This window comes from Lacerta agilis, chromosome 10 (genome assembly GCF_009819535.1).
Source record: "Lacerta agilis isolate rLacAgi1 chromosome 10, rLacAgi1.pri, whole genome shotgun sequence".
In the NCBI taxonomy this organism is placed as follows: Eukaryota; Metazoa; Chordata; class Lepidosauria; order Squamata; family Lacertidae; genus Lacerta; species Lacerta agilis.
Genome location: NC_046321.1, coordinates 47184811 through 47328989, shown reverse-complemented (window position 1 = coordinate 47328989; position 144179 = coordinate 47184811). Strand labels below are relative to the sequence as shown.

Genomic DNA, 144179 nt, shown 5'->3' with positions numbered 1-144179 from the left:
TAAAGGGGATCTGTTTAAACCACAATCCATCACAGATTTTGGCCTGCGTAAATCAGTGCAAGCCTAGCCATGTTGAATTAGATCTACCATACAATCTTCTCAGGCATAAGCCCCATTAAGCTCAATGGGACTTAATCTCAGGTGCATCCATAAATGTCTCATTTATTTTAACCAGGATAAAACACAGAGATAGAGATATGGACTGCAATGCATGATGACTGGTGGAGGTTGGGCTTTATTCATCTTTTGCGCTTGGCTGCGATGTGCATATTTATGAATATGTAGCCCTTGTAAATCATACGAGAAATGTAATTATTTTTTAAAAAAATGTTTTGGTGGAGCCATTTCTGAAACGCCTTAGCAAAACCTATTCATTTGAGCCACATTGCGTATTGCATTAGGGCAGTTGGGGCGCATGACATTCATGTGCGCACGCACTGAGATTTTGTTGAATGTTGACATATGCTGAAAGCTTTGTCAGAATGCTCCAACCTGGTACACACAGTGGAAAAAAACTCACCTGTGCAATTACCACACATAAGAGAGGCAGTTCAGCTGAGCATTTACTTAAAAAAGAAGGAACAACCATTGTTACTTGCTTGTCTGTTTGGTACCTAATTCAGGCTGCAATCCTATAGCCACTTTCCTGCAAACAAGTCCCACCGAACTCAATGGGCTTTTTGTGAAGACAAGTACAGGATTGTGCTACTAAGTCTAACATCTTCCTCAGTCATTGTTAAGACTGGAACAGAACAAACTGTATGTTAAATGAAACACATAGTTTGGTGGTGTGCGTGTTTAGCCATTGTAGGTAGGTGGGCTGATAAATCGGGTCCTCAATTAAAAGAGGGCATGTGTTGCGGTGCGACCTGCAACCTGACCAAGTGTTGTGGGGGTAATTGGAAATCAACCCCTGATAGGTCGGTCCCGTGTTGCTAGGGTGAAATCTGGTCAATGGGGCATCGTAAAATGCAGCAACGCAGGACCTATTTAAGCCAAATGCGAGACTGCTGAGCTTCCTCTTTGGGGCCTAACGCATCGGAACACCCACCCACCACTCCCTATATTTAGGGCTTGCGTTGACCTTGCTATGCCATCGTGAGTCGTCTCTCGTTGGGACAGGGGCACAGTAGGAATTTTCCTCACTTGGCTGATTGGCTGGTGCCATTTGGGTTTTGCCTGCCGCGTAGCAACTAGTCACAACTTGTATGCTGCGGATAGGCTCTGGTTCAGGATATAGGCGTGGCACGTGATGTGGCCACACCTATGGAAATGCAGGATGTTCCGATACAGGAATCCAGGGACTCAATGGTTTGTCAGTTCCCTAAAGGGGTCCGGCCAGTGGCCAAGTCCTGGGGACATCAGAACGGCTTTTTGGTGAACCCTCCATCAGTTGTCCCTGTTGTTCATCCTTGTCTGTCCCACGAACATGGCTCTGGGACAGGGCAGCCAGCAAGGGTTCAGGGAGATAGTCGAACCAGAACCTATGCAACCACTCACTTGGTTGTAATCAATAAAGTTGTGGCCTAAATTCTGCCAAATATCTGAGTCATATGTGAATTTATTTTGGGGAAGGTTAAAGGTCTAAACACGCAACTATTGGGTCCATTGCACATGTGGAGACTTACCGGTAATCCTTCCACTCTTGAACTGCCATCCTGGTGAACACTCTCCCCAAAGCTGCAGTTTTCTTCCGGAGAATGTTGCCATTGACACCATCTAGCATGGCAAGGAGAATTGGTGCCAATGATCAGTTTCCAAGTGAATTAAGACTTGGGTAGCAGGAGCAGTTTTTATCAGGACCACGAAGCAGAGAGATCGACCTCTTTCTGCACACCTAGGGACAGGGGAGAAATTAGATGGAGTTTTTATTCAAAGACATACCTACCTAATTGAAGCAGTATGTGCATCGAAACGTAGCTATCCTTTGAAATGCACATCTCTGAATTTTGCCACGCAGTTCTCCAGCCAAGCGATGTGTGCAAAAAGACACATACTGGAACAATGAAGGATGAGGGTGATTCTACAGGTACATCATACATGATGACCTTATATATAAGGATGCATGTTGTTTCCTGTGTCAAGTGTTTTGGCATAGGGTTGGCAAGTGCTCTGTGCATTTTTGTAAATTGCTTAGTGGTATATTCAAGTGGTATATAAATGTTGTGAAATAAATAGTGTGTGTGTGCATGCATGCATGCACAAAGTGGCCCTTTGGGTTTTTTAATCAATCTTCTTATATTACAATATTAAACAAAAATATATTACAACACATTGTTTCGTATTTCTCATTATACATTACTTCTGTACACTTTTACATCTCAAAATATAAAAAGAAAAAATAGACAACAAGTACAAAAAATACAAAAAAAACAACAACCACCAAACTAAAAAGGACAAAAACTAAAACAAACAACAAATTTTCTTCAATTACATAAATAACCTAAACAGAATGGACTTCCTATCAAACCCAACCGTATATTCCAATCATACAAATGAATGTGCTTCAACTTATCATACTTTTTCTTTATATATCTCTAATACATTCTGATATCAACAAATACCCATATTCCAATTTATCATGATCTTTCTGCCTCCGAGGTCACTCAAAGTGGCCCTTTGATTGATTGATTGATTGATTGATTGATTGATTCTTCTTTTTAATTTAATTGGGGTAACAGAGAGTATCCTAACCTGGATCCGCAGAGTGACAACAATATGTTAAATAAATTTTGTTCAGCGCAGATGCTCCTTGGAGACTAGGAGCCAAACTTCACCCCTTCAAAAGCGGTAAGACATAAAGCTGTTCTAGATGATAAAAGATGCCAGTGACTGCCATTACTACTTGATCACATCTACTTTGCCAGATAGTGCAGCTCAGAACTCAAGGGCTCTTTATCCTGTCTGTCATCTAGAATAGTTCCTATAATTTCAAATCACTTCCAATAATTACAAATCACTTCCAATAATCTTTGATTCTGTGTTTCCATACTTACCATAAAGGGCCAACTATTTTAAGTGTATTTTCTTATTTATGTGACATTTTATGAAAATTGAAACATGGCCAAGCATTGTAAAATATTCTATTATTTTGTTTTATCTTGTCCCTGTTTCGTGAAAAGTGGTTTCTTAGTGTGCTGCAATCAACCAGAAGCTTATATCACTGAAATAAATCAGAGTTGGTGTGAAATTTACCATAGCATGCCAGTACAGTATATCGGTGAAAAGGCTACAGTTACGTAGCACAACAATTGGCCTCTGCTTCAATGAGAGAGGTAGCACTCAATATACTGCAAAAATGTCATCTTATGAATACAGTTAGCCCATATTAGTGCCGAGTAAAGTTCTGTTAGTGCCCCCTATTCATCAAAATGTTGCAGAGGGTGCTAAATGTTAGGCTCTTATCAATATATGTGGTGGACACGTGGGAAAGTGGCTCAGTTCCGGGAGGAAGTATTTATCCAAATAAAAGCAACTACTGGACAAAATGTATCTCGATGTCAAGAGCTGGTGCTCCTCAATCTTTTCGTGGGAGATAATATTAACTTTCAGCTCAAACTTCTAGTATGGTTCTCTGCTACTAGCAACCAAGGTCAAACTAATGAGAGACTAGAAGAACTTAGCAGAGGCGGAATTAGGGAAGCACAACCGGTTTGGTCGCACTGGGCGTGGAGACAACTATTATTTGAACGGAGAGTAAGAGGCCGGTGGTGCCAAATGTTGGCATTGCATGGTGTAATGAGCACTGTGAGGTTTTGCAGGAGCCAGGCCCTGAGAACTGTGAGGGCTTGCAAGAGTCAGGCAGCCCTGGCTGTGCTGAGCTTAAATGAATCAGATGCAAGCATGGTCAGGTGACAAGATGCACTGTGGCTGTGAGCAAGCCCCGGAGGACTACAAAAGGCTTGCATTTCGCCCTTGGTCTTTGCCACAGCAATGAGGTCTTCTGCTGAGCTGCAGCCTGTTCCTGTGATCCTTCATCGTGACCTCGCCCAGCTGGACTTTTCAACTGCCTTGACTCTGGTACGGTTTCTGGATCTCCTCTCGTCTCTGACCCTGGTTGGACTTGTTGCTGCTTCCCAACTGTGAACCTGCCAGTTGGACTGCCTCTTCTACCCCCCCTTCCCCTGTTGGATCTTGCATCGGCAACTCGGACTGCCTCTGCTCCCAGGGCCACTGCCTGTACCCTGGTCCCAGCGTTCCTGCCCAGGTCCCTTGCCAATCACGCCATGGATCGTGACACATGGCAAGCCGCTGAAATGTGAGACGCCGAAGTCTGCTGCTGAATTTAGTGGGTGTGTCTTTGACAAATTGGGCTCCACAAAATGTGGCAAAGAGCACCAGTGGGGGAAATTAAATCATGAAACAAAACTGCCACTGGGTTTAAAGCACAAAGATTCTTTTTGTAACTGATTGGCAGAGTTTTATTACGTATCTGGCTCAAAGTGAAAATAGAGGGCTCCCCTCACATTAGAAGTCCGTTTGCAAATCTCAGCAAGGCCAGCAATTGATGCGAGGGTAGGGACAGGGGCAAGGCCTGTGGTACAGCCCCACTCGTCTTTATGTTCATGGCTGCCCTCCAGGTGAGAGATGGCTGGAAGTAAAAACCAACAGGGCTGGTTATGAGGCTGCAAGCACCAAACATCTAATCCTGGCTGCACCGGCTCACTATTGATTTATTCTGTCATTACTTTGTTTGTTTATGCAATTTACATGCTGCCCTATAACAGAATTTCCTCGGGTAGCTTAGAAGATAAACAGGAGGGGGGAATCACCGTAACACACACACAAAAATGCAGCAAATACAAGCAACCATGAAAAGAATATTCCTTTTAAATCAGAGAGCAAGAGAATACCTTGAAGGGTAGTTTACTTTAGCCACAGCACACATACATCACATTTAGGGGTATGCTGGTATATAGGTCGACTGACTATATAAAGATGTAACCTGCCAGGGAATGTTAAGCAGGAAATCAAGTTGGTGGTGGCAAAACCTCCTTTCACACAGCCATGACGCTTCAGCCAGATCCACACCGCACATTGAGAGCACATTCAACACACATTTAAAGCACATTACTCTCCCCAAAGAATCCTGGAAACTAGTTTAAGGGTTCTGGGAATTGTAGTTCTGTGAGGGAGAAACTATTGTTCTTGGGATTCTTGCGTGGGGGGAGTCTTGTATTTTAAATGTATGATGTGGAACAGACCTTGAGTTGAGGCCACTCTCACCTTCCTGGTTTTGATATAGCAACTTAAAGGTACTTCTCCTTTTCTTGACCACTCACTTATCCCCACATTATGACATATTTTATTTATTTATCTATCTATCTATCTATTTATTTATTTATTTATTTATTTATTTATTTTACACTTAGATCCTCTACATTCCAAGAATACCCAAGAAGTGTGGAGAAATCTACTACACTATTTTTGGTTCCAGAGATGGAGTGGCAGCCTTTGTTGATGTTGGGATGCCAGGCACCATTTTGAATCCAGGTGGTGGACCAGAACATGGCTTTGGATTGACTTCACCTGATTTTTGGTTTGATGTTTCTAAAAAAAAATTCCCACGTAGTGCCAAGCACTCCCCAGTAACAAGCTACAAAGCATAAAACCAAAAATAAAACAGCATGAAAGCAAGAAAGCCAGTAAGAGCTAAAACCGTAGCGGCAAAGTGGACTAATTTGGGAAGGCTTAGGAAAAAAGAAAAGAAAACGTGGTAATGTTGGGACTTACTTCACTGGGACTGGATCTACATCGATCTGTAAAAACGTTATTAAATATAACATTATGTAACTCTCAATGCAGTTTCGCATTGGAAACTGTTCCAATGAAAATTTGGTCCCTCCTGTGCTCTTCCATTACAGACCAATCTAAACTTGTCATTTATGCAGTAGTTCCTTGGTTCTCGAACGGCTTAGTTGTTGAACAAATCAGCTCCCGAACGCTGCTAAGTGAGTGTTCCGGTTTGAGAATGTTTTTCGGAAGCCAAACGTCCGATGTGTCTTCCACGTCTTCCGCTTGAGTGCAGGAAGCTCCTGCAGCCAATCGGAAGTTGCGCCTTGGTTTTCAAATGGTTTCAGGAATCGAACGGACTCCCGGACTCTCGCTGCTCTACAGTGCCCTCTTGTGTCACATTTTAATAATGCATTTTTAACATTACAGTGGTACCTTGCTTCTTGAATTTAATCCATTCCGGGAGTCCATTCAATTCCTGAAACCATTTGAAAACCAAGGCGCAACTTCCGATTGGCTGCAGGAGCTTCCTGCACTCAAGCGGAAGACGTGGAAGACACATTGGACGTTTGGCTTCCGAAAAACATTCTCAAACAGGAACACTCACTTAGCAGCGTTCGGGAGCCGATTTGTTCAACAACTAAGCCGTTCGAGAACCAAGGAACTACAGCATAAATGACAAGTTTAGATTGGTCTGTAATGGAAGAGCACAGGAGGGACCAAATTTTCATTGGAACTTATTACTCATCTAAAACCACTCAATGTTTAGAAGCCCACTGGTGACAGTGCATCGTATGCATTAGACACAACTTTTAGTTTCTTAGGCCCGGAGCTCTCAGAACTTGACTCAACCTGAGAAGAATCTATGCCTTGAGGTAGGGCCACACAGACACAGACACAGACACAGACACAGACACACACACAGACACACACACACAGAGAGAGACTTTTCCTCTTGTGGGAGAAGAAAAGAGATGCAACCTGACAAAAAGGCAAGTGATCTTGGACTGTTATCTATTCAGTGCCTACTATTGAAATGTATTAGGTCCAAGGGAAATAAAACTCTGGATTTTAAAACATTTCTTACACCCAGTCCTTGGGCAGTTTATTAAAATTCACTTTTATTCTCTTCAGATGTAAAGGCCCCCATCACACTCTGTCACTGAATAATCCTGAAACCCAAATTACTTCTGAGAAATGATGGTGTCATTTCTAAAGCTTTATATATGACCCCTTCCAGAGGATGTTTATTATAGCATCAAGCAAAATCTTATATTCTGGCATCACAAGATAAGAAAATAAAAACCGATGAGCAAATAACCCTTCGAGTTGTTCATTATTTCTTTGTGACTAGATAAAAAAAAATGTACCCCTTAGCAGAACAGAAAATCTGGTATTCACATAAATCAAAGCTGGCCATATCAAAGCACTCTTAACTCATCCGCAAATGGCCAGATATTATTAACTGAAAGTCTGCAATGTATATGCTGAAATCCTGCTTTGTATTTGTTGAATTCCAGCAATTCAGTGTGCTTTCTCTAGAGTTGTGCCTCAGGAATCCTCTGCCTATTCCATTTATATTATGGCAGCAACTTTAAGCTTGCAAAAAGGCACTCCATGTTTTCCAGTGGTGAATAAATAGAGTTTTTATGGATGTTCAAGAAGGCACTAAGCTACTTTCAAGCAGGTAGTTTATTTCCATGCTAACCTTATCTAAAGGGATGAACAGACTTCAATCCTACAGGATTTGCATTATTTTCTATTACTACCTCGAGATCCACTAACTGGAATCACATACAGTACAAAAAAGAGTGCTCCTGGAACATGGAGCACCAAAATTGAGCTCAGTCTTTTTCACTCAAAAAAATCCACTCCTTATTCACTCACCAAGATTTCTGCAGTTCAACACCCAAATATTAAAGTGGGGGGCAGCCCTATTGTTGTTTCTGTTTGAGTTTTCTCTTAAGTCATGGAATTCACTGGGTCTTCCACAGTCAATACTGTTCCAATACTGGAAAGAAGAAGAATTGTTCTAGCTGTTATAATTAAGAACTACCTTAAAGTTAGGGACACGGGTGTGCTGTGGTCTAAACCACTGAGCCTAGGGCTTGCCAATCGGAAGGTCAGAGGTTTGAATCCCTGTGGAGGGGTGAGCTCCCGTTGCTCGGTCCCAGCTCCTGCCAACCTAGCAGTTCGAAAGCATGTCAAAGTACAAGTAGATAAATAGGTACCGCTCCGGCGGGAAGGTAAACGGTGTTTCAATGTGCTGCTCTGGTTTCGCCTTGCTGGCCACATGATCCAGAAAAACTGTCTGTGGACAAACGTCGGCTCCCTCGGCCAGTAAAGTGAGATGAGCACCACAACCCCAGAGTTGATGCGACTGGACTTAACTGTCAGGGCTCCTTTACCTTTACCTTTACCATAAAGTTAGCTGGAAACTGCAGAGTTTGAGAGAAAAAGGTTGAAAATGCCCCAACTTCGTTGACAGGGTTATGACATCACAGTTTATCTTCTGTAGCTACTATTGATCAGTTTGAAGATTTAAGGGGCATCTTCTTGAAAATCATGAGAGCAACATTCATGACTTCTGTTTATCTGTTGAGTATTACCGTAAGTTAATGTAAATATGGGACTGAAACGGACATCTGAGAGGTAGGAAAAATCCCCATTGGGGTCAGAAAGTCTTGCTAATCGTTCAAAGACCCACCATATATACTGAACTACCTTCAGCCTGCCCTGAACGAGGGGACCAAATGTGATGATAGAATCATGTGCCAAGAAATGTCCCACTTTCTCCCCTAAGTGTAGCACTGACCCCCTCTGATTTCACATCTTGTTTATTCATCTCATTCATTTCCATACTGTAGGGTGTGCTGCATGCAATGTATGTGATTTGTTTGTTTCCCTGTTAGAATGTGTGCCAACAACAACAATTTATTATTTATATGCTTCTCATCTGACCAGGTTGCTACAGCCCCCCTGGATGGCTCCTGACAAAATATTCAAAGCACAGTTGCAAAATCTTCCCTGAACAGAGCTGCCTTCAGATGTCTTCTAAAAGTCAAATACTGGTAGTTGTTTATCTGTTTGACACCTGGTGGGAGGGTGTTGCACAGGGTGGGTGCTGCTACCGAGAAGGCCCTCTGCCTGGTTCCCTGTAGCTCCACATCTCACAGTGAGGGGAGCCACCAGAAGGCCCTCGGAGTTGGACCTCAGTGTAATGGAATGCAAAGTATTGATCTTCTTATCACAATATTTGACAACAATTCTCTCCCTTGGCAAAGGCAACTACAAGGCAGCTGAGAAGCATCACTGACATGTTGCAGAAATCTACCAGACAATGGTTTTCTTGGGTTCATCCCATCTAGCAGGAAGAAAAATAATATATCAAATTTACACCTTTTAAGTCTATTCCAACAGCAAAGCAATGTTTTAAGTGCCACCAACCTTAGTGTGTGCTAAAACTGAAAAACAAATAATCCCATTTGATTGGGCGCTGGGTTCCCGCCATGACAGCTCTCTCCTCAGCATAAAAGTGGCTAGTTTTTACCATGTTGCTGTCTGGTCTGGGAAAGCTCTGTCTTTTCCTAAACGCTTCAGATTTACATGTTAGTGAAACTTATTTTAGGATGTGTATCAAGCTTATTGGTTGGTTAGACAACACTTGTCATTTTATTTCATTTTTTTAATACATCACAGCATTTCAGCCATTCACTTTGACTCTTTAGTAAACATTTAAAATTAGAACATTAAATACATACATACATACATACATACATACAAGACCTGCGCAATGCCACTTAATTACTAGGAAGAAAGCTGAAGGTGCTAACCTGTCTTCTTCTTCTTCTTCTTCTTCTTCTTCTTCTTCTTCTTCTTCTTCTTCTTCTTCTTCTTCTTCTTCCTTGTTGAATTTTTATATACTGCCCTATACCCAGAGGTCTCAGAGTGGTTCACAGAATAAAATCAAAATATAAAACCACAAAATACAGAATCAAAATAAAAACAGCAACCCAATAACCCCCCCCCCCCAAAAAAAAAAAATCCCCACATTTTGAAAGGGCATAGGATGTACTGCGAGTTTGAATTTCCACATGTTTAGATTAAGGTATCAATACATGGGTGGTTGTGGCAATACTCATGTATACCATTTTGTTCCACTTAGAACAGTTTTACTTGTTTTATCATTGTAATCATTTTATCTGTTTTTGTAGTGGTTTGTTATATTGTTTGAAGCCACCCTGGGAACTCACTGTGAAGGGAGGGGAGGAGACAGTAAACATAAGCAAACAACGAAATAAAACCACACAGATTGCTCAGCAGTCCTTACCTTGCAAGGAAGGCAAGAGCCAGTTTGTTGCAAACCCTGTGATTCAAAACCCTATGTTATCAAGAAATTGGGGTAATCCCCAGGGCAAGCCCTATTATATGTTCCTTTCAGCCTGTTCCTATCTTGTACAGCCTGGCTGCCGGAAATACAGAAATACTATGGTACCTTGGTTCTCAAACTTAATCCGTTCTGGAAGTCTGTTCCAAAACCAAAACATTCCAAAACCAAAGTGCGCTTTCCCATTGAAATGCAAATGCAAAATGGATTAATCTACTCCAGACTTTTAAAAACAACCCCTAAAACAGCAATTTAACATGAATTTTACTAGTATTGTAAACAATTTTACTAGTATTGTAAAGACAGTATTGTAGGTGATAAAAAATAAATTATTATTATTTTCTTACCTGCACTGATGATAGTCATTATTTGGACGGGGGGCTTTTATCCATTTCCACAGTCACACAATAAATCAGTCGGTAGCTGAACTGGGTTCCACACAGTCACAAAAACAAATTAACTGAAAAAAACCTCAAAAACAAAAACGCAAAGTGAATAGCAAAAAACAAAAGCACCAAACTTAATCCGTTCCAGAAGTCCGTTTGACTTCCAAAATGTTCAAAAACCAAAGCACAGCTTCCGATTGGCTGCAGGAGCTTCCTGCACTCAAGAAGATGTTGCACCAGACATTCAGCTTCCAAAAAACATTGGCAAACCGGAACACTTACTTCCAGGTTTTTGGTGTTTGGGAACCAAGGCGCTTGAGTACCAAGGCGCTTGAGAACCAAGGTACCACTTTAAATCTAAGATGATGTCACATAGTTAAAAAGATTCTATGTGGATGTTCTGGATTCTTCTTTTTCTTTTGGTAGGTGTGCAGAGCCTGTTTCTATGTCAGCCTAGTAAATCCTATTTTTAGCGACACTAGGGATAGGAGTCAGCAGCAGAATGGCGGCAAGAGCTTCACTGTTCCTCTGATTGCTCGCAGGTGGGATGCTGAGATGTGCCAATCAAACCCCGTGTGCATAATAAATTGGGAGACACAGTGTGTGACATGAGAGGAGTATTGAATCCTGTCACTAAGCCCTGCTGATTCGGGGGTGGGGGCAGGGGCTGAGAAATAATGGTATGCCCACATACTGAGAGTGTGGGTGAGTGAGGGAGAAATTGCTACTTTTTTGCATTAAACCCTTCCTGTTTCATTTCACAGGATTTATATACCACTTAATCATCTAAAACCACCAAGCAATTTACTTAAAATATACATTCCAATTACCAATAAAAAATACAGCATTGAAAACAAAACGTAAATAAAACCAAGAGTTTTAATAAAATATTCATTATAGAATAAAATTACATATTTAAGTACCTGTCGAGTTTCTGGGTAGGCTAGCTTCAACAGGTGCTAAAAACAATGAAGCTATTATATTTATTTAACATGGCTGTATTCTTACCTCCAAAGATCCTAGATTTTCAGGGGTGGGAATGACTACAAGCAGCTTCCAGCAGGCCTGGAACCAACAAATGACACTCTCGGGGAGCTGCTGGGGGGCCCAGCAGGGCTCACTGCTGAAATCTGCCTTATGTCTCCCTTTGACTCTCCCCCAACACTTCCGTTAGCCCTGGGTAGCTGGCATACCTTTCAAGTGCTTAGGAAAAAACAAGACATCCATTTTTTCCCCTCTCGAGAACTTGGTGGCCATTTTGGGTGCTGCACTCTCACCCTGAAGAAAGAATAGAATAGAATAGAATAGAATAGAATAGAATAGAATAGAATAGAAATCCAGCCAGATGGGTGGAGTATAAATAATAATAATAATAATAATAATTATTATTATTATTATTATTATTATTATTATTATCACTGTACCACACGTTTACAGTGAGATTAAACGAGTCCCCCTCTCCCCCACAATCTCTCAGTCCTTGCTACACTCTATGTGCTGTCGTACAACCACAACCCCAAACATCAGCTGCAATGTTGCTGTCTTCCATTCAGCAGCCTCACGGCCCACTGGTAGAAGCTGTTCTTTAAACTGTTGGTGTGGCTTATCATGCTTCTATATCTCCGGAGATTAAAAAGGTGCTGGCCAGGGTGTGAGTCATTCCTGAGAATGTTCCTCGCTCTTCTGAGGCAACGGTCTCCTGCGATGACGTCTAGCGGACTCAGGGGACAGCCCATGATGTCTTGTGCTGTCTTCACCACCAAAAGAAAGCACTTTTTTCCAAGGCTGTGATCTCGTGCATTGCCCCACAACCCCCAAAATGCTTTGTGGGTCACGAATGAGGCACGGGTCACGTGAATTGCCTAGGAGTGTGTCTCAGAAGAAGCGCATCCTGGTTTTGCATCAGAAAAAGTTGGATGAGCTGGGTCTGGTAAGCCAGTGTTTTTCAACCTTTTTTGGGCAAAGGCACACTTGTTTCAGGAAAAAAATCACGAGGCACACCACCATTAGAAAATGTTTAAAAAATTAACTCTGTGCCTATATTGACTATATATAAAGTAATTCTCTTGAATTTTTCAATTTTTCCCACGGCACACCAGGCAACATCTCGTGGCACACTAGTGTGCCGCGGAACAGTGGTTGAAAAACACTGTGGTAAGCACCCTTTAAATTTCCCACAGCGCTTCCAATGTAGCATTGCTCCTGGTGGTTGCAGCTGATTGGAACTGTAATCCAAAATATCTGCTAGCCACCAGGTTGGAGATTACAAAGGCTACCTTAAGGAGCATCTCCAACCCCATTGTTCAGCCCGGACACTGAGGTCCAGCTCCGAGGGCCTTCCGGTGGTTCTCTCCCTGTGAGAAGTGAAGCTACAGGGAACCAGGCAGAAGGCCTTCTCGGTGGTGGCACCCACCCTGTGGAACGCCCTCCCATCAGATGTCAAGGAAATAAACAACTATCTGACTTTTAGAAGACATCTGAAGGCAGCCCTGTTTAGAGAAGTTTTTAATGTTTGATGTTTCATCGCATTATTATTATTATTAACGTACTGCACTCTAGTGCCAACCCAGAGATGGACCCTGGGACCATCATGAAATGAAAACCAAAGCACAGTTTTAAAGGCCAAACAACTTTCTTTGTTTTGCTTTTGTGGAGATTTTCTAATGGATCCCTCCTGTGTCCCTGGAAGGTGCACCACAGTGAGCCTACCTAGTGGCTGTGAAAGAAGGCATCCTCTGCTGCCTCCATTGCATCCTCATAGTGTCATCCAGTAGAGCTTTTCCAGCCTGTTGCAAAGGAGGTAGCAAAACTGATGGCAGCTTGCTGGGACTCGTTTGCAAAGCCTTTTCAGGATAGGATTGCTTGCATCCACCTGGATCTTGACTCCACTGCTACAGCAGACGAATCTCGAATCCAGGTAGGACTGAAGCACTGTTAGTGGGTGGTTCCCTAGACCACATGGATTGGAGGTTGCCTGCTCTTGATGGGGTTACACTCCTTCTGAAGGAGCTGGTACATAGCTTGGGGGTACTTCTGGTTCCTTTGCTGTTGCTTGAGGTCTCAGTGGTGCAGAGTGCCTTCCATCAGCTCTGGTTGGTGGCCCCTCCTGGAAAAGGTTATTTAAATTCTGCCATCTATGGTCTGGTAACCTCTAGGTTAGATTACTGCAATTAGTCCCATGTAGGGATGCCTCTGAAGACTGTTTGGAAACTTCAGCTGGTGCAGAATTTGGTGGCCAGGGTCCTCACCAGGGCAAGATTGTTTCAGAACATCAACCAATCCTAGCCTGACTGTACTGGCCTCCAATTAGTTTGAGGCCAGAACTGTAATACATCAGGGACCACCTATCCTCATATGAACCAACCCAGACCCTGTGATCATCATCTGAGGCCCTTCTTCATGTGCCTCCTCCTAGAGAGGTCCAGAGGGTGACAACATGAGAACAGGCTTTTTCTGCTGTAGTTCTCCATTTGTAGAATGCTCTCCCCAGGTCGGCTCACCTGGCGCCTTCATTACACATCTTTAGGTGCCAGGCAAAAACATTTCTCTATGACCAGGTCTTTGACTAGCTATAGTATACTAATGTTATGATAGCCAACCACTGGAGTTAGCTAGGGCTACAGTATTTTAAGAAGTTGAAGAAGCTTTTTGGCAAAGTTGTTGAGTTTTGTCGTTGGGCTATTTCCCCCCCGTAAATTCGCAGGGGGGGGGGAATCAACTATTCCGATATGGGCTGCCATATGCCTGGGTTTTCATGGACATTTTAACTGGCTCCTGAAAACTCTGCCCGGACACCATTTTTGACAGATGAATCCCGGCTTTGTGGACTTCCTGTTCACTTAATGGTTACCCAAACTATCTGGAGTGACGAATGACTTCTAATTTGCTATGCTGAAAGGTGTTTTCCCCAATAACAACCGCAAAGGTACCCTGTAAAGTTGGACAGCGGAAAAGGTAAAATATCTCACTTTTGGAAGTGGGTATTTTAAAATAGCATACCTGACCTGTTCTTTTGTGAATGAAAAGATCAGCTTGTCCTCAGAGAGGCCAAAAGGTCTCAGAATCAATGTTTACACAATTCCTTTTCAGCCAGCCTCACTCCAAGCCGTAATCAGGCCGGAGAGAGATGCATTTTGGTTCTTGGAAGAAGGACTTTTACATAATAGTAGCTTGTAGAATGGAACTACTTTTAAAGGGCTCAGAGGAATGGGCTGAGGGAGAGAAGATAGACTTACAAAAGTGATCATTTGAAGACTGCAGTTTAATTTTTTTCCAGCAAGCCTTGCTTGGCATTGTCAAGACCAGCTCCTTTACTTAATAATGTGTGGACTTGTCAACAAGATACTCTACTTTCTAGGCAAAAAAGGAGAGGCATGACTAGAGCATGGGTTCTGTGGCTCGGTCAGACCTGACTAGGGATAACACTGGTGTTTTGCTTTTATTTACTACACTTTTAGACTGTTTTCTACTCCAAAAAAAAAGCCACCCTTTCTCCTTTTTGGCAGTAATGCAGTTTACAACACATAACCATATGTGTTGTAACACCTAACATTTCCAGTTCTGTCCAACATACCATACATTAAAAGGGAAAAAACCAAACAAATCAGAAATGTGATGAGCTGTGTATGCCTAAGAATTCCTCATGTAACTTGAGCAAATTGACCTGATCAGTCTCCTGCTGGCTTAAATCAGCAAATAAAATGGAGATGTGAATTGATAAGATTCCATCTTAGTACTCAGAGAGAAAAAGAGTGCAACTGAAAAATAAAATTACTTGGAATTTATAATGCTGGAATTGTTTAGGTGGAAAGATAGCGATGGGTCCAAGGTCACTTATCCAATAATGCACGCAGTATACAATCCCATGAAGAAAGGTGAATACAACCCCAATTTAAATTTGCAGATCACAGGGAGCCACTTCTGTGAATGCAGCTGCTGGAAGAAGCACAGCTAGGATGCTAAAACATGTTTGCTGGCTTCTCGGATGTGCAGTAAAGTTCAAACTAACCTTTGTCTATAGGACATGTTACCCATGTCCTCAGCTCACAGAATGCTTTGACCTGCCTCATCAGAGAGAAGTTCCAGAAATGGTTTTTATGTTGTGTGAAGGCTCAAATATAATGCAGAACTTAACAGTTATGGGGAAAATATCAAAATAGAATAAACTGCCAAGTGAATGCAGCCTCTGAGTAGTGACACTGAAATAAATGGACATCAATAACTTGATTTCCAGCATGGCTTACCAAAATCAGTAGTAAGACGGTCTTTAGCCATAGGCTTAGAATTTTTAAAATGTGGTTTTACCACACAGAGCTGATAATGATGGTGGTCATCCAGAAAAGCATTAGAGCTCTTCCTAACCCTGTGGAAATAATGAACAATGTGCAGTCACACCCTTAACTATACAGTGGTACCTTGGGTTACAAACAGCCTAGCCAACGAACTTTTTGGATTACAAACACTTCAAAACCAGAAATGGTTGTTCCGGTTTGCATTATTATTATTATTATTATTATTATTATTATTATTATTATTACTAACATACTCCGTTTGGGGATGGACTTCCATTTTGTTGGCACAGCCTTCCCTTTCTTAGTGCTGGCCGCAGCAGCATCACCCAGAAGTGGAAAAGGGGGTCCTTGATGCTGCAGTTGTGTGTGTGGCAGAGTAAACCCATATTGCTCAAGTGGTAATAAGCGCTGGGCTTTGTGAAAACACGTCTGGTTTCTGGGGACTTCTCTGTGTGCGGGGAAGACAGAGAGACGCTCTTATTGTTGTGCTTCCCCTGCAGAGAGAGAGACAGCCGTCTTTGCGCTTGTGTACCTGCGGGTGGTGCTGTGGTCTAAACCACAGAGCCTAGGGCTTGCCGATCAGAAGGTTGGTGGTTCAAATCCCCGCGACGGGGTGAGCTCCCGTTGCTCGGTCCCTGCTCCTGCCCACCTAGCAGTTTGAAAGCACATCAAAGTGCAAGTAAATAGGTACCACTCTGGCGGAAAGGTAAACGGCATTTCCGTGCGCTGCTCTGGTTCGCCAGAAGTGGCTTTGTCATGCTGGCCACATGACCCGGAAGCTGTACGCCGGCTCCATCGGCCAATGAAGCGAGATGAGCGCCGCAACCCCAGAGTCGTCCACGACTGGACCTAATGGTCAGGGGTCCCTTTACATTTACCTTTACCTGCGGCAACTGAGCAAATGGCAGCGGGGCTAGTTGCCCAGCACCTCTTCAATGGGTTGTTGGCGGCGCAATTCATATTGGCCGGCTGGAAAGGCATCTCGTCACCTGCTCCCATTTGCCTTCAGTTCTCTGCAACTCTGCCAAACTCCAGCCCCACGGACGGAGAGCCATGAGGTATTCCCGAGTCCAGCCTGCTCTTCCCCATTCTCTCCCAACCTTGCCTCATCACTCTCTTCTCCTTTGCTCAGGAGGCAGGGGGCGGCCCGGGGGGCTGCTGGAGCTCTGCATGCTCTCCCCTGTGGGCCCTCTGCATTTCTGTTACCAAGCAATTTGAAGCTATGTTCTGTAAGTAGTTTAAATGGCTATATGAAAAAGATGTATGTAAAGATTCCTTTTCTCAGTATGCACAAATCTAGCATTGGCTAATTTTTATCCTACCAACAATACAATCTTATACATGTCTACACAGAAGTAAGTCACTCAGCATTCAATGGGACTTACTCTCAGGAAAGGTTGTGTAGAATTGCAGCCTAAATCCACATTTCTGTAGGGATCAATAGAGTCATGCTAGCTATATCTTATAAGCTGTCAGAGAAGAGTTTTGTTTCCTCTAGCTGGGATCTTCGGAAATAGTGTTTGGAAATACAATTGTGGGCTACACCTTTCGAGGTGATTCAGGGTATCTCTACAGATTCCTGGCAAGGCTTTGCAGTTTATTGAACACATCTAAAGGTAGGAACCACTTAGTGAATTTATAATTGCATTTGGCAGGTCACGCTGGAAAACAAACTTTTACCACACATGCAGAAAAGCTTCGTGCTCCGCCATGATGGATCAGACCTGGAAGAAAATACTTCAAAGCTGTCAATAGCTGCTTGTAAAGTGTAGAGTTTGAAACAGGAAAAACATGTCCCTCTCTTCCCCCCCCCCCAGCCGCGTCCGAATGCACAAGGCTTCGTTCGAAAGCTTTGCCTGGTTTACCCATCTGGCTGATGTGAGAAATGAAATATTGATTTCTCCGACAGCCTGCAATCAGGAGAGCGGAGAAGCCTCCATGCAGGCAAGGAAACAACACAGACTGCTCTACCTGCCCTGACAACCTGAAAATTTTGTTTAATAATACACATGTCAGCAGGAAATGCATCTTAATTTGCAGGAGATGCATATATAGAAACTCAGCTGAAATAAAACACCTGTGTTTGCCATACCCTGTGATTGTAACTGTCCTGTATGTGCAGTACATATTTTCTCCCTGTGTGCATAGTTACCTGTGCATAAGGAATTTATAAATATTTGGGACTTCCCTTGAGAACGGTTTAGAGATTGCAGCAAGTGAAAAATACAGCTGCCACTGCCCCGAAGGTCCTGATGGCTCATGTGATTCAACCTTGAAAAACCTGCCCTGATTGTATATTTCCTACTAAGCCCACTGAAAGATGATGGTTTTGATGTACAAAGTCCTAAATGCTTAGGGGCCATTTACCTGTCCCCATACTGCCCTGCTCTTGCTTGGCAAATGCCTGGGGAGGCACCTTGATTATGGAACACCTTGCCCTCTAGCTTTATCTGGTGCCAGTGTTGTCTAGTTTTTGGCACCAGCTAAGATTTCCCATCTTCGTTTAGTGTTCTTTCAGTGGTTTGCTCGGTATTCTTGGATATGCTGGCCCATCATGTGATCGCAACAAATGGAATGTAGTTGCATTAAAGGTAAAGGGTAAAGGGACCCCTGACCATTAGGTCCAGTCGCAGACGACTCTGGGGTTGTGGCGCTCATCTCGCTTTATTGTACTGTATTAAGAGAAAACATTATGAAAATGATATACAGATGGTATCTAACACCTGTTAAGTTAGCAAAGATATATCCTGCAACAAGCAATGTGTGTTGGAAGTGTAAATCTGTGGAAGGCACCTTCCACCATATGTGGTGGACATGCCCAAAGGTAAAGGCCTTCTGGGAGAAGATTTATAATGAACTCAAGAAGGTAATGAAAATTACCTTTACTAAGAAACCAGAGGCCTTTCTTTTGAGTATGGTTAATGCTGAGATACCCAGTCAGGATAGAACGTTTTTTATGTATGCCACAACAGCTGCTAGAATTCTGCTTGCAAGAAACTGGAAAGGCGAAGAGATCCCGACAGTGGAAGAATGGCAGATAAAATTAATGGAGTTCATGGAACTCGCCGAACTGACCGCGAGAATCCGGGACCAGAGAGAGGAGAAGGTGTCGCAGGAATGGAAGAATTTTAAAGATTATCTAAATAAATGTGTAAAATTGAATATTTAAGCAGAACTTGATAGAAAAATGGCTTTAGCAAACTGATGTTATATAAAAATGAGTTTAAGCAATACTGTTATGAAAGATTGAAATTTGTATGAATTTTAGGATGTGTAGATTAGATATTGAAATTTATTTGATTAAATATCTTAAGGACTTTAAGAATTATAGATAATGCCTAAGGTGAAAAGATACAAAGTTACCAAAGTATATTTGCGAGGAATGCAGTCGGGTTGGCGGGGGAGGTCAAGGATAGAAGAAGATTGAAACTAGATTATAAGGATAGATTTATATCTTTGTTTATTTTAGGTAGGTATATGTATTTCTTTTGTCAATGTGATTTTTGTTTGATATGTGTACTATGTTTTGCTATGTGTATTGTGTTTGTTTGTTTGTACCTTATAATGAAAATAATAAAAAATTTCATTAAAAAAAAAATTATTGGCCGAGGGAGCCGGCGTACAGCTTCCGGGTCATGTGGCCAGCATGAACCAGAGCAGCACACATAAACACCTTTTACCTTCCCACTGGAGCAGTACCTATTCATCTACTTGCACTTCGACATGCTTTCGAACTGCTAGGTTGGCAGGAGCAGGGACCGAGCTCACCCTGTCGTGGGGATTCGAACCACCGACCTTGGCAAGTCCTAAGCTTTGTGGTTTAGACCACAGTGCCACCCGTGTCCCTGTAGTTGCATTAGGTATTGTTTTAAACTTCTGACTGTTTTAATTAGCTGTTGTACTGTTGTAACCAACCCTGCAATTTTTGACAATGGGTGAGATAAAAAGATTAACAAATATATTATGGAATAAGCTTTCTTGACTTAGAGTTATTATTATTATTATTATTATTATATCTCAGAGTGGTTCACAACATAAAATTACACTATTATAAACACAAAATACATAATAAAAATAAGGGCAAAGCAAACCAATAATTTCCCCCTCCCACGACAAATTTAAAGGGCATCGGATGCCAATAAGCCAAAGGCGTATAATGAAGGCAGCAGGTGAACCTCCCTGGGGAGAGCATTCCACAAACGGGGAGCCACTGCAGAGAAGGCCCGTTCTTGTGTTGCCACCCTCTGGACTCTCATTTGGTATGTCAGACAACACCAATTATCTTGATTCATACTGAAGCCTACCATCCCTTGCAGTTCAGCAGTTTCCTGCCCATTTGAAGTTACTTTGTTCAAGACTGAGTAACTTAAGAACAGCAACAGTGTCATGGAAGGTTGAAATGTTCTCTTACTGGTTTCTGAATGTCCCCCGCTGATGTCCAATCTGTGTCCCATTTTTGTTTATGTTTTTTTACTTTAAAGAGATGCAAACTGGACACCAGAAATCTGAAAATAACATAGCTCCAAGTGACAAACAAAGACTATCAGAGCAGCCACTGCCGCAAAAACTAGCAGCAATAAAACACCAAGAAATCAGGATTGATAAACGGCACATGGAAACAAAATGCTTCTTAAATGGCACGTGAAGGATAAGAGCATTGATGTCAAATGGGACTCTATGGCAAGGGCATTTCATTTACGTGGGGAGCCACATAAATAGCCTTGTATCCAAGGTCTACTTCTCTGACCTCTGAAGCTGGGCTTCTGATGCAGGTGGCCATAGTGAACAGAGCTGCCTTCAGATGGCTTGGAGGTTGCATGATGAAAGCAAGGTCAAGCACTCTAATATGTTTGGTGTTATCCAGAGAAGGGTTCAGCTAGTGTGCCAAATGCTATCAGTGAAAGGCACCTTGAATTTTTCTGACGTTATGCTTATTCTGCACTTCCATTGAAGAGTGCAGCCCCTAGATCATTACATCTGGGGGTGTTTCAGGGGTGTGTGTTTATACTCAAAATTTTCTACAGGAGTAAATAACAACAACCAACAACAACAACTTGCAGCTATTTCATCTGTTCTTCTTTCCATCCCTTCTGCTCATGCACTTATTGTAGTTTCTTTACTAATTGGAGATGTTGAGATCGGAAAATGTGACCATTTTCCAGTGGCTAATTTCATGCTTCCAAATCCCCATAGATCTCAGCAGGAGAGTGTGTAGTCTCTCGCAAACAAGAAACCACATGCTAGGATTACAGTGGCACAAATTCATATCCTGCAAGGGCTGTATTTAACAACAACAAAAACCATCCATTGTTCTTTGTTGCCATTATATTTTTTGGGAGGATTTTATCTCTCCAGATATGAGATAGGCAACTGCATAATTGCATCTCTCTCACTCTGTAATCTGATTTATATTAGATCAATGGGGACGGCCCCCACTCAGCACATCTTAGCATGAAATAATTCATTTGTAAAAAATGTTTTGCATGCTGTGCCCTTCACCCAACACTCAGAACTGTATCAAAAAGACTCCATTGTTAATGCAACTGGGAGTTCATTGTGGAAAGTATTCTATAATTGCTAAATAAAACCATGACCGTAGAATAAATGTGTGGCCCTCAGAGCTCCAGGGTCTTGGCTCAGTGATAACAGCAGAAGTCTTGCTTGCTGAAAAGTCCCGAGTTCAAATCCTGCCATCTCCAAGATGAAGGAATTAGAAAATCAGGACTAGGAAAGGCCTTTGATTGAGACCTTAGGGATATGCGGCCAGGTAGAATAAGCAATGTTGATCTACATGGTAAAAATAACAAAATGACCTACACATCCCCTATTTCAGAAGTATGAAGCCTCCTGTGGTCCTTCAGATGTTGCTGGACTCCAGCTCCTGTCAGCCCAGCCTGCATGGAGAATTGTGAGAGTTGTAGTCCCAAAAATATTTGGAAAACCTCAGGTCTCCACCCCTGCCATATATAGCAAAAGCATGTGCTCAACCCAAGCACACGTTAACCTTTATTTCAGTGGCCCAGAACAATGGGACCTCTCATTTTTGGACGTCTCTTTCTGAAAGAAGCTCCTCAGCCCTTATAGAAAATGTCAACAAAACTGAAGAATCCCATCACAGGGGCTTCTCAGAGATTGTGACAATGAAATGTCTTTTCGTTGTGCTTGAAGCCATGGCAAATGGAGTCAGCTGATACACTGAACTGCCATTCATCAAATGGAGAGCAATTAAGATTACAGAACTATATAACATACATGTAAATGGATGAACTTATTGCTTCCCTCAAATATACTTTGATTCAAGGATCACTATGGTTTCAATGAATACTTTCCAAATATCATTAAATTTGCCCATACATAATCATCTTCTGAAAGCAATCCATTCATGGTTGCAAGAGTTGTCAAGTCATCTATCCATTGATCAAAAGTGGCCATGTTTTTGTCCTTCCAATATATCAATATCAATATTTTTGCAGATGTAAGGGCATGGAGAATCCATTTACGTTGACTGTCTGAAATCCTAAACATGTCTACTCTAGAATTAGTCCTAATGAGTTCAATGGGGGCAATTCTCAGGTGAGGTTTGTATTGTAGCCTGTGATTATATTCATTTTTTGAATGAATCACACTGTAGCACAATTCTATTATTTTATTTTTTGTTATTGGCCTACTGTTTTATACTGTTATGGGACTATATCCCAGCTTCACTGTTGCAGATCAGTTTATTTTGACCTTGAATGACTCCAGATAGATAAGTTGAAAGACTCATGGAATTTTTATGATATTCATGATTTCACATAGTCAGTCTGATGCATGAGAAGACATCAAAAGAGTTATGGCTTAAAGTAGGAACAAATGGTAAAAAGATACCAGCGAGGTGGAAATGTTTCAGAACATGGTAATTGTACATCGCTACTGTTAACGGACAGAGTATAATATGATAGATTGTTCTGCTACACAATAATTAAAATTTTATGTTGCTGAAATTAATCTTTAAAGTTGTCTAGAAGAATATGGTGAATGCTGTCTGCAGAAGTATGAAGGTTTTATACTTGTGTTTTATAGAGTAAGAAAAATTCTAATAATGGGGAAATGTACTAATTAACAGTAATTTTACATTGGGCTTCTAGAGTTTTGGCATGTATATGCTTAAAAACAATAATGACATTTTTACAACCAGGGTTTTTGAAGTCACTTTTTTTCACTTCCCCATTTTAACGTCTCATTACATATATGCATCCCATTCCTTCACAGATTTACATGTCCAAGTCCATTGATTTCAGTGACAGCCTAACTCAGCACAGGATGAAGCAATCAAGCCAGATGAACAGACACTTGATTCTTAGCATGGCACATTCACTGTAGAAGTAGCAGCAGGAGGGTGTTCCCCAGTCCCTGAGGAATGAGGTAGCTTTGATTTGTCAGTAACCAGATCCATGAGAGTGAGATCTGAGAATAAATCTTCACATATGACTGGTGCACAATCAGAGCACATTGTTCATGGCTTTCTTTTCAGCTGGAACTCACCGGAACTCAGTTCCATCCCCTTTCAGGTGGAAGCCATTGCCATTCTAAGACAGGTATAGGCAAACTCGGCCCTCCATATGTTTTGGGACTACAACTCCCAACATCCCTGACCACTGGTCCTGTTAGTTAGGGATGATGGGAGTTATAGTCCCAAAACATCTGGAGGGCTGAGTTTGCCTATGCCTGTTCTAAGAGAACAAAGGAGGCATTCATGGTGAGTTCCAGCACTCATTTTTCTAGAAAAATTGCACTGATTGTGGTACACTTAAAGTCACATGTGAAGGGAATTTTATGCCTTAGCTCAGCCTCTTACCAGACCAGTGAAAGCTTTGATACAGCGGAGGAATGGGCATGATCCTTCACACACATAACATTGTCTGATGTGAGATGAAGCCCTAATAGTGTGGATGCTTCTTTCTGCACTCTTCTCCCTTGAGCAAGCCACAGGTTTCATACTTCATTGAGTTCATTTTCCATAATGCCAGGGCCATAGTTATTTCCCCGTAGTACTGGCAAGGAACCATTTTGCCCTTGCATTCATCAATTTGCCAGCACGTTGACACGTCTAGCATTGTTCTCTTCTGTGACATCTTATCACATTATCATCTCATGTTCTGTAGGCTTCCACATGATGCAGCTGTGCATCTGAGTGACGGTATGGATTTCCGTCCACACAGTCAATGCTCAGCCATGTTCTGTTGAATATTTAAGAACCTTGAGCATGGATAGACTGAATGGTATTTCTGCAGTGCAGTCTCATTTGCCAGTTATATTCTCATCTTGAGGCCCAGAGATCTATGCAAGCTGTGGATTTCTTGACTAAGATTTTGCCCTTCTTCTTTTAGCACAATTCTACTCCTATTTAGGTGATCTAGGTGTTAGATATGCTCCTGGTCTTTCCTGGTGTTGGTCCCATTGGGATCTATATCATTCAACAGCTTTTCTTTCCCTGGACCAGAATATCGTCTTTTCTTTTGCCTCCCATTACTACCTAAACACATCCTGTAATAAAATCACAGCAGCATCCCTAAACAGTATTTTCTTTCATCACATTAGGCGGTTGTGTTTCCCACACACAACTGTCATTGCAGACAACTGTCATTGCATCTGAAGGGCAAAACACGATTCCCTGATAGTTATTAGAAAACAGGAAAATGCTACATTAAAACAGCCCCTTTCCAAGGAGCCTGCATTACTGCTTGAAAAAACACTGATTGCTGCTTGACAGAATCTGTGGATAAAACAGCAAATCCCTTGAGTATCTATTATTTATAGACATTGTCTTTGAAAGTGTGTGTGTGTGTGTTTATTTCCATGTATCTGTATATCAATAGATATAATCTGAAAAACTCCATAGGTTTCATGGTTTTCAGCAGAATGTTACATTATTTTCCACAAAACATTTAAGATCTTTCTTTTTTTGCTGTTAACTGCTAGTCTGACATTTTCCAACCATATATTAACACAAACACATGCAAACATGCTGTCCAGCAGCTATTCACCCTCAAGGAATTACCTGCAGACATATGGTAGTGATTTTATTTAAAAGTGTTTTATAAAAATAAATGTCCATAGAAGTTGGCATTTTCCAAAGCCTATGACTTTATAGAAAGCTAATGTATACAAACTGGCAGGTTTTCAGTAAAAAAAACAAAAAGAGGAAAGGGAGAAAGCATCAAAACAAACGTCGAGTACGGATGCTAAAATGGCCCATATATATAAATAAAATATGCCCTAGCTGCCCCCCCCCCGCCCTAACAGCAGTCCCTCTGTTTTTGAGGATCTGGGCAAACTTTCCCAGACTGCCAGGCACAAAGTTTTTGCATGAGGTTTGAAAGAAGGGAGCATGTTTCTTTGTATGTGCGAAGCTACTGCACGTGAGCAGAACGAAGCATTGTGGGTGCAGAGCTGTCAAACACACACACACACACACACACACACACACACACACACACACCTCACTGGATTAGGGCATATGGATAACCTTTAGTTCTTGCATGCAACCAAATGGGGCAAATGTCCCAGAAAGCCTGTAAACACAACTTGGAGGTCAATATAACCCTGGGACTAATTTGTGCAAGCTGTAAAATGAGATCACATATGCTTATCTGCTTGCTTTGAAGCCTTAGTTTTGGTTCCGTTAGTTGCTGTGTGTAACTATTTTCCATTTTATCTGTATAATAAAGCACTAGAACTGATCACACTGATCTTTCTTTGGAATTCCTGCAACTGGGTCCTTTGCGGGCATCAGTCAATCCTTCACTCTGCTCTGTACTTGGACCCATGGGACAGAACAGTTCTGGATCACACATTTTCTCCCCCCCCCCAAAAAAAATGCACTATAGTATACTATCCCTCTGTGTACTACAGGGTTGCCAATACACTGGTCAAATTAAATGTATCTTCAGAGTGTGACACTTTTATAATGCAAGTGGTGAATGTGCATATATGTTAATTGAAGGCCTCTTTCACAGTAGGTCATTCAATTTTGGCAAGATGCTATAGACTAAACTAAACCCAAAGCACAGAAGATACTGCTCACATATGTTTTATTGAATTCTAGCAGATTCAGTAACACTGCTGACCTAACACGAGTTTGTGAAAGCAGTTCCACTTTTCTCTGAATCTATTAAACAGAGCAACACATTAGAGAAAGGAATGTGAATCAGAGCTTGCATCTGTGAAAATGATTTGCCCTTTAAAAAGCAGGTTTCAAAAATTTATATTTGGGGCCTGAAGATTCTTACCAAGCATATCTTGGTACAAGACATATCTGATGATCACCCCTGCATCCCAGTAACTGTCAAAGAATCCATTGTTGTGAAGTTCTAGCTACATTCAGAAGAACAGACCTTTAACAGCTGCTTCACTTTGTACCAATAACTGTGCAATCCTGTGCATGTCTACACAGAAGCAAGTGTACACTGGGGAGTGTATAAAGGATTTTAGAGGACTGGCATAAAGCTACAATCCTATCCATACCTCCTTGGAATAAGTTCAAGCAAATCCAGCCATACTTACCTTTGAGTAAGCATGCATAGGATTCTGCTGGTTTCCTCCACAGAGTTTGATTTGTCTATCAAACACAGCTGCTATCGAACCTCCACTGCAAAAGCCCCATTAAAACCAGTTAAAGTAATGGCTGCAGAGGTAAGACTTGGCAGTACGCACTATGTCAAATAAAACTTGCCAAATGGGAAAATTTACTTTCAACAATGTTAGCAAAAGAAGAGAAGCAATGAAAGAATGCATTCTGTAGCCCGCAACAATGACAGATACTCAACAGTATAAGGTAAGAGAAATATTTATTTAAATTTTGCACAAGAACGAGCTTATACTGAACAAACTTAATCAAGAACTAAGTGCAGTCGAACGAGGAAATATAGATGACTTCTCCCATCAGACAATATTAAGTAGTCATGCCTGTGCATCATCAATATTATTATTATTTACAATAACTTGAATCAGTTTCTCAGAGCTGTACATATGTTGTTGCAACATTCAGTGTTTCCAAAAGATATCTTCCTTTTAAAAAAAAGATTTCTGGAAAATTCTGTAGTGAGCAATAAAAAATAATGATGATGTAGATTCAAATTTCATTAGGCTACAAAATAAATAAATCTGTGGCCATGGATGAGGTGTATTTTCAAAACTCCAGAAAGCTTTTTACATTCTTGAGGATTCTGACACCTTTATATGCACAACATGTCAATTTTCCTCTAGTCCAGTAGCTTACATAATGATGTCAAACACAGACTGGACCAGAAGTTGAACCTCACACCCAAACACAGGTTTATACATCTGAAGTCATTACTAGTCTTGCACGTTTCACCCAGAATGAGGAAAGTGATAGCTCATTCAATTCATAGCATTTCTGCACTTTAATGGGGGGGGGGGGGAAGGAACTGGTCTTGCTCCAGTTTTGGCTTTATACAATTTTTGGTCTATAAGTCTTTTGCAAAGGAAACAATTCTATAGCCAGAAACTGCCTGCCTGTGATACATGGTCATTAGCTTCACAGTTCCTGAAGGCAATGTGGGTCCACCGAACAACAAACATGCCCATTCTAGAGAAGACAAAGAAAAACAAGAGAAAGTGATTTACATTCATGCAAACAACTTTGTTTAAATAGAGTATAAGCATTTACACGTGACTGCTGGGAGACGTGCTAAAATACCAGCATTATTTGCTACCCAATAATTCTGCATTAAATTCTTTCTGATGTTCCGGTGAAAATTAACTTAGTGGCTTTTTTTTTTTTTACTTCTGAATGTCAACATAAAGAGAGCGATTTGAGTTCCCACCAGGCAATCATCCAATGTTATTTGTATGGCAGAGACAGATTCTATTGCTGGGCCATGCTGTCAGCAACCACACATTTGCACAGTGCAGAGTGAGGCAAATGCTGCTGTCATGAATGGTCAGCAGTTTCCAAGGAGGAAACTGCCACACGAGCCAGCACTGTTCACTAATGTCAAGAAAGGTCTGCATGAAAAAAATAATACTCAACTTTTCTTCTAGCTTCTTCTAGCTCCCTTCCTTTTCATCTGCTTTACTAGCCAGAAGCAGTGCTTTTTTTTTCAGGATATACTCAAGGGTATTCAGAATTGGCACCTCTTTTTCGTTGTTGTTAGAAAGTGTGGCACTTACTGTAACAACTTTCATGGTGAGTACCGGCACTTATTTTTCTAGAAGAAGAAAAAGGCACTGGCCAGAAGTAACTTATCCAAAAGCTCTTAACAAGCCTAACTTAAAGCTGTGTTTCCATTAAATTGAATTGTTAGGCGAATGAAACTGGAGAAATAACTTTCGCAAGTTCCCACAATTCACTTTAGCTATAAAGTACTGATGCACACGAGATGGATAACCATGTCCAGCAGCTAATTAAATTGAGGTATTAAGATTGTAAATTAGCTTAAATCCATTTGCTTTGGTTTAAATTGGACTGTATGTTCCCAGCAAGCAGCACTAAATAAGCTTTCCCCCATGAAGCTCAGTTTAAATGGCTTGTGCATGGGGCCTGATTTCTCTGGATTATAAAGCCTAGACCCGCAATGCCTCCACCTTGCTGCACCTGAGCAGATATGGGTGAAGGCAGCATCTGGAGGACCCATCTATTGTATGCAACCTTGAGTTTCATGATGGAAGAAAGGCAGAACATTAAGGCACTAAACAGATAAATTTGCAAACATGGATTTGTGGTGCCTTTGGACCCCAAAACTCAAAGATAACTTATGTTTCTTCATCCGACACACATTTCCTGTGAACAGAGGGAAAGATGTGATTGAATAAACTTAAACTATTCAAGGAAGGGAGCATAAAATTATTTCTCCTTCCCTTTCCCAGTCTGGTTCTCTTACAGTACAGAAGGTTTAAAGTAGGTGATCGTTCAGAAAAACAATACCAAAACAAAAACAAACACTTTGAAAGGACTAAATGCAATTACAGGTCAATTCTAACTACCGGATATATGTACTTGCTTTCAGTAGAAGTTTGGTGGGAACTACATGTTTATCTTCATATTGGGATGCAAGTGAAGAGAGAAACAAATTGTCTCTCTGTAATATTTTGGCACATTTACCTGTATACAGTGGCGGACCTACACCTTTGTGGCCCTGAAGCTTGAACGGTTATGGGGGCCTTTTCGCAACCAGCAACAAGGTCTGGCTAATCACTGTTACCCAATGGGGTTGTTCCACGACAGTTTACCATACCTTTACATCATCTGTGCTACTGACTCTCAGACTTTGGGATTGTTGAAATATATATACAACAAAGAAGTAATCCATTTGAGTCTTGTGACTCAAATTGAGTCTACTAGACCCAAAAGTTTTAAGCAGTGTGAACTTAAGTCACTTCTGGAGCCTCTCCAGGATTAAACGTAAAGGTAAAAGTACCCCTGACCATTATGTCCAGTCGTGAACAACTCTGGGGTTGCACGCTCATCTCGCTCTATAGGCCGAGGGAGCTAGCGTTTGTCTGCAGACAGCTTCCGGGTCATGTGGCTAGTATGACTAAGCAGCTTCTGGTGAACCAGAGGAGCGCACGGAAACACCATTTACCTTCCCGCCGGAGTGGCACCTATTTATCTACTTGTACTTTGATGTGCTTTCGAACTGCTAGGTGGGCAGGAGCTGGGACCAAACAACAGGAGCTCACCGCGTCGCGGGGATTTGAACCGCTGACCTTCTGATTGGCAAGCCCAAGAGGCTCAGTGGTTTAGACCACAGCGCCACCTGCTTCCCGTCTCCAGGATTAGGGGTCCTGAAATTTAAGCTTCACCATTTTCACAGCAGTTCCACCCCTGCCTGTATAGTGACATTTTTAAGTTATGCATTTCTCTGCTTTCTTATCATTGGCTGCTGCAGGTGACTGTGTGGAAAGACAGACTCCATAATGCCAGAACACTGAGCTGTGCTTAGACATTACAGGAGGAAAGGTGTTGACATGAGGATGCCACTTCTGGTGGCAGTCCTATGTTAAGACCATAACATAGTTACTGCCTTTATAAACAAGTTTGCTTAGAATTGCATTTGGGCAATTGGTTATTTTATTTTCTTGACTTGCTGTATGACGGGGTCCTAGAAAACCATGACAGCAATCCTGCTGCTCACTTTTTCCACTTGCGGTTTCAAAATGGTTTTGTGCTTAAAGCTGCTTCAGACGATGCCCAGCTTTTCTGAATTCTTAAATGATTTTATGTAAACCTATTTTGTTGTAGCTCGACTACAGAGGCTTATCCTAAAGCTCTGACCTTCTGTGAGATGCACTCTATGAATGTACAGGGCATTAATGTTTCATTTTTTTTACTGTATACACAGTATACTGTACTATTAAGTCTAATTTGAATGACCTTTTTGGATTGTTTTAAAATTCAGGTGCCAAAATGCTTATACCATATGTTAGGCAAGAAATAAAGCACAGATTCTGTTTCAAGGATAAAGTGGTATATTATGATTTTCAATGCATCAACATAAAAGAAAACCAGCTGCTCTTTCATTTCACATATTCTTCCCCAGCCATTCCCCTGTGTATGTGGTTACAAGGAAAATTAAAATCTGGATGTATGCTGATAAATCCATAGGGTAAACAAACAAACAAAAATTAGTCCACCCCTAAATTTATTTGGGAACGGGTATGGGGTGGGTGGTCCCTGGGTCACAACATGGGGGCCACAGATGAGCACCCCCCTACGGTGGATCAGGGAGTTGTGCACAGTCCTAAAATTACAGCTGAGTTTTCTTTTCATCCACTAGGCTGCAATCCTATACACAGTTACCTGGAAATTAGCTCCATTGAAGCCAGTAGGAGTTACTTCAAAATAAGTATGTAAAGTATTACATTGTTAGGTTCTGATCCTGTACCCCATTACTTGGGGCCAACCCCACTGAATGCACGTGAGCTACTTTCAAGCAAAGCTGTGCAGGCATGGATCATAGGGATGACATAATAAGACTGTGGTTGGTGGGAAGAGGAAGTGGTAAATGTTCAATTTAGCTAATTCTGCTCAGTTTATTGGTATGAGTTAAGAACATAGGAAGACACTGCTGGATGAGGCAAAAACCCATCTACTCTAGCATGCTGTTTTCATAGTGGACAACCAGATGCATATGGGAAACCTGCAAGCAGGACTTGACTGCAACCTTTTCCTCACTTGTGATTCCAAGCAAATGGTATTCCGAGGCATCCTCCCTCCAACTGCGAAGATGCAACATAGCCATGAGGGCTAGTAGCCTTATCATTCATAATCTTCTTTTTTAAGCTATCCAAGGTGGTAAACACCACAACCTCCTGTGGGAGCATCTTCCATAGTTGAACTATATGCTGTGCAATTTTGTCTAGCCTACATCTTCCCATATTCAGCTGCATTGAAAGTCCCGGAGTTTTAGTGTTATGAGAGATGGAGAAAAAAACTTTTCTCTATCCACTTTGTCTGCACCGTGAAGAACCTTATACACCTTTGCTCACCTTTTCTCTAAACTGAAGAGCCCTAAAGGTGGGGTGGGGTGTAGCAGGTAGAGTACTTGTATGGGTTCAGTGAGAAAAGTAGGGAATGCACTTTGCAACACTTGTATAAATGAGAACACTTTATTCCAGTCCCTTTTCCTTAACTATTTTTAGAGGCTGCAAGAGTCATGTCAGCATGGCACTGTGCGCCCTTCTTCTTCAGATAAGTGTTTCTTGTTGACCCTGAGGAATACTAAAGACCCAAATTATCATGTCGATTCTGTTCCGTTCACTTTATAAAAACAAGGAAGCAATGGCTGTATTTCCATTATTGCCATGCCAGAACATGAAAAAATGTTTGATCACAGCAAAGCTTCAAGAATGTCTTGGGTAATGTTCTTTTCTTGAAAGAAAATACTTTTTGGGGGGGGAGGGGAGGTGTAGAAGGTTATGGCCTATATGGGAAATCATTTGATAGTTTAAATATCTTCAAAATGCCTCTCAAAACTGTTAACAGCGAGGTCAGCAATCACAGCTGAGCCAATATATTTCCATAAAAAGTATACCATATGTAGATGTATAGAGGGCTAGATAGCTTCAAGGTCAGACAGTGCATGGACTTTGAGAATTTTGCCTTGCTAGTACATCTAAACCATTATCCAGATTCTTGAATGCTCCTGTCCCCCTGGCAGAAAAGAATGATGTCAACAACACTGAATGATTTATGTTGCAAGTGTGGAAAGAGACATCCCAGCGACTAGATGAGATGCATCAATATTTATAAACCGTAAGGCCAACTGGAAAAGACCCTTCTACAGCTCGATTTAGCTCTTCAGTACCTTGCACTGGCAGAGGGTGCATTCTGTGCCATGCTTGATCCAAGAGGACCCGGTGAAGCGAACCACATTAGTTTCATCCAGACAAGTCTTGGTGATATCGTTCCTAATGGTATCTGCTTGGCAGGGGTCAGTGACGCAGTGAGGGCAACATTCATTCTCAGGGAGGGTGCTGAATTCACACTCCATATCTGGACAAGGCAAGGGCCAACAGTCCACTTCACCCTGCTGTTGTTGTTGTTTTTAAAAAAAATGGACAAAGGAGCATTAATTCTATGTTGTTATATCATCATCATTCATATTATGTTAAGACACTATTATACCATCATAAAAGGGGGCAGGGAAGCTTGCTCAGGCTGAGGGCCTGTTGAGTGCTGCCGGGGGTGCATTTTCCCACTAACCTGCCAGAACCCTCATTGAATGCAATGGGACTTCTAACAAAAAATGGCAAAGGTTTGTGGTGTGGATTTGTTTGCAGTTACTAAAGGCAAGCAATGGAAACTGAATGATTAAGGATCTAGCTCCGAGAAAACTGAGCATGCTAAAGTCACATGGATTTAAACAGAGTTAAGTAGTGAATTGTACATGTAGTTCCACGGATCTCAAAAGGTGTCAAGCGTGTTTTGAATTGCACCCTGTGCTGGGGAAAAACTTATTTCTGTGATAAGGGCTCACTTTCAATAAATATTTGCAGTGTACTCCTTGGGTTTCAATTATTTCAGGTTGCTCTTTCAACCGTGACTGGTAATGAGACATTATTTCTATTCCCTAGATAATTTTTTTTACAGTCAAATATGAACAATAGATTTTCATGTTGTGATTAGATGTATCTTCAAGTTACAAAAAAAGGAGATCCCAACTAAACATGGGGGGGGGGAGAGACTTTCTGACAGTAAGAGCTGTTTGATAGTGGAATGGTCTCCCTCAAAAGGTTATGGTCCCTCCTTCATTGGAGTTTCTTAAGCAGAGGTTGGGTGGCCAACTGTCATGAATGCTTTGGTTGAGATTCCTGCATTGCAGGGGGTTGGACTAGAAGACCCTTGGGGTCCCTTCCAACTCTAGAATTCTATGATTCTATCTATGGTCTGAAATGTTCAGTCTTTGATCAATTGAGCAATAGAAAAAAATTAATTTCCTTTTTAAAAAACATGCATAATAAATGAACAATTAAGGCAGATGTAACTCATGATTGCAAATGGTTTTGATTTAATTGTCTATTGTAGGAGGAGGACTTACCAAACAGCGGCATTGTTGACAATTTTGAACCCAGGTGTCTCCACTGTTGTATAAGATCTCACCGCTTTGATGTAGACACTGACTGCTGAGCCTTGGGTCACATTCAGGGCAGCAGAATAAGTCAACTGTGGGGTTCTCACAGTCACATACCATTCGCCGACACATTACGTATCCACTCTACCGTTGCAAGACAGAGCAGCATGCAGGAAAAATTAGAATCAGCTTGTATAACTATGGTGAGGGAATGAATAACTAACAGTTTGCAAAGCTACAGAACTAGTTTAAGAATTGGAGACTCAGGGAACTCAAAAGGAGGAAATGGTTCTTCGCGTAATTCCATAGTTAAATTATGGAAAGCACTTCAACGAAATCTGGTTTAAAACAGGATCAGACTAATTCACTGAAGTTAAGGCTAAGTTCTACCTCCATGCCTCAGAGCAACAGTCACAAGTGAGACTTTTGTGTAAGTCTGCAGGGCTCTTAAATTCTCATAGCTAATTTAAAATGAAGGAAAGGATTAAAAAATTGTAACATTGTGCGCAATTGACAATATAATGTTCCAAATAAGGGTGGGCTATTTTCTTTGAATATAGTGGTTTGGATCCAGCTGTGGCTTTGCTCTAGCAACAAGGGCTACTGTTGGTGCAAATTGTGGCACGTGAGTTTTGCCGACAGCTCCTCCCACCTTGCCATCTGTTGGAAACAGGAAATTTGGGCTAAATTGATTATTTTTCTGCCTCACTAAATCGGCAGCAGTGACTTAAGCATACCGCCTTCTTCCCTCGGGGGGGGGGGGACAAACTATTCTATCTTTAGTATCCTGCTTTGCTTTTTCACCTTCTCCCACCCCTCAAAGAACCCCCTGCTAATTCTGATCAGACTTACCTGGCAGGAGCAGACAGAGCACCTATCGTTCTCCAAAACCCAAATCTGCCCATTGTGTTTAATTTTGCCTTCATGGATACAGTCACCTGTGCAGTTCTTCCCATGGGGACACCGACAGTCATAGCCACCATCCAAGTTAAAGCAAATTGTGTCATTGGCACAACTGTGCCTTCCTGTTGCACATTCATCAATGTCTGCAAAGAAACAGCCATGGACTGATTTTAAACTAAAGACACTAACAAAAACTGGCCTGGCTACAGTTGATAGAAATTATCCTCGGCCATTAAGCCTCAAATCCCAAGTAATATGCATTCAAGTCTAAATTCTTCGTATTACAATTTACACACCATTAATTACATGAGTGGAAGTTCAAGTGAAATAACTGTGCAGAGCCTTACTTACTGTATATTAAGCAAGGAAATTCTTATATGAACTTCCAGATATTAGCTTTAAGTACTGGGGTAGTATTCTTATTCAATCTATTGCACCCTTGGATTCCAACTGTTGAGGTACAAATTCATGGGTGCCTTGAAGTTGACTGGGCCAGGCAAAAGGCTACTTGATTGCTAGCTCAATATGTGGGGCCGCTGGGACCCATATGGGAAGAAGAATTGTTGAGAGTTCTTGGAGGCAGCCCTAACCTACATTGCAGTATTGAGGATCCATGTGGCACTGGAAAAAGCAGAACTGCCAAATACTCAGATAAGCCTTAAGTTTGCATGTGGCTTGTAGACCCAGACTGAGCTCTCTCTGCTTTGCTGGTGCAGTCTACAGTTGCATCACAACATTCACCAGGGCTGGAGAACCTTTGGCCCTTCAGATGTTGTTAGGCTACATTTCCAATCAGCCCCAGGCTGCATGGCCAACAGTCAGCGACCATCTGGAGGGCCAAAGGTTCCCCAATCCTGATATAAACCTTGCTCAAGCTGGGTGAGTAAGGCATGTGAGAAGAGAATGGGTGCTGCTTTTCATCATGCAACAACCCAATATGGATGCCAGCTTTGCCAGCATTGGCTCCAGGTTGGCGTGCAACTTGGAACCATCCTCAGATGCCCTTCAGGTACAAGGGTTACGCTTTTATGGGCTATGGACTATTTAAGCAAGAACAACATGGACTTCAAGGACATTGTTAGATGTGATCAGCACAAGTTCTTCCTTGTTATATTTTACATTTACTTCATCTACCTTTTCCATCAACTCCTGCCTTGTTGAGTCTCAACTTTGGGGACAAGCTAGTGTCTGTTCTATTACTGGAAGCCTGAGGACAACTCAGACTCTCTATTACAGCATCAGGTCTTTTAATTAACAGCTGTAAAAAGTGGCATTTGCAGGGTGGCAGAGCAATAAAGGGAGAACTTTGTTTGCTGATTAAACTGTATATCAAGTTTATTTAGGTAGCTTTTGTTTTAGGTTTGTTTTTTTTTAAAAAAAGCAAGCAAGCCAAGATCTCACAACTAAACATATTAAGCCAAAACATACAAAACAGATTTTAAAGGTGATATAACAAATATGGACTATGGGTAATAAATATGCTGAATCCTTTAGAGCTAAAATCAGATCCCAGGCCTCAGAAGGCTAAGCTGGCTGGGGGCGTCCGCCCGAGGCCTGCCAGATTTATGCTGTCATGCCAAGAATACCCCGTGCCTCCCAGCCGACTGGGGACCTAATGGATGGAATGGCACTGTGCAAAATGCATGCACTTGCAAGGCTCTGATAGCAAAATCCAGACCTGTGTCACTGCCACTGGCACATCTCATAGACAAGACTCACACACCAGGCCTCATATATGCTCTGCACAGGCCTGGCTAAACTAGTAGCAGGATATCCATGTATTTACAAATTAATGTGCCTATATATTCTCTCACACATGTTGTCATTTGCTCTCTAGAGGTGGTCTGACTTGTATCCAATTAAGTTTCATTCAAAGTAAACCCATTGAAATCGACTGTCCTAAGTTACTCATGTTCATTAATGTCAGTGGGTCTACTCTGAGTAAAGCTAACTGCCTACATCCTGAAATCAGCAAGATCTTGGGATATCTCTGTGGTTGCATTCATTGCTTGCAATTTTGTCTAAAAGAGAAGAGTTGTAAGCAACCTTAAAATTTCCTTAAACTAGCATTCAGGAACATAGCTGTCAACTTTTCCCTTTTTTAAAAAGCGAAATTCCCTTATTCTGAATAGGATTCCTCGCAAGAAAAGGGAAAAGTTGACAGCTATGTTCAGGAAAGCCTTTGGGTTGCAGGCATGGAGTGTGTGCTACATTTCCTAAACGTTATGTTTTAATATGTATTAGTATTGTTTTAAATTCTAGTTGTTTAACTTTAATATTTTGAAAGCTGCTGCGCAATACTTGGTTTTTGTTTTTGTTTCGGTATTGTGCAGGCAGGCAGGGTTGCCATGTGCCTAAGGCATTCTGGAAATAAATATTATGAAAATCGGCAACAACCAAAAAATGCAAGGAAATAGACATGAAGCCTGCACAAATGAAATACACATCTGCATTATTTAGCAGCATCAAACTCTCAGCCGTTATCTGCAAAAGTGTTGCACCACAAATCATCCACCCCTGCAAGAATCTTGCTCTACGCTTTGATTTTGGACTGGCAGCAAACCACCATAAAGAGTGAGTTATGTGGTTGACATTTTGTTTACAGCTGTAACAGGAACACCAAGCACCATAAAATAGTGAGAATGGAGGGACCAAACAGAGTGTCAATTATCGCTGCACACAGCAAAAGGAAGGGAGAGAGTGGGAGTCAGAGCTTGGAGTTATCGTTAATTCCAGGCACCAGGTGGTATGTCACTATTATCACTCCCATGTCATTTTAAAATGATACATTATAGAAATGCATTGCAGCTTCTACCTCACGGAATTGTGCTGTGTTTCATTATGTACTGCCATTGCTATGTAGAACATTTAGCCTTATTTTCTCCTCTGTATTAACAGACTGTATGTGTATAATACGTGCCAACCAATTTGTTTCTCTGTGTTATTTTTATATAATATGGGGGCAATATTTTGCACCCCAGTCCTAGCTTCCCAATCTTTGCTTGAAAGTAAAGCTAGTTGCTTTCAGGTTTTGCCCCATTGCTATCCCATGATGCAAACAATCCAACGTCTTGAATCTGGATATGTGTGATAGCCCTGCTTATCCCTTCCGCCTGTTAATTAACCTTCACCAGAAAAAGATACATAACAGACACTGCTTCATTCTGACTTTGAAGGAAAAAAGAATATCTGAGAAGAGGGGGAAAAAATCCACTGGTAGACCTTCAAAGATTAATCTTCCTTCTGTATGATTATGTACAGAATCTGGACCGTCAATGATACAAAAAAAAAAGTGAAGAGAATTTTTGAAATTTAGGTTTAGACAAAATGAACCCCCCCCCTCTTGCAACAATTTGGTTTTAACAGACCATAACTGAACATGCTGTGTTGTCTTCCTTCAAATGCATTTCAACCCAAAACTTACCTGTATAAATAAATACGACTGGATGTTTTGTTTTAGAAGAGCTGCAGCTTAAAATAACTGCATGCCCACTAACCTGCTGTTCCATGTAATGCCATTTGCCACAGCATCCAACAATCCCTGTGTTTCTAAGCTTGAAATACTGTTGCTCAAATTGCTTTTTGCTAAATGCAGTAGTTTCTACAAACTGTAAAAGCAGCATAATATTACCCCACGGGTGGCAGTAGTTTCACTGTGCGATAAGAGGTTTCCTTAAAATGTACATTTATTATTTACAGCAAAAGAGGAAGCACATAAAACTAGATGGTTTTTACTCAGAAACCAGTAAAATTTAGGAGTGATTATATGGCTAGCATTGCATCTGCAATCTACTTCTCGCTTTCTGTCTCAGACTGAGAAGTCAGCAGTGGAAGAGGTGAACCATACCTTTAGCATTATGATTAAACAGAGATCACAAGTTAATGCCTTCCTTGCCTATTTAGAGGTAGGCTACAATTCTTCAGATCCACCCTATATGCACATAGACAGAAGAAGGAACAGCACACCTTCCAATGGAGGCATTACATTTTAATAGGGCCCATGGGCACAAAATAGCCAGCACAGTTTACTTCAGGCATAGGCAAACTTGGCCCTCCAGATGTTTTGGGACTACAACTCCCATCATCCATGACCACTGGTTCTGTTAGCTAGGGATGATGGGAGTTGTAGTCCCAAAGCATCTGGAGGGCCAAGTTTGCCTATGCCTGGCTTACTTCATCGGTTCCCAGATTTTTTTTTATCAGGGATTCTTACTACATAATCTGAGCCTGGTCACGCATTTCATGCCTTCAGACTGTATTTGAACATACAGTCCTGCATACTGTATCTATCTGGAGACAGCAGCAGAGATGGGGGCAGGTCACTGGGAGCCACCATCTTTCTTTCCCCAGTTGTGGCCTGGAATGGGACTACATCATAATATGTCGTTCCCAATGAGGCACTGTAATAGAACGTGGCAGCTCGCTGAGTGTCATTTGCAGCTCCAGCACTGGTGGAAAAAATCAGTTGCTTCTAAAAGGGGGAAAACAATACAACAAGACCTCTGCCAATTAGTCTAATAAGCCTGCGCCCGCCATTCTGCACCATTTTTAGAATTCCTCCTATCTCCCACAACTGAAGAAATTGTTGAATTTCTGCCCAGTTTCATAGTTTCTGAATGACTGATAGGGACATGCTAGCATTTGTGGTTCAGTACTACCTTAGATAGAACTAAGAGCTGCATTCAACATTCTCTTGAGGTAGTGGGCAGTGAGTTTTAAAGCTGCACAATCTATTGAGCAACCAAAGTTACCAGCGACATGCTTTTTTTTTTGCATTCTCTTGCACAACAACACCCCACTGCCGCATCTAGGAGAAGGAAAACTCTAGGAAAAGGAAACCTCCACTGCCTTGCTGCCATACTCATCCGTGAGAAAGGCTTGGGGAGTAAACCTCGAGGAAAAACCCATACCCGCTGCCTTGTGAAACATCTTTAGGAGAAGAAAAGGCTAAAGAGTAAACCCTACACAAATCTGGAGTACAGTCCATAAGACGGTTGAATGGTGCCTTGTACGCCTCTTTCCTTCCATGAATTTCCTTCCATGGATTTAGCTTTTTAGCCAAGCTATTGTGTGCAGTGCCTTTTTTGACACCTTTCACTGAATATGTACCACTGAGTGCTGGGACCTTCCTGTTTCTTTGAGTTGTGAAGGAGAAGCAAATCAAGAATGATCTATGAGAAAAGGAATCTCATTTTTACTTGGTTATGGATCAGGCTGCTCTTCTGGTCTGGGAAGTGATATAGGGTGGTATTCAACTAAGTTATAACCAGATTAGAACCTTTGATGTTTACAGACCTAACTTTGTCATGATAATTAATTCCAGTGGGTCTGCTCTGAGTAATTCACATTGCTGGAAAAATCCTCAGTCACAGAAATCCTGAGTTTTCTGGAAGAAATCTATCTATCTATCTATGTACCAATTGATTAATTGCAGATTAATATTATTTTTTAAAATAATTCCCTTTGTCTGTTTAAGTCATCAAAGAATTTAAGTTCCTTGGGTACCTTGAAGCTTACATTTGAAGATGGCCCAGGCACAATGAATTCAGTCTGGGGCCTGGTTTGCACAACATGCAAGGCCATGCAAAAGTGTGAGCTCTTAAGAGAGGGTTTTGCAGCCACTTTAGTCCTTTTTGCTGCTACACCACACTGAGCGAAGCCAAAGTCTGGCATAGAGTGCCGTGCAAACCAGGCTAAAGTCAGCCACACCAAGCATGACTCAAACACAAATGCATAGCAAAAGCACATAAATTATGCTACCCCTTTACTGACCTTCACATGACTCTCCACTTGGTGAAAACATGCCATTATCATGGTAGCCATCCCTGCACTCACAGTGGTACCATCCAGGGAGGTTAATACAGGTGGCACGGCTGTCGCACTGAACAAAGCCATCTGAACATTCATCAATGTCTGTTCATCAAACAGAAAAGGAAAAACAGCAACAAGACTGTAACATAAACTAGCATAAGCTGCTGTTTGTGGACACACAAAAGAAACTGATGAATTCATGATCAGGATATATGAATATTTCTAAGCAGAAGTGTTTAAACTCCATATTCTAGTCTGCAATAAATCTAATAGGAACTGGAACTTTGCAAGCCTTCTTGGGGGAAAATGTGAAATGAAAAATAAATGAGAACCATAAACAAAACAACATTAAATTATACTCTGTATTGTTTAAACATTTCCAATTCAGTCAATGAAGACAAATGATAAACAGACTGCTTTGTGTTTCAACTGACCATGGCAAGTGGGGAAAATATGATTCCAGCAATAGTTATATTTCTAGCCATTATCTCCTGCCGGCAATCCTTACACCAGGCTGCCTCATGTAAACCAGGATTATCTATTTCTGTAGAATGTCAAGACATTAAATCCTAACTCCCATTATCTAGGAGCTAATGCTTCTGGGAATGACTGCAAAGACTGCTTATAGAAGAGAGAGAATAGTCCTAAACACATTTTTGAATATGAATCGCACCATTTGATTCTTAATAATTAGAATGCTTTTCGAGCTGTAACAAACTATTTTCCTGGACATACATATTGTTTTCCCAGAGAATGTGAAAAGGTAGAACTTTCAAGCAACACAAGCTATTGTACCAAATCTCTGCTGATGCTGTTTAGTACTTCTTTGAGAAGTGGAACCCAAAAAAAGAGAGAGAAGTAAAGCAAATCTATGTCTAGAGTTTGCTAAAGTAATAAAGACTAAGTAGTGAACAGTTCTCTACAAATTAGTTCCAGAAACAGGAAGGACAGCAGCTAGTGTATTAAAAACCAACCAAACTAACAAAAACCCACATAGGAACAATTGATCCAGCTCTCTCAAAAAACCATAGTATTTCATTATACCTTGGGGAAAATGCTTAATTTGAAATCTATCTTGTTTAGCAATATTGATATTCCCAGTTACGACAAACCAAGACCATGGTTGGACACCCCCCCCAATGTACATAATGCATAAATTGGGTAATTAATGAAGTAAATCACATACTACAATGTTGTGTATTCAGGTTACCATGTTCTCTGTGATATGATTTAAAATATATTCCCAGAGTTCATTTCCTTTTGTCAGTTACACAGATTAGACCATTAAGCCTCCTTCTGGCTACCCCTTTATAGTATTAAGCAGCAAATCCAAACCCAAAGCTTTTACTTACAGCTTCTCACACTCTCCCTCTCAAATGTTTTTGCAGCTACAGAAGAAAATCTACACCAGACCTTCCAGTTCTGTAACAAATCCCAAGGTGCCAATAAAACAAACTATTTGCAAATTTAAGCCCAACTTCCCTTCTGCCTCTGCCTTTGCATACTCTTGGAAAGAAGTTGTAAGTGAGATATTGAGTGGGGGGGGGGAGATGAGATGAAGATATCAATGAGAATTGTGTTGATTTGGAGGGAATGAACATTTTTCTGTTGGCAGGAAGAATGCATTTGGATGTGCTATATAACACACAAGGAAAAATGAAAGCCTATCATCAGAAACCTCACTGTGCTCCTTGGAAATGTTTGCTCTGATGCTTTCATGCCATCTACCACATATTGGCCATGTTGGACATCATAGTAGAACATGACTTATTGTGATGGGAATGAGCCTAGTTTCAGCCTGGCCTTGCATGCTTCCTCCTGCTCATCTGATACCTTGGATGCTACCAATGCCTGCTAGTACATATTGGCCTAATCTGAATGCCTTGAGAACCCATGGATTATCATGATGGGAACTAGCATAGCTTCCCCTAGTTTTGCAAACTCCTGACATGGCCGCAAAGAAGAGTCTGGAAGTTTCGGCTACAATTTTTGATCAACCCCAGTTTGCCCTGTCAACACCACTGTCAGGGAACTCTCCCAAGCTTAGTGCAGGGTGGTGCAAGGGCTTTCGGGGTGCTACAGAGAGCCTCAGCAACACCTGAGAAGCAGTACTTCCTCTTCCAGCGGGAGCAGCAGCGATGCCTCAAGTGGGGAAGGGGAAGAGGTTCAGGGAACTGGCAGCCAAGGCTCTGGGGATTTTAGAGAGACCTCACACCCCGCTGGTGGAGAGGGAGGAACGCCACTTCTGTCCCCCCAATTGCGCAGAGGGGTGCCACATAGGGAAAGAAGGAGGGGATTTCGTATCCCTAGACTCTTATGCTGGGGGGGGGGGACTGGAAAGGGGCACTCCTGTATTCTGCTGATGGATGAGACAGACGTGATTTGTTAGCTCTGCACTGTAAATAGTTTTGCACAATAAAACCATTAAAAAGAAGCTACGGAGTTCGGCTGGTCACTCATAAGCAATTAACTGAGGACCTTACAACCACCTAACACACTGGTTAATTTTAACAATGACTTGTTTGAAACAAAACTTCAAGCCATAATTTAGAAAAGGACTAGGTTAAAACAAACCATAGTTAAAATTAACTAGTTTGGATGTAACACAAAGCTGTGATTAATCAAAATTGAAAGCAAAAAAACTTCTAATTTCTTTCCTACAACTAAATTGGAAAAGTGTAGCAAAACTGCTGGTGAGTCCATGGCATAGCTGTCAACCCTCCCTGCTGTTTCCCAATGCTATAATAAGGGAATTTCCCGCAAAAAAGGGGAAAGGTTGACAGCTATGGGAGAGGCTAGGTTCACATCGCAATAAACCATAGTTTATCATGATATCTGAACTAAGCCATTGAATTAAAGGCTACAGTGGCTGTCATATAGAATTCTTCATAGTTTAGGAATAGTGAAAATCTCCAAGCCAAAACCATAAAAATGTTGAATGAAGTCTTTGTTGCAAAGGGAAGTATGGAGAGAGTTTGCATTTAGAATTATAGCAACTACTTAGCAACATGCATTCAAAAAACTGAAAGACAGATTTCTCTCTTGCTAAGAGATTGGATTCATTTACTGAGAACAACAGGAAAGAAAACACACAAGTTAGGTCAAAGGTGTATTAATGAATTAAACAAATTTTGTACTCTCTTCAGAACATCACTGTTACACTGTAAACTTCCTAATTATGTCAGACTTCCTAATTATGTCATAGTCAGAGGCATTATGCATTTTTATGAGCACTCTTACTGATTATTCAAAAGTGGGGGGGATCTTGATTGACATGTCAGTATTAGTAAACTGACAGCCAAAATAACTTTGTGTATTTGTTTTCCAAAAAAACTGACAAACCAATATCACAAGAAATATTACTTCGGATGAAATGCTTTTACATATGCCAATAAAGAAAGAAATACTCTCCTCTCATTTCCTTATGTCAGGATGCAAAGTTGTTGAATGGAGCTGTGTATGACTGTCTGCCATTAATATGCTGATGGAAGAATTCTGCTGGTCTCTAGGAAATGACAGATTGTCTGCTAACAACCAATTCCACTGAAAATGCCTGCAGTCAGTCAGTGCTGAATAGTATTCTATTACTCTCTAAACTAGAGGTCTAAAGCTGCTGCTGCAGCCCATCCCTTTAGGCAAGGGGTGGACAACCTATGTTTCTGCCAAGGTCTGCATCCTCAGGGATAATCTGAAGGTGGAGACCAACCAAACATGCCAACAGTCGCTGGAGGGAAAACCAATGATGGGTGGAGCCAGAGCTTTTCCCCCCAGTTGGAACCCTGTGGCAGTTTTTTAGCAGGTGTTGCAAAGGTTTTATCTGTTCAATTTCTACTCCACCCTTCATCACACAGGGATTCCAGGGCAGGTTACACACTAAAAACCATAGCATACAATGCATATGTAAGGTAACAAACAAAACGAAAAATTCTCAGCTCTCAGCTCCAATGCTGTTACGTTTAAAATCCAGGAAACATTGCCAGGGGACACGGATCTGGAGGTTTTGACACAGCTTTATTTTGCCTTCTTCTCAACTCCAGATGTAGCAGTGGATTAGCTAAACATGCTGAATAAAAAAATAATCATGCAAAGTGGGTAATGTAGATACCCCTTTTCCTAATGCATACAAACATTTGTGTGATTTGTTTATTCATTTTATTTTACCACCTTTCCTCCAAGGGACTCAAGGTAGATCAGGCTAAAAATGATTGGCGTGGGGTCATCCAGTGACCTTCATAGCTGACTCTCCAGACCTAGATGAACTGTCTAATCCAGACAAAATAAAAAAATTCCTTCCAGTAGCACCTTAGAGACCAACTAAGTTTGTTATTGGTATGAGCTTTCGTGTGCATGCACACTTCTTCAGATAAATATCAATAACAAACTTAGTTGGTCTCTAAGGTGCTACTGGAAGGAATTTTTTTTTATTTTTGTTTCGACTACGGCAGACCAACACCTGTCTAATCCAGGTTTTCTCAACCTTGGGTTCCCAGATGTTGCTGGACTACAACTCCCATCATCCCCGAATACTGGTCCTGCTAGCTAGGAATGATGGGACTTGTACTCTAACAACACCTGGGGGTCCAAGATTGAGAAAGGCTGGCTAACCACTATATCATACTGGCTCTCTTTTCTGATGGTAATATCACTGTACCCCAAAAAACAGAAGACTCACGAGTTTTGAGTAGCACACCAGTAATTTGACAATGGTACAATAGTACACTATGCTTAGTATTAATCTGAGCCATTACTCTTTGAGTGGAATATTCTTCCTTTCCTTTTCCAGTGGATTTATATTGTGACGTGACTTGATGGTTAATTAGGGGCTCACTGAAAAGTTTTGCTTATCTGGCAGCTCTGAGCTCTGACAAGCAGTGACATTCCTAATGAAGGCCAATTTAACACTGAACTGGTTAAACATTGGAAAGCTGACTCCAACATAGGAATATATGCCTCTGTGATCTGGGGGGGGGGGGGAAACCCAGTGAAGAACAATGTGACACAATGAGGTATTGTGCAAAGTATGTGCTTTCTTCACAGGAAGATAGTGACTTTTTAAAATGAGTCAAAACTGGCAAATCTTTCTGCTGCTGGGAAGCCAATTTATAGCAAGAGGCATGGAAAATCTGTCTAGCTCATTACCTGACTATCCTATGGAGCCTCTACTAGTTGGCACTGTATAAGATTATTACTCAATAATTGTGATTAAATGGATCCCATGCCTATTTAATAGCCATGGCAGCTTAAGGCAGGCATGTTTTCAGACACTTGCAATTGTACGTAATTAAATGTGAAGCTGGCCTTCCCAACTCAACTTGTGCCGGATTCTTTTTAGAGGTCCAAAGCAAAGGAGTTCCAATGGGTTTCTTCTCACCAAATGTGTGCTCTCACTTTTTATCTCAAGTTCATTCCCAATTAATCATCAGGAGCCATTTTCTTCACTTTTTACACAATAGCTTCTGGCCAGCAACAAAAATGTCTCCCACTGGGTCTCTTGATTAGCTCCGGGGCAAAACTTCACAGGGCAGTTACTAGGCAACTACTGAGATGTCCTGCTGCGTTCCCGTCAGTTTTATTGGGGCAAGGATGGACTCCAACTCCCATCATCCCTGACGATTGCACATATTGCCTGGGACTGATTAGAACTGGAGTCCAACAACATTTGAAGCTCCAAAAGCTCCTATTGTAACTTGACATAAAGTTACATCCATCTGTTGGATCATGTAATAGTTGAATAATAATAATAATAATAATAATAATAATAATGGCCTTGTGTTGTTAGTTATCAGACTAATAATGTTTCTCTTCATCAAGGGAAAAAATTCCACAAGCCAGCCAAATACTTCCCCTTCTTTTTAATCATTCTACCAGTGGGTTTTATTATGCTGAAGTTTAAATAAGATTTTCATAATACATTTCCATAGCAATCTTGATTTCACACACCTCTGTCCTATCACTTTCTATGCTTTCCTTTATAAGCTGTTAGATTCCATTGTTTATTTTTGTTTTCCTTGAATGAAAGCATGCTTCAATAAAGAAGCAAAACACAAGGCACTCTCAATGAAATTGCATTTCCATGTATCTGAAAATTACGGACAATTGCAAATGGGCAACTGCATTTATCGGTCTGAAAACTGAAAACCGTTCCTTTTTTTACTCATCCCAAACACAGATGGAGAGATGGTGAGTAGCATTTGCTGTGGAAAGTTTGACCTTTATTTACTTAGAAGAATGTGGTGCCAGGGTTAACCTTTTGAAACAATAATTTAACATAGCTCTCTGGACTCCCAAACTTGAGTTTTGATCAGCTGTAAATTGCAGAAGACCTTTATCCCCAAGACAGTACATGGCAATGGCAATAGATTTTGATGTAAAGGCTCCCTAAGGCTACAAGAAGCAGCTTTATTGCAGTAGCCCTTTAGAAGACTTGCAGTTCCAAAGGCCACTGCTGTTTAAGTACATCAATAAGTAAGGGGGGTGAGGTGGAGAGAAGAAAAATATTCTGATGCTGCTATTGCAAGCATCCCTACTGGCAGGTAAACAAAGAGGATGTGGTTGGTCCTTTTAGGGATGCAGAGCTGGTGAGTGGGTGTGCTTCATTTCCCAAGCACCTTCCATTGGCTCAGGAAATTAGCACATTTGATGACGATGATGATGATGATAAATCAGATCATTTCTGGATCAGTCTTGGGGGCATCTGGGACAGTTACCAGGAGTACAATCCTAGGAGTGCAACCCTAATTCATTTTATTCAAAAGTAAGACCTTCTAAAATCAACGGGTGTTACTTCCTAGCAAGTGTGCATAAGACTGTGGTCATTGTTCTCAGTTGGGAAGCAAAGCTGTATTCTTATCCTAAAGAATCAGGAAGACCCAATTCTAACAGCTAGAGTTTGTTGAAAATGAATCGGCTTAGGGGTCTTCAGGGAGACATGAGATATTTATACTAGTGTCTAGTATAACATTTACTACTACAATTATCAGGGGGCATGCATTTGATTCTGATGAATCCCAAAACTTGAAAATAAAAAAGGCAGTTTCAGAGAGATATGAGGCTCTCCTGCGATCAAGTGGGTATCCTTTGAGGTGTCCCAAACTGAATCAGGCTGCTACTGAAGCTTTTGGACTGCTTTGGAGGTCCCAGAGAAACAGGCTCAGACTGTGTTTTTCAAATAGTTACATTTTCCAATTTAAGGACAAGGGCAATTGTAGGAGGAAGATGAGAGGTGAAGTTTTTTGACTGTCAACTCTAGCTTCTAAACAGAGAATAGCTTTTCCAGGACTCTCCTTTTTACTGTAAATCACAGTGGTCTGGGAAGGGATGCAGAAGGAATGAATTTGCTCATTGTCAATTGGACAGAAAACAAGCCCAGGAAGAACCACGAACTGTTTTCTTATTCCTTATACCCACATGAATGCTTCTGAAATTTCCCTGGCTTCTTTATCAAGAGCACCTCTTTGATGTTTGTTGTTTTCTTGAAAATTGCCCACAAAACAACAGTAAATCACAAGGAGATAAGAATGGCTGGCTGGATCAGGCTAATGGACCAACAAGTCCAGCCTCCCATAGTGAGCAACCAGATGCCTGGTTCACAAGAAAACAAGCACAACTTCCCTCTCTTTCTCCACTTGTGGTTCTCAGCAACTGGCATTCAGATACCTGCTTTCTCCAACAGTGGAGGCAGAACATATTTGTCATTGCCAATCCTCTTCAACAACTCAAAATGGTAAAGGCTGCACTTTACCCCTGCACCTACCCTCCCAAAATGTAGCAGTATTCACCCCCTCAGGAGGGGCTATCAAACCTTCAATTTTCATGCAATTCTGCCAGAAAAAAAAAAGTTATATGGACTCTGCTCTCTCTTCTAAATGAGACTAAATGAGAAAAGTGACCAGCAAAAATGCCCCTAGAAATATTTGTCTGAAATTTGGCAGGCTTTATAGCCACTCTACAGGGGCTACTAAGCACACAAATTCCATCAAATGTCACCAAAAGTTAACGGCATTAAAACTGCTTTATTATTTCCCCATGACAGTGAATGTGGAGACACGAAGTTTCACAGGTCCTCATTCAAACCTGAGGTGAAGCAGATGTCGTCAGAAGCAAATCAGGCTTACTTCCAAGCAGCTGAATTGGGAGTCCAAGTAAAATTTCATGGTTAGTGCATACCCCTAATAATCAGATGTGCTTTACCAAAGGGTCTGATCAAGAAAGGAGGGAAGAGAAAAAAAAACAGGAAATAGTATGAAGAAATAGAATGCCCTGATCCAGTTCAGAAATGCAGGTGACATCCCTGAGATTTTTTTCCCCAGACAAACAAATTCCACACTGAATTTCAGAAAAAAACGTAAGTCATTCAGGTTTGATGCTATGATAGGAGAAGGAGGGAAATGAATTACTTATTCACAGGCATGCATAATGTTTTGCCACAGATGTGAAAAGTAAACTTTTTGGCCCTAATGATCCTAAATTTGATTGTTAAATCCTAAAAGGATTGTTAAATCCTTTCGAAATCAATAAAACAAATGACTTATAACCAACAGGTTCCATGCATTGCAATGTTACTAACTTTAGTTGAACCAGGGACTTCTTTTGTGAGCTGACCCTTTCAGCTACAAATCTATATGTTGACCATCAATATCTACTTCAGATCAGTAGGGTTGCAAGAAGTATCTCAAAGCTGCTTTTGGTATACCTATCTTGAGCATTTCCGTATCTACTAGCAAGACCAAACCTACCTGAAAAAATCCATCAATATTTTCTTGGCTCTCTTTGTTAAACTTTTGGGAATGGCTATAAAAGGTTTTATTTTAATGCTGCAAAGCCTACCAGTGTTTTATATTCAACAAGTACAGTTTTAGCATACTCAAGCACACCACAGCCCTCAGTCACATATTTTATTTGAGATTGTGCATGGATCTTTGACCCCATTTGGGAGCCATAACATCCTGGAAGTATTTTGATATATGGCAGCTATTTCCATGTTTAAACAAGCTATCAGTCTTTTGGTTTCCTACACTGCCATAGCACAACAACACACGGCATAAGCATCCTGCAGAGGAACAGAAATAGATAAAGCAAGCAAGGTTCCATTTTACCAGCTGATGTGGTCTGGCTCAACAGTAAACGGTGCCCAAACTATCACATTTTGTATCAAGGTAATTCACTATTTAAAAAGCCAAAACACAGTAAATAGGATAAAACTAGGTCTTTACTTGGTGCCAGATTGGCAACATCTTAGACAACAAGCATTTCTATGGAGGACATTCTATACCTAGAATATGTTGTAACTAATAAATGCTCAGTAATTACTCATGGGGGGGGGGGGGACTGGCCCGGTGTATGACAAATTTGCCTATTTTTCCTCTGAAGACTAGCGGATATTCTGCTCCTGTAATGCTGAAAGCGAGAACCCAGCAAAAATGTTACATGAATTATCTTAAAGTATTAATCTCTCACAAAGAGGAAATTGGTTACAGCGAATCCATTTCCGAACTGTTTCAACAGGTTGAATTAATGCTGCTCTTCAATGCAATATTTCTGCTGTCGTGTTGTGTGAAAGAGCAAACTTATTCCTACGACATATCAGGGCTTTTTGTATCCTTGTAAGAGCATGGCTGTGGTATTTTGTTTTGTTTTTTAAAGTACCCTGTCCATGGAAAACTAATTTAGTTCCATTAATGAGAAGGAAGCAAAATGTGATTGAGAATGTAGTATGGAATTATAGTTCATTAATTCTTCAAGTATGTAATTTCCCACACTCCTGATCCCCCATTGATTTTTCTGCACACCCCTATAAGTCCTGCTAAATGCCAGCGAAAGGAAATTCAGCCGTGTTGTTATTTCATGTGCGGCAGTGGCAGTGCTCCAAAATTAGATAGAAACATTATGAAAGGTGTGGGTTTTTTCAGTGAATGCTTTACCACGTGGCCTTGTTAACATCTCTTTGTTGTCAGAAATTGATCAATCACAGACCCTACCAACAACCGAGGCTACAATAGTTTCTCATTAGGCAGCCAATAGCATCAAAACATATGACACTTATAAAAATTGAAGATGATAATTCATAGCACCTAATTAGGCATGATGAATTGAGTGCATGCTTGAATTCATTTAAAAGGGGGAACATATTTTTGTCTACTAGGATATGTGCCTTTGGCTATGTCACTGCCCATTAAAGAGATAGGTTAGTTGAAAATACTGTATTACTATATTTAGATACTGACTCAGACAGAATCTTTAGGTACATCTGCTTTCTGTGCCTCTCTCTTAATTCATGCTCTAAAATTAAACTGGTTTTCCTATGACCTTCATAGTTTTGAAATATATGAAAAATAGAAAACTGATTATGATGATGATGATGCATCTAACTCCCTGATAGTATCAGAAAGAGTATTTATTTTCAACTGCACACTTTAAAAAGGCTAAACAGAATGTCATCAGGATTCTTTCCTATTTCCATCCCTTTTGTTCCTTAGGCTTCAATCCAGGGGCAACTTGCTAGGGAGTGAGTCCAAGCTTACCTCCAAGATAGATAGATAGATAGACAGACAGATGTACCCCACCCATCTAACTGTGTTGCCCCGGCCACCATGGGCAGCTTCCAACAAATATAAAAGCACAGCAAGACTTCAAACATTAAAAAGTTCCTTATACACGGCTGCCTTCAGATGTATTCTAAAAGCCATACAGTTGTTTATCTCCTTGACATCTGATGGGTGGGCATTCCACAGGGTGGGTGCCACTATTGAGAAGGCTCTCTGCCTGGTTCCCTATAATCTCACTTCTCATAGTGAGGGAAATGCCAAAAGGCCCTTGAAACTGGATCACTGTGTCTGGGCTAAACCATGCCGGTGGAGATGCTCCTTCAGGTATACATAGCCAAGGCTGTCATTACAATATATTTACTCTTTAACTTAAATCCTTTTAAAACAACTTTCCATCAATCAATTTCTGCACGTATATTAAATTAACATTTCCAAAACCACAAAAACCTCAAGATAACCCTTGGTCATTATGGTGTTATACAGAGGTGGGACCTGTCGCACATGGCTTACCATGGCTTAGGATGAAAAGTAAAAACTGGATATATGTAGTCCAAGCTCCTAGCCTTGTCATGATGTTGCACATGCCTAGTGCTTGAGTTCATGGATGTATAGGCACCAGCCTTGCAAGGCCAATGAAATGCACCTTCCCATCTGCCCAATGGAAGGCAGGTGTATGGAACGGCTTTCTGTCCGTTATGCATGTGATCTGCAACAGTTGCAATCCTTCAAAGAAATACGCATTCACAAACTTTCTTCTCTTTTCTGGACCAAGATTTAAGCCTGATAACAGTTGCATTCATCAGGTTGCTCTTTTTATATGGGTAATGTATTGTTCCTTTACTCTGGATTCACGTGTCCATGGAAAAGTACACATTTTGTGAATCTATTTAAAACAATGTTTTAGTGATAATACAGGCTTGGGCTGAACGTAGACCATATGTATATTGTACTAAATATGAATATTGTTGCCACCTCTAAATTGAATACAGGGAAAGGGATAATAAAGGGGGGGATGGCTGTTGTCATTATTCACTTTATTTCCTATAATAATATAATGGACCATAATTCATAAAGGAAGGAGCTTGGAGTGAGTAATGAAGGTCATTTTTTATTCTCTTCATATGTGGAAAGAAATTATATTCATAATGTATTGCTGAATCTTCATATTCATGTTTTATTTATGCCACACTATAAATTTAAGAACTAAGGATTTGATCCAGTCCACCCAAGCATAGCACCTCTGCAATGAAAGACTGCCATAAGAAATAATAGAGTTCTGTTCTCCCTCTCTCCCTAGCCTTGTGTAGGGTCACACACATTTGTGACAGAGAATGGGAGGTCTTCCTCTATGTCTTCCCCCAAACCCACCTCCTCACATGTCTTGACAGAGGAAAGGGGACCGACTCAACATGATAAGATAGTGATGACAGTTTTTCCGGGCCACTCCTCTATACATTAGCATTGTATCCTGAAGCGAACAGAATCAAACCTTTTCATTTCAAAGATCTCTTAGTAAAACAAAAGCAAGATAAATATTCAGGAAACCCCCCAAATTATTTTGTTATTTATGCAGTGCACAATCAGTGTTCAGGGTGCTTTACAGAATAATAATAATAATAATAATAATAATAATAATAATAATAATAATAAGGCAGGCTCCTACTACCCCTTGGAGCTTGCAATCTGCAATTCAACACAATGGATTTATTTATTTATTGCATTTGTGAATTGCTCTTCCTTCCAAGGGAGTCCAGAAAATATGTATAATAAAAAGAATAAGAAGAATAAGAAAAAATCCAAAATAAAACCAGATATAGTTATAAGAACCATATATAAGCAGGCAATACAGCAGGGGGGGTGTAAAGAGAGGAAGAAATGCAAGGGGTGGGAATATAGGACCTTGAAGTATCAGGTGCAATCCTATGCACACTTACCTGAGAATATGTCTCGTTTAACCCAGTGGGTAGATGCACATAAGACTGCACTGAATTATTCTATGTTCATTACAATTCCACATACTGAAGTTTAGTTAAGAGGATGGAGGAAAGCTCTGAAGGATGAAGAGCTTGTGGTGACACTGTGAGTAGAGAGGACACCAGCGTAGTGATTAAAGAAGGGGCTGCATGTCATCTTAGTAATAAGAAGGAAGGTGAACCTTTTTGGGTAGCAGAGTTGTGAATGGAGATGTAATAGTGATAAAGAAATAATGAAAGGCTAGTAAGGGAGAAGGTTGCAGTGGCCAAGTCAGGAGAAAACCCAAGCTGCAACACGCATTCATTTTCTTTGTAGAGGCTGCTGCTCTACAAAGCTTCCATTTTGGTCACACAAGTTGGTCCTTTGTGGTACTATACCCAGAGACCCGCAAATCAACTTGCTAGCTCACCAGGGCCAGTCCCCTTGGCTGTCTAGTAAGTAGGATTCTTTTTGGCAGAGTCTTGAGAAGGTAATCTCTTCAATGAGCAGCAGTGGAGACTCTTGCTGTTTCTTGCCTTCTACATCCCCTAACGCAAATGAGCGAAGAAATAATAGCTAGCTACCAAACCAAGACAATATTTGTGAACTTCTATTGACACATGTTTAGGAACATGTTCACATTATTGTTGTCAAAGAAGTCTTTAATTTTTCCAAGGAGATATGAAGGCAATTATCAAAAGACACAATTGTTATTCCTCTTTCATGTAGAAGTGCAGGGGATCCCTTGACTAAAATATAATATAAAAGCAGCAAATAAAGGAAACAGAACCTTAGTCTGAGCAGAGACTAAGCAATTTTCTTCTCCCTTTCAGACTCCTCAAAGTGCTTTCCGAGCTGCATGATTAACTTGACAGGAAAATTCTATTTTGTATAACATTTAAGTTGCTAGGGGAAAAATGAACCACAATGCATTTCTTTATGGCAGAAAAGGAACTAGGGAAACTGACCCCAGTCTGACTTATTAAATCCTGGCACACTTCTTACTTAGTGAAAAGTACAAACTTTAATGGTGACCTATTTTATCTTTACATCTGTAGAAACAGACATTCATCCTGAATACTAATTAAAGCAGGGCAAAAGATTGATTTATGGAAATAGGGCTAGGAGGCACACAGAATGTAAAAGATCCTTCAGTTATGTTCTCTCTTTCTTTAGATTGTATCTACTATATACTTCAGAAAGTCGTTTGCTCAATATGTCATAACCAAACTTTGCATAATGGTTCCTGACATCACAGAGCTGGTTTTTGTCTAAGACTGGATACAGTTGGAGTCCATTTTGAATCTAGATGGTGGGCTGAACCTTTCAAAACTGCTCTGACTTTTGGGTTTCTTAGAATTCCTGAGCAGTGCCAGGTACAAGGCTGATGTTGAGTGCTGATCAGCAACCTATCAGGAACCACAGATTTCACTTCCTCTTTAGTGAGTGAATCTATTCATTGCCTTACAAGAGATGAAGCATGAAGAGGCAAGTTCTTGTCCTTGTGCTACCTGGCTACCCATTCAATGGGATGGGCAAAGGAAGAAACGAAAAGAAACCAGAGAAGGGAAAATGAAGCTTCACTTCTCTCCTGAGAGTTGAGGAAAAATGTGGACAAACTTTCTTGATTAGAATTTGGTAAGGTCACCTGGAGTCATATATAATTGCTCATACCAAATCCAGTTAGCTATCTTACAAATCAACTGGGTATGGGTTTATTGTGACTACTGTTATCTGAACACGGCAGTAAATCTGAAGTGCTAAATACTCCAGCAGCTTTAGCAGTATCAGCACACTTAACAAGCTTTGTGGCAGCTTTGACAATAAATTATATTCTGAGTACTAGTAAAACTATTTCTCTAAGAAACCATGAGTACAGGAATTAAAAGGATTTTATGCAAGCCTCCCCTAGGAACAGTCATAATCTAAATCTTTCTATTATCATGGCCAGTGCACCTGAACAAATTAATTTAAAGTTGCAGTGAAGAGCAGCAGTCACACATGCAAAATGTTTAGCTTCCACAGAATGTGACACATAACTTTAGAGAGATCTAATCTATAGCAATTACCTGGGCAAGCCTCTAACCTGAGTTGAATTTAAATCTTCCAAACTTCAGCTATGCAAATGAAGTTACAAAACAGAAAAATGATGTATTATTGGTCATGAAGCTCACTGGGTGACCATAGCCCTTGGACCAGTCACTGCCTCTCAATCTAACCTACCTCACAAGATTGTTGTGGGGGATTAAATGAGAAGGGAGAGAACCATATATGCCACCTTAAGATCCTTAGAAGCCTTACCACCAGCTGAGTGACACCACTGGATACCACCCAAAGCAAAACAAACAAATATGCATTATTTGCCCCCAAGTAAAGTTAGAAAATAGCCCCATCCATTTGCAGAGAAAGATGTATTCTTTCTCAATGAAACTGTTACTACAATTGAGGTTTCTACCTAAGAACAACAGGATTATTTTTCACTTCTCAGGTGGACCATTGCTATTTAGAGCTTGACAACACCACACAGAGACCTGACAGCTGATTGAAAATCTTTTTGATAGAACTATGGCTTGGTTATCCTGTATCTCTTTATAGCACCTTCCTTCCAAATGTTTTGTACAAATGCTGTTTAGCTTATGAGTGAACAGGTAAGATTGTTCACAAGGAAGATTGGACTACACTGAAGTTTGAATACATTCCTTGGCATCAGAATGGCAACCAAAGTAAGATCATATGAACCTTGGAGAGGCAGTTCTGACAGAAATCAAGGCAATTTTCAGATTTTAGCCAAAATGCTAAAGTTCTATTTTCATTTTTCAATCAGAGATGGAATGCAAATCTCTCTCTCTCTCTCTCTCTCTCTCTCTCTCTCTCTCTCACACACACACACACACACACACACAGCTTTCTGCTCATGGATCAGTAGTAGTTCTTCAATTTATGTAACTTGCAGCATGCATGAGTGAAAGTAGACATAGACAAACAGGGTTATAGAAATAAAAACTACACAGTTGGAAAGCTTTTTGCATAAATTTCAAAACCCAGACTTTCCCTCTTGTTGCCCCAGTACACTGTAAGCCACACAAGTAGTTTGATTTGATCATAGCCATAAGATAGAAATAATTTCTAATGAACTCAGCAGGGCTTACTGCTATAATATAATGTACTTATCATTCTCTGCATTGCTAATATTGTCATTACCTAGCTTTAGATAACATTTCAATATATCTATGCAGCAGAAAAATGCTTATTTGCTTTAACCTGAGATAAACATAAATTCAAGATCTGTACAACTCCAATTCTAGGTTGTAGCAACAATTGAAAACAATCACAGTTAAAACTAAAATAATGCCCACATACATGCAGTAACAATTCTTCCATACATGCAAGGCTGCTGCAGAATCTATGTACCAAAAATAGTGATGCAAAAAATATATTCCAGGACTACATTTGATGCAGAAGAATTTACTGAAAAGAAACATGGAGCAAATGATCTAGTTATCCTTCCACAGCTGCACTTAATTTTAGATACATGTTAGCAAATAGTATTTTTTTTTTTTTTTGTATGACTATGTAAGAATGTAGGACTGGCTTTGCAAGTCAACGAGAGGATTTCTCACCAGTTTCACAGCTTGGGCCTGTGAATCCTTGTGGACAGGCACAGACATTGGAAGCGATACAGGCTCCACCATTTCTACAACCGTCTTTGCAGAAAGCTGAAACCATTAAAAAAAGGAAAATGAAAGGATCCCACAATACTACTGTAAAAACCAAAATATTAAGGAAACAATCTTATACCCACTTACCTGAGAGTAGACATGAACTGCAAATACCAAAAAATGAAAGCACTGTAAATATCTTAAATTATCACACTGTGAGCGTTTTAAATTAATGTGGTAGCCTTTAATTGTATTGAGTCCAAGGGCAAAGGTACTTTCCTACATACTTATCAAACCTTTATTAGGCATTTACATATAAAATTGCAAGATCAAGAATCACGTACAAAAACTTTAAAATATATATACACAAAGAAACAACATTTAAACTCATAGGCTGATGTATGGTGTGTGTTAGTAAAATCTAAAATTTCCTCCTGTTAAAGTGCTCCTTGAAGCACTGCTGCCAAAAATTCAGCTACCCCCGCAGTCACCCCTTGGTCGATGTCAGAGAGACAGAATCCAACACTTCCACCCTGCTGCGGTTCCAAACCGTCCAAACGGGGGGATAACACACGTTCACGCAGCGTACTGTGCAGTGGACAATAAAAGAGAATATGCTCCACAGTGTCCGGGACATTCAGGGGACATCTGCAGTATCTCTTGTTTCTGGGAACATTCTGATATCTACCCCTGACAAATGCCGAGGGAAAGATATTCAGTCGGGCCAACATAAATGCCCTACGTTGGGCTGGTATTATTAGTTTAGTAACGTAGTTGACCCTATCGAGGATATTTAAATCATAGAATATAGGAGAGCAAATTTTGTTTACTGCTGCCGCAATATTTTGTCTCTCAACATCCTTTAGTCTAATTAAGACATTATGATAGATATGTTGGATAGATACTTCCTACATGCCTGACTAGGAAGGATTTTGAGCCTCCCTTGCTCATGTATTAGACACTGCAGCCTTCCAGCCCATCATGTTTTGATCCATGATCTTAAAAAGTGAGGAAGTGTCTAATGTGATGCTTGTCACATTGCCAGTGATAAATCTGATGGGCTTAATTGCATCAGCCTGAGGTCTTCTTTGAACTTTGCAGGAGTGCTATGATAGGCCCTTTTCCATGGATGCACAGCCTTCATTCAATGGTGCTTTGACATTTTAAGGCTCAAAAACATATTTGTGGAGGGGGGGGGGTCATTTGCTGCGATCCTCTCAAGAAAATTGACATCCTGCTAGAAGGGAGGGAGCCAGGCCCATACAAATGGCTCTGTCTATGTTTGGTGGGTTTTAAAATGTTGCATGAATGCTTATTCAGCTAATGACTGTCACTCCCTTGGCAGGAAGCAAAGGCCTTCAATTACAGACTATGGAAGTTTTAAAAACTCAGTCGATAACAAAGTTTGCTTGCCTCTGTGACATCCCTGAAGATGGAGGCTGGGCAACATGACTGATTTTGTCGGTGTGCTGATGGATAAAACTCTTTCTTCTATTCACACAGGAGGGGTCTAGAAATAACTAATAGCATTTAAGATTAAAGAGTTGCAAGATATTAAACTTATGTAAAGATGGCCCAATGTCTATTCACTCCCCACCCAGAAGTTCAAAGTACAAGGAGGGACTTCTGGAACGAAACTAAGGATTTATTTAATTTCACCCTATGAGGGTTTATTATTTAACAATGATGCAGGGAAGTTTTTAATCTGTGACTTTGTATTGTATTTTAATATTTGTTGGAAGCCGCCCAGAGTGGCCAGGGAGACCCAGCCAGATGAGCGGGGTATAAATAAATAAATTATTATTATTATTATTATTATTATTATTCACGAAACCTAGTTTAAGATACACACCCTTTGCAGATAATTGTTAAACAGAACCCTTTTCCAAACCAAATTTCAGGTAGACTTTTTCCCATTTAGAATGGCTATCTGTGTTCCTATCCAGCAACACTCACTCATCCAACTTCCCCTTGAGGAATTCAAACTGTGTTGCCTTGACTAGCTAACCCCACTCAAATAGCCCAAACCCCCAACTGCCCACAATGGCAGCTAGCGCCCACCTATCTTAACAAATAGTCCTCACTGAAAGTCAATTCCCTATCTGGCAATTAAACTGTAAGCTTCCAACTTTAACTCCCTGCTCCCTGACTCCTGATTGGTTGTTAGTCTCCACCAGCTCTCGCTGGTTGCTGGATCAACAGGAGGCTGACCCAGAGCCTGTCCATCACAACCTCTCCAACATTCTGGGCAAAAGAAAACCAATGAATGACAGCTGGGATAGCTCAGATGGTAGAACACGAGTCTCTTAATCTCAGGGTTGTGGGTTCAAGCCCCAAGTTGGACTACAATTCCCATCATCCCTGACCACTGGTCCTGCTAGCTAGGGATCATGGGAGTTGTAGGCCAAAAACGTCTGGAGGGCCGAGGTTGAGGAAGCCTGGGCTAGATGATCCTCATGGTCCCTTCCAACTCTACAAATTCTATGATTATATGAAATACAAACACTTATATGAAACACAAAGCAGATATTGACACAACATACTGGCAGTGCGTTTATCACTGAATGTTTTACATCAATGCATATTCCAGGGAGTTGTAATTGCTCACAATTCTCCACTGCGTTTGGTGGTAAACATGAAATCACTGCTTTGTCTGGTGTGAAGCAGCACATTATTTATAAGAAGAGTATATGCTAAAATAAATTGACTGGGTTTCTATTGGTTCTGCTTAAAGTTGTTGGGCCTGAATTATTCATCTTCCAGGTACAAAGGCAGCTTTAGCATTTGTCAATGAAAAGGTAAAATCCAGCAAGACAATAAACAATTTGGTTTTTGTTCCGATACCTTACCTTTGCATACAGTGCCATTTCCAGTAAAACCGGGCTTGCAAACACAGTTGTGTCCTCCCACAGTATTGAAGCAGAGTGCATTTTCATCACAGCTGTGTTGGTTTGTGAGACATTCATCGTGTTCTAGAAGGTGAAACAATGCTATTTAGAACAGCAACGACGACTATATTTCTGATGCTAAGAAGCTGAAAGTTGTAGGAGTGGTTCATGCTTATTTACTCAAAAATCTTTGTAAGAAATAAAACTGATATTTTGTTTCAAAGTTTGGGTGTTGCAACAGTGGGAATCCCAACACGTTTTTTGGAACTGACTGCTTTTAATGAAAGGGATGGCGCTGTGCTGTTTTAATTTTAATTACTGGTATGGTTTTAATAGATTTTATGTATGTATATAGTTTTATTTCTATCGACGTTTAATTATTTTAAATGTTGCTTTTTTTCCAAATTGTTTTTAGCAGTCTTTATTTTTATCTGTAAGCTGCCTTGAATCCAGTCAGGGGGGGAAGCAATGTATAACAATAACAATAACAATAACTTGGTATAACTCTCTTATGATCATTCAAAACAGAGTACACAGTCCAAAACCATTAAATCAGTGGGAGTTTTGCCATCATCGTCTCCACAAATCAATGTAATAAAAAATAACAGAAGTACTCCACAATCTTAATAATTACAATTCTAAAATGGCAGAAATAAATGTTTTGCTCTTTTGTGAGAAGATCAATATAATTTAAAGTTTCATAGAGCTACTGATGCATAGAATTAAACCAGCATTTTGTTTTATTTTTATTAAGAGTTTCACCATGCCTTTTCTTCAAACATGTCACCCATTTTACTCTCACAACAACCCTGTGAGGTTGATTAGGCCCAGAAACAGTGGGAGGCCCAAAATCATCCAATTTGCACCAGAGCCTCCCTAGGTCCGAATTTGACCCTCTAAGTGTCACAGAACAATTGCTCAACAAACATTTATCAGAATCTTGTCCATCAAAAATGTCCAGAGTCCTATGCTCACTCTGCTTATTGCTACCGTGCTTCCTTATTTCTGTCCCATTTAACAACAGAGATTGAAGTCAAGAACTCCTGAATTTAACACTAATTCTTCTGAAACCTTCCCCGGGTCCCTTGAACTATATAGTCAATCATTTTCTAAGCTTATGGGAATAAAGCAGTAATTTTGTGGAGCTAGTGCTTTAAGCAAGGCTAACCAGTTTAGGACTGCACACCCATTTGAACTTCAGGTTACTGCCTAGGTGCTAGCTAGACACCTTTTCTTTTTAGAAATATAATTTCAGATACCTGAGATACATCACATCAGCCTCTTTTGATGCTTTGGATTGGTAGTTTTCAAACTGTGTTTCAGGGAACCCTGGAGTTCCTCTGAAGCTTATCAGAGGTACTTGAAAGAAAAGATCAGTTATACCAGACAAACTTCATTAAAAGACAGCTTGCCTACTGCTATTGGTCTTTTCCTGCAGTGTGCTGCCACAGGGTGTGGAATGTATAGTAGGATATACACTGCAGGGCAAAATCGAAGTCCAATAAAGCCTCTGGCAACCACCTTTTGGACCTGGAAATGTGCCCCCAAACTGTCTACAATGTGCAAGGATTATATGACAAATGTACCAGAGGCTCTTTGGCTGTTGTATAACGTATGCAAATATCTCATCAATTTGCAGTATGGAAGTAGCACCTCTTTTGGGGTTGTGGTTCACTACTTTGTAGCACTGAGTGGCTTAGCTGAGATAATTCCCCCAACACATAACTTGAAATTATGTATGGGTTGGTTTTTTGCAAACCATGGTTTTGAGGCAATCCTAGTTATATAGTTTTGGCTGATTTTGATATCACAGGAAACTATGGTTATAACCAACAAGAAAATGAAGCTAGAAATCTTCCATGGGAGGAGGCAGGGAAGGGAGAGAATATATCAACACACAGTAAATTCTCAATGGTCCAAACAATAGTATGCAAAATTAGAAAAGGTTGTCTGAAGTGGGTCATTGTGCAACTGCTTCATTTTCATCTGCTTCAGATCATAATGATCTGGTCAGAACATTTGGTCTTGCAAGCCTTTATTTAGCCTTCAGCAAACTATATTAAAGAACTGCTGTTTTTGATTCCTGAAGTACACAGTTTAATTACTTTCACCTCAGCACAAATAACTGTATTATTATTCATAAAATTACCTAGCTACCTCAATAATCTTGTTTCACTATATGACTTTGTGACCTCCAGCAGCCATGAACTCCACAGGCTGCCTCTGTGCAGGAAAAAGAAGTGTTTACATAGGATCAAGCTATTAGGAAAGAAAGAGGAGTCACAACTTTGTGACAATGAGGGCTATGGACATTGGCTGTGCTACAGAATTTAACAGATAGGCTTGGCTACTTTTTATCATCATCATCTTAAGGTTATTGAAATCTAGCTGGGTTCTCTTTTCATGTAATATATCCCATTCGGTGGACTAGTTGGGTCTGGTGAAATTCTGTTACCTTTGTTTAGATGTGCAAAGACATAGAGGAGCACAGAATTGCAGGTGGTCTTTAATATACCATATATACTTGAGTATAAGCCTAGTTTTTCAGCACATTTTTTGTGCTGAAAAAGCTGCCCTCGGCTTATACTCGAGTGAGGCGGGTGGTGGGGGTGGCGAGAAAGAAGCCCTTTCTCTCCGCTCGTGCCGCCACCCGCTCTCCCCAGTCAACCATTCCTTAAGAAGTGTACAAGAACGGCGGTTCTTTACTCTTCCCAGGCAGCTTGTTCCATTCCTGAACTGCTCGCATAAATGCAAACTTGGCAAAGGAAGAAGAGGAAGGAGCAGCCCAAAGGGTTGCTTTCGGGCTGCTCGTTCCTTCTTCTCCTCCACAGCAGCAAAGGTGAACCGGCTTATACTCGAGTCAATAAGCTTTCCCAGGTTTTTGTAGGAAAATTAGGTGCCTCGGTTTATATTCGGGTCGGCTTATACTCGGGTATATACGGTATTTATTACAAGGCAAAGGCCTTAAGCTATAAATGGCAGCTTTAAAATTCAATCATATTTTAAGCTCAGCTGATTCAATTCTCAGCTGTTCTCTTCCACCCCCAGGTGCCTGGGGAGCTGTAATCCTGCAGCATTACTGGACCATGGCAGCTCAGGAAAAGCCAAATCTATAAGCCTCTGCCCACATTGATCATAATCTTAAAAGAACCCCCTTTGCCCAAATTTAGAGGTAATTCAAAGAGGCACCTTTGCCCATACGAACTTCCCTAACCTATAAGGTTGTCATCCCAGGCTCTGTTATCTTGTGTCCCTTTACATCAGACTTGTTTGGTGAGTACCAGACACAGGGCCTTTTTTATGGATGCACTTCAATTATGGAATTTCCTGCCTGGGAAAAGAAAACATTGTAAGTAAAGAAGTAAATTTGGAAATGAGGCAAGGAGTGCAGGTGGTTCACTGGGGTGTCCAAGGTAAAAGGGAAAGGCTATTAATTTTGTTAAAGGCATTTTCATTCCTGTCGCTCTGCATTGAAATATTGTCCTCCATATCCACTACAAATCTCAGAAGAGGGGGATGTGAATGAAAATGAGATGTGGTGGATTAAACACCAATGACTCTCCTCCCCTGCCTTTCACTGTCCTTGTTTTTGTCTTTATGGCTTGCTTAGGAGAGCAAATAGTGTGAGATTTAAAGTGACTTCCATTCAGCAATGGGCTGCCATGCCCCAGCAATCATTCACTGGCTTAAAGAACAACCTGAGAAACCTTGGTGGTTGTCTGGGACCAACAGGATGCATTCACAGGGGACAGGAGGGATCTTACCAATAAAAGAGAAGATTACAAAAGTAGTTGGCATATGCTTACTTGGAAGTAAGTCTCATTGAGTTAATTTAAGTTACAGGTAGGTAGCCGTGTTGGTCTGCCATAGTCAAAACAAAATATAAAAAATTCCTTCCAGTAGCACCTTAGAGACCAACTAAGTTTGTTCTTGGTATGAGCTTTCAAGCTCATACCAAGAACAAACTCAGTTGGTCTCTAAGGTGCTACTGGAAGGAATTTTTTAATTTTATTTTGTTTTGAGTTAATTTAGACTTGCTTCCTAGTGGACTTGCAATTCTAAACGTATTTATCCAGGAGGAAGGCTGAAATCTTATGCACACTTGTTTGGGAGTAACAGCCATTGAATATTGCAGGGGGCTTCCTTCTAAGACAGCATTCACAGGGTTATGCTGGAGTAGCCAAAGCCTATCCATGTTCTTCTTGGTAAGCATGCATAGGACTGTGTCCTGAAGCAATCAAAACTACTCACTTCCAGCTTTTACATTCTCCTTGCTGCCATGCATCTAACTGCCAAATGTGCATTAAGTAAAACAGGTGAAGCTTTTTTAGATAAGCAGACAGAGCTGGCCCTACCATTAGGCAAAGTGATTCCCTGCCTTGGGTGCCTAAATAACTTGGCCAGCTTTCAGTACTATGTGCCTGGACAATTTACCAGGGCTATGGGTCGGAAATGCAAGTGTCTGCCTGCACCTATCTATGTACCTTGCCCACATCCTTGAACTAACTGAAATTCTTCCAACATAACTGGACAAAACATTACTTCCTTGTTATTGATTTGGGATAAACACAGGGGTTGGAAACCCATGCACACATCTAGCTTGACCTTTAGTTAAATGCATAGAAATAGAACTTGTGCCTAAATTGTTTCCTATGAACTACAACTTTCAAGAAGATCAAGTATGGTTTATTTCCTCCTAAGAAATAATACGTTTTTTGGCATAAAAAGGGTTAGCCATTCACAGTTTTTAAAATGGAATTTTCCTCAAAATATACACAACCATCGAAGCAACCACTCTAACAGCTAAATAATGCAACAGAGAGGGGAAAGAGAGAAGACACTCTTTTTTTAAAATGCTGCAGTGCTCTGGGAAGGGAGCCCATCCATTTTTTACTATACTGCTGTAATGGAATTCTCAAGAGGAAGATGCTTTCTTAAAGGTTTCAGGTTGAATAGACAGTCAGATGCAATAGCTTTATTGCCACAAAAATAGCCAACATTGTTTTCCAGACCAAAATTATTGGGTGCACAGTGCTTTTACTAGTGTATTAGTACAATATATCATGTTCCTAACAGAGTCACACTTAAGGTATTGCTAATTCAGGGATGGATGGGGACAACGAGCAAAGGGCTGATTTAAATTTCTGCCACATATAGGGTTATTTCGATGCTTACATAAAGAAATAATTGGTTTTATGGTCATATGGATTCCTGAAGGCATTGTCTAAATTTAAAGCAAAGATCACATTTAAATTAAAGCTGCTTAAAACGTAATGCTTGTTGACAGCCTGTTTGGACCACATAATAATATGGAGCACATAATAAGTCTGCAGAGTTAATGAAGTGGTTGTGTTTCCATTAAATGTCTAATACAAACTGCACTCTGCATTTGCTTTACGGCATGTACTTTGAATGATGCACCTAATGTGCTTTCCACATCGCTTCTGAGAAAGCTGTTCAGATGACCAAGGACATTACAGTGGTACCTCGGGTTAAGAACTTAATTCGTTCCGGAGGTCCGTTCTTAACCTGAAACTGTTCTTAACCTGAAGCACCACTTTAGTTAATGGGGCCTCCCGCTGCCGCTGCGCTGCCAGAGCACAATTTCTGTTCTTATCCTGAAGCAAAGTTCGTAACCTGAAGTGTTATTTCTGGGTTAGCGGAGTCTGTAACCTGAAGCGTATGTAACCTGAGGTACCACTGTATTTCAAAACAAAGATTGTATATATTGGTAAGATCTGATCCTGAAATTTACTGGATCAAGAGCTTAGCATAGATATCCAATCTTGCACCCTCTGAACATATTTCGTCAACAAATGGCAGGCCAAATGGGGAGGCCAGGCAGGCCAAATTTGTCCTGTGAGACAGAGGTTACTCACCACTGCTTTAGGTAAACCCTTTTCCTGTTTCAACCCTATATTCAGTTGCCTCTAAAGCACATTTATTTTCTTTCTTTTTTCAGAACTAATCAGGAAATCTCAGTAAAGAGGCTCTTTGCTATTGCCTCTCTAAGGAACACAAGACTGTATCTCAATTTCAAAAGCATATTTTGGTGAATTCAAAAGGAACCCAGGGGCAATCAGTTGTGGAAACAGGAGTTCACCTTGGGGTCAGATAACCAGCCACTATTTTTGACAGGTGGAAAGGTTACCTTTACAAGCTAACTCCCTGTTGTTCAGCATCTATAAGCCTTGCCTGTGACTGTGAGCTTAAGAACCACTCTACTGAATCAAAACAAAGGTCCATTATAGTCTAACATCCTGTTCTCACAGTGGATAACCAGGTGCCAATGGGAGGCTTGCAAGCTAGACCTGAGTGCAGCAGCACAGCACTTTCACCATTTGTGATTCCCAGTAATTGCTCTTCAGAGGCATACTGCCTCCAACAGTGGAGATACAATCTAGTCAGCAGGGCCAGAAGGCATTCATACTCCTATACACTGTAAATTGGCCTAATCTTCTTTTAAGGAATGGGTAGGCAAACTAAGGCCCGGGAGCCGGATCAGGCCCAATCGCCTTCTAAATCCAGCCTGCAGACAGTCTGGGAATCAGCATGTTTTTACTTGAGTAGAATGTGTTCTTTTATTTAAAATGCATCTCTGGGTTATTTGTGGGGAACAGGAATTCGTTCAATTTTTTTCCCCAAAATATAATCCGGCCCCCGACAAGGTCTGAAGGACAGTGGACCGGCCCCCTGCTGAAAAAGTTTGCTGACCCCTGTTTAAAGCCATCCAAGTTAGCAGCTGTTGTTGTTGCTGCGGTTGTTATTATTACAGTTTATTGCCTGCCCTTACTCTAAGGTCCCAGGGCAGGTTACAACAATTAAAACACAGCGTTAGTATTAAAAACAGTTTAAAACAATTAAATTTTCAAAAAACAAATAAGTGCACTACAGCTTGTGGGGCTACATTCCATAGTTTATATTAACACCCACATGAAATAAAATAGAAAATTCTTTCCAGTAGCACCTTAGAGACTAACTGAGTTTGTACTTGGTATGAGCTTTCGTGTGCATGCACACTTCTTCAGTGTGCATGCACACGAAAGTAGCATGCTTTCCAGTAGCATGCTTTCCAGTAGCACTCTAAGGTGCTACTGGAAAGAATTTTCTATTTTGTTTCGACTATGGCAGACCAGCACGGCTACCCACCTGTAACCCACATGAAATGTTTTATTTTTATTTATTAAATTTGTATGCAGCCTTATACCTGCAAGTCTTTGGGAGGTTACAACATAGAATCATAATATAAAAACACAAAATACATAATAAAAACAAAAAACAACCCAATAACCCCCACTCTCCCCAACACAGGGCATTGGATGTCAATCAGTCAAAGGCCTGGCTAAAGAGGAACATTTCTGCCTGGTGCCTAAATGTGTATAATGAAGGCGCCAGGTGAACCTCCCTGGGGAGAACCTTCCACAAATGGGGAGGTATTGTTACAATAAAGACTTTGAACCCAAAGTAATGCAACATTCTGGCATCTTTATAAAATGAATCTAATTTTATTCAAAAAGGAAGGCGGAAATGTGAGAATATTCAATTTTCACATTTATCTATCGGTAATTCCTTATTCTCAGAATTATTCAGTCCAATAACTGTATCAATTACATCGTTAATAGAGGAACAAGCTGCAGATTACAACAGTGGCAACCTTTGGCAAGTACTCCTTTGAAAGTCAAGGAGTGGTATCATTCCTTTTCAGTTTTCCATAAACATATGTGCAGATCAATATTTTGCTTGAGAAGAACTGCTTTAAGGAACTCATACTCATCTGTAACCAAGGCCTAAATACACAAAATGATATATTTGCTCTTCTTCATTGATTATTTTTAAATTCCATTTTTCTTCCAAGGGAGCAGACAGAATGCTGTTCATGGCATAGGTGACAAATCAGAAAAAAATCACACCTAAAACCAACCACTGGCCATTCAAGCGAGAAGTAAGAATAAAACCAGAATTAATTTGATTTTGCAGACATTTTGCCGTGCACTTTCTGTTACCTTCATAGATGTTTTAAAAGAGCATAAATCAAAAATGTCAGCAGCATTAAGTGTGTTTTTCATTTTAGGTTTGCATTGCTTTGGAGAATCGGCATTTTAGGAATTAAGTTTTTTACAAGTTGATTAAGTGTCCATTACATTGACTTTGGCAAAGCAATACTGGCTTTGGTGGCCATTGAATTACACTTTTATAACAACACTTCAAAGAAATAAATCTGCAAGACATTTGCAATAATTTGCAGGTCTAGATTTGCATATACCTGTATGTTCATTAAGAGCAAGCAAGCTATTTCCACAAATTATTTCTAAATCAGGTTTACTGACTATCTCAGATAAATTTCAGTGTGGGTTAGAAACCAAACTAAATTGCATTCATCACAGCTGAACTTTTGGGGATGTTAAAATGTGGTGTTCATGTTGTTTTTATGCTGTTTCCCAGAGTTATAGTTCCCACTTTTATACAAAAGATCAACAGGTAAGATCTTTACCCCATCAAGGGCAACAACAAAAGATTTTTTTTTTCATTTACAATGCAATTCAAGCTGTAATCTTGAAACATTTATTTAGAATGTTGTCTGGGATCCTAACTTTCCTGCTTGGAACAGAAAATGCTTCACGTTCAAAGGTGAAGAACAAATATAAAACGTATCAGAAACACCAGACTGATACCCAGAGAGAACTTGCTGCAAGACAGACCCCAAAAAGAAAATAACAGAACACAACTAGTAATCACATACAGCTCCCAAGTTAAAACAGTACAACGCATCATCAGAGATCTACAGCCTCTCCTAGACAATGACAGTTCTCTTTCTCAAGCTCTGGGAGGAAGACCTTTCATCGCCTACAGACAGCCACCCAATCTTAAACAACTCCTCACCCACAATAATACCACAACCAGACTTAACATGGACACTGGTACCACAGCCTGCAATAAACCCAGATGCCAACTTTGCTGCCACATACACCCGGACAACACCATTTACTGGCCTCAACAACATCAAACATACCATCTCAGGACCATTTAATTGCTCATCTTCTAACATTGTGTATGCCATCAAATGCCAACAGTGCCCTTCAGCTCTCTATATTGGACAAACAGGCAAACCCTACACCAAAGGATAAATGGACATAAATCTGATATCAGGAATCATAAGACAGAGAAACCAGTAGGAGAACACTTCAATCTCCCAGGACATTCTATACAAGATCTCAAAGTACCGGTAGCTGTCTTACTACAAAGGAATTTCAGAAATAGACTGGAAAGAGAAGTGGCTGAATTGCAACTAATTACCAAACTTAAAACCATGGAGAGACCTGGTCTGAACAAAGACATTGGATTCTTATCTAATTATACATGACAAAGCTATCTTTAGCCATCTCACCCCTTGCTTTTTCCTGTAAGACCAATTGTAGTCGTTAACAGTCGTCAACAGGTTGTCCACACCTATCAGCTGATCACCCATTCCCACCACCCTTCTGGGTAATACCCCTCCCCTCACTATATTTAAGGGTCTGGTGACTTCTGTTTCAGTGTATCTGAAGAAGTGTGCATGGACACGAAAGCTCATACCAAGAACAAACTTAGTTGGTCTCTAAGGTGCTACTGGAAGGGGGAAAAAATTATATCAGAAACTAAAGCAGCTATTGTAGCAACAGTAAAAATACAAAAAGCAGTAGATATAAAATCAATTAAAATCCTGGAAGTTTTTTTAAAAAAAATAAATGTCTAGAACGTGGCTATCCAGGCAACCCAGTCAGGTGGCAGCATATAAATAGTAGTAGTAGTAGTAGTAGTAGTAATGATGATGATGATGATGATGATAAAGAAAGCCTTAAGAGTGGCAGGGATATTTAGAGAAGGACCTCTGGTGGAAAAATTATGTATGAATACAGAATAGAGTGGGGAAAGGCAGAGGATGGGGATATGGATAATGTACGTAAGCAAACAAGTTCTTTGCTACTGTTGGTTTATTGATGAGTCATCAACTGGGTTGACCCCCAAGCCTGACCTACTATAGGTACTAAAGTAACCAAGGAATAGAAGCATCTAAAGTAAGGTTAAGAAAACCTGATCCTTAAGGATGAAAAGGCTTTGCCTTGTTTATGTGATGTATGCAGCAGCATCTATTTTTGTATTCATTGTCTGGGAAAACTTTTATGAATAAAATATCAGGTAATCTTTGTATAATTCCTTCCAGAACTAAGAGCTTCCCAGTCATCATAATCTCTTGGTTTCACTAAGAAAAGTAATGAAAAGAACCCCTGCTTCATATGTAACAGCTACCAAAAAAAAGTTTCAGTGTAGCTTTGAAGCATTCCACACAAGTGATGTAACAATGTGTCATAATCGTCTGAAGAATGTCCATAACAGAGCTGCCTAGAAGTCACAGGCCCTTGAACTTTTAATGGTCTGATGTGTGTACTAAAGGGTCAGAAACTAGAGCACTGTGCCCCAAAATACACTTTTTGGGGAGCCACAACATCATTGTGAAATTGTGATATAGGTTCATGGCGCCTAAAGTGGCCGTTATGCTCTCAAATTAAAAAATTGGACATCCTGGTTTTATTGGGACAATCGAGGTGTATGAGGACACTGGATACTGGGAAACGAGTGTTGAAATCCTCACTCTGTCACAAAATTCCATGGCTGACCTTGGACCAGTCATAATTTCTTGGCCTAATCCACTTCAGAGGTTTGTTGTGAGGATGAAATGGGGTGGGGGGTGGGGAGCAAGGTATTCCCACACCAGCTGCTTCACTGCTGCAACAAATCAAGTGCACCATATAATTGTATTTGTAAATCCCTCTGGCATTGGATTTCAGTCAAAAAGTCAGTCAACTGTCAAAATAGAGAAATTTGACATTTTGATAAAGCCCGTCTTATTTTGCCCCCCTAAAACACTTAGGGTGAACTGTCAGTTCAAGTGTTGTTTTGTCAATAGCTATGATAATGAAGAGTCCAAAATCAACAGTATTATGTCTGGCCTAACAACTGAGAACACACATGGATTTTACTTAAATTGTTCCTCTATCATTGCCACAGTTAACATGGCAATTTAATGCTTTTCCATGTTGCATTCCTTTGCATTTACTGTCGTATTTTGAGTTATTTCTTATTCTAGTTTTAATAAATAAATAAATCCCAAATTAATTTTCCTGAAATTAATTCTTCTCAGTCCAGGTATTATCTTTTATTTAATATGACATTTCAACAAAATCACCGGCCGAAACAATAAGCAATGTTTTATTAATAAACATACACATTTATTAAGCGATGAATAGCATGAATAAAAATACATATCTAAGAGGAAAGTCGTTTTTCCAAGGAATCAATCCAATTAATTTGAGATCTACCTATCTATACAATGTCAGATGCTCTTAGCATTTATCTTCATTACTAAGCTGTGTGAGATTTTCTAAAAACCCTGAAGATCAAAGGGGGGAAAGCATGTTGCAGCTGGTAGGTTCATTGCTCAGTAGACTGAAACAGAGCAAATGACACAATTACCTGCTGTAATTACTGTTACTGACAATATATTTTCCCCTGGTGATCACTTTATGGGACTTTGCTTCTTATCTTGTCAGTGCAATCCTAACCTCAACGTGCTTGTAATATTGTTATGCGGATACTGATTTCCTGAAATCCCATTAATTAAAGACCAATACTGATGAAAGCTGTGTAAATTCACTGCTTTTTAAACAAACAAATTCCTATCATTTTAACATCAATTTGCTAGCTAATTAGCTATCATCTGTTTTAATCTGACATGTCATTGGGGTTATGAACACAAACAATACAAAGACTTTGCATGTGAATGAATGGTAAAGACAAAAAAAAGCTGAACAAATGTTTATGTATAAGAAAAAATTCTGTTTAAATATGATCTCATCATTGAGGTCAAACTATTGTTTATTGTCTCATCATGCTTTCTTAGCTTAGCGCTACTGAATTCAGACAAAATTCTATATATTTATACCAGGAATGGAGAATCTCTGGCCTTCAGATATTGTTGGACTACAAGTCCCATCATTCCTGACTATTGGCCATGCTGGCTAAGGCTGATGTGAGTTAGAAACTAACAGAACCTGGAATGTTCAAAGTACTTTATATGGAATCCACACATGCACAAAAAAATATTCAAAACAAATTTATCCTCAGAGAGCCAGTGTGTTGTGGGGGTTACAGTTTTTAACTAGGGCTTGAGAGGCCAGGGTTCAAATCCACCCCCCCAGCAATGAAGTTTGCTGGATGACTTTTGGCCAGTCACATACCTTCCAACATCCCTCTGATCAATTGAGACACTCATAGTTTTTTGGTCCTGAGCTCTCATGGAGCCAACTGATTTGTGCCAGAGCATAAGACCAAAAACAAGTGTCTTTTGGTCCAGTGCTCTGGTGCAAACCAGCCGACTCGTGCCAGAGCACTGGACCAAAAAAAACCCCAGGACATTGCAGGATGTCCCACTCAAAGTGGGATGGTTGAGGGGTATGCAGTTACTGATTTTCTCAGGCTTGCATATGTAAGGATAAAAGGATGGGTGTGCAAACCCTGTACTCCACCTTGAGCTCCCTGGAAGAAAGGCAGGATGTAAGGTATAGTAAGTAAATAAATGGCCACTGATTTTATCTGCCTACAGCTCCACTGGGTTTCTCCTGCCTTCACAGCCCTAGACAGCAGCCCCAGAGCAATATCTATTCCAATTTTGTGCTATCCCTCAACTCAGTCCAGATGGACCTCCATTATACCTTCCTATTTTCTGATGATAGTGTCAGATTTTACGTTTTATGTGTTACAATACATTTCTACCCAAAAGGGTATCTGGGGGGATCTATGGAGCATCCTACAGCTTAAGTAGATCAAAGTGACTTATTTTTGTTGCATAAATGTCCAAAAGCCCATCTGTTGTGATAGCTAGGAAGTACAAACTTCAGCAGCTCCACTAGTGTGGATATGTAGTCCCAGTCTTGCCACTATCCTGCCTTACATGTAAACAGTAAAGGTAAAGGTAAAGGGACCCCTGACCTATTTATCTACTTGCATTTTGACGTGCTTTTGAACTGCTAGGTTGGCAAGAGCTGGGACCGAGCAACGGGAGCTCACACCATCGCGAGGATTCGAACCGCCGACCTTCTGATCGACAAGTCCTAGGCTCTGTGGTTTAACCCACAGCACCACCCGCGTCCTCATGTAAACAGTAGGGACACCCAAATGGGCTGATGATGATCAACAGGAATGTGATCATTGAATTATAATGCTTGAGGTGACACACACATCCCATTTTTAAATGAACATGAAACCATAATGAAATTAGTAAAGGGGTTTATAGCAGCAGAATGTGAAGCAGCATTTGAAGTGGCAGATAAGCACATTTGCCAGAAACTCAGAATAAATTACCAGACAACTAGTGATCTTTGTTGGCATTTAAAATAGACATTAAGAGATGTCAAAGATAATGAGGCCATATTGTTTAAACGCTGCATTGTTTAACATTAACTGTATGCGCAAACACACTCAATACGGGTTTGAAGAGCCACTTTGCAATTTTATTCTAAAGGACAAAAAAAACCCACTTCTAACAAATGAAAGCAGGCTGTGTATCAATATCTTAACCAAAGAACTGAAGAACTTTTTATACTTATGTGATGTGTGTATGCAGCCCCACAACCTCCCATATAAAACAAACTGATTCTAAGAATGCAGGTGGCTGCTGAGTGAAAGTACTCATTCGAAAACATGGCTGACACCAACCACAAGTACAGCAGTTTGTGCCAAAGGCTCTTTTTCCACACACACACACACACACACACACACACACACGTAAATTGTGAGAATTACCATTTTTAAAGAATCCATTCAACAGTTACTAATCTAAACAGTGTCTCAGTCCTGTATTTTAAAAGTGTATCATTGCACTGGCCAAAATGGATTATTCTTGCCCTTTCCATTCCTGTTCTCCACAATTTATGCAAGTGCCTACATGGAAAATCTGCTTTTTAAAAAAATTGCCTGCTTTGCTCAAAGCTCTACTCTCCCACTTATTATTATTATTATTATTATTAATCTCACTGAGGGACAGCTGGTTTCTACAGCTCTCACCTCCCCTATTGTGTGCAGATTTATAGGGTGTTCCTTCATTTGGCAAGTACCAGAGAGAAGCCCTTAGAGACCTAAACTTGCATTAAAGCTGGCTGTGGCATTGAACAAGACGGCATCTGGGTTCCAGAACAGCTTGATTAATAGGTATGGGGGCAAAGAGAGCAGGTGTGTTAACAAGACAAAGAAAGAAACAGGTCCCATTATAATTGGATGCTATAAACAGCTGCTCCCAGCTGCATTTGGGCTTGGGAAGAAAAAAAATGAAATTAGGAAAAACTGGTTATAAAAAAAAAAGGTTTGGGTTTCATTAAAAAAATGGAAGTATGAAAAACCATCTTCTCTGCTTCCCATTAATAATGCTACTAGATTTAACAAAGATTGCATGTTCAGGATTTCACAAGTATAGCATGCTGACTTTTGCAGCTTTTCTGGAAACCTTGTAGCATAGCAACAAGCTTGGGACCAAACTACCCTGTTTCTCCTAAAATAAGACATAGCCATAAAATAAGCCATAGCAGGATTTCTATGCATTTGCGAAATATAAGCCGTTCCCCAAAAATAAGCCATACCCCGAAAATAAGCCATAGTGACTTATTATTTCCCATTAAAACAGCCTGGAGAGGCGTGGCTATGCAGCGTACCGCTGTGACACAGTTAAAATAAGACATTCCCTGAAAATAAGCCATACTGTGTTTTGTTGAGCGAAAAAAAATATAAGACGGTGTCTTATTTTAGGAGAAACACGGTACAAGGCCACCTCTGCCACTGTTCCTGTTCTCAACTATGAAGAACTGTGCATCTGGTTTGACATCATTCACTTTAATATGTTGATGAGGAAGAAGTATATTTATATAACATTTTTGCAAATGCCACTTTGATGCATTCTACAAAACGTAAGGTCAAAGGCATTCACTACAGTGGTACCTCAGGTTACATACACTTCCGGTTACAGACGCTTCAGGTTACAGACTCTGTTAACCCAGAAATAGTACCTCAGGTTAAGAACTTTGCTTCAGGATGAGAACAGAAATCGTGCGGAGGTGGTGCGGCAGCAGCGGGAGGCCCCATTAGCTAAAGTGGTACCTCAGGTTAAGAACAGTTTCAGGTTAAGAACGGACCTCCAGAACAAAATAAGTTCTTAACCCGGGGTACCACTGTGCTCTCAAATGGAACTGCTCTTCCTTTTCAGTAATCATTGTAAACACGGATCGTGGTTGTATTTGTAAATGCTCTCAGTCGTCATTAAGCAAATTGCAGCATAATAGCTGCTTAAAAACTTCTCTTATAATTTAATCTCTTCACAGCCATAACAGTTTTATTGTTGTGCTACCAAGATTTATAGTTTATATGAAAATAACTTGCAGTTCGTAACCAAATTTATATTTCATTTTGAGTTAAGGAACTTCTAATGAGTTCCAACAAACTAACATTTCAAGTGTTGTATTATTTTCATCTCAAGTCACTTATTCAATTCAGCTTATAATTGCTTCTAGGCAGCTTAAAGGAAACAAGTATAGGGTTCAATTTATTGATGGTTTGTGAAACCAGTAAATGAGTTATATATATTATTAGCTATCCACAGATCAAGCAGCATATGATTGTGATATCACTGAAACATATAGCTATGCAACTAAAAGCAAGTATGCAAATAATTTACTAATTGATCTCAGGATCTGTACAACTGTAGTCTATATGGAACACCACTGTGCCCCTCAGGACAGACTTATAAAGGACTCAGAATGGTGGTATGTAATGATGACATCATCACACATGCATGATATACAATCTGGTATAATCCAGATAAAGCTATAGTATGTGCATATACTAGGGCTGTGCACTGGATTTGTTACATCCCATACTAAATCAGGGAGGGTGGGATCCAGGCTGAAGCCTGGAGTTATCTGGAAACAGCCCTGGATCACCCCCCATCTGGTTGCCTGGAGAAACATGAGGCTGTCAAAAGGTGGGCTATCAGTGAGAAAAAGGAGAGGAAGACAGATTCCGTGTATTCTCTCACTGGGAAAGCAGACCCAAAGCAGGATTGAATCATCTGCTCGCCAGTTAGTGAGTGGAGTACTCAATCATGCTGGTTGCAGGAATCTGCATTGCCAGCATGTTTCCACAGAGAATGTGCTGGGGAGGCAGCGCACAGCAGGATTGACCCCTCCTACTTCCAGTGTGGTCAGGGGAAGAGGAATGAGATGCAGTGTTTCCTTCTCTCTCCCCCCCCCCCAATTAAAAACCTAATTAAACATTTGCCCTGCCACCAAGTTGATTTGGGGCTAGATTCACGATAGCTGTCGCTTAGGAAACTTTTTAAATGTACTAACTTTCTTGCTTCCTTTACAGTGCAGTCCTAACCCCCACTGGGTGGGTTTAGGATAAACTGGAACAGACCCTCCACTAAGCTGCGCTCTGTAGAGGACTGTACTGCACCCAACAAGGAAGGAAGCTACCACCAGCCTACCTAGGCTCCCTTGCACCCTTCACAAGGAGCTGCATTGGCATCCTCTGTCCCTTGCTCCCTTGTCAGAGGAGCCTACATGTATTGCCCAGCCACCCAGAGCAGTGGAGGAATGAGCTTGAGAAGCACACAAACAGGCAGATGGGTTCATAGCCACTCCGAGCCAGAGTTAAGAGGCACAATTTTTTTCACTCACCTGGGCAGGGGCCAACCTAGCCAACCCCTAGGTACACCCCTGGCTACCGGTTGTTCTCCTCAAAACAGGGTGTCTTGGGGCAAAGCAGGCACTGGTGACTTTGAATCTATTGGATCTAAAGCAGTTTGGGCTTTTCAGCTGTGCCAGCCTGGGGGTGTTGCAGCAAAACAAGAACACGAAAGAGTTCCCACCTTCTGATGTGGCCAGGCCAAACAGCAGGATTTGTGATGTGGCGGCCATGACACCGCCGCTTCCCATTCAGGAAATAAAAGTGCTGTTATCCATAAGCAAAGTAGCGTTTTCAAAACATTGGAAATATGGAGACTTTTCACTGACTAACTTCTGTCTCTTACCTGTACATGAGTAATCATCAATCCTGATGTAACCTGTTTTGCAGATGCACATGAATGATCCTGGTGTGTTTACACACATGGTATTTTCCCGACAGTAATGCCTTCCTTCAGCACATTCATCAGCATCTGTGGACAGAGAAACGAGGCCAATTGAGCAAGCACTGCTGGGGTTTCCTTTTGTTTACACAGGCTAGAAAGCAGCTTGCACACTGGAGCATTTGCCTGTGCCTTTTACAGTACATTACTCATAGGATCAGTTTGCAACAACCCAAATCACCAGTTGTGATGCATTGATTCATAGATGAATCTATGAATAAAGCAGCCGGCTTTACCTTTCGCAAAAGCTTCAAAAAATTGTTTTATAATTACGAATATATGAGAGGAAAACATATCTAAACGCCTTCAGCTATGACTGACAGTAATAACAATGACATTTAATACAACTATTTTTATATTTATTGCTGTTTTAGTGTCATTTACATATAGGTATCTATGCACACACATTAGATTGGTAGACTTTAAAAAGTTTAATTGGCAGATTCATCAAGCAAAGCATCAGTTGATTAATCTGGAAGAAACAGAAATGAAAATTAAGCACATATTTACATGTTGAAACTATTGTATAATTTCAAATACCGGTAGAAGATAAAAACTAAAGCATCAAAGATGGTCTTCTAACACTACTTCATACTTCATAATGAAGAGTATTCATTAAGGCAAGAGCCATTAAATCTCATGTGGTTGCCCCCCTCCCTTAATACATACTCACTGTGGACTTTTGTTGTGTTCTACTCTTACAAGGGTTTCCTGTCTCAGGTTCTTATGCCAGGGGTTGGAACCTTATTCTGCCTAAGTGGCACATTCCGTGATGGGCAATCTTCTAGGGGTCACATGGTCTCCCAGGACCAGAAGAGGTATGAAGAGGGTGGAGCAGAGACAGATGCATCAACAGAATCTCAGATTGCCTTGGGAGAACCCAGAGGAGGAGGAGGCATAGGCAACTGTGGAAAGGCAGGGACCTTCAGTCCTCACAACTGCCTCAATGGGGCAAGACCTACCAGGAAGGGTTGCTGTGCTCACTAGGCCTGACCTCTTGAGCTGTTTGCTTCTTTGAATAAAGAGTTGTGACGCCATGTGAGTTATTACTGAGCTGCTCCTGTCACCTGCCCCTGACATCTACACATACACACACACCCCTCCATACTCCATCTCGGCAAGCAAGATACATTATCACAGTTCAAGGGCACATACTGGCTAGATAAAAGCATTCAAAGAAGATATGTAGCAGGACCAGGGAAAGTACAAAGCAGAAGAAGAAAACCTACTTTCTGAGTGATTTCATCCATTCACATGATATCAAGCATCCTTTCTGTTCTAGTGGCTGCAACACACAGGGCACTAATGGTTATTGTTCCCTGGGACAGTCTCTGATCACTTGAAGATACCTCAATATAAACGTAAACTGATACATATCTTGCTACTTCTTTCCTCATATCTTCAGCAGCTGACCTTTCCAAAATGCCAAGCTTTGAAGAAATACATGCTCAGTGAGACAGCCATGGTTATTTTGAACTGTGTCTATGTCCCAGGAGGCTGCTCACGTCTCAACTAGGTGTAGCATAGGAACACAGGGCTGGGATTTTGGAAACTGAACTCTGCTGTAGTGAATTGTGCACCAGCTTTCAGACTGTGCAGGCATCTACTAGAACCCTTGGCATCACCAACCATATCATGATGCAGGAATCTTTAAATCAATCGGGAATCACAAACTAATATTGAGTGTGAGCTCCTTAGAACTAACTGCCTTTTGTGAAGTAGTACAATTCCCCACCCAGCCTTTAAAATAAAATAAAATCCAGCCATCTATTTATTTCAGCTAGTAAATAAAACTTGACCTAATTTTGGAAGATATGGGTAGAAATTTACCACCGATTGAATGTCCTCATTAAATTTTAAAGGATAACTCTGCACAGCAGTCAAGTGAAAATGATGTTTATTCTGCCAGAAATATGTACTCAGAATCACCATAAACCTTTAAAAAGATGTCAGTAAAACAACCACACTGCCTCCCATTATAAAGGACAAATTTGTCAAGGCATACTGTACTACATAGAACAAATGGGGTTTGTGGAAATTATAGTTTAGCCATGCGCTGGCATGCCACGCCCTTCTATCAAGATAGAATAATTAATATACAGTGTTGGCATGCCACACTAATTAACCAAGATACCACACTTAATTAACCAAGCTACAGAGCCTTCAATTGGCACACCATATGGCTCTGTGGGCATTGTGGGCACCAAGTTGGGAAACACATGTTTAGGCAGAGCAGGAGAACAAAGGAATAGCTGGAAAAGTACTGGGGGATCATGAGGTGTTCAGTGGGAGGGGTGAGTAAGTGAGAGGAGAGCATGTACACAATGACGATGTCATGTGGGTGTAACCATAGGAGCAACTTCCATATTTGGTATTAGAAGGCACACCATACCTTATTTGGTACTTTGGAGTTCTCTCTGTATGTTAATGTTTAACCTAGCTGTGAGTTTTCAATAAAAGGAGCCCCCGAGAATGCCTCGTGGTGGCCTTCCCTTCACATCATCCTGTTCTTTTTTTTTAATTTAACTTTATTATAATTATTAAAATACAAATATATACAGATAAATACAGATGGAGAACAATAATGAAGAACAATAGCAACAACCAAACCCAAACGAGAAAAAAAACATATTCCATAACTTATGTAACTTATAAAAATTTGTAAAAGTTTTCCATTTAATGAAGAGGAAAGGGAAACAGGGTGGATTAAGAGAAAGAAAAGGGGGAAGAAATGTAGAAAAATATAAGAAAGGAAAAGGAAAGAAAGAGAGAGAGAGAAAAGAAAGACGTGAAGAGGGAGGGGGGAAGGAAAAAAAGGAGAGGGAAAGAGGAAAAAGAAAGCATACTTATTCTTCTAAATGTACTTCCACTGCTTATACAACGATTCATTTTCTAATTTCTACATCATTCCATCTGTCATTTTTAAACTATAAACATTCATTATATACAAAATTTCGGGTCTCTTCCGAACCTTCTCATATTTATTTAAACTTATTCTAAACATAACCAAAATCTCTCATTCACTCCTTGTTTACTCAAGTAATCATTGAGATATTTCCATTGATTTTTTATTATATTTTTTGGCTTATGTCTGATGGTATCCTGTTCATCGTGTCAGTTAATTTCCCACAATCAACAATATCTAATATTAGTTTTAATATCTAATATTTCGCTGTAACAGGGGTTTCAAACAGCATAGAGATTGCCTACCAGGGGTGACACCTCAGCCCCCTAGAGTTGCCGCACCTGATGCCTACTGAAATTAATGGCTCAACTCCCATACATTTTAGTGGAGTTTCTATCTATTTTATTTTTAATTAAGACATAACATTGTGAATATCTAAAACAAGCTACTGTAGCAACAGTTCTGAAAATGTCCCCCCACCCTCTTAGCACAAATTAAAAATTGGTTGATGGCAGTGTACGTAATGGGATTTAGATTCGCCTTATGACCTGTAGTATGAGAAAGCAAGAGATTGTGTTGGATTACAAATAGCTGTTTTAAAAATGGAATGGGCAAATTTATTCACAGCACCTAATTAGCCAGAGGCAGGTGAATACAGATGTTGCCTTAGAAGATATGACAGCTAACAGCAAGAAAAACAGAAGTGGGCATTTAATGTCAAGGAGCTCTCAACAAGGTAGTCAGAAGTAGGGATGCAGTAGAAATTTGCTTCATTATATATTTAAATGAACAGAAACATAGCTATCCTCTGACATTCACACTTCTCCAAATTTTGAAATGAAATACCGCAGCCAAAGAAATTGTACAAAAGTACATAGGTCAGGGGAAAGTTTCCACGAAAATGGTTAATTAGTGAAAATAACATACAAAAATGCACACTATTAGGAGAAATTGCTTTCAAAAATGTGTATAATATGGAATACACATAATATGTAAAATTGCATACTGAAATGTGTGTATTAGCAGAAATTTACATTAAAATACTGAACACAAAATACTGAACAGAAAGCAATGTGAAAATATTAACTTACTATACCAATTTAATTCTAAGAGCTCAATCATTGCCAACTAACAGTCTTGTGGACTTCAAATCATCCAGATTTACTGGGAGAAATTCCCCCTTAAATAAAGAAGACATGCTCCTATGCAAATATCCTTAGGATCATGTGTTGATTTTTGGTGATTTCGTGATGCAATCCTTTTTAAAAAGCCAACAAGGATTTCAAAACCATAAATTAATTATCAACTCTACAGGTGATACAAGTCTTGCTAGTGTTTTCATTGGCATGTTTGATTTACCTCTCATCTCTCAAATACTGCATCTTTAGAAAATGCTTCATCAGTGGAAAAATAGGTTTACCATTTGCCTTCATGGCTGGCATCAAACACGTTCCTTCTATTATTATTATTAACAATCTCAACAGCCACAAACAATTATAACTGCATAATATAGACCACACGCAGTGCAGCCCTATGTATCTCTACTCAGTAGTGAACTTCAGCTTTATAGTGCAGAAAGCATTTTTTTCAGTGACTACAACTGCAGCCTCTGCGTATGGGGAACCCTTTGGCAATCCAGATGTTGCAGAACAGCAGCTTCCATCAGTGCCAAGCCTGGCCAATGACCATGGATTAAGGGTGTTCCAGCAACATCGGGGGGGGGGGAGAGATTTTCTACAACTGCCATAAAAAAACCCCAACCTATTCCAGAATTGCAACGATAACAGCCAATAATTATTTTATTTGTCCTGAGAAGTAAAACCAATTATTTTGTTCATGCTTAGCTACATTTTAATACAGATATTGCAAATAAAGCTTTTCAAATGCAATTATTTCCCAGGTTCACCTGACAAAGTAATTGCTTACAGACTTGTAATTAATGGAGAAGGAAATATTTAGTTACATGCTGTTCTACTTCAGCATGCCCTGCCAGGAGGAAATGGTGGTGGGAAAGAAAGATAATGGATATCTCTCATAATTTCAATGCCTTGGCATTTTTCTATTTCAGAGTATCCAGGTGGCCAAACATAGCAATAATGTTTCTCCATATGGTAGCCAAGTATACAAGAGGTGGTTCGTACAAGCACCTACACATTCTCCATATTCAATACTTGCTGACTCACAGCTGAGCTCATTCCATCAAAAGGCATCAGGCAATAACCGGAAGAAGAAGAAGAAGAAGAAGAAGAAGAAGAAGAAGAAGAAGAAGAAGAGGAGGAGGAGGAGGAGTTTGGATTTGATATCCCGGTTTTTCACTACCCTAAGGAGTCTCAAAGCAGATAACATTCTCCTTTCCCTTCCTCTCCCACAACAAACACTCTGTGAGGTGAGTGGGGCTGAGAGACTTCAGAGAAGTGTGACTAGCCCAAGGTCACCCAGCAGCTGCATGTGGAGGAGTGGAGACGCGAACCCAGTTCACCAGATTACGAGTCTACCGCTCTTAACCACTACACCACACAGGCTCTAATGCCTTAGAATGCATGTCATCTGGCCTTGATCACAAACTGGCCTGGAACTTTGAAGAAATTGTAAAAGCACAAATGTGCTTTCCAGCACATCAGCACATCTATCTCCTGTTGCTTACTTTATACAACCTTTAAGGTAACATAAATATACCTGGGGGTTAATTAAGAGATGTAACAACTCAGGAGTTATATTAAAATGACACGTTATTTGAATTTTAGCTTATCTGAGTGAGATCTGAATGGAAAAAAGTACATACTATAGTAATATATTAATTTCCAAATCAAGAATTCAGTTGTATTAACATATTACTTTGACACAGATCAGATTATTTTTTTTAGGAAAGGGAGAACCTTAATTGGAGAGATAATTACTTCAGCTGATTAATATGCTTTAAATTAAATCCCCTGAATTTAATGAGCCCATCACTTTGACAAGTTGTGAATTAATACATACTTTTTGCAGTAATCCACACTAATTATTATACCTGAAACAGATTTATTTACAAAGATTTACCTTCACAGTATGCATTGTCCTCTCGGAGGGCTCGGAATCCATCCCGGCAGCTACAGACAGCCCTATCTTCAAGGTTCCTGCAGAAAGAATTCTCCAAGCACTTGTGTCCTTCAGAGCAAAAGTCATGGCCTAAAAGTAAGTAAAAATGATGCTTAGAAACTCTGAACAACTGAAGTATGCTATTCAGTTCCTTCTGAAGTCAGCAGCACAATTCCAACTAATTTTAACCTTTTAGAATTGAAGTTTAAGTAGTTTTACTGTTACATATATCCATTCATGTCTTTATTGGGCCACATGACCATTTCTCTCTCTCTCTCTCTCTCTCTCTCTCTCTCTCTCTCTGTGTGTGTATGTGTGTGTGTGTGTGTGTGTGTATATATATATATATATATATATATATATATATATATATATATATATATATATATATAGTTAAATATATATTCGGTAGTTTCTGCCAGGGCAGGGTGATGTTACTCACTTGGCTTCCTAGTGGCATTCACTGCTGCTGGGTACTGAGAGCGGGAGAGAGGCAGCAGGGAGCTTGACGTGGTGGAGTTGCACATCACCATACTAAACTCCCCACTGCCTCCAGCTCCTCTCACTTTCCCTCTTGGTACCTGGTAGCAACACACGGCATTGAAAAGCCAAGTGAGCAATAATGCCCCACCAGCTGCTACCATATGAATTTTGTTTTTGATACTTAGAGCCTAGCACCTTATCAGCAGGACTGGTGAGTAGTTTCTTCCTCAACAACCATTATAGTTCACAACCTCTATCATTTTCAAGTACTTAGGAGCAGTGTTTGCCAACATGGTGCCCTCCAGGTTTTCTGGACCACAACTCCCATTAGCCCCAGCTAACACAGCACTGAGACCTGCAGGTATAGGGCAGTATACAAATTTAATAAATAATAATAATAATGGTCCAAAACTACACAGGCTGGCAAAGGCTAACTTGATTATGATTATCAAAACACTTGAAGTGGTGGTTGCCACTGTGGGAACTAAACCAAGGCTTCTAAAGATCAAGAGGAAAATTTATGTTCAACTGGACCCAGATCAGTGCTATCATCATTATAATCTAAAATCTAAAAGGAGAAAAAAGTTAGCTCCAGTCAAAGGCAACTATGGGGTTGCAGCGCTCATCTCGCTTCCAGGCCAAGGGAGCCAGTGTTTGCCCACAGACAACTTTCCAGGTCATGTGGCCAGCATGACAAAGCCACTTCTGGTGCAACGGAACACCATGACAGAAACCAGAGTGCACGTAAATGCTGTTTACCTTCCTGTCGCAGCAGTACCTATTTATCTACTTGCACTGGCATGCTTTCGAACTGTTAGGTTGGCAGCAGCTGGGACAGAACAACGGGAGTTCACTTTGTTATGCGGACTCAAACCATTGACCTTCTGATTGGCAAGCCCGAGAGGCTCAGTGGTTTAGACTACAGCACCACCCATGTCCAGTATATAATCTAGTTAAATATCATAGGTGAATTCAACTATCTGTCTTTAATTAACAGTTAACACCTCTTGACAATGGTCAATGCTAAAGAAAAATGTAATCGTTTATTATAGTGTTTTGAAGTGCAAGGCACCAGTTTTAAGCCTTATCCAGCCATAAATCTCTGAGGGCATTCATGGGCAAGTCACTATGGGCAAATGCAGAAAACATTTACTTGTGGGGGGAGGGGTAACTTATGGGCAGTATGCATGTGATGTCACCTGTAACATCCTTCTAAGTGGTGGATTCTCTCTCCTCTCTCCCACCTTACATTCCTGGATTTCTCATTGTGTTCAAATGTTCAGTAAAATGGTCCTCAACACTTGGCAGGATGTGACAGCCATGGTCAGTGCAAGTGATTCACAAGGTGAAATTGTCAGCTGCCATTGTGGGACAATAACGCTGCTTACCAGAAATGATGTGGAAGCTGTATGTTGTCTGCCCAGACACCTCCTGTGCTCCTCAGCAGGGGCAGCCAGCTAATTAGAAGTTAATTCTGAAGCAAGAATGTCTACTAAGAGCCATTCTTTGCTCCCAATCTGTATGTCAGCCTCAGCATTTATGGCTTTTCTATTTGCTTATGAATAGCAGTATTTGGTCCTATGGCAGCTTTTGTCCTGTTCTGTCTTCCCTCACAAAGGAGCCTTAGTTAAGGACAAAGTATTAGCCTTAGGCTAGACTTTTCCCGGCTTCTATCAGTTTGTGTCAGAACCTGAGCATCACAGGAGATGGCGGTTACATTTTCATTATTGATCAATACGCTCCTTGTGGCTATGCGGCACTATAAGGGAGCAAGTACAGGAGATTAATTATATACTAATTTAGGCTTTCAGAGATAAGATCTGTAGGCAGCTCCTGAGAGGCAAATTCAAGCTGCCCCACACACAGACAGACATGGGAATGTTCTGATAACAAGCATGAAACCTGCCAATTACACTTCTCAAGCCTGTGTGGTCTCCATGAATAATCAAGAAATATCGTAATGAGCATATCCGTCAGAGCCATTTAAATAATTTAAATCCATCTGTGAAAATGTCCTTTTGAGTTTATTTCGATAGATAGGATAGCCAGGATCTTATCCATTCTCTGTCATATTCTTTCCTTTAATTTTTATGTCCCTTCTGATTTCACTAATTACATACTTGGTGCCTGGATAACCCAGGAACCGAATGTGGCTTTATTTTTCGAAACACAGGTATATGGAGAAACCCAGGAGACGGGGAACTTGTTTCATAAGTGTGTGTGTGTGTGTGTGTGTGTGTGAGAGAGAGAGAGAGAGAGAGAGAGAGAGAGAGAGAGAGAGAGATGCAACTGTTCACAGCTTTGAAGGAACCAATATCACCCTGGATGAGAACAGCAGACAAGAAAACCCCAGCGAATACCTTTATCTTTTACCCTGCATTGCAAATCAGGGCACACACCATCTGTTCAAAGTGCCATGTGATAAATGTGAGACTATAATCCTCTGTATTTCTTTAACTCTCTGTAGTGAACAACATTAAAGTGGGAATTCAGTGTTCTATCAGCAAAGCAAACCATGTTAACTGATAAAGCAACTACAGCTATTATGAAGTACACACAATCAGCCAAGATCACAGCCCAGCAGGAACAGCATGGAAGCGATCCATATGTTCCCTACTATTTAGGTGACTGCAACAGTCCTCCTTCTAGCAGCTGGAACATGGAAGGATGCCATTTTCAGCAATCCCACCTCCCTACTGGAGCCCCACCCCCCCACCCTCTCTAAATTTCCCCCAATGGATTGGGGGACTTTCCCACACACAGGGGGGGGGGTTGGAGAGTGCTGCAGGAGTGTGGGGGGAAATGCCACAAATTGCTTTCTTCCCCTTTCTGCTGACAGATTCCCTTCCATTTGCAGACAGTCGCCGGCTGATACTTTTCAAAAGGGTTTTTTTCCAAAAGGGTACCTATATTGAGGCAGAGCCGTCTCATCCACTGAAGAACTTTTCATACTTATGTGATGTGTGTATGCAGCCCCACAACCTCCCATATAAAACAAACTGATTCAGAGCCGTCTCATCCATAGAGACCGGTGGCGCGGCGCGCCATGGCGCTGGGCACCCCGGGGCGCCCCCGCGAGCCCGCCGGCATACCGGGCTCCCCCTCCCCAACCCGCCCCCGCCCCCACGGGCAGGCGGGCACTCGCGTGCCGGCGGGCGGACGGGGCTTTGTGCGACCTTCCAGCACTCCAGCTGGGGCTCTGGGAGGCGAGGGCGGCCGGCTTGCAGCCCGCCCGCTGGTGCGCGAGCGCCCGTCCGCCCGCCCCTCATCCTCCGCCCGCCGGAGCGCGGGCACTCGCTCCAACGCCACGCCCCTCATCCCCCGCTCGCCCACCCCCCCTCCTGAGGGACGGCCAGCGTGGGAGGGAGGCAGGCGGAGAGGCGGCAGGCTGGGGGCGCCGAGGGATCGCTGAGCCAGGGCGGCCGATCCCTCTAAGACGGGCCTGTATTGAGGCAGCAACAAAACAGAACGGGTATCACGGCACCTTGAAGATTCATAGATCTATTGTGGCATAAACATTTGCTCATTTTATCAGATGCATGAGAAGTTTTTTTCATTTTTCAGCATTCCCGCAGTCACCATGCTCAAACCAGTTGTGGCGGCAAGTAGCTGCTGCAGCTGCTCAGGAAATGTAGAGGCCTGAGAAGTGGCTTCCATGCGCAGAGGAATGCAACACTGACACTGGGAGTGGGTGGGAGGGCTATTTAAGCCCACCTCATTCTTCCGGCATCCTCTTCATTCTGCCACCCTATAGACAGTGCAGGCATTGGCTAGTTGTTTTCGGGGCGCTGAGGATGAATTTTTTGCTCGTGAGCAGATTGGCCTTGCTGAGCAGCTTGTTTTGCCTGCTCTGTACTGATGTGGTAGCCTGGTACTTAAGAGGAGGGATAGTCTTTAAAGAGGTTAATTGACGACATTATAAGGTAGGTGCAGGTAGTTATGATGCAGTTTAGGTTTGGTGCGCAACTTCAGGCATCTTTAAGTGGCATAGTCGTAAGACTTGCCTTCAGGGCTGTGGGACTCAGTGGCAAGGTTAGGAAGCACCTTCGGTACCAACAAGTAACATTTGCCTGGAGTTGCTGGGGCCCCAAAGATGGGATGGATCAGGAAGGCCTTCTTACTCACTTGAGAGGGTGGTGCTTGAGAGAGAAAGTAGAGGAACCATTCACAGGTTGGCTCACCCACATTCTATTAGTTAGATCCCGCACCTTGGTTTCCATGTGAAGATCGGTTTTGGGTTAAATGAATAAATATATAAATTTGCTCCAGTTCACTCAATCTTTGTATCTCAGCTGTTCATTTCCCCATGTGGTTGCAAGAGTATTTTTTTTTTCATTTGCCTTACCTTTACAAACTTTACAGCAGCTGTTAGATAAGGAGATTTGCTGAGATTCAGGACAGTTCAAGACGGGACAATCTGACTTCACTATTCGTTGCATTTTGTAGTCCTATTGGGGGAGGGGAGATCATTATGTACTTTAAAAATAACCAAAATATGCAGATTTAAAGCATGCAATAAAAATGCAGCTGGAAAGTGTAAGTTACTCATCAGCCAGGTTTTTTTTGTCATCATTCAACCTCATAACAAAATCCATAGGCACAAAACCATAGAGAAGCAATGAATCAAAATGTTTAATTAAAATACTAATAATAGTTTCCCTTCTACCCCAAATTGCTGTAATTTTCCTAACATGTTTTCAAAAAGTTTTTTTTTAAGGACAGGTGATTTCACTGATATAGATTACTAGCAGGTTGCTAGGGATAGAAGAAATTCAAATCTCATTCTTCTTTCAGAGTTCCTTTCTCACAACAATCCAGAAGCTTAAATAAACTGATCTCAGTTTTATCAATGTTCTTTTCTTTTCTCTCTCTACAAAAGTCAATAGCCATATGTCAGGAAAGTATTGTTTGGAGGAAGAAACTTTGTATAAAATTCAGCTTTAAAGTAAAAGCAAAAATACTAACAAAATCCCGTACTACTCAACCTTTCAATAATTATAACGAAACAATATTACAAAGTTAGTGAAATGTTGTACACAATATGGCTATGGTGATGAAGAGCTTATTAGTTAGTTATAATTATAAAGAAGTGAATTTTATATATAAGGTAAAGGGACCCCTGACCATTAGGTCCAGTCACAGACAACTCTGGGGTTGCAGTGCTCATCTCGCTTTATTGGCCAAGGAAGCCGGCGTACAGCTTCCGGGTCATGTGGCCAGCATGACTAAGCCGCTTCTGGTGAACCAGAGCAGCGCACGGAAACGTCGTTTACCTTCCCACTGGAGCGTTACCTATTTATCTACTTGCAGTTTGATGTGCTTTTGAACTGCTAGGTTGGCAGGAGCTGGGACAGAGCGATGGTAGCTCACCCCGTCGCGGGGATTCAAACCGGCAGCCTTCTGATTGGCAAGCCCTAGGCTCTGTGCTTTAGACCACAGCACCACCTGCGTCCCTTATATATAAGGATCAGGTCCTAAATGTGAGAACTTCCTGGTTATTCTGTTCATTTCTACCAATGATGAGGGGAAAGGCAGAGTGGAAGATGCAGGCTTGAAACTTGCTCTCAATTTTCTCCTCAGATAACAGAAATCAAAACAAAACAGCAAAACAGCAAAACAAAACAGCAAAACAAAATCCAGCATCCTCTGTCTGCTAGCATATGTGCCAGGGGTCGGCAACCTAAGGCCCATGGGGGTTGTTTAACCGGCTCATGGTCAGCTCCCGTGTGCAGCTAAACCAGGATGGAGCAGAGCGGGGACCGCCTTCCGCGACGCTGGCCAGCTTCCCATTGGCTGCAGGAATGGGAAGCTGCACACTCCTCCTCCGCACCGGAAGGAGCGCTGGAAATAGCGTTTGCGCATGCGTGAGTGCGCACACACACACACTCCGGCCCACCACAACGTCTGCGGGACCATGAACCGGCTCAAGCCACAAAAACTGTGCCGACCCCTGGTATGGGCTTTCCTGCTGTGTCAGATGAGTTTTAATAATAATGTTCAACAAAGGAATCCTATGTAACAGCTGCATTGGCAAAAACTGTTCGTGCAACTGTTGCACAATACAGTATATTGTGCAGCGACGTTACCAGCAACCTGCTTATGCATTCTCTTGTTCAATAACACCCCACTTTCCCAAAATATTTGTCTTGCAAAACAAGCATGCTGCTAAGGGACTTAAACTTACTTAGAACCCTCTGTGTGTGTGTGTGTGTGTGTGTTAAGATTGATATAAAAACTGGCAAAACACAGCAAACCTAGAATGCCACTGCTACCATTTTTTTTTTGTCAGGTTTAATTATGGGTAAGGGCACATTACAAGGAAGAGAATAAGTGAACAGTGATCTTACCTTGCATTCAAACAGAATGCAATCCCCTGAGTTTGAACGTACGGTTTCTCTTTCACCTTCAAAGTATGTTTTGCCTTCAAACACACATATCGCTGCAGAATTGAAGATAGTACAAAACTTTGGTTTAATTTAGGTACACAAGTTTTACATTAAATACCCTGAGCATATTTCATATTTAAGACACTGGCAGAGCATGCGAGATCATGTAAACTTAGACACTTAGAAACACAGGCACTGTAAATTAGATAGAAACGTGTCTGGTTGTGGGATAGCTGGGTTCAAGGTCAGAGCATGAATGGTGCTTTATAGGTGGACTTCCTATCTGTCTTCATGTGCCTCCTCCACGAGAAGTCCAGAGGGTGGCAACACAAGAACGGGGCCTTGTCTGTGGTGGCTCCCTGTCTGGGGAATGCTCTCCCCAGGGAGGCACACCAGGCACCTTATTTACATATCTTTAGGCACCAGGTGAAAACGGTTCCCTTCAACCAGGCGCTCGGCTGATTTTATGGCTGTTTAAAATGTGTTTGTGGGAGAGGGGTCATTGGCCCGTTTCTTGTTTTTGTTTTATTGTGTATTATATGTTCTCATTTTGTATTTTTCAGTTGTGAACTGCCCTGGAATCTTCAGATGAACAACAGTATACAAATTTAATACATACTAATAATTAAGCCAAATCCCAAGACCTTTGAGAATTTCAGTCTTTTCTTGAAAAAGAAATGAAATAGTGGTAATGTTGTTGTTGAGGTTTTAAGTATTTTGGGTTTTTGTTAAAATAAAATAAAAAATCTTATAAATCCAAGGTAAGTAACAGATAAGACTACCAGCATAGATGGAAAGGAGCAGGCAAGTATAGTCTCCTAGTATTTTCTACTACATGTATGCCAACATAATATGTGATGCAGCTATCTGTGGTTGCATGTTTCTTTGGGGGGACTGTCTATGTGCTCACATGCATCCATATGCTTAGAAGGTCTGTTCACATAAATTGTGTGTGGAGAAATCTAGCATAAGCAACATCCCTCTCCTGTTCAGTGTGCCATTACTGGAACCATCTATGCCAAGTGATGGATTACACCAAGTTCCATTTCCAATTCACTTTGCTTTCCACCAAAGCAAGATATGAAATGCTCTATTCAGCATTCCCCACTTGAAGTAGCTATATCCTTTTAAAGAATATATATATGTATTCTGCCTCTTAACTGCAAATTTCACAAGCCTGTATGTATCAGTTTCCCATGCCAACAGGATTTTGATGTGTATTTTGACCTTGGAAATGAGGGTGAAAGGCAGGTCATCTCGAACTGAAGTATGTAAGTGCAATGTCCAGTGAAGATTTCATTTATGCCTGTCAGCATCCCTCCTAGGAATGATAATGTGTTTATTCTGTCACTGATAACTCCCTATTGGGCTGTTTTATCTTCATTCACCTTAACTTCTGTTCCAGAAACAACAGGACAGTTGGCTTTTCTTAAATGTAACCACTGAGTGAGAGACAGCCCATTTGCAATGTTGTTTTAGTCAAGTTTTAGTCAAGAGCAAATTGGTTTACTGTCCTTGAAATGCCTCACCTAAAATTATTTGATCTGAAAGATCCAAACGACCAGCTGTGTTTTTTGAGGGCCACCAGATACACTATTTTCAGTTGTGGATCTATCTTAACTGAGCATAGCATGATCTACTTTAAGCACACCATACAGTTTCCCAAGAGTAAGTCCTGCTGAAATCAGTGGAGCCGTGTTTGGGATTGCATGACAAGTCTAGATCCAACCCATTGTTTATATTTTTCAGTGAAAAATCTAGGTTCATGACACTAATCAGGGAGAAACATTTTAGTAAATCAAAGTGTTTTTGACTAATGATTCTAGCCAAATTAATTATCAAATCATTGCAACGTTATTAGGCATCATTTGTAAAGTGAATATATGCTGAAATGCCTAGATTGCGCTACTGTGCCCTTCAAAAACAACCTGATAGTTAAATATTGAACACTGTACTGCATTTCCATTTCTTTATTTTCATTGTTGAATATTTAAACAGCTTCTGCTCACTGCAGCTCTCTATATTAGATGGATGTACTTGGAACATGCATGTCTTGATTATATCAATTCCAAACACTTGACCTGTACAAAATTCACAGCATATGTATAACCCTCTGACCTTCTCACCTATCTGCATGATAGATATCTGGAATCTCAGGTGGTGTGTGATGCATATGGAGGGGAGAAGCAACATGAAGAACAAGTATAATGATTACAGCAATCTGTTACTGCCTAGTTCCACTGATATGCAGCTGAACAGGATTAGCCACCCTACTGGTGAAAAGGTCTAGCATAACTCATTTTCTTGAATTTTCTTAAAAGTGACCATGACAGCTTGATGCTCTAAAGCACCGCACTGGATCAACCCTAATTCTCTTCAGTGGCACAAGGCTTGCCCTAGTGCTTTGAGGAGAAAACTGTGAGTGACAGCTCCTAGCTGCAGGCTTGCTTCCAGAAATTTCACTTCCAAAATCTCCCAACAGATATTTGCTGAAGGCTCTTCCCTGGGGAATTTAGTAGATAGTAGGTAAGCAAAAAGAGTTTGATATCCAAACATCTTAGAGACACAAATGTTTTTTCTAGTAATAAGATACAGTTTCTATAAACTTGTTGAAGTGATATACATCCACTTAAATCAGGCATGACCAAACTTGGCCCTCCAGCTGTTTTGGGACTACAATTCCCATCATCCCTGACCACTGGTCCTGTTAGCTAGGGATGATGGGAGTTGTAGTCCCAAAACAGCTAGCTGGAGGGCCAAGTTTGGCCATGCCTGACTTAAATAGATATAGTTCCTTTAAAGCTATAAATGAAAATATATTTGCTTACATCAAATCTCACCTGCTTAGCTAGTTTGTGGTTTACAAACCTATACTGAAATAGGCCAATGGCCCATCTAGCTTCGTGTTGACTGCACTAACTAAAAGAGACTCAATAGGGTTCCAGATTGAGGTCTTTCCCAGCATTACCTTGAAAATTAAACCAACAGAGCTAAGCATGTGCCCTGCAGCTATGCAGCAGGTCATCCCTACATATTCAAATAGTATTTGGCAATTAGCCTCGTGTACTCTGTTGGGGTTAGATTGAATATACTGCATATTGTTCTTAAAATATTATATAGTATAATATTCAGGGTACTCAGAATATAATAAAACACTTAAGGAATTGATCACTGGTCAATATTTTTAGTCTCAAATGTGTTGCCATAACAATTACATCATTTTTTAATATATAAAAACAATAACACCTGTTTTAAAAGCTGTTTGCAAAGGGGAAAACCTTGGTTTATAAATGTGTTTTTGTGGGGGTTTTGTTGTTGCTATCTATACTTAGCATGCAGTGAGATTATCTTTATACATTGTTCTTTCATTAGAACACCAGTTTCTATTGACATTCGCATTTAAACACCATTTAGGGCAAGGAAATTCTGTGGCATGTCAAGAAAAAAATAATAATTATGGGGTATTTTCAGGCAGCCCTTTCCCAAGCTTTCCTAATGTTATACAAGCATTAGTATAACATCTAGCACCTAACTTGTCACAGGGAGATTGACTCAACTGTCACTTAAATAATAATATTAAGGAAGAACAGATCTAAAGAGGGTGCTGAGGAAGACAAATGATAATGAATTCCATCAGCAAAAACGATAGACTTTTGGATATTTACTAGGTTCCCCCCTTCTCTGTTACAAAAATTTTGCATGAACAATCCAGCATCTGCCTGGAACACTAAGCTTCCAAACAGGTAACCTAATATTTCCTACTGACATAGCAGATATCTGTGACTGCTAAGTAGGAGAGGCCAAGGTCCACCGTCTAATTGACATCCATGCTGTGACCCCAGGATTTTATCAGCTCCCGGTATCACCCAGTCCTCCGTTATTTATTGCACTATTAGGGCTTTTTCATCCTAAAGTTTCTATTTTTAATATCATTATTTGGCACTGGTTTGATATAACTGCTGACAGCAATGTCGAATTTTGTTTGCTACCTTGAGTATGCCTGTGGGAAAGCAGACTGCCAACACAACCCATCGAAGGGTTTAGAAAGTATTGTGGGTTAGAAATGGGGAGTGTGCTACTTCCCATTTCATTTAGGAAACCAACCAACAAAATTGTGCATAAAATTTCTGTGCCACATAGAAGCTCTGTGCTGGAGAAGGAAGGAGAAAGTGTTTTCTTAATAAGTGAATATTAGGAGTGACATTCAATGGTTGTGCAACGAGAACGCAATTCATGCAACTCAACTTTCTCTTCCCCTCTATATTAAAAGCCCCTTAAAAAAACAAAATCCTTGCAAGAGGGTTGAGTGGCCCTGAAAAGTACTGTCTGTGTTATATAGGGCTGTGGTACAAGGAAAGAAGCAGGCACAGAGATTTTGCATCAGCAGAGCTCACCCTCTAGGTGGGATTCCCCCCCCCCGCCAGGTACAATGGGTTACAAAGAAGGAAGCTGACACAACCTCTCGATATGACTCTACAAGGCAAGCACTTAAAAAATGCATTCTCCGAAACATAACTGCCAAATTACATTTTGATCCCCCACACGGACTGAGCTACCGCTGTGTGTTTATTGGATGACAAAACAATTGCCTGAAAAGATGTAGCAATGGCTACATCTATAAACTCACTTCGGAAAAGAATTTTTTACAGTTCCAGGAATGAATTAAAAATGTTTGTTTAAAGGAAAAGAGACTACAGCTTGAAACTGGAAGATGGGGAGTACTAACTGATGGTTTCCTACATGAGGCATAGTACATAATAATCCATATCTATTTTGGAAACATAGCTTAAGAATTAGTAGTGTCTACCAACGTATTTTTAAAGGTGGTGATTATATAGGGTGAATCACTGCCATTTATCACTGCCTATCTACAGAGAGTCCAACAGTCCACTTACTATGGTAACTGGAAAAAACAGATGCTGCAAAGTGCAAACCAGAAAAAAGTTTTCTCCCCCCCACCCCTCAGAACAATGTAAGATGCCTTTTACGGCTGCAATGGAAAACCATCATGCTTGAGAAACCAATTTGTTTCACTAATCCTACCATTTATATGTAGGTTTAAACAAAAACATGCAATTGTCAATGTCAGCTTTCAGCTAATGTTCTCTAAACACAAAAAGTTTGTGTAAGCTGATATAGAAAATACCACCAATGCCCCATGCAAGAATATATGCTTCTTCATGGCCCTTTTGAGTGTGTGGTTTGATTGATTGATTTATTATTAGCATGTGTGCAGAAGGAATCCTGTCCCTTACATAGAACAGTTCTTCACATGTCACCATTTGTGGAGTTCCAAATTTCCTTAGAGTTTGGGGGATGGGGTGGGGCAGATACGTTCCAGTAAGATAAGGTAAAGGTAAAGGGACCCCTGACCATTAGGTCCAGTCATGTCCGAATCTAGGGTTGCAGCGCTTATCTCGCGTTATTGGCCGAGGGAGCCGGCGTACAGCTTCTGGGTCATGTGGCCAGCATGACTAAGCCGCTTCTGGTGAACCAGAACAACGCACGGAAATGTCGTTTACCTTCTCGCTGGAGCAGTACCTATTTATCTACTTGCACTTGGATGTGCTTTCGAACTGCTAGGTGGGCAGGAGCTGGGACCAAGCAATAGGAGCTCACCCCGTCGCAGGGATTTGAACCGGCGACCTTCTGATCAGCAAGCCCTAGGCTCTGTGGTTTAACCCACAGCGCCACCCACATCCCTTCCAGTAAGATACCTTCCAGTAAGTAATGATCAGAAGAATCACTAAACTGCTGTATAGAACATAGAACAGGGCCAACTTTCTCTCGTTCCCTTCCTAATAACTATACATTTGTCTTGAAAGCTCAACAAAATGATAATAGAAAGTGTAAAATATCCCTTCCCTCCCACAGAGTCATCTGCTACCCAGCTGGAAGGATCCTGACAGGGTCTTTTTGTTACTGGATTTTGATTTCACTTGTAAGTCACTCTGAATGATTAGTATAATGTCTACATTTTACAGCCAGTCACAGCTTTTCTAGGTTTGGGCTATGCAGCAGCTTTAGTTATATGAATTCCCTACACGAATATGAATAAATGTTTGCTAGGGAATACTGAAATAGCTGCATATCTGTGCTTGCGTGTCTGGGGGTGTGTCTGGGGTTTAGGGCTGTAAACTAACCTGCATTAAGAATACAGCATTAGAGCATTGCTAATACGACATTTCCTAGTCAATATGAAAACACTGTCCCTTAAAACATCTTAAACGTTGTTATGCACAGGAAACAAAATTACAGTAATAATTAGCTGAAGGGAGTTTTGTATTCTGCAAACTCCCTGGTGAGGGTTAAATGAAGAGGAAAAGAGCTAAACTTCTAGACATAAAATAAATAATAAATTCTTTAAAAGGAGAAAACAAAGAAAAGCCCCTAAAGCACATTTGCTGTAAGATGATATTTTTAATTCTCCCCTGGCAAAATATTTCAAATATTATGATCCTTTAACTCCTTAAAGAAGACAAGTTTCATATATGTGTGCCACGTCATCTTAATGAATTCCAACTTCCTTAAACATTCTGTTTTATTATTTATACCTTAGGCAGCAAAACAGAATAACTCTAAGTTATTTAATTAGCATTATAAGATCTTTTCTGTGCATTGACACAATTTCCCATACTGACAACGCTATTCGCTGTAGATACCAGAACCAGTAATCAAAGGCAAGTACAGTGGTACCTCGGGTTACATACGCTTCAGGTTACATACTCTGCTAACCCAGAAAGAACTTTGCTTCAGGATAAGAACAGAAATCATGCTCTGGCGGCACAGCGGCAGCGGGAGGTCCCATTAGCTAAAGTGGTGCTTCAGGTTAAGAACAGTTTCAGGTTAAGAACAGACCTCTGGAACGAATTAAGTACGTAACCAGGGGTACCACCGTACTTTAAGAATGGATTGAAAACTTTGTTACCAAAATAAAAGCAAAATGAACCATTTTATCCAATTCCTACCTGTTTCTCAAGAATACAAAGACTTAGCTGAAACGAAAGTGGTACACCAATCCGAACTCCCTACTGGGGCTTCTGCATCCCACTTGTTACAGCGTTTGGCAGAGAAAAGAGATGTTATGTAGGCAGATTAGCCCCAGGCTGGTGAAGCAATTGGATTCTAATTGGTCCCAGTGTTGGCGATGAGACTAGCTCAGAATCCAATGGATCCTGCGTTGTCACAGTCCAGCCTTCAGAATGCTGCTTTTGGGGACCGTCTTCCACCAGTGTCCACTGGGAGAGACATCACCAACAGGACTTCTACCCACACACATATTCAGTGGGTGCACAAGAAAGTTTGTGTCACTCCATCTGTGGCAGCCAGCTGAGCCAGCAAAAGCAAGCAAATGAGCACCACTCAATCCAACCGCTCCATAGCTCAATATAAGGGAAGTTAGCTTGAAGCCTTAGTTCAGAGTGAGTAAGTGTTGGTGGTAGTAGTATATTAATGGAAGTTATTTTGTTTTTAACTAAACTGGTTCAGAAACTACCTATTTTCTATCTAATTTGGGTCTAGTAACTGTCACAAATATATTTGAGGGTAGACTACTGCACTGAGGGCATATCCATGAAAAATACTGGGAGTACAGTAGCACATTTCAGCAAGCTGAGCTCCATAGGCATTTGATTCCTATGCATAAAAGAAGGAGGGATAGGGGAGAGAAAAGAGTGGCTACCCTGACTGCAAAGATCCTAGTTGTCTACATGGTCATATTGGTTCTCTTCCAAGTCAAGCTTGTAGTGTTTCCAAGTCAAGCTTGTAGCTGAGAATACAGTATATGCTGAGTTTACTGTCACAATGCAAATTATTGTTGGAGGGCAAAAGTAGGTTTAACACACATTTGGGAACAGGGTTCATAAATAATTAAGCCATTGGATCTATCCAATTTAGCTAGGGCATTACATTGGAGAGTTTCTGTGACAACAACGGGACCAAGTCAACTCAATACCAAGTACTGTAGGTTTGATCAGTTGACTATGTAAATATAAAAACCGTAGAGGTTATATCTGGTTCATTTTTAATGGTCAGAGTTCAAGCCACAGTCTCTTCATAGTTCATGCTGGAATCCTATATGTGTTTACCCAAGTGTGATACCCACTGAAATCAATAAAGCCTACTTCTGAGTAGACATACTTAGGATTACACTGTCATCTGCTTTTTCCGCGTAATCTGATAAGAGAGTTGAAACCCTTTGTCAATTTTATCTCCACAGTGGAGGAACTTCTCCATATTAGAATGCTTGACAAATTTACTGCTATTCTTTGTAGCTTTTGCACAGCAACTGGGTAATAAGCAATTAGCACTGAACATTCTTGAACCAGTGGTAGGATGTGCAAGCCATTGCAGAGGCAAGCAGGGGAAGAACAAATTCCCCCCCCCCCCCGGGGAATACCACATCCATGTGCAGGTGAATGACTTAAATTTTTCTGAACATTTAGTGTGACTTCATATTTTTCAAAGACTGTCTTACCACTCACTTATCCAATCTACTCTTATAACATGTTCTAATTTATATGGACATTTCCTTGAGTGCTCTATTCCACTTCACTAGCCTCCATTACAAGACTGCATTACGGCTTTCTCAAAGACATCATGATTTGTTGTAAAGTATTGATCAAAGAGCTGCAGCGCAGGAAAGTCTGAATTCTTGGGTGGCAAGTGGGGGGATAATGAAGCAGCTGCATCTCTTTTTGACACAAATAAGGCATTGGGTAATGCCAGTGGCTTTGCTGCACCGCAAAACAAAAAAGCCTCACTGCAAAACTCAGTAGATTCACACTTCCACAACTAGTTACAGATGGGAGTCTGAAAAGCCATAAATGAGAAACACACAGAGAAGGAAGTGAAATCTAGAAGCTTTGTCTGTAAGCAGCCTTGTAAACAGGAATCTCACATGCAGATCTGGAACATTTTCTACTGAACTGTACAAAAATCTGGTGAAAAATAAACAACCAATGTGCATAACTTCTCTTTTTGTTCTAATCTAAACTCTTCATCTGATTTTAACCTATCATTTATAGACCCTTTTATAATTTCTGCTTTTCGCTATCATTTTGTAGTGATATGAAAAGAAAATGCTCATTTCCTCTACTGAGTTAATTATATCACACCTCACCAAAGTGGTGAGGTGTGATATTCTTCAGATACACATTGTATCTGAAGAAGTGTGCATGCACACGAAAGCTCATACCAATAACAAACTTAGTTTGTCTCTAAGGAACTACTGGAAGGATTTTATTTATTTTTTATTTTGTGGTGATTATTTTTAGCCATTATTTCCATTGATCACTAAAGTAGTCTTTTGAGTACTGTGCACAATACAATTAAGCACAATTATTTGAATCTGTGTCAATTTAGTCCACTGAAGTCTAATAGAGCTAAACAGTCTTAAATCAAAAGGCATTTGGTTCGAATGCAACTTTACAGTGCTTAACTCTGGTTAGCCCATACCCAATGTATTTTGTTTTGTGTGAACTGGGGGATACAGTGTGTTTTGGCTATGAAATCAGAGTAGACATATCTGATTCAAATAACTGATCGTTCTTTTCTTGTTAGTCTTGATACTTGCTCCCGAATTTCCTAACATTCCTCTTTTGCAGAATGCACAGCTTTGTATTTTGGTTCTTGAAGAACACTTTATGGATGAAGTAATGCTATTTGACAACAAAGGATTCTGAAAACTAGACTGTCCTAATACACACACCTACCACCTCATTTCACAGGTGTAATTTCAAACCGCAAAAATGTCAGGGTTTACTGTGTTTTGTGATAAAACACACCAATGGTGCCTTTTTTATGAACTGGACCGTTGCTTCTTGCATTAAGGACTTCTCTAGTGGTTTGAAACCAGTTATTTAAAATGTTTCTCTAGGAGAAATGAAGCATACAGCTACTTCTCACAGGAAGGCAATGCAAACACATGCCTGCTGGGTTTTCTATCCTTAAACCAATGAACTTCTCGCAGCCTCCAAAAAGCATCTAATTTCACCTACATCTTTCCAATTACTCTGTCATCCTCAGCCTCTCTCTAGCTGCTATTTTCTTTGGCTCGCACATATACATTGCTCAATGAGGTTGTCTCCCACTGTGAATAGCCCTGTCTGACTAGATTGCCCATTCTCACAGCTAGTTCACCTGCTGAAACACTATGTTGCCCTCAGTGCCCCTAGACTTGCTTGCCCACCCGCTTATGAGCTTGAAAGATTGCAGCAAATATGATAAATTTCAGCATAAGTGCACAGAACTGCTACTGGGAATTTTATTTTATTCTAGAGCTATAGCTAATTATGAATACCTATTTTCACATAGACAGGAGTAAAGCACATCTGCTACTGAATTTTATGGTTATAGACTACTGTATTCTGAGTTGTGGTATGATTCCACTGCCTTTGCCATCACTGCAACGAAATCAAGAACTTATGCAGTGTGGCAGGAGATTGACAGCTGTAACAAAGATTATCTGGAAGGAAAATTCTGAAATATTGAAATATTTAAGGATTCGTCAGTGATATGAGCTTGAAATTAGTTCAGAAATTCAGAAACAAGCCAATTATATTCAATCTAGCTACTGCATCTCTGCCACTGGAAAATGATTAATTATTAGTTATTTCATATAGCAATTAATTATTAGTTATTTCATATAATCTTAGAGTGGGAAGGGATCCCAAGGGTCTAATTCAAGCTTCTGCAATGCATGAATCCCTCCCACAACTGTCCCTGGTTAGGCTTGAACCACCAACCTTCTGGTTAACAGCCAGGTACACTGACCCATTGCACCACAGGAAGGCTCATCTTTTGAAGTATGGAGGAATCTGAATCTTATAAATGCTCAGGAGTTCATGCACCACTTAATTCTCAGAATAAAGTTTAATTGCCTGCTCATAGTACATTTACTTACATGATTCATTATTTATTCATTATTGATTGTTAGACACATCATTTGAAGTATCTAGGACTTTAAAAAAAATGTTTCATATGCATGTATGAGTACTGTAGGCTGTAGCCACTGCTAGTCCCACTCACAATAAACCCATTGATATTGATGGACATGACTAACTTTGATCCATTCATTTCAATGGGTCTTCTCTAGTAGTTGGGACTAACATTGGGTACAATCCAATAGCTGTAAGTTCTGGAAGCTGGATATTATATTAAGTGCATATACTTGTATATTTCATACACAAGATGCTGTCTCATACTATGTCAGACCCTTCGTCCATCAAGCTCAGCCCTGTCAACACCGGCAATGGATCTTCAGGGATTCAGTGGGCCTAGCCCTACCTTAAAGCACCATGGTCTCAACCTGGAACCTTTTCCATGGAAAGCATGGAAAACACAGCCTTATGAAAAGATAATGGCTGGAAAAACATCTTTGTTTAGTGTATCAATTGATTCTGGCCTGCTTCCTTTAAGGAAGTGTCAGCATTCACTGCATCCATTCATACATTTAGCAGCCTTACTAAAACACTTAATGAAAATGTCAGACAATACAAAACCATTTTTAAATATCATTTTGAGAACTTGCCTGCTAGAAGCATAACTGAAATAAGCAATGCTCTGATCTCTGTCACTTAATGCAAACTCTAGGGAGTTAGCACTGCACTGTTAGCTGCAGTTTCAATAGCAACTCACCCACACACTGAAACTCATTTTAGTTGTGAAAGTCACATTTAATTCTTAGTGCTCCGAATGTGTGTTTTCCCATAATTCATACGGGTTGCACAGAGATTTAACTAAAATTGGTTACATTTGGCCATTTATTAGAAAATGTATATATTGCTTAGCATTTTTGGCATTTTTGCTTAGCATTCTGTATTTATAAAATATAAATAACATGACATGCAAATAAAAACCAGATTACAATAAATAAATTGAAAGCCCGTAAGTAAAACAGAAAGTCAGCCACTGAACAGGATAGGTACTTTCAAACATCCAAACAGACCTTGGTAAGCAACTGATTTTTAGGGGGAAAAAATATCAAGCATTCAACAGATCGGGCTTTGTGAATCTTTTTTGGGGGAGTATTCCACAGGGTTGGTGCTAAAAATGAAAAAAGCCCATTTCCAAGAGGTTTCCAGATGGCACTCTGCTGGCTGCAGTATGGCCAGCAAGGTCTCGTCTGATGATAGTAAAGATCAATATGGCCTAGAGTAGGGGAGGCAGTCTGCTAGACAGCATGGTCCCAAGCTGTTTGGGGCTTCAATATGTCAATAACAAAACCTTGAACTTGGTCTGATTGCAGATAGGCAACCAGTGCAGTAAGTAATGATGCAGAAAGTAATTACAGTCATGATCTAGCCATTAGTGCAAGTGTCATTGGTTTCAACAGAGAGCTAAGCATATACATTCATTCACCTGTTGAAAGCAATGGTATTCAAATGCTTATCTTTAAATGAATAATGCCTACAGTATGGTTCCATCCAAACGGGAGACTGCTGCATAGGATGTAAGCTTTAGAAACGCTATAATGCTGAGACATCAAAACATCTATGAAAAACGACCACTTACGTTGGCATTCCTTGCAACACTTGTCATCAATATATGCAGGAGCAGAATTAAGAGGACAATCAGAAAGTGAGCAGATCAGTGCTTCACACTGAATAGTGCCATTCTAGAAGCAACAAAAGGTTGTTTTGAAATAATTTGACAGAATATGGTCAGATAAATCACTATTTTAAATTACATGTTTTTTAAAAAAATGATAGCACCTCATACCAAATACACAATTTTTCTTGTCTTGATTGTGAAGGTAGAATCAATATACTATATATCTATATTTTTTAATATTTCTATCTACATAGATTTCTGATGCACACATAATAGGTTCTTTATGTAGTGACAGCAATGCAATGTTGTTTTTAAAACTTATCATTTGCTATCCTGACATTCTGCCAGTTGAACAAATTGGAAGATTACTCTGAAGTATAAAAACACTATTGAATGAAACCTTTCCAATAATTTCCACAAGACAGCCATTATGCATGTTTAAAAATAATATCATAGTCCTGTAAAAAAAAATTTTGACTGCAATGAGGCATTCTTATGAGAAAGTGAGTTGAATATGTTGTGTATAAGCTGCCTTATTCTTTTAAATCTTGGATATGCTTTATTCACAAAACGCAGAGCAATAGTAGGCACTCTGTGAGCCCTCCAGAAGTTGCTGGACTTCAGCTCCCATCAGTCCTACCTAACATGGCCAATGGTCAGGGATGATAGGTGTTGTAGTCCAGCAATATGTTGAGCCCAAAGGTTTCCCACTCTTGTAGTGCATTCCCAAACATTAAAGATAACAACATGGAGCAAGGCAGTCCAACACATGACCCGAGGGCTGCATGCAGGACACTTTTGGCATCACTCAGTTAACTCCCCTGCAGCCCTCATACTGCCTTCCCAAAACCAGGTGAGCAAGGCTTGGGAAAGCAGGCATGAAGGCCCTGACAATGTCCTAGAGTCCTCCAGCCTCCTTCCTAAAGCCTTCTAGAACTTTTCCATCTTTGGGAAAGAGGTGGGAGGAATCTAGGGCCCTTCCTAAAGACTGGCACCTTGCGCTTAGCTGGCTTTGGGAAGACAGCACAAGGGCTGGTGGGGCATCAAATTTTGGCCTCACTTCCCTGTCCCAATGACAAGGCATTGTGTGGGTTCTGTGTTGAAGTACTCTTGTGGCCTACTTGGTATGAAAAGCATAGAGCTTTGGATTGTGGTTAATGTACTTTACTTCAACATCATATTTATATTTCCAGTTACAGGTGGGTAGCCGTGTTGATATTTATATGCCACTTTTTCTGAAGTTTGATACCTGCTTCATCCTGCATTTTTTTTACTGCTTCCAAATTATTTAATTGCTCAAAACTGGATGAGAGGTTTCTTTGCCAGAAACATGTTTTTATTAAATAAAAAAACCCTTAAAACTTCAGAAGTGGATATGTACTTTCTACCTGATCCAAAGACCATAGTTTATATATTTCTTTTGCACTGCATCCATGATATATAAACTCATTTTGTCCCGCATAAATTTAACCTAGTTTAACACATCTGAGTCCTTTTCAAGGGCCCCTCATTATATAGCCCTAGCAGACTAATGGGCAATATGCCTTCCTATTGGATTGTGCCACAACCTGAGCCTTGAGCCCACTTTACAGTCAGAAAGAAGATATGCCTGGCCATGCCAATCTTCCTTCATAACTCTTCCTTTCCCCTTCCAAGTCTGGGCATAACAGCCCACCCCTACCCCCCACAAAGGCAAGAGCTGGGTTTTTCTACAGAAAATGCAACATAATGCATAAAGAACAACGTAGGTAAGTAAAATTCATTCTAAAACAAATTTATTTTTAATCTGACAGCTTTTCATGTCTAAAATGCATAAACATTTTCAGCAGGCTGCATAACCAGGTCCCTGAATTTCTACACAATTTACAGCCATACCATGCAAGTGCAGTTCTTGCAGCCATCTGTCCACGATTCAAATTCCCTGTAGGTTGCACCCTTCATAGTGCAGGTTCTTTCACAGTAGCACTGATCCAACCTATTCATCCTCTGCTCAGCTCGGGACAACTAGGTACATGTTGCACAGAGAAGGACATGTTAACTGTGAAAGGGCTTACCTAAAACTATTACAACAATTTAAGCCATCCTGCATCATCAAGAACTTCTGAAGCAAAAAAAAAAATGAAATTGTGAAATATGGAAACAAATATCTAGACCCTTGTGAACAAAAATGTGAAGTTTGAGTATAACTCATCTCATCTTAACCAGAGGCATAGGAAGGTCAGGTGGTACCCGGTGCGGAAAATTTCTTGTCACCCCCCATTGATTCCCCCCCCCTGCAAAAATGGTTTAATGTTATTTCATATTTTCTTACAAAGGAATAATAATAATAATAATAATAATAATATTTTATTTATATCCCACCCTCCCTGGCCGAAGTCGGGCTCAGGGTGGCTAACATCAGATACATAACATTGGTATAAAATCAAACAATAATTAAATTACCTCCTATAAAACATCTCAAAATCAAATTCAAGTCTAATTAATGGCTTTCCACAGGGTTAGGGTTGGGAACAGTAAGTGCTCCACTGAACTGAAATTTCAGCCTTCACGATATAGGAAAACAGCCAAGTAAACAGCTATTTTGGTGGAGGAGGGTCAAGATATGAACCGATATGCATGAAATTTCATATATAGCTATATAATCCCTAGTATAGTAAGATACGACCTTTGGAGCATGCATTAAAAAAAAAAATTATGAACCGCCCTAGTAAGGCAGTAATTGTTCCTTGATAATTTGTCACCCCCCTCCATTATGGAACCTATGTCACCCCCCTTGCTACGCCCCTGATCTTAACAACACTGTAAGAATGGGTGTTTTATGCCTTAGTCTAGATATAAATGTGTGCATTTATATCTATTGCACTTATGGGCTGCCCCATTACTTCCAATTGAATTATCTATGGAATGAGCATACAGATCTCTTCTATGGAAAAGACTTCCTCTGAGAATAGGCTTGGTCCGCATATGTGTTTTTTATCTGAATGCATTCAGAAGATTACAGATGATAAATAGATTGTGTTGATGATAATTAGCAACCCAGAGCCCTATGTGGCAACTGGTTTTAATGCATAGTGCTGGGGGTGATCAATGTTAGTTTGCGATATATTCACTACTCTGGCATTGGGGTATGATTGCTTAGAGGGAACTTAAGTGTAAATATCATGGAGGATAAGTCTATCCGTTGCTACTAGACATAATGTAGATTATGCTCTGCCTCCATGGTCAGAGGCAATGTGTTTCTGAACACTAGTTGCTGGAGAAGGAGGAGGAGGAAGAAGAAGAAGAAGAAGAAGAAGAAGAAGAAGAAGAAGAGGAGGAGTTTGGATTTGATATCCCGCTTTTCACTACCCGAAGGAGTCTCAAAGCAGCTAACATTCTCCTTTCCCTTCCTCCCCCACAACAAACACTCTGTGAGGTGAGTGGGGCTGAGAGACTTCAAAGATGTGTGACTAGCCCAAGGTCACCCAGCAGCTGCATGTGGAGGAGTGGAGACACGAACCCGGTTCACCAGATTATGAGTCTGCCACTCTTAACCACTACACCACACTAGAAAACACAGGAGGGGAGTCTGGTTTTGTTCTAAGATCTTGCTGGCATGTTTCACGCAGGCATCTGTTTGGCCACTGTGAGAACAGGATATCATAGATGCTTAACCCCATGGCCTGATCCCACAAGCTCTTATATTTCTATTTATTTATTTCAATACATTTCTATCCCATCTTTCCTCCAAGGATCTCAAGGTGGCATACATTGTTCCCTTAGCTCCCGCTTTATCTTCACAACAAAGCTGTGACGTGGGTTAAGATGAGACACTGAATGGACTAAGACGGGGGTCAGGAACCTGCGGCTCTGGAGCCGCATGCGGCTCTTTCGCGGCCCTGCCGCGGCTCCGGGGCGGCTGCCTGGGGCGCGGAGGTGGCGCGGAGTGGTGGGGGCACTGCGCCTGAGAACTTCTCGGCCGGAGGGAAGACGCGCCAGCCCTGCCCGCGATGGAGGGGCGGTTTGCAGGGGGGAGAGAGAGAGGGAGGGAGGGGGCAGCCGGGGGGAGGCGCGGGGGGCGGGGCCTGGTGCGACGGCGGCAGCGCAGTTGGCAGAGCGGAGCGGGGCCGTCCCCGCCGTGGCCCGCCACTGTGAGCGCGCAACAGGCGCTCCTCCTTTGGCTCCGGGGCGGCTGCCTGTGGCGCGGAGTGGTGGGGGCACTGCGCTGCGCTCCTGGCCCGCCTGGGCTGCGCCCGCCGCACCGTCCTCCTGACCCGTCGCGCCTGCCCGCTTCCTTCCTTGGAGTGTCGGGCCCGGCGGGCGGCTGGGGTGTCCTTGTGGGGCTTGGCTCCGTTGCGCCTTCCCCGCCCCCGGAGAGGCGGGCGGGCGGGGGACCTTCCCGGCATCGGTCGCCGGATGGTGCTGCTGCCGCCTCCGCCTGGCTTTGCTGCTCTGCCTCGCCGTCCGGCGCCTCTTTGGCAGCGGGATCCGGGGGGCGCCCGGGGGCCCGGCCGGGACTCGGAGCCTTCCTGCGCCACCGTGCAACAGGAAGGCCGGGCGGCGGCGGCGAAAACGTCCGGGCTGCTTCTGAAACCTCCGCCAACCGGTGCTTCGCCAGCGCTCGCTGCGGGCGGTGTACATGCTCAACGATGGCCCCAAGGGCGGCTCGGGGGCCCGGAGCCCCGAGGCCGGCGCGCTGCAGAGCCTGGCGCGATTCCCCCCCCCAAAAAAAACCTGTTTTTTGCTTTTTGGCTTTTTGCCTTGCTCTCCCACCCCCCCTCTCTTTTTTTTCCTCCCCTCCTTTTTTAATCCAAGGGGAGAAATCCCATTTTTAAAACAAAGAAACAAACGAAAAATAAAAAACACCCCCCACAGCTGCTGCAGCCACTCTATTTGAATTTTTATTATTACCCTTTTCTCCCTCTATCCCCCCTTTTTCTTTTCTCTTCCCCTTTTGTTTTTGTTTTCAAAAAAAGGAAAAAGAAGAAAAAGATTTTCCCCCTTTATTTTTATTTTTTAAACTACTACATATTTTTAATAGATATTCTCCCCACCCCACCCCACCCCTAGTTTATATTTTTCCACCCCACTTTTCCATTCCCACCCCCCTTTTTCTTTCTTTATTAATTCGCTTGCCAACCTATCTTAGAGGGGGAAGCCCTCTCTCCCACCCACCCCACCCCCAATTTATATTTTTCCACCCCACTTTTCCATTCCCACCCCCCTTTTTCTTTCTTTCTTAGTTCGCTTGCCAACCTATCTTAGAGGGGGAAGCCCTCTCTCCCACCCACCACACCCCCAATTTATACTTTTCCACCCCACTTTTCCATTCCCACCCCCCTTTTTCTTTCTTTATTAATTCGCTTGCCAACCTATCTTAGAGGGGGAAGCCCTCTCTCCCACCCACCATACCCCCAATTTATATTTTTCCACCCCACTTTTCCATTCCCACCCCCCTTTTTCTTTCTTTATTAGTTCGCTTGCCAACCTATCTTAGAGGGGGAAGCCCTCTCTCCCACCCACCACACCCCCCCAAAACAACTTTGAGCTGAACCCCAAAAAACGGGGGTAGATCACTGCTGAAAGTAGATCACAGTTTCTTGGGAGTTGGCCACCCCTGGTATAAGACATGTAACTAGAATAAAAATTTAAAAAAAAACCAAGCAAATAATTGTAATAACTACTGTAATAAAGCACTGCTATAATTATAAATAATTTCCCTAAAATTTTGGTTTCATTCGCCTTTCCGTGCTGAAATGTCACAACCTGAAGGACCATGGCTTGCCCCCCCCCCCCAGTTTTGATCCTGGGTACGCCCCTGAGTCAATGCAAAAAAGTAAGAACTTATTCTTGTTGTTTTTACTAATTATACTTTGCATTGGCTCCTATACGTTATTTATTATTATTGCATTAAGGTAAGAAACAATATATGCAGCGTTATATTTGTTTTAAATGTCGCAATGGTTTTGCGGCTCCCAGGTTTTTTTTTTTTCCTTTGGAAACGGGTCCAAGTGGCTCTTTGTGTCTTAAAGGTTGCAGACCCCTGGACTAAGATTACCCAGTGAGCTTCATGGCTGAGTGAGAATTAGCACCCTGACTTACTGGGTCCTAGTGCAACAATCTAACCACTGCACTATAATGGAGTACATTCCTGAGGTGATGACAATACCTACCGGTACATCCAAATATATCAATTATTTATTTTGGTTATGAGCTTGTTCATTTTAAAACTTTTAGCAGGAATTTTCCTCCACAATGGAACTTTTTGCCCTTAGCAAGCTTTTGATGTATAATTTTCGGGACACAATTATGTAGTTGCAGGTATTTCATGTGTAGCAAAATTATTATCACATTAACATAGACACAACATATAGGAGTGCTGTTTTGCACACTAAAAATATAAGAAGGTCAAAAGGTTTCAGGAGCACCTTGAAAATGTATTGTGCATCTCCCATGTTATAATACCTAATACTAATATTGCATTTGTCTTAATAAAGAATTAGAAAGTAAATTACAAACTCCAAGACATTTGATGCTGAAGCTGTTTCTTGTTTCATTAAATGCAACAGACTTGGCAATGCTGGCATCATACATAAGATAGTAATTAGAATTATATTAGCCTAGAATTATATTAACCTAACAGCCACTAATCCCACAGGTAACCTCAACAACAAGTCTTCATATTCCAAACAGTGGTTCTGAATATTTTTCATTGATTTTGGTTCAGTTTTTTCTTCAAAGAACAAATAAAAACTAAGCAAAGTGTTATACAAGAGCCCATAAAAATATACAAATGTGCATTCATATGTACAAGTCCCTAAATAGAGCAATGGTTCCAGCAATTTACCCCAACCCACACACACACACACACACACACCAAAAATAACAGCAACCTGAGAACTTGTTACCTTTGCAGAGGTTTTGGCTAAAATATCTTGCAACTCCATAATTTTCTGCACAAGCCCGTGGAAGTCATTACACGTTGGGCATGCTGAAATTACAAACACTATATTTGTCAAATTGTACTTAGGCCAAGTCTGTCAAGATGCATTGATTATCAATTGAATCTCAAGAGAGATCTTGCAGGATAAATATTAAACAAAGTGCATCTCATTGTTTCTTATGGTATAAGAAGTAGCAGACTTACTGCGATTAAGATCTGGGCACTGAGAGATAAATCCTTGAGGCATGACAAGTAATTGCACGTCTTGCATTATGCCCTGTGTAAATGCGGTGGGGGGGGAGAGAGAAAGGTTATGTTATTTTTTGTCAGCATTATATTACAAAGTTAGCATTTCCACGTGAAACATATCAGCACACAAAAAGCAGCTTGCATAAAATTATTATATCTTGCTCTCCTTCACTGTATCATTAGGAGAGTAGAGTAGAAAGAAAATAGCTGTACATATACACACTGATACATACATATGCATTCAACCATTTTCAGAGACTAAATGTCAAGGTGTAATTAAGCAGCAAGAGACTAGTTGCCGTGACTTTGCCATTACTTTTATTTAGTCACCGAACGAAAGCTTTCAAGTGACCTTTAAAAACAATTTTAAAATAATTTGTACTTTCACTGAGTTTTAAGATACTAATTTAAATAAAATTTGAAAAGCAAGAGTACCCAAGTCACAACCATGATATTGTACTGCAAAACTTCCATTCATGTCAATGTAGTTTAAGCAGGAGATTTTTATGTTAGATTGTGCACCAAGTCATCAAGGACCTCATTAGCAAAACTTCGTAAATCAGCTACAAAAAAACCCCTGTGCGAGCAGGTACTGAAAAGTGTGCAATTCACACTATATCTGTGTTTTGTGATTCTTTCTACACTCTACAAGGTTGTCTGGGTTTTGGGGAGGGGATATAGAGTTTGCAAAATATGACATTTCATTAAAGAGGCATGAGATTTAGGTCTAAAAAGTAGTATCCTTCTATGCTGCATCTTTTCATCGTCATTACCCCTCTATACTTCAATTATTTTATGTTTAAATACATCCATTCACCTATATGCATTACCAGGTTTGCCTGTTGATTTATTTTAATATTTGCTAGGAGTGGCTGTCTCTTTTTTTCTTTTTTTTTAAAAAAAATGATTTCAGATGCACAAAACAGTATATAATCATAAAAATAGTAATATATTATACTAGAACTCCATGAACGTAATCCATCATTTCAGACCTTGCTTTCATCTCAAGCTCAGATCCCTTTCTTCAAAACAAAAAGCCCCTTCATGTTCATTGCTTTTATCTGTGAAATTTGGTGTTTATCAAGAAGAAACAAACAAAAATCCAAGGCTTTGGTTCTAGGAAGAAGATATATTCATGTATGGAAAAACCAGAACACTGAAGTACACAAGTGAAATGGAAAGAAGCAAAAACTGTGACCAGAGTGTTAGACTGGGCAGTTAAGTGTATGAGGGCCATGACTCAAGGGCAAATTCATTCAGCTACTTTTTACACCTTTAAAATATGCAGGTAATCCAGCAGAGTAGCAAAGGTCACTATGTACTCAAATGTGGTCGTACAAAATTAACCTCTATATGGACATAGTACTGCATCCCTAAGGGAGTGAAGAACCCAGAGGTGAATCCCTTTACACCCAATAAGAAGTGATTTTTCCCCATTTCTCTGGCCAGAACAACAATAGCCTACCCAGCTAACCCTTTCCCAAGTAAGCCAGCAGTGTATCAATTCCTAGACATAAATCATTCTTCTAGTTTCTTAGTATTTTCATCTCTTCTGTCAACAGCAACCCATAACTATGCCAAAGGAAGTTCAATCAATACTATCAATTAACTTGCTCTGGACGTAGCAGACCCTGCCTATCATGTTGGCCTTGCGATTCCAGTTCAAAGGATGCTGATGAAGAGCAGTCCTTCCTTCATAGACTATATTCTCCTGATACAGCCAATGGGTATACAGTTTATACTCAGAATTTCCAGTGAGGGGGAAAATCCATTTAAATATTTATTGTGTTTCCTCCCTCAGAACATGGTTTCCTATTCTGCAGAAAGGCAAGGTGAATGCTCTCCTGGTTCTGTGTAGTGGTGAAAGACTCTAGTCCCTTACATCAAGTCCAACCCAATGAAGGGAGAAAGCTTCTGCCTTCAGCCTCCTTGTCTCTAACCCTCTGTAGTCACATTTCTCTCAATGGAATATATTTAATCTCTGGCCACTAGAGTGTGCTAAAAAAAATTTGAAAACAAAGAAAAAGATCCAGAAGGAAACAGAAAGGCAAACTTAAAAGCTTATGTTCCCTATTCAATTGCTCTCAAACAGTAATATGACTAGAGAAATTGAAAGCTTTTTAACTGCAGCAACTTTGAGATATGCTTTTGGAGCTGGAAATACTGCTGCTTTGCAGTCCTGGCTCATCCCACACCTAGAAAGCACGAGTCCAGGAGGTTTTTGGTTTGTCCCACCACTTTCCCCGGGAGAACCCACTCTTTACTGCTGAATCTGAGAAACCGTCAATCTGTGGGGAAAACCCGATTAGGATTTGCTCCAATTCAACAGTAAAAGGCAGGTTTCGGGGTGGGGATGGGGAGGTGGGACAAGCAGAAGTGTGGACAAGCCCTCAATCACTTGTGCCTGCCTACTGTCCATGGTTGGGGAAGAACCCACCTGAAGGGGGTGGAATGCCTATGTGGATAAGCACTTCCCAAATACATTATGAATATTCATATTCAGTATGCCCAGTTCTGTAAGAATGACTAATAATACAGATAATGACATTTACAAGGTTTAGTGTAGCAGAAGGCTTGCTAAGAGATGAAAATATGCCAACTGGAAATAATCTAGTTTACTTAGCGTGGAATGCTTTAGAAGCACAATGTCCATGCATATTTTCTTAATAGTTTATAAAGAGCTTATAAAGCAATGGTGCTCTCTCAAGGAGATAATACCCAGAGCATGAAGGACTTTAAAAGTCAGAACCAGAGTCTTGAACTGGGCTTGGCAGCTAATTATGAACGAGTGAAGCTGCCAAATAACTGGTTTTATTCCTGCCTGTCTATTTGCCACAAATTGGTTCAGGGTTCCATGCACAGCCCTACCAAATACTTCTCCTGGAATCTGCCATCTGCAGTAGGGGCCTTGCTAGTAACCTTAGCATCATGATTTAATCTACACTTATTTTGGAGCAGATCTCTAATAGGAGAAATTGGAATAATAATAATAATAATAATAATAATAATAATAGCCCAACAATATCAGTTGACATGCCAGCAGCTGTGCCTTGAGCAAACTGCAGAAGACAAAGTAAACATACTTCGAAGTAAGCCCAATTAATCTTCTGTACAGTATGGTGTCCTTAGGTTTGCAACTTAAGTAACCCTTTAAGGGAAAAAAACAAGAACAAACTCTGGGTGTCTACAGGTCTGGAGCTTTCCCCATCCTGTTTTTCTCCTTCCCTTAACATCTAGTCTGAAGAAGATTCTGAGGAACCCAAAATTTGCATGTGATGTTGAGTCCTATCATAGCACTCTCAGCATTGGCATTCCACTGAAATGCCCTCAACTTGCCCCTTGAATGGTTGGTTTCTGCCCACTCTGAATACATATTTATTTGTGCAAGCATTTGGAAATAAACTGAATTGATCGGGTCCTGAGCTATTGATAGCTGCTGTTTGGACTGCTGGTGTGTTTTAATGATTTCCAATTGTTTTTCATTTTAATGTATTGTTTAGTGATGATAATGCCACTGTAAATATTGTATGCCAACCAGGGATAATTGTTGGTGAAGGGCAGCCAATTAATTAAGTAATTAAGTGCACTTCGTGTAGGCTATGGTAATACTCTCAAAGGAACATATGAAAGCCAATAATGGTGCTTCTTGCAGAGAAAGCTGTAGGCTCAACATATGCCCAGATGTTAGCAACAATCTCTTCATGTGCTACTCCATATCAGCATCTTTCCTCTGCTCAACATGCAGAATGATCTACAGCCCGACCCCTTTTAGTTCCAGGTTGGGCTCATTGATATTTGCAAGTCATTATATTACATTTACAAAGAGGAAAATAAAATGTTAACAATTCTAATTTAACACAAAGACCACCAGCGCACAAGTAAAACAAACAAACAAACAAAAACATAGTTTTCAAGTACTGACTTGAGCAATAAAACTACAAATGCACTCTTTGGCCTGATAAAGCATCCCCAAAATGTAACTGAATGATCAGCCAATTCAAATCAGAGATGCAAGCGCCCCAAATTTACATTCATTTGAGATAACTTCTGCAATCTATGTAGAAGATTCTAACTTTAAAATTAAATATATACGTATATGGAGGGAAACATACCTTGAAGTAACCATGTGCACTATTCCTTTGTCCCAACCAAAAGGTTGTGCCAACAGGTAAATCCAGATAAGGCTTTTCCACCACCCTCTCATAAATTCTGTTTTTAAATGAGAGAACAGGAGCAAAGTAAAAAAGAAAAAGAAATTACTTTCATACTATCCAGTGATGATCTAAAATGCTGCAGCAGTTTCAAGTAACTGAAACACAACTCTTCACTTACTTATTGCAGTCTACATGCAGAATGAGGTGTGATGCACTGATTGCTAAAGAGAGCCTGTGCCACTTGTCATCTGCCAATATGTAAGGAAACACTTCCGTATGTGAGCGATGGCTTCCTGAACGGTAGTGCAATCTAATTTCATTTCTATGGCCGCTGCTTTCTAGTTCCAAGTACCTGCACCAGAAATGGATCATCAATTCATGAAGCAATGCTAATACGGAGGAAACAGAATTCATACTGGTTTATAAACAGAACAGAGAGAAAATCCAATTTATACATTATTCACATCTAAGGCATAATTTTGTTGCCTCTTGGGTGGGGTCCCACTTTTAGCCCTTCCCCTGATGCGATGTCTTCTTCTTCCTCCAACCATGGCACTTTGTGCACAGTTGTCTGTAAAGAAACTGCAAGCTCCTGCTTCTGAGTAGGGCCTCTGCCATGATTATGATACATGGAGATACCTCCATCATGCAGAGCCCCTATATATGAGCAAGAGATCATGTGTTAGGTTTTCTTTACGGACAACAGGCTTTCAGTGTGACTGCCCCCATTTTGTAGAACAATGTTACTGTTGATTTCAGTATTTGTATCTCCCTTTATTGAAATAATTACTGGTATATATAGTGAAAATCTCCTTAGAAAAGCAGCACCATATGCCTTTCTTTTATTTCTCCACTTCTCTCTTCAAATAAACTAGGTGGGGTCTGGACAGGAGAGGCTGGCCAGCGCCATCGCTGCTGCTGCCACTATGAAGGAATTTGAGTACCGATAGCAGGTACTCTGGCCCCCCACAAGGTCTGAGGGTCAATGGACTGGACCCCTGCTGAAAAAGTTTGCCGACCCCAGTCTAGTTAATCCCAAACACCATTTCCCCCAACCCATGTCCTACGCCTAACATCATATATGATTTCACTTGCAGGCATGTAAAGATGCAGCTCTTTAATGAAAGCACTGTTCACAGGTACTGGTCAGCAGCACCTGCAAAACCCTTTTCCTCTGCCTGTGCTGCTTGATTTCAAACTGTAAGGGCAAAGGAAAACACTTCATCTGATACCATGGTAGAGGTAGTGGTCCTAAAACATCAGGTTGGTTTGGGGAAGTCAGAATTTGGCAGCCAGTTGGATCCAGCTCCCCACCCCACCAAGTATAAGCACAAAGGAAATAATAATAATGATAATTCTTTGTAGGATCATTGAATTATAGAGTCTGAAGGGACCCCAATGGTAATGTGGTCCAAACCCTTGAAATGCAGAAATCACACCTAAATAGCCTTTATTCTGTTTTTACTTGACATGATTGGGTTTTTGCACCTTCCATTTCCCTTTTACTTGTGTTGCTTTTTCTCATGGATGCTTAATATGGAAATCTATCGGCTGAAAACTTTATACTAGAGCAGAAGTAAAATTCAATTTTTAAAATCCAAAATTCAGCAATATTCCAGCATTTTCAAAGATTGTTGAACTCCATTTCTGAAATTCAGCTTTGACATAACCTTTAAAAAAAGGTTGATCTTTTCATTTAATTTTTCAAACTTGCTTTTAATTTCCCCCCCAAATTATTATTATTATTATTCTGCTGCTGCTGCTGCTTTTTACAAAAATGGAAGCTAGAAAGAAAGTGGCAAAAAGTGTCTACAGATGAGTGAATTCTATTTCTCCTAACTGGGGATTTGTTCAGAAGTGAGATTACTAAAAAAAAAAAAAAAAAAACCTAAAAAATGCAATGAAGGCAAAAGCTGATGAAGGCAAAGTATGCAAATATTTACAAGCTTAGAATTTGCCAAACTAAAAAAGAAAGAACTATTTTTTTATTCTACATGTTCTTTTTCTAAACTCTCATATACCCTCAAATGTGACTGGTGTCTACCATTAGAGAACAATTTTAAGCAAGAACTTCAGTGAATGAAATTTTACAATTTGGCTTCCTGTCTGACCAGCATAAATTATACTTATAAATAAACTTTCTTTATAAAACACAATGTCAATACAATTCTGGGGGGGGGGGGTATCTCAACCACTGGGAACATGATCTAAGTAGAGTTTCTCTCTGCAGATACTCCCATGCTGTTCCAGAGGGTTAGGTGCCATAGAACAGTGTTAGAGAGCTCGGGGAACTGCAGGGATGTGCGGGATCAGCAAATTTCACACACACACACACACACACACACACACACACACATCACTCTACTGAATCAAAAGCCTTCTATGAATAAGAGCCTTTCTAATGACTAGAGGTGAAATCTAGCCCAAATCCATGATATTTTTGTTGCATCAGCAAATTCTGAGTAACTTCTGAACTTTCATACGCAAGATGGGCCAGTAAATATAACTCAGCAAAGTTTTATAAACTGGAATAATTTACACCATAATACCAGAATTCATTTTGTGCACTGAAAAGACGTTTAAAAATTAAATGAAGCCTAACTGCCAGGACAAAACCCAGGGAAATATAGCAGGACATCCATCAATTTAATGACCTGCTTTACAACCAATATTTGGGGTTATTCCAACTTGACAAGGTTAAACAGAAAACAAATACTTATTTTAACTGCTTCAAAACATTTCCACCACTCACGATGTCAACAATGTTCAAGAATGATCAAACAGTTGCCCAAATGACTAAAGAAATCTGGTTGATGCTTATGCTATTAAAACTGAGTGATAAGAAAATATTAAATGAAAAGACAAAAAGATGGATCTTTTGGTGGAACCTACAAGATCCAAGATATAGCTAAAGTAGCTGTGGTATGTTGCTTGTAAACTATGAGAGATCAAGAAATGAAGCAGAAACAGCAGGAAAATAATGAGGACTATGGCAAACCATACCCACTTCTAAATCCAAATCTATTTACTTATTTTGGAGCAAGTGGTCTTGTACACTTTAGATATCCACCCCCTACTTTAGGCCAAAACCTTTTACATATTTATGTTTTTTTTCCCAGCTGTAACCATGTATCTAAATACCAAAGCAAGTATTTACTTCAGTTTTTCCTTCAGTAGATATGAATAAACTGTACAAGATGAGCACATTTGCAGTTCAATGAGCTCACTGTTTCTAACTAGCATCATTTAATAAAATAAGTATTCATCTCAAAACATACAGTCTATGTTTGAAGTTATTCTAATTTCTCACTTTCTTATTTGCTCATCTGAAGGGGAAAGTTCTTCACCCATTTGCGCTCATTATTTAAACCAAAATCCACAAAGATTTCTTAGGGCATTGGGATTAACATTTATTAGTACTGATGACCTCTTATCATCGACAACAAGATGAAGGATTAATGAGGAAATCACACAAAATGGATAATAGATTCACACTCCATGGCTCAGCGTAATAGAGGAGCAATTGGTGGCAATCATTAATTTGTATATAATTAAGAGATCGTGCTTGGTTAGATTCTAATAAAACATATTTCATCCAACACAGCTTAAGAATCTTTCATTAAGCAGAAACTGTATTCACGGTTTTTATGTTATAGCTGCACTTAAACTACAGAAAAGGAATTTGATCTGCAGAAAGTCAGTCTTGCCATCATTGTCCTAATAATCTGATTTGTTGATACTAATCTTGTTTTGTTGAATTATAATTTCTAACTTTCCTCTATGCTAGCATATTTTGAACTGCTTGCAGTTGTGCCATATCTGACACTAGCGCACATGAGAATGTAGGTCCCTGTTTGGACCCTTACTTCAATTGTCCTGTGACTCAAGCAGAATACAAGTGTGTCCCACCTCTCCATCACATGTGACATGGGTGTTGCACATGAAAGCCTATACGTGTTATGGTCTGATTTATACACTTTCCCGCTCCTACCCAAAAACAGAGAAAAATGGGCTGTTGCACATACTGCCCTTAGATGAACTGCCCACTTGACATTTCATGCTATACCTCCACCATACACGTTGTGGCACCAGCCCAGTAAGAGTCTGAAGTAGGCCACTGGGAGATTTTTTAAAGATCACATTATCATAATTAGACAGTGGGCTGAGCCAAGTCTACAAGCTCTACAGCAAGGGCAGCTAACCTTTCTCAGGCCAAGGGACACATTTACCCACGGGCTGCATGGTCAAAGTGGGTGTGGTCTCCAGGGGCTGCATGTCAAAGTGGGTGGGCCCAAAGTGTACCGCAGGTGTTGCAAGAACTGCAGTTCTCGAGGCTGACTGCCAAACAACTTCCCCATCAGCTATTCTATTCTATTTAAAATGTGTATTTATTTTGTTGTACAAGTTCTCCTGCCTTTTCCCTTTTGTTTTCTTAACCTTATTCTTTATAAACTCTCTTAAAATGGTTTGCTGACATTAGATGTGGATTTGTGGCTCCACATGACTGACTGTGTTCTCCCCACTGTGCCTAGATTCCCTGGAACCATCCCTGAAGGGAACCGGAAACTCCCACAATTCCCTAAATAATATCAATCTCTCATTGACTTGAGAGATTCAAGGACAGAGAGAAAACGAGAGGGCTGGTGGCAGCAGACCTAACATTTTGCTCTGGGAGTTATTCACATTCACAGGTAGGGAGTAAGTGAGCTATTTTGGTGTCCATTCCAGCAGGCTATATTCCAAGCAAGCAAACAAAAGTCCCATCTCTATTTTCCATGCACATGGCAAGTGGTTTTCCAAGCAAGAATAAGTATTCAAAGAGGGCACAGAGAAGGATTCATAGTGGTGTGGCCTGTGGCAAGATGAAGAGGCCTGGAAGACCACATTCAACCCTGACCCTGAGGTTCCCTACTCCTATTATGCAGACCTACATGCAGGCCTCCTTGAGGTCAATGACTCTTACCTCTGAGTAGAAATGCATAGAATAAGACAAATCATGTGCCTAAACCTCTACAGGAGCACATTTTGAATATTTGTTTTAATTGTTTGAGGAATTGATTTGAGAAATTTAACCCACCAATAAAATTCAATAAAACTCCAATAATATTCTCAGGGTGTGCCGCTAAAGCCCAAAGTATCCCTATACCATGACCATCTTCTTTCTGGCATTATAATAATATATTATTATTATAATATTATAATATGTTGGATGTGGTGTGCCTTTGTAGCTGACTGCTACTCTGCATTATCTGAAAGATGCTAAAATGTTATTAAATATGATATGCACCTGTGATGAAAAACTTCATATATCTTCAGGCATCTGCTTATGTAAGCATGTACAAAGTTGTAGCCAAACCAGCTGTACCAGTTTCAAATGACTTGAATTCTTACAAAAGCAGCTTCTTAGAAAGCTTCTGGCATTGTTCCTCTTGTTTCGCGTGCAATTGACAACATAAATTTAGGAGGCACTCTAAGGAGTTTTTAACACTTACCTGTAATTTAAAATTAGCATGTTAACAATCATGATAAGCCCTGTGAGGTACAATATAAAGTTGTTCAATGGTAATACCATAAAAGGTATACACCATCCCTACCATACTTAATGATAGTTTAACTTTCCCATAGTGTGTGTTAGAAAGAATGAAAATGTCCCTATTACAGCATGATAGTTCAGTTGCCAATCATATGCTATTTAATAGCTGCAAAATCCATTTGTTTCAATGAGATGCTATAGGAGCTTGAAGTTTGAGTTGAAAATTCATATAGTTTCATGGATCATTGTTGACAATTCTTTGCTAGGGCCAAATGTTGACTGTTTCAGCAGCTGCAGCAGATGTGTAACAATCTTAATAACACCTCTTTTAACTGTGACAACAATTTTCTTGTCATAGCATGATGAAATCATTCTCAAATGCCCTCAGGTCACATAGTTTAGTCTCTTGAACCTAACAGCATTGCTTTTCTATTTATTACTATCGCTGTTATTTCTGTAACCTTGGATAGTCTTCACTGTTTGAAAGTAAGTGAGGCAAATAGTAAGAAGGCACATAGGTAAGACAACAGATGCTGTGAAATAGTACAGGTCTTTTACAGGCAATGAGGTTGGACTGATTTACACTAGATGAGGATGAGATCCACAATAGTGTGTCAGGCAAAGGGTAGAAAAGCTTTTTATGCCCTTAGCAGTGGGAGACATTTAAATGGTGACAGCTGTTGATAGATACTAGCTATCTAATCTGTTGATAGATCTTAACTTGTGAATTTCTATCTATTTACATTATCCACAGTCATACGAGCCACAGTAATTTCCAAGTAGTGTTGCATATATGTCAGCTAATATTCCAATCATAAATATATTTAGTGGATAGTGACTCCAGTCTGCTTCCACAAAATTCACTTCTACATAGATATGCTTAGTATCACAGCATAAAGCAGCAGACCTATACACTTTTATCTGGAAGTAAGTCCCACTGAACTCAGTGGGGTTTACCTCTGAGTATAAATGCATTGGGTTATGTTGTATATTAATCTCAGGTTTCTCTTTCTGGTTTATTTTAATCTTATTTAACATTTCAGTATGCCTAAAAAAACAATAAATATTAGGTATTTACACCTACCTGTGATCTAAGTGGTGAACAGAAAAAATAACACCTGAATTTAAGCGAGTTTGTTTGAGTGACACCAAAATTGTGAATTCATGTTTATTTCTTAGCTTCTGAAAAAAGAGTTCCGCTTTCTCTGGAGGTGCTTTTACACTTCTTGAAGCACCTAGAATGAAACAAAAAAACGAGAAGGGTTTGTTTTTTTAACCAAAAGTACTCTATGTATCAGTAGTACTAAACATGGAGACAAATATTTACAGTTGATTAAACTTTGAGACAGTATTTTGTACAGTATTCCACAATGTAACTCAGATGACAGTAGTGCTTTCATCAACAGGAAGTGGAGGGAGCAATCACCAGCTATCCCCCCCTCTTGCCTTCAGTCTCTGCATTCCCCAGATCTGCTCCAGGGTGTTGGGGCACCCTATAGAGGAGATTTAGATGTGTGTAAGAGAGGTGCAAGAGAACAGAAATCACTGGAATTAATTTTCCCATTCTTCCATTGATGGAAACCTCAACATCAGCTGAGCCATGATGTTGGATGTAGCCCAGTAACTACTCAACTGACAATTCAGTCCAACAAAGCTCTTGACCATCTTTCAGATCTATACATGCTTTTAGTGTGGATTCACATAGTCTTGTATTTATACTGAAGAATAAAATGTTATCCTGTCAATTAAAGTCTCTAAAGACTTACATAGAAATCTATTGTTAAAATCTGAGCATAAAATGGCACTATTTATGAGAGCCAATTCTTTCTAGAGATCACCAAGGATGGATTTGGTCCAACTGAGAATATTTAAGCATTTCATTTTTGAAAGAATATCAAATTAAAACTGATAGTTAAAAAAAACTTTGAATACTTTTACTATCCTTGCTGCTTTGGCTCATATGGTTCTTTGAATGCAATACATCTTTAGCATTTAATGGAAGTGTTTAATAAATTATGAAGCAACTCAAATACAATTACTTCCCCGTGTTCTTTCTTTTTTAGCCATGGCATACTAACAGACTCAAGTAACATGCTTTTGTATTCTGTATTATGGTTTGATGTGCACTAACAATTTCTGGCAATATAAACAATTTATTCCCCAAAGGACGGAAGGAAAAACACACATGGGGAAATGTCTTTCACCTCAAGGTCTTAACAGGCAGCAAACTTCTACAAAGCACAACGGTACTTTACGTTTTGCAAAGAATGAAGAATAAAATCCACAATTCAAATCAAAAGCATTAAAATTTTAAACAGTATGTTTTCTAATAAGCACTGGTGTATATAAATATTTAAGGGAGCATGTGATTTTGCAGTTAGAAATTAAGATTGTTGTGGAAGACTGTAATTCTTAAATTATGCTGTTTTCTACCTTAAGCATGGACTGCCCACGTCACCACAATATTGTTATGAGTTTGGGTGTAGGGAGTAGGCTGTATGCCGAGACCTTTCTAACCCTGGGATGCAGGGTTAGTGTTGAAATAAAAGCAAGGCTAGCTTACAGATGTGGTGATCACCTGGGTGATGGGCCATTAAAGGGAACAAAGGAATGGATCTGTGTGAGACAGCAAATGGGTCCTCAACTGGCTAGTACAGTAGTTAGAAAAAGACCAAAGAAAAGAACTGAGAGTTCAGTGGCATGAGCTAGAAGCAAAGCAGCAAAAGGGCATAGAGAGAGGAATGCAAGATTTGTGTTTGTATCCAAGGCTGCAGCTATGGGATAAACAAGAGCCTTTTGGGATGTTAATGCTGTGAACCAATCCAGGTTGAGTTTCCTGGGCACTGACACCAAGTGCAGGTCCTTCAAGGCCAGTGCTACTGAGAACCAGTTAAGTAAGACCTGTGATGGGAAGGGGTGTTTGTTCCTTCAAGATGGGAGGGATGAGTGTTCACTGTTTTGAAGGTTCTTTTAATCTAGTATCATGACTGATTACATCAAGTCATGGGATAGGGTCCAGCATTTTGCTTGAATCTGGCTTAGGTCATTAAATGCAACTCTCTTTGCAATGTTGTTACTATTGCCTGTTATGTTGCTAAACCTGAAAAGTGATTATATGCTCAGAGATCTCTTTTTTTTTTTAATAAATTTTTATTATTTTTCCAAAAAAGACAAATTACCACAAATTATCTTATCTAATAAACAATGCATTACAATAGCTCTGCCGAGCAATGACTCCCCTCCCCCACGTCAACAGGTTTTCTAGTCCAATCTTGTCGCGCAGTTCATATTACCTCCATATTAATCTTTGTCAAAGGTTTATTCCAATCCTACAAGTGTTTTTAAACTTCCTCTGTTCAATCTTAGATACTCCACAAATTTACTCCAATCTCTTTGAAACCTCGAGTCATCCTGGTTTCTGATCCTGCCAGTCAGTTTTGCCATTTCAGCATATTCCACCATCTTCGTCTGCCACTCATCAATTGTAGGTAACTCCTGTAATTTCCACTTTTGGGCAAGCAATATTCTTGCAGCAGTCGTTGCATACATGAACAATCTTTTATCCTTCTTAGCTATTTCATCTCCCATCAACCCCAACAAAAAGGCTTCAGGTTTTTTTGGGAAAGTATATTTAAACATCTTCTTAAGCTCATTGTAGATAGCTTCCCAAAAACCCTTAACCTTATTGCAAGTCCACCACATGTGGTAAAAACTACCTTCTTCTTGTCTACATTTCCAACATAACTTATCATGCATTCTATACATTTTTGACAATTTTACTGGAGTCAAATACCATCTATACATCATCTTATAAACATTCTCTTTCAATGTTTCACACGCGGTGAATTTCAAAGTCTCATTCCATAATTTAGTCCATGCATCATAATCTATATTGTGCCCAAAATCCATTGCCCATTTTATCATCACTTCTTTCGTCAACTCATCTTTAGTATACCATTCTAACAACAAATCTTTTTTTTTTAAACAGAATTTATTGACATTTTCACAAAATAACACAAACCCAACCCCCACACCTACAAATATCAAAACAAATACAAATACACATAATGTCAGGATTCTTCTTCTTATCTGTATACCTTACTAAGAAAAAAATTTCTAGTTCCAAATCTTGACGTTTGACTTCCCCCGCCTATACACCTTCGGTTTTAAAACAGTACACTATTTCCTTAACAACTTTTCTCTATAAAGATTAACTTTACTTAAAAAAGAAAAAACACCTTTGTCTTAATCTTTGCATTATAACCTAAAACTTAACCAAATATTCTTACAGCTAAACTTGTTTCTTCTATCATTTATCATGCTGCTTTTCACTTAAATTCAATATCTCCTTACTTATTTAAAATAGACTTGTAATTAACAGACTTCACACTCCGATTTCGGATACCATGGCAGACCATCTATATTATACATTAATTGGTTCAACCCACTCCCCTTCTGTCCATCATCTTCTCCTGTCTTTCACCAGAACCGGATCTCCTATTATATTCTTCTGAATGTCCACAGATCCAGGTTGCACCCACAACAAACCCTGCATCGAGCTCCAAGATGTTCATCCTCTCCATTCTGAGTTTCTCCGTGCCTTTGTACCATACTTCTTCTTCTTGTAGAAATCTTAATTCTGTGTCCCTCGACCCCGAACTGCCACCTCGGAGTCTGGATATTAAAAATCTTTCCGTTCCAGGGCTGCTGCCACCCCCTGAAATCGGCCCCTGTTCCACTCGGATTTGCTCAGCCATCTCAAACCATCCTTCCAACACATCTTCCAGCTCTTTGCAAAAGTCTGTTTCCATTGAATAAAACTTTCGAAAAGCCTCCTCTGTGGAAAACAAATTCTTTCCATTTATAATCCCACTCAAGGCTCTTAATTTTCGATCAAGCAGTTCCAATTGAAAGACAGTAAACTTTTCCTCATCCTCCCAGTCCTTCAATGCCAACATAAGCACAAAATCCAACATCTTCGGGGGGAGGTGGGTATCAAGTTACGTTTCCTGTCTTTTCCTTCCTTTGTCTCAATTTTTTCCTACGCAAGTCCAAATCGCCGCCATTTCTTCCGATGTCGGAATATAAAGACCAAAACTTCAAACGGAGATATTTTTTCCTCAGTTAACCCCCAAAAGGAGATCTCAACAGACTCAGCTTTCAAATTCAAAATGCTTTCAATTGATTGTTGTAGCAGCAGTCACTTAAAGGGTTAATTTCTTTCACCACCCGAAGGGAGAGAGGCGGGCTGCCTTTCTTCTTAATCCCAGAGCTTTCCCGGAATACAAAGAGTCAGTCAATTACTCACAGCTTCTGGTTTCTTAGCAACTCCTTAATGACAGGTAGAACAGAGACGCTCATCACGGACTTTGCCGCCGCATGTAAACATCCCGGTTGGGGCATGTCCCCTAAAGCCCGGCTCCGTGGTCCCTTCACCCCCACTCCCCCTTTACAGGGGGCGCGGGGGAAGGGTTCGGAGCACAACGGGCACAGCCGGGGAGCCCAGGGCACGGGACGCTCTTCCCGCGCCCCAACCGAAGCCCCGCTATGCGGCTGCAGGGCTCCTAACCCCCGGGATGAACTGGGTGCTTCGCAGCCGAAGCAGCCCACGACCATCCATAATGGCGCCAGCCGCCGGAAGTCACCATTCTAACAACAAATCATACATTTTTGTTAAAAATTTACCTCTACCTTCTAATAGCTCAGTTTGAAATCTAGATTTTTTATCTTCAAAACCAATCTTTCTATCTTCTAAGAGCAAATTATGCACTTGATGATATTGTATCCATCCTGTGAAAAAAAATCTTCAATCTGGTGATATGGTTTTAGCTTCCAACCTCTTTCTGTTCTCATCAGCAAGTCCCCATATGTGGACCTTTTACCTTCCATATTAACCTTTTTTAAAGTAAGAACTTCAATCGGTGAGATCCACCATGGGGTTTTGCTCTCTAGAAGTCTTTTGTTCCTTTCCCATACTTCGAAAATGGCCCTCCTTATCACATGATTTAAGAAGCCTCTGTGAGCCTTTATCTTATCGTACCAGAGATAGGAGTGCCATCCAAATCTATTATCATGTCCTTCTAAATCCAACAAATCAGTATTTTGCAAAGTTATCCAATCTTTTAGCCAACACAAACAGGACGCTTCATAGTACAACTTCAAGTCCGGCAGGGCGAAGCCGCCTCTTTCCTTTTTATCAATCAATAATTTCAGTTTAATCCTTGGTTTCTGTCCCTGCCAGATGAATCTGCTCAATGTTTTTTGCCATTCTTTGAATTGTCCTGTTCCCTTAATTATTGGTATTGTCTGAAATAAGAATAACATCCTCGGTAAAATGTTCATCTTAATTACTGCTATTCTTCCACTAAAGGATAACTTGAGTCTAGTCCATACTTCTAAATCTTTCTTAATCTCTTTCCAAACAGGTTGGTAGTTATCTTCAAAAAGATTAATATTTTTGGAAGTTAACCATATTCCCAGGTACTTTATTTTCTTTGACACTGCTATGCCCGTTTTTTGTTCTATCTCTGAAATTTGCTCTTTTTCCATATTCTTTACCATCATCTTTGTCTTGGTTTTATTCAATTTAAATCCTGCTAATTGTCCAAATTTCTCCATCTCCTCTAATACTTTCGGGACGCTGTTCTGGGGTTCTTCTAACGTTACTACTAAATCATCTGCAAAGGCCTTTAATTTAAATTCTTTTGCACCAACTTTAATTCCTTTTATTTCCGGACTTTCTCTCAATCTTTTCGCTAAAACCTCCAGGACCGTTATAAACAATAACGGTGACAGCGGACAGCCTTGTCTAGTGCCTTTTGTTATTTCAAAACTTTCTGTTATTTCATTGTTCACTATTAATTTTGCTTTCTGATCAGAATATATCAGAATGCTCAGAGATCTCTTACCTAACTTCATCTATGCTGCGTAAGTGGTTGTTCAGTTGTTAGTCAGAAAAGATAGCTTTGCTATTTTTAAGCTTCCAAGTTACTTTACCTTGTGCTGTTATTAGAAACCTTTTTAAACCTTGCAACTTTCCATCAATAAAGCATTATTATAATGAAGTGCTTGATTTCCTGGACCTACCCAGCTTGGTTATGGGTCCACACAAAGATCAACTCACTCTGCCTCAACATCTGCAAAGAAATCTGACTTACCCAACCTTTGGAAATAAATTTGTATTTATTTCCCTTGCCTTGGTGAAAACGCTTATAAGAGAAGAATCAAAAGACTACATTATGGAGTCTGCTGCAATAGTAAAGATTTGATTCACCCATTGGCTACTCTCAGTGTGTCCCCGCAAAGGTAGGTTTAAAAGATGGTTGTACTGTTAGATTTCAGTGCCAAAAGTGGGTACCACTTGCTAAAAGGGAAAGCAGTATGGCTTTCTGGCTTTTCTGCCAACAAGATGGGCTTGTTTTCAGTTATTTCTATACATGCCCAGCAATGGTTTGTGCACATGATGCAGGTTTATAGAGAAATTATTTTCCCATTACACCATGATTTCATGCCTTGGATTGATGTTAAACTTTCTAAACCATGCTTGCTGGTTCAGGTAGGATGGAAGGTTCTAAATGCTTTGAAAATACCTCTCTAACGGAGGGAGGTTGCAATCTAAGCATAACATACCCATGAGCAAAGTCCATCATTCTATTGATTGAGACAACAGATACAACTGTGATGATTTCCAAAGTTTAAAAAATGTTGAAATTCCCTGGTTTTTATCAGATTCCAGTTTTCATCTGACATATAAAAATGAGTATTAGACAGACACAGGGTTAAAATAGGTGGGCCAATTTAGCTAAGTAAGTGAGGCCAAAAGAGGAATTGTTGTAATCTATTTTTAAAAAATCATAGGGATTGACACAAAAGTGTTTGGCATTATTTAACATTAAAATATAATGGATACAATGACTAATAGCTACAAACTACACACTAGTAACTCTAAGATGAAAATCAAGTGCTTTATAACTATTAGATATAAAAAAAAAAAGTTCAGGAAGAAGCTCTCTGAAACAACTGCCAAAACAGTGGCTATCTCTTTCATTTTCAGAACATACATATTTTTATTATGATACTCCTGTTAGGTCCCGGTTGAGTAAATAGGTTTTCTACCATGAGTGTCTGCTTGTTAGGATCTTAGTTTTTTTTAATGCATTCATTGTATCTGCATTTTTTAATATTTGGGTATTAATTGCCTTGAGACGGTGACTTAGAAGACAATCAATAAATCAACTGTAATATAATAATAATAATAATAAATTCACTCACTGAGGAGTAAGTCCCATTGAATTTAGTGGGGTTTACTTCTGCACAGTCATGCACGGAGCTGTACTGCATGAATGACATGTATAAAAAGCTTCAGAGAGAAACTTATGCAAAATATATAAATGTATTAAAAAATAATTAGAGCCAAAGAAGAAAATAAGAAGTGTCAAAAGTTTAATTTTGGTAGAAATGAAACAAGATAAATGAAGAATAAGCATATCAGTAACGATTGCAAAATTTTCAATTAGCATGTTCCCAATGTTAATTGGAATGGAGACTGTTTCATTATTAAACCATATTTTAGCCACTTCCTTCAACTCTAATACCAATTGAATTTGGTGAGAGATAGCTACCTTCTGATAGACACAGGGATGAGGAAAACAGTTCATTTGTCATAGCTACTCTACAATACTTATAGAAAGTAATATTTTTGCAATATATTCTCCAATGGTTGGCCTGACCTCATAAACCCATATCCATCCAGACCTAAACAGATTTTACTAGAATTTCACCCATATTACTAATGAAATGTCCAGGAACTTTACTTAACTAAGCCTACTGCAATTTGACCCAGCTCTAGGTGTTTTTCTCACCCAAACCAATTACTTCCTGTTCTGTTTGACCCTTTCATGAGAAATATGAAAAATGATCCAGGTAGGCTTCAAATGGGTGCCAGTGAAAAAGAACCAGAACAAAAGTTCAGTAAAATTTATTTGTGATGATAATTGAAATGCAAACCCATTTTTTTTTAATTCTGGCTGTCCTTGAACCATCAGAGTAATTTTTAAAATGGGTTTCAGCAAATTGTTAGTGCAAATTTAATTGTGACACCTGCCTCCTAAAGTAATAGTTCATGAATAAATAACATTTCCAACCTAAGCACTTTCCTAAAAACGAGCACTTTCATGAAATATTTCAATGGCATGAATTCCAGAATACTGATATTAAAAGGTTTATTAATATGGCATCTATCATATAATGTAATTTACATAAGCAATTTATATTGTGCAAAGCTTAAATTTAATCCCAAATATGGCATGCTCTGGTCTATGGGGTCACGAAGAGTCGGACACGACTAAACAACTAAACAACAACATGGAAATATATCTCCAACACACAAGATGAAGCAGAGTTTATTGGCTTATGGTTGATAAAAAACATGGTTTAGAACAGGCATGGCCAAACTTGGCCCTCCAGCTGTTTTGGGACTACAACTCCCATCATCCCTAGCTAATGGGACCAGTGGTCAGGGATGATGGGAACTGTAGTCCCAAAACAGCTGGATGGCCAAATTCAGCCATGCCTGGTTTAGAATAAGGATGAGGAATTTGCTGCTTTGCAGATGCTGTTGAATACCAACTCCCATCAGTTACAGTGAGCATGGCCAATAGTGAGGGCTAAGGCTAGTTGGGGTCTCGATGGTCACATGTTCTCCTTCCCTAGCCTGGAACAAAGTTAGGTTCCAGAACCTATGAGCCCGTATAATCTAGACTGATTTGTCTATTAAATTTCAAAGGAGATCTATTAGAGAGCCCCAAATTCATGTGAAATGAGGGTTAAGACTTTCTCCCTCAGTGAAAAAGATAGTTGCAGGAGCAGGAACTGATTCAGTACCATGTCAAAAGTTTGGAAGAAGAAGAGAAGAGTTTGGATTTGATATCCCGCTTTTCACTACCCGAAGGAGTCTCAAAGTGGCTAACATTCTCCTTTCCCTTCCTCCCCCACAACAAACACTCTGTGAGGTGAGTGGGGCTGAGAGACTTCAGAGAAGTGTGACTAGCCCAAGGTCACCCAGCAGCTGCATGTGGAGGAGTGGAGACGCGAACCCGGTTCCCCAGATAACGAGTCTACCGCTCTTAACCACTACACCACACTGGCTCTCCAGTTTGGAGAATAATAATAATTCCAAGACTCATAAGGTTCTTGTCCCTGGGATATCTCAGATAACAGTGATGAGAAAGCACAGTGGAACAGATTCCTCCACTAAAGAAGTAACAGAATCATCTTAAATCTCAACCACAACAATCACCAATCCCTAGGATTGCTTCCCTTCTAGTTGCCTCACAAATAGCAAGGAATGCTCTTCAGAATCTCTGCAGCACCCAGCATCCTGCCATCATTACCATACCACACCCAGAAGTGACAAGCAGTGCTCCAAGACACTTATCAGTGTTCCAAGACACTTATCAGCATTGCCAGATTACATTTGTGAGCTACTCTTTCTGAGAGATGCTCAGTAGGCATCTTGCTATCTGTCCTGCCAGGCTCCGTACAGCCTGCTGTGCTCTGTCCATGGTCCTGATGCCTGACATCCTACATTCCTAATGTGAACTGTTTGCTCTTCCGTGCTTCTTCCCTACTGATACCTGAATTCACTTATTTCTAGGACCGAAACTACTCTCTGCAGCTGTGCACCAGCCTTGAACAGTGCCGTGGCTTCCTCCACATGAAGCCAATATAGTTGCTTACAACTGTTTCCCAAAACTCCTTCAGCTGCCTGATATCCATTTGAAAGTTTGATGCAGCTACTAACTGGACATTCCTAGCTATGAGGAAGTTTTATAGATAAAAGTTAATCCTGTGGGTGGAGAGGGTATGTAACTGATGTCAGGAAGCATTGCTTTAATTATATCTAAATTTAACTTTTTTAAAAAAAGACATAATTAAATCAATCCTAAACATTGGTCATTACTTACTACAGGAATAGGTAATATCAAAACTAAATGAAGTCTCCTTCCTGTTTACATCTGGCTATGACAATTCTAAATTGGTGAGATTATTAGATACACAATAAGGTTTCCCAAAAGACGGGATGTTACCACTGTTCTTGCTGAGCCCAGCAAAATATACTACAGAGACTCCTCTAGCAGCCTGTGGAAATGATCTTAAGGAGAAAGTTGCTGCTGCAGATGAGCAGAGAGAATGCAAGTAATAAGATGTCATCTCCTCATTTTGCATGCTACATTTGGCCACTTAACTAAGAGAAAGAGGCTATGCTGCATAACTATTGCTTAAGCAAAACCAGGATTTACCAGGGCGGAGTTCTGGAAAACAATATGATCCTTAAATGAACTGTCCTTTGTATAACCTGACAAGTGAATAACCACAACTTGCTCCTACACTTCTACAGATATGAAATACTGCTTCCTGAGGCATATAGTAGCTTCCTGGACTGTCTCAGTCAATCCAAATTGCCACAAGAGTATCTGCGATACAAAGGCTCAACATATGGTTTGTATAGGAAGCGTGTATACACTTAACATTACACATGCCTACAGCCTTCCAGATGTTTTTTGTATCCCATTTGACTCCAAGCAATATGGCAATGTTGCCCCCAAGACTCCAAATTTCCCTTTCTTACATTATGTTTCATTTACACATTTCATATTTACAACATGCTTTGATAAAGGTGATAATGGCATTAAATTTATTACCAAGGCTCGGTGCAAGCAAGCTGTGAAAAGTACCCCCTCCCCCCAAAAAAGGCTTTTTGACAAAACTTCCTCAACCAAATTGAAGTATGTATTCATATAATCAGCTTCTAACTGTTTCAGCTATAAATCAATTTTTAAGTGAAGATTTGTTGAACAGGCAGAATTTAATTTCAGCCACTTGTGAACAGCTGAGGTCTTTAGACATCACAGTCTTGGGAATGTTGATAAAGGAGCTTTAATCTCTGCAAGCATTCCAGAAGTGTCAGAATCATGATGCAGCAATAAATTTTTGATTTCACTAGATTGGCTGGGAAGAGGACTTAGTTCTGCAGAACATCCGAAAAGAAGAATGCATATCTGGCAATGATATTCACTTTCATTATTTACAATGCCATTTCCACACTCAGCTACTTTTTTGTAAACGTGATAGAAGAAAAAGCCAATCAAACAGTCAGAATCTCTCTAAGTACGTTCTCCAAGGCAACAACGTGCTTCTCCTCTGACAATGGCCATGATGAGAACACAAGCACATTTATTACAAAGACAGGCAGCAGTACTGTGATTCTGCACAAGCACAACTCTATTTTAAATCACACATTTTCATTCAGATTAGTACAAGAGACACCAGATTGTGGCAGGGCATAAGAGACAAAGGATGACAAAATGGAATAGAGGATGGGGCTCCTTTGGTGAATACAGCCCTTCTTACCCTGCAGCATTATGGCAAGACAAATTGTGCTTCTTGGAATGAAAAAACAAAAGTGGTCTTTCTTCAGCTGGTGAATCACGTCACATAAAGGGAAAACACAAACTAACCAATGGCGGGCCACCCTTCAGTGCTGCCACCATTCTTCAAAAGTTTGGGTCTTTTTTCTTTTGTAAATTGCTAGGGATGCAAAGAAGCCATGAACCTGATATCTAAAGTAGCATCTGCTGCTAGGTTCTTGCACAGAGTCCTAAACCAGTTTTAAATGGTTCTTGTATCAAAGGCTATAGTTAAAGGTGGAGCCGGTGTCTGAAAATCTGAAGACCACTTATCCATAACCCCTACAGAGTTTATCTGAAATTTTTGGTTCCTCCAGGTTACCACTGATCAGACCTAACACAAGGAAGTAGGCTGAATATCAGTAGCCTCGGCCCATTTAGTTAAACCTTAGAAATCTAAGCCAATTTGAGTGAGGACTTATAGGTGCTGAATCTCTCTAAAGATTAATGTATCTTTTATAACAATCCTGTGTTGTCAAGGATCCTATAGATGTACTTGATTGCAGTTTGTTCTGAATAGTACCCTCATAAAGTACCCTCCAGAGCCACTGTTGTCTAATTACATCGTATTCCAACAGAAGTATATTTGGTTTATGGAGATTGACTGTAATTGCACTTCTACAGCCATTGCAGCCTACTGTATTCTCACTGACTTAAATGTGTGTTAAATCAACATTTTTCTATCATGCTCTTTTCAGGTATCACAGCATTGTCACACAAAGCACAACTGTCACAGCTTTCAATGCATACTTCAACTTTTTTCATATTTCCCTAAATATTCAGTTCACAAGGCAATGAAAAACGCATACCATGCTGAGCAAAAAAGAAATTTTCAATTAGAAGACTGTCAAGCACCATATTAAATCTTGTCACATTTTTGCCTTGAAACCTAAAACTTGGGTCTTCAGTCCCTAGCATGCTCACTTGAAGCAGGTCCAACCGAAATAAATAGAACTTACTTCTTCATAAACATGTTTAGGGGGGAGCTGTTAGACTACAATTGTGACTATGTTTACAAATGGTTAACAGAACACGTTTACTGAAAACACATTGTGCTCGATGGAGTTTGTTTACTTATTTTCAACCTTTATATCCCCACCTTTCACCTGAAGGTCATAGGGTGAGTTACAACGCCAAGTAAGTGTGTGAAGGATTATAGACTGACAGGTCATTCCAGAGGTGGGGCATTGCAGTAGCAGAGCTATATCCAAAGCCCTGCCAGCTCATGTCAGCAAGGGTGGAAGCTGGGGTGGATTTGTTATTTTGTCATGCCAGCTCCAAGTTGGCATAATGGAGAAACCTGCGCTACTCTCTTAAAGGAGCCATAGGGATTTCTATCCAGTGGATCCAAAACAGCTGTTACCTCATTACATTACTTTCTCACTCTGCAGAATTACCCCACCCCATGGTTCTCCCTACCCTGTCCAATTTATCTGCTCACAAATAGGGTGGATAATTTCAAGAAGCCACTTGCACTCAGTTCTAGCCCAAAACAGAGGTTTTATACCTTTGCATTCTCAATACACTGTATATGTGTGTGTGCATCTCTGTGTGTATCTCTCTCTCTCTCTCTCTCTCTCACACACACACACACACACACACACACAGAGCAGTGGATATAATAGAATCATATGGAATTTAGCCATGTTTTTTAATAGCATCATGGATGTTGACTGTATAAGGGAGCTAGCTTAGAATATCAGATGCATATCGCACCACTGTAATATAAAATACTCTAAGATGGGCTCCAAAGGAGCCTGCTTAACTTCATATATCCCTTATTGTAGTATTTAGGTTTTAGGTCCATGATCTGGCTAAAGTTAGCTGCAACCTACTCTCAAGCCATTGTGCACAGGATTGCAGCATAAGTTCCATTGAAGACTGTGGGACTTAGCATGCTTGCTCAGGAATATGCATGCATAGGCTCAGGCTGCAGTCCTTTGCCCCCTTCTCCAGCAGTAAGCACAACTGAAATTAATTGGACTTGCTTTATATGAATAGAAAAATATTAGGTTAGTCACAAATAACTTGCTTCATTGGTTTCAGTGTGGTGTGGAGTGCAGTTCTATGTATGTTTACCCAACAGTAAGTCTCATTGTGCTCAGTAGGGCTTATTCCATGATAAATGTAAATTAAGTTTAGCTGAACTATGGTCTACATGCATTGTTTGTAAAATAGATGATTTATTTTTCCCTTCAACTGTAAACTATTTTGCATTTCTGCATCTATTGTCCTATTATATTTTGACCAGGGAGCATTTCATGGACTACCATCTGTGCCTGTCTGTGGCTGATAAGTTAACTGCATATGTGTTCATGCTCTTTGAAAGCCCCTATTTATCTGCGACAAGCTTTTTCATCACACCTATAAGCAGAGTTCCATCTCTTTCCATGAATAAGTTTATTTAAACATATTATTATTGTCGATTCTATTTAACCTATTTCTTACCCATTCTTCACTACACAGCAATTTCAGCAGAGTTATAACTAGTGTTTCAAATGCATAATACAATTACTAAAAACAAGGCCTACACTCATTCTCAGCATGCATGCACGCACACACACATGCACACACTTGATCCCTATTATTTAGCATATTATCTACCTAGTTAGCATTTTTCTGCAACCTATTTTATTAATTAGCATCATCCTCAAAACCAGGGAAACAATGTGTATCAGCAATTTGCTTTTTAAAAAACTATAAAAATTGCTTTAGCTAAGGGTACTTTCTTAACATACACTCTTGCAAGCAATAAAGGGCATTTTGGGCAGCGCTTGCTACTTAAAGTCTTTTTTTTTTTAAGCTTCCACCTTCTCCAGCTCAGATAAAGAATTGATACAAGACCCACCTCAATCATTGCTTAACGTACTGTAATGATTCAAAGCAAGAAACTGTAGCAAAACCAGTGAAGGAAAACAAAATCAAGCACAAAGATTTGTAACCTGGATTATAATGCAGGACCCCTACATTATTTTCAAATCTAGTCCATCTCTTGCCTTCTAAATTGGTATCTAATAGAATATCTGCAAAGGAAAACATGGAAACGTGGCTCCTGCATATCTGAAAGCATAGCTAAATGTTGTTGATTCTAACTAAGTCATGCACAGAACAGACCCACTGAAATCTATGAACTTAAGTTAATCACGCCAGTTTATTTCAGTGGTCCTACACTATATAAGACTATATAAGACTTAATTGATACAACCCTAAGGCGTTAAGTTGGCTTCATGTTTTGCAGGCTACCATGCAAGCAATAACTGGTAATTATTTAGAGCCCTTCGAGCTGAAGGCCCAGGGGAGCATATTGTGGTTTGTCTCCATTCTATTTTGGGCAGGGCTTGCTCACCCATGAGACAAGTTGAGGTGTGGATGTCTTCACCTGATGCACATTCATTACCTGTTTAGTTTCTCTGTACCTGCATTCCCCCCCACACACACTCCTATTCATAAAGCTGTCATCTGTCTCAAATGCACAAGCCTCAGCTTAGCAGTAAAGCAAATATGCTTTACAATTTCAAATCACAAGGAACGGCCCTGTACAGCTGGAGCAGCATCTCCACCCCCATCGTTCAGCCCGGACACTGTGGTCCAGCTCTGAGGGCCTTCTGGCAGTTCCCTCATAGCAAGAAGTGAAGTTACAGGGAACCAGGCAGAGGGCATTCTCAGTAGTGGCACCCATCCTGTGGAACACCCTCCCATCAGATGTCAAGGAGATGAATAACAACATGAATAACAGCCCTGTGTAAGAAAGTTTTTAATGTTTGGTGTTTTTATTATGTTTTTATATTTGTCGGAAGCCACCCAGAGTGGCTACGCTAGGGCAACCAGTCAGATGGAGAGGGTGTAATAATAATAATAATAATAATAATAATAATAATAATAATAATAATAATAACTAGTTTGAGGGAGAAATGCATCAAACAACAGTATTTCTCAATGATAGATATGGATTGTGGCCAGCTTCAAAAGTACACAGCTTTGGACACCAGTTGTGGGGATGCACTAGATATGAAGTATATGAGTAACATGCACACAGCCTAAAATTCCACACCCTCCTTGAGTTATTTTGCCTGGGTAGAATGTGTCCATGAACTGTAATATTCCTGCTTGCCTGGATGGAGAAGTATATTGGGAATCTCTGGTTTTGCATGGCTAGGGTGTAGCCTGCTGTACAAAGTAAAGAGTCAGTCTTGTCTTTTCTTTTGGCCATTGGTTCTGCTAACCAATGGCATGTAGTCCCCAGAAGGTTGCTCATGAAAGAAAATAGCCCTTGGGCTAAAAGGGGGCCTCCCTACCCCACCCCCTGCTATAAGAAACAGCATGATGTGCATAGAGAATGGAAAGTATCTCAGCTATATTCATTCTGCAGAAGAAGATGCCTTTAAAATCCATATACTAGCTCTGCTTGTTTTTTGTTACTTGGTAGAAAGGCATTATGCAATAGGCATGCTATGTTTTTAACATATATCAGCTAGGAAAAGTCTCCATCTCTCAGGTCCTGAATGAACCGAGTGAGAATCCCTTAAAGAAACAGCTTATATGCTTTTAGACAAAGCAGGATGCTTCCAGTCCATTCATACTTTCATGAAAAGCCAAAATATCTCTCTCCCCCGTGTCTTCAAGCCAAATTCTGAAAACAGGTAGGTAGCTGTGTTGGTCTGCCATAGTCAAAACAAAATATTATTATTTTTTACCAGTAACAAACTTAGTTGGTCTCTAAGGTGCTACTGGAAAGGGGGGGAAATGTATTTAAAAACAAACAAACAGAAAAACGTCTACTTTTTCAAAGTTCCCTACACCAGCAAAAGCTTGCTTCATTTGCCTTGCACCCTGAGAAAAAAAAAAGAGCTATGATTGAGTCACAACATCAAACATTGTTTCCAAAAATGTAGACAAAGTTAGCATGTGAAACTGTAACACCATAACCATAACAAGTTTTAAACATAGCTACACAGTATTGCTATATCACAGTACAAATTGACCTGTTTTAGTTTTATTGTCTGACAGCAGAAAGAACCGTTGAGGAGCCACTAACTTCGAAGTTCCATCATGCATCATGCTGACAGATTAAATCTGCTCTTTGGTGTTCTGTTCCATGGTGTGCTTTATCACAACCCACCATATAGTTCTACCCCATCTGTTGTTGTTGGGGGGGGGGGTGCATGCATTTGCTTGCTGAAATAACTGAGCATACTTTATATACATACATGCCAACTGTTCTAACAAAAAAGGAACATCTTTTCTGAATGTCTCCCATCTTCTAACACTGAGCACCAGCTCTCATTCAGCTGGTCAGTATGCATTACAGTTATCAAATACGTAATTAATTGTCCTCAATATGTCAAGCACAGTAAAAAAAAAAGTCAGCAGACAGCTGTATTCATTAATTCTAATGGTACAGTACTGCATTTTGTCCATTTCCTTTTTAGTCAAAATGTTTTCTATGACTCATAAATAATTATAATAGAGGGTGGCTTACTTAACGAAATATGGATTTTTGCAGTTAATGACCAGTGTTCATATAACTTGCTTTTATTTTTTACCTACATTGACTTGTTTTGCAAACAAATATAGTACAATGCATCATTGGATCATAGAAATAGAATTAACCAATCATAATAGATATTGAAGCTTATTTGTGTATGTTTTCTGATTGTTTGGCTGTTCTATTCCATTCCATTCCATTCAACAAAAGCCCAGGAGAACCCACTCTGCAAAATTCACAAAGTCAGAGAAGCTTCTTTGAGGTCATTTTAGTCAGGTCTAATGCATATAAACCCAGGAGTCAATCTATGTATCATTTCTATATCACTGTTTTCATTTTATATCTATTATGACATTGTTTTGTTGATATTTATCTTATACTTTCATTAACTCAGTCAAAAAGAAGTCCATGAAAAGGTGCATCAGCTTATGAGTCCGAGGCCATCTTGTTTTCTATACCTCACAGCAAACTAGTGCTCTCTTATTAACATTCAGTGTTTCAGCAAACATCTTAATGCAAAATCTAAGTTTCAGAGGCAAAGGGTTCACTACCGTATGCTGTAGCTTGAGAAAAATTAGTGCTTCAGCCAACTTACTCCAGAGTAGTCTTAAAAACATCCTAGAGATGTCTCAAAGGCAAGTTTACAGCCTAAGACACATCTTCATATATTTCCATAGGTTAAGCTGAAATAGATGTACATGTGACCAATGTGATCTCTATAGTTATTCATTCCCACTTTACATTATCCTTGTAAATATTCATTTGCGGGAACTGTGCCCCCCTCCCCTTCATTCATTCATACTCACACACAAGCTTGTGCAACTATTGCAACAACATAGATGGAAAGTTTGGTGGAAGAGGCCCATTCGATCTGCATGCTCCCTCTCATTGGGGGCCAGTGAGATGAGAAAGATCCATCCCATCAACTCTGTCCATATGGTTCATAAATACATAGTGGTCTATATGGCACCATGTGCAAACAGTTTTTATGCATGCCAGTTAGGTGAAAAGCACCCAAGTTGTTAGCACTTTGGAAATGATTCATTCATTGTGCGAAACCAATGAAATAGAGACTGGGGAGAGTTGTTTGGGTAAATAATTGCATAAGGCCAGCGCTAATGGTTGAGATTTGCCCAATTTATATAAATTACTTTTATTTAATTTTAATATGCCACATCTTTCAAGCAATATAACCTTGATGGCATCCCTGACTAGATAAACTTAATGTCTCCAGTGGGGCAATGGGTCAGCACATCTGGCTGTTAACCAGAAGGTTGGTGGTTTGAGCCCGCCCAGGGATAGCTGCGGGCAGGATTCCTGCATTGCCGGGGGCTGGACTAGATGGCCCTTGGGACCCCTTCTAACTCTACAAATTCTGGGGAAGCTGCCTCTTCTCAACTCTTGGGGGGGGTTAGAGAAAGAGACAACAACAAGAATCAGAATGAAAGTAAAGTCTTTGAGTTGCTGTACTTGCTTGGCTCTCCTCCAAGGAGAAGAAATTGTATCACTTTACAAGATGCATAGCACATTTAGAAAAGCTAAAAAGCACCTGCAATTACAGGTGTATAAAGAAAAAATGAATGCCAAGCATCCATTTTTTCCTGAAAATAAAAAGAAAAATGCAGGCTAAGTCTTCAGACTCAGCAAAAATAGGAGAAATAGAAATGTCCAAACTTTAAAATTCACTTTGCTGGAATTGCATTTGGTTTTTTAAAAAATGCACACAGTGATACAGTGGTTTATGAACTTAATCCGTTCTGGAAGTCCATTCTTAAACCGAGGCATGCTTTCCCTAATGAGGCTTCCCGCCGCCAGTGCCCTTCCACCGTTCGGCTTCCGTTCTTAGACAGAGGTAAACTTTGCAAACTGGGACACTACTTCCGGTTTTGCAGAGTCCTTAAACCGAATAGTTCGTAAACAGGGCTGTTCTTAAACTGAGGTACTACTGTATGTGCAGTCCTTAACTGTTCATATTACCAGCCTCAAAATTGTAATTTTAGATTTTTATTCTGTCGAGATCCCTTTCATGTAGATGTCTACATCCTGTTGAAAGAAGGCTTTTTTCTGTTTAAAAATAGCAGGTGTCAATTTCTCTTTTTAAAAGTGTATGCTCTGACTTTTCTGTGTTAATGGTCACAGTGACACACTCTGGTTGAATGTAGAATAACATCCTTCCACAGAGTCCTCCAGTGACTTACTGGTAGGTAGTCAGCTTTTGATACATTATTTTATTGATTCAGAAGTTCAAGCCAACATCACTGCCTGGATTTTTCCTTAAATTACAGCTTCTTTACAAGGCCTCCCTTTCCCTCTTGTACTAAAAGTGGGGGGGGGGATCTATAACTGGAACTCCTAAGAAAACAAATGATACATATAGGCTATGTGCTACATAGAAGCAAATTGAAACTCTTCTTAATTCACCATGTGAACCATGTTCTCCAACTTTACATAGCAACATTCAGCGCGCACATACAACATTGTTGCATTTCCTTCCCAATGCCACTATGATATCAGCCCTCTTTTAAATAAACAGTCTGATAAGCTACTTCAGAAATGTTCTGCATTGTGATTTAAAAATCTAATTCTGTATGTAATCTTTTTGACATACAAGGGATGGGGGAAAGCATTTATCTCAGAAAATTTTACCTTTATACAATACACTATAAACTGCATGAAATAAATGCTGCTTTTTGGAATCCTACACTAGAAGTGTCTTTGAATATATTAATGCAAAATCGAATCAAAAGACAGCTGTCTCCTTATTCTTGGAAGGAGCGTTTAGATTTATTAAAATTCCTTAAAATTAGTGGGTGATTAGCTAACTAAGTCATACTCTGAACGTACTCATGAAAGTCATTGACTCGTTATTTACATTCAATAGTTTACTCCGAGTATGACTATACCACCCATTATGTACATAAAGAATTCCCCCCCCCCAAAAAATTCAAAATTTAACAAGGATAAAGGTTATACCTGTATAACCTGTTAACAAATCTTTTTGCAAGGGCTTCTATATTTTTCCTTCAGACTTTTTTTCACAGAAAAAATGCAGTATGTTATTCCCATTCCCCACTTCTTCACACTCTTAGTTTTATGTTTTCTCCCTAGTCTTGTTTTCTCCTCTAACCATCAGCGAGAACAAGAGCTTAGCCTGGCGTGTCTTCCCAAATAAACCAATCTCAGCCAGCCCAGACGAATCTGTTTATTATTCAGGGCTCCCCACGCCTGGCAAAATAAGCCATCTGCCATCAGCTTTCCTGCTGACCATTAATTAAGGGCCTATCCATCAAAAGAGGGGCCAGAAAAGTGAAAGGAGAGAGACAAAAGTGGAAGGAGGGAGGGGGAGAATCAGCGAGGCTTAACAGAGCAGCCAGGCAGGAGCCTCGCTGAGCAAATGGACCAAGTCGCGTCGGGAGCCCAGAGGAGCATCGCCTGCCATCCGGTTAATGCAAAAAAAAGTTTGATCAAACGCATTTGCCAGCAAGTTCAGGAATTATTCAGGTGGCCTGGGCTGACCCTGCCCGCAGAGCCAGCCCTGGAGCCAAAGCGAGAATGAGGAAGGATGGGTGAATGCATAGGAGCCAACTCCTAGGGACAGAGGTACCTTCGGAGTCCCTCCCCCCACCAATAAAATATTGGAGGGCGGCCCTGCCTCCCTCAAAAAAGTTGATAGCAATTGCCATTCAAATATTGTGTGTGTGCCATATCCTGTGATAGATTATGTGGGGCGGCGATTCTCTCCCCTACCCAATATTTTATTCAAGTTGGCACCCCTGGATGGATGGATGGATGGATGGAGGTCCCATACCTTGGAAGAAGAAAGCTTTGCTCCCGTTGTGCAGCCCTTGCACTTGCAGCACTCCGGCCACGGACTCCCCCAGCTGCAACTCGCCCAGCACGTCGATCTGCAAAGAGGGGTCCACGCCAAAGCCAACCGCTGGATCCAGGCGGGGAAGAGAAAAGAGAAATTACTACCAACGCCCCTAACTTTTCCTCCCCCCCCCAAAAAAAACCCTCCTCCTCCTCCCCACCCGGATCCTGCTGCCACTCCCGTTCTGGAAGGCGCAGGTATCTCCTCCTCGGCTCAGCCGCACCAGCCAGTCCTATTTACATGACCTACTTTCGCAGCATCCCTTCGCAAAGTTCTCCGCTCGTTTTCCTTTCCCGGATCCTTCGTCTTCCCTCTCCAACCTCCCCATACTGAGCCGATTCCCCATCGGGGTGGGGAAGGGGGAGGTTGAGAGACACACCCCGAGACTCCCCCCCCCCCACACTCGATGCCTCAAGGAGAGGCTGGTGCCGCCTGCAACGCCCCGCTCGAGTCTCACCTGAGCTCAGGAAGAAGAGGAAGAAGCCCAGGGCGCTCCAGCAGCCCGGGGACTCCATCGCGCGGGAGGAGAAGGACGGCGCCCAGAATCACTCCATAGTCCTCGAGGAAGAAGCCGGGTCTGAAGGAAGCCAAGCAGCCGAACGCCCCAGTCTTCTTCCACACACCCCTCGGCGTCCTTATCCTACTTCCCCCTCAACAAAAAGCCAGAATCCACCGGGCGGAGGAGGAGGAGGAGGAGGCGCCGCGAGTCGAGTCCTCCCCAGCCCGCAGCAGCATCTCCGGAGGCGCGAAAAGGGCGCGGAATGGTGCCAAAGGGGGAAGCCGGAAGAAGCGCCTCAGCCACAGAACCTGTTGGAGGGAACCCGGCGGAGAGACAATGGAGGGCGCGAGGCGACCCGGCGGAGGGGAAGCGGCAGCCTGTGTTGCTCCCTCGCTCGCTCGCTCCCTCACACGACGCGCACACAGACTCTTTCTTTCTCCTCAGGGCTCCTCGGTCGCCAAGCCTCCGCCGCCGTCACCAGCCACCAGCGCTCACTGCCACCGGCTCCTCCTCGCAGGCAGCCTCAAAAGAGCGAGAGAAGGCGGCGGGTTTGAGGACGGCGACGGCGACGTGGGGGTGGCGACGGGCGGCGGCCAATGAGGACGCGCCGGCGGGAAGCGGGAAGGAGGCGCCTTCGAACACCTCCCCGCCTCAGGCTCCTCGACGGCACAGGAGCCAAAGGCTCGAGACCGGGCGGGAGCGGGGCGGGACGCGACGGCGACGGCGACTCCGGCTGGTGGTGTCTCTGCGGCTGCTGCTCCTCAGGCTTCGTTCCTTCACAGCAAGAGGTGCCGGGAGCTTAAGCCTGGCAGACAGACGAGCTCTTGCTCGCGGAAAAAGAATACGCCATTCGGGCAAGTGGGACCCTGCCAGCCGCAGTCTGCCCTCAGCCAGTCTCCGCCGCCGCTGGCTGCCTTCTGATTTAGATGAGCCAGTGCAGCGGGATGGGGAGAACAGCAGCGAGGAGCGCGGGGGCAACACTGGAATCAGGTGGCGCCGCCTGCCGTAGGCTCTGGCGCCCCCTGCTGGTGGTCTCCCTGCGTTCCGCCCTACCAATCCCAATGGGCGCCGGCCATCGCTGCGCTTAACTTGCCCCCCACCCCTCCGCGCGCACCTGGATGAATCTGGAGTCTAGAAGCTGCCTGAGGTTGATCCAGATGGGGCGGGGAAGCACTCTGCGCATGGTCAGAAGCACGGAGGTGCTTTCAACTTGAGTTCAGGGGCTCAGCGCTGAGGAACGAATGCTGGCTCAGGCAAATTAAGCCCATCCAATAACTAATAGCAAATCCTCAGCCTCGGTTTAGGTTCAGGAACGCTTCTCTTAACAGCGGCTGTCGTAGTTGCAGAGATCGGAGGTGGCCGTTTCCTGGCTTTTCTTCCCAAGAAGGCCTGGGGGCGACCTGAAACTTGCAGACTACCTGAAAGAGACTCTTTTCTGCATGTCTCCTCCAGGTCCCACACTCCATCTTTAAAGCCTTCTCAGATTATAAAAGGATGCCTTGAACAGCAGCCTCTGCTGCTCTTGCGGGGTCTTTTTGCCATCCAGCCTGGTGAAGATTTCCGGGGAACTGGAATCTTTGGTTGGGGTGTTTTTTTAGGCAGGTTGTTGCTGCGGTGGGTGTTGTTGTTAATTTCTTGTATCTTTATTTTGGATCTTATGATTTATGTGGAAATCGTTCGATTTAGTTGTGTACTTTTTGATGTTTTATTCTTTATGACTACTTTTCTTACATTTGTAGTTATGTAATTTTTTATATGTTGAAAGGCGCCTTGAGCATGATGTTAACTTCGGAAAGGCTGCATAGAAATAAATTGATTGACTGATTAATTGACTGTTCTATGAGATTTTGGTTGACCTAATAAAGGTATTGCTAATATGGCTTTTTAAAAATGTTTTCTTATGGCCCAACATGACTGCCTTAAACTTTTCGTATACTTTAGTGACTAGGGAGCTTTGAAGTAATAATAAAAGCAAAAAGATTCCCATGGGAAGCTGCTTCATACTGCGTCACATCCTTGGTCCCTCTAGTTCTGTATTAGAGGCAGCAGTTCGCCAAAATTTCACACAGAAGTTGCCAGTCCGACCGGGAGATACCAAGATATTGTACCTGAGACCTTCTGCATGCTAAGCATGTGCCCTGCTTTCCTTCCTTGTGAAACCTCCAAGCATGCGCAGTAACAGGTTCACACGTGCATGCTGTGCATATGCCATCTTGGTATCCTTCTGGATAGAAATCGCGTTCCCACGTCCACGTACAGAATAAAGCCTGGAAACAGCTCATGCAGGATCCCCAAAGAAGATGAACACGTGTATAGAACACGTATATAAAAAGCGGAGGAGTTTGGGATTCGGAAAAGAAGGAGTAATCTGCAGGCAAGGGTCAGCCACCGCGCGATGATGATACAATTCCCCCTGCACAACCTGAGCGAAAGCGAAATCGACTCCTTGCCCTTGTGAAAGAGACCTCCCCGTAATCCAGCCTAGACCCAATGGTTGAAGTGCATCTTTCTTGCATGTAACCGAAGAATTCCCCAAATGGGAGGGGGCGATCCTTTGGGTATGCTTGTTCCGAAGCGCCCGAGTCTCACCATTCCTAGGAAATATTGAACGGTGAACAGAGGTGGTAGCAGGAGAAGGGAGAAACCAGCGAAGAGCGAGCCCCGGTTTCTCACGCGCTGCGATGTCGAAGGACCCCACTTGCCCCCGTCTCCAGGAGACTGCGTGAAAGAGTCGGACTCTTCCCCCTTCTCCCTGCCCCCTGCATGCGTTCCCAAGCCGCGAGGGCGAGGCAGCAGCTTGCGTTTTTGGGCGACGTCTTTGATCAGGAGATCAGCATTTGGAGAGCTCCTGAAAGCAGCTCTGCAAGAGAAAAGGCGAGACCTTCGAAGGCTACGGTCGTTCAGGAGTAGCGCTCGTTAAAAGGGACACACTGGATATTGTTTTGTTTCAAACCTCAGCTCCAGTATGTGCAAGCAGAAAACGTGTGGTGTAGTGGTTATAGTGTCCCTGGGACTGGGAGAGCATAGTTCAAATCCCCCACTTGGCTGGGCGACCTTGGGGCAGTCACCACCTCTCTCAGCCTAACCTCCCTCACAGGGTGGTTGTGGGGATTGAATGAGGGAGAACGATGTATGCCACCTTCGGCTCCTTGGAGAAAAAAGGTGGGATAGAAATGCAATAAAATAGCTCAGTCGGTTAGAGCATGGTGCTGATAATGCCAAGGTTGCAGGTTTGATCCCCTTATGGCAGTGTTT

At 40.8% G+C, this 144179-nt stretch overlaps 1 protein-coding gene across 2 annotated transcripts; it reads right to left on the bottom strand.

The window, feature by feature from the left end:
- Positions 1 to 26609: 26609 nt before the first annotated feature.
- On the bottom strand, positions 26610 to 141076 carry NELL2 (neural EGFL like 2). Of its 2 annotated transcripts, XM_033161655.1 has the most exons (20): positions 140883 to 141075; positions 140363 to 140491; positions 119687 to 119837; positions 113248 to 113421; positions 113028 to 113124; positions 108871 to 108943; positions 108632 to 108714; positions 103620 to 103748; positions 101706 to 101808; positions 89154 to 89245; positions 87152 to 87254; positions 82285 to 82413; positions 76245 to 76370; positions 59093 to 59215; positions 56205 to 56300; positions 40049 to 40189; positions 34226 to 34419; positions 33341 to 33517; positions 32108 to 32332; positions 26610 to 27387 (listed from the first exon to the last, which is right to left on the bottom strand). In XM_033161655.1, the coding sequence occupies exons 1-20, from the start codon at positions 140938 to 140940 to the stop codon at positions 27337 to 27339; spliced, it is 2454 nt and encodes an 817-aa protein (XP_033017546.1). In that variant the 5' UTR covers positions 140941 to 141075; the 3' UTR covers positions 26610 to 27336. The 2 variants fall into 2 exon arrangements, with proteins under 2 accessions (XP_033017546.1, XP_033017547.1); XM_033161656.1 differs by lacking the exon at positions 40049 to 40189 and having other exon boundaries at positions 140883 to 141076.
- Positions 141077 to 144179: the final 3103 nt, after the last annotated feature.

Coding starts and splice junctions, on each gene's coding strand:
- NELL2 (XM_033161655.1), bottom strand. CDS start 140,940: ATGGAGTCCCCGGGCTGCTGGAGCGCCCTGGGCTTCTTCCTCTTCTTC. Junction 76,371..82,284: donor GGACAATGCATACTGTGAAG/GTAAATCTTTGT, acceptor CTCTGTCCACAG/ATGCTGATGAATGTGCTGAA. Junction 34,420..40,048: donor AAGTGGAGAGTCATGTGAAG/GTCAGTAAAGGG, acceptor GTTTCTTTGCAG/ACATTGATGAATGTGCAACA.